The following is a 140499-nucleotide window of genomic DNA, read 5'->3' on the forward strand; positions in this document are numbered from 1 at the left end:
GAAGTGGTGGGACAGAAGGGACGGTCACCAACAGCTGTCCCAGAGTTGAGGTGACAGGAGAGGCGGGACACAGGTGGGCAGTGAGGGGGGACCTGCCTCCTCCCAAGGTGGCGGTGCCCCAGGACTGCAGTGGAGGAGCAAAGGACCCGGACACACGGCACATCTCATCTACAGCTGGCTCATCTGCCTCTTTTATTGCCCCCGACCCCTGCCACCTCAGGCTTTCCATAAAACGACACCATTACCCACAGCCCGCTCCCTACGCGGCGGCGTTCAGAGCGGCGAGAAAACCGGGCACTCCCCCTCAGACAGCAGCTGCGATACCTTGGGTGCCAGCGGGGCCGGGTCTGGGTGGGGCAGAGGAGGGGGCGCCTGAGCCTCAGCCCCGCTCCTCGCCTCAGGGTGCCCCACCGTTCCCGCCCGCGCGCTACCCCCGGCCTTACCCGCCGGCGCGTCGGGGCGCGGCTGCCCGGGCGCCGGGGCCGCGGGGCCGCCGGGGCGGTGGTCCTCCAGGTGTAGGGTCATGGCGGGCCGTGAGGCCGTGGAGAAGGCGCACTGCATGCACGAGTAGCGGCCGCGCGTGTGCTCCCACACGATGCGGCTGGCAGCCGCGTGCCCTGCGGGCAGGCAGGACCCGGTCAGCCCGGGCCCTGGGCGAGGGCGGGTCGGACCCTTCCCAGCCTCCCCAGCAGCTCCCGGGAGTGGGTGCGTGGGGCGGGGGGGCGCTGGGCTGGCCATCCGCTTTTCCCGACCGTTCCCCCAAGTGTCTGGGGGCACTAAACTTGACTTATCCGTGTCCCCTCCTCCCATCCTCTGAACCCATGTGGGGGGGGAAGGGCTCCGGATCCGGGCGCAAGTTTTACACGGAAACGCCGGCGCAGATGAAGGAGCAGGGGCGGCAATTTTTAAGGCAAAATCCTGTATTTCGGGGGAGACATTTCTGGGCACCTGGAAAGGGGGTGAGTATCCCCCAGGTCCCACTGGGCCCAGGAAAGAAATCCCCTCCACCCTCCCTGGTGGTCACCTGCACGCACCTGAGGGCGCGTCGGAGCCGCCCTGGGGTCTTCGCGGGCTGCCGCCTGCACCTGCGGTCAACGGGCGGGTCAAGGTCAGGTCAGAGTGAGCCCAGCCCACCCTGAAGGCGGCCCCGATAAGCCCACACTCACCTTGGCTCTTTTTCCAGACGGCGGCGCTGGAGGCAGGGGGCCCAGGAGCGGCGGCCAGAAAGGGGCGCAGGCGTGGGGGACTTAGGCCAAAAGGCGCGGGGTTCAGGTAGGGCAGAAAGGGCCCAGTGGGGGCAGGGGCAGGGGTCGTGAACGGCTCGAGCAGCGGGTACGGCAGGCCAGGCGCCGGCGCAGGATCGGATTCCGGGGGGCGCTCGGACGCCGGAGACTCCCTGTCCAGGGCCGGGGGTGGCGGCGGCGGGGCTGGGCTTTGCGCATGCTCGGCGCAAACATGCAGATGCTTGAAGAGCGAGCGGTGCGTGCGGAAGCGCAGCAGGCAGTTCTCACACCTGGGGGGCAGCACAGGGCTGGGCTGGGTCTCCCAGGGGACCCAGGGAGGGGCCTATCCGCGGTAACCTGGAGAGCCGCCGCTCCAGGGTGGTCAAGGACCCTGGGGCCAAATAACCTGACTCCCCCCATCTGCGGGGGCAGGAGTTTGCCCTAAGCGGCCGCCCACAGTGGTTGCGACCCTTCCGGACTTCTCCAGGTCCGAACCCTGGGAAGATGAGGAAGGAAGTCTCAATTTTGACTTAGGTGATCAGTTTTCCTCTTGGGAGGCAGAGGACTGGGCCGAGTCGTGCCATCTCTGTTCCCCCCTACACACATACTCCCTCCCAAGCCCCGCCCTCGGGGTCCCTGGGATTGGCTCTAGAGACCAGTCTCTTCTGGGCAGGTAAGGACAAAGCTGGCCCTAGATCACGCCCTCATCCTGACTCAACCCCCTCGGAAAAGGAAGGGAGAAAAGCCAGGACCCCAGGTAGTAGCTGTCAAAATCGGTGGTCAGGGGGAGCTGCCTGGTCCCCCACACCAGCAGAGGTCACGGTGGACCAGGTCTCACTTGAAGTAGCGGTTGGGTTTGTAGTGCAGCTTGCCGTGGGCCACCAGTTCCTGCATGTTGGGGAAGGTCTCGGTGCAGCTCAGGGCGGAACAGCGGAAGAGCTTGCCTGGCGGCGCAGGGATGAATGACAGAGGAGTGGAGTGGGGTGGCCAGGACTGGCCCAGAGGCTCGGCCCGCCTCCCACCCTAACCTGCCTCCCCACCATCTACCCTGGCCCTACCTTCCAGGGACTGTGTGGGTGGGCAGTGGGTACGCAGATGCTGTGCCAGGTCTCGAACGCTGGGGAAACTGAGGCAGCAGCCTGGGCTGGAGCATGGTATCTGCTTCCCTGAAGGATGCACAGAAGCAGGGGGAGGGTCACTATCCCTTCGTCATCCACGCTGTCCAGGGCTCTGCCTCAGAGGGGCATTTATGGGGCTGCAACTACCCTGCAACTACTAACAATGGTTTCTTACTGGGGCCTTTACCCTCTGCCTCCCCCACCAGAAAGTAGCAGCTGAGTTTCCCTGGCTCCTCGTTGGAGCCACAGACTACCACGCAATGGGGCTCATTAAGTGGTGATTCCCTCTAGGTGGGCCCCCAGTCTGGAGATACTCAGTAGTCTGCACTTCTGTTGTTCCAGGCCTGTGATCCCCCAGAAGGTCCCATCACGTGTCACCTGGTGGTGGGCGTCGTCTGGGAGGCCGCAGGTCCTCACTGGTCTTGGAGACAGTGCTGGTTGGCCCAAGGCTGTGTCCAGGTCGGGGATGGCCACTGTCTGGGGCTGGGGAGGCACCCTGCTGGGTCCCTCCGGTGGGCCCTCCATGTTCCCACACTGGGGGTGTGGGTGCCCGGTCAGGGCCCGGCTCCTCCTCCATGGAAGAGGACTTGGCTATAGCAGCCACAACTGGGGACACCCCCTTGTCGGTCTCACTGGAGCTGGGCTCTGCAGTAGCCGGCATGTCCGGGCTGGGCCCCGAGGGTTCCTCATCCTGGTGGAAGGAAGAGGTGGGGAGAACCCCCTGGGCCCAGGGTCTGCCTGCGCCACCTAGGGGAACACCTTCACCCCGCCATAACCATTGGGTGTTTCTAAAACAGCGAATGCCCCAGAGACGTCACCCAGTTGGCTCCCATACTAAGGAGAGGCAGTGGGTGAGAGGGTTGAACGTCTGCCTCCAGTGTCCCCGTCCTTCGGAAGAGAGTTGGGAGGTGTGCCAAATGTAGAAGGGGGTACCTTTCCAGGAAGCCCCTATATGATAAGAAGCATGCTCTGATCCTAACTTGGAAAGCTGGGGGGCCCCCCCCACTACAGGGCAGGGGCGTGGCCCTGAGGGAGTGGGCGTCGCAAAGGCGGGGCTCTGAACAGGGCGCGGCTAGGAAGATTCTGGAGTGCCAGAAGTGGCCAAGTGGGTGTTTGAGGACCGAGATATATCTACCAGAGGGGTTCGAGCTGTGTAGGCGAACCGGAGGTGCTGGGACCCCAAACATATAAAGATCAGGGGGGCGGTGCCTGAGCTCTGTAGGCGTGGCCCAGTCGAAGCCAGGACCGGAAGTAGGGGGTAGGGTGCTCCCTGAGTGACAGCGGCAGGCGACTGCCCGGATGTGGAGGCGGGGTCGGCTGGAGGCTTAGAAGGCCGCTCCCCGCCAGTCCCTGCTTGTTCGCCGCGTCCGCATCCCCGGTGCCGCGCTCACCATCCTCAGCCTGGTTCAGTCTCTTGTTCCTGCGGCTCCGGCGGCTCCAACTAAGGCTGCGGCGACTCCTTCGGTGGCCGTGGGCTCGCGCTCACGTCGGCGCCATTTTTCGGCTCCTAGCTCTCGCGAGAACGGGGGCGGGGTCCGCCCACAGTGCTCAGCGAGGAGGCGGGGCCTGAGATCCAGGATTCTCTGGAACTGCTATGCCAAGAGGGAAAAGGCAATGGCACCCAACTCCAGCACTCTTGCCTGGAAAATCCCATGGACGGAGGAGCCTGGTGGGCTTCAGTCCACGGGGTCTCGAAGAGTCGGACACGACTGAGCGACTTCACTTTGACTTTTCACCTTCATGCACTGGAGAAGGAAATGGCAACCCACTCCAGTGTTCTTGCCTGGAGAATCCCAGGGACGGCAGAGCCTGGTGGGCTGCCATCTATGGGGTCGCACAGAGTCGGACACTACTGAAGCGATTTAGCAGCAGCAATGCCCAGAATATGTGTACAGAGATCTAGGATTAAAAATTTCCCGGGCCTTTGTGTTCTCCTGTGCAAAATGAGCATCTTCGTTTCCTCCCGTCCCGTCACCGTATCTCGAAGGGGGATAAACAGCAGTTCTCAGTTTTGAGAAGGTCATGTTTAGAGGGCTGCCTCTTGGGAGGGAAATTGCCGCGGACGTCAACATTTTCAATGCACTTAGTCCGGAAATTGGAATGGATCTGTTGAGATAGCCAAGGGCGGGAAACAAGTTCACTTTCCGTCCTCAGGACACCCGGAACGTGTGTAGCCTGAAGATGGAGTGGTGTGTGTTTTCAGGATAGGTGGAGAGCCCTGGCGTGAAATGAGTCACCTATCCAACTTACGTTATTTGAGTGCCTAGTTTATGCTAGGGTCTGGGGATCCAGAGATGAACAGGACAGGCCAACAGTGCTGCTCTCAGGGGGCACTCGCTTTTTAAAATGGGGAAACAGATAATGAATCAACAAATGCGGGAAATGATCTTATGGTTATATTAAGTGCCATAAAGGAAAAAGGGCTTCCCAGGTGGCGCTAGTGGTAAAGAACCCACCTGTCAATGCTGGAGATGTAAGAGACGGTGGTTCGATCCCCGGGCCAGGAAGATCCCCTGGAGGAGGAAATGGCAACCCACTCCAGTATTCTTGCTGGGGAGAATCCCATGGACAGGGGAGCCTAGCAGGCTACAGTCCATGGGGTTGCCAAGAGTCAGTGGTGACTGAGTGGCTGAGCACAATAAAGGGGGGAAAAAAGCCCAGAAGGATGTGATGGTCACGGGCCAGGGACGTTTCTCTGTGAGAGGACTTCTGAGCTGTTCCGTGATTGTCAGGAGGCAGTTATTCAGTGGAAGTTCAGGAGGCCACATCGCTGTGGGAAGAATGAATAGCTGGTTCAAGTGGCCTGAGTTGGGGAGGAACAAGCTTATCTTTTACAAGAAACAATGAAGTGATCAGCTTACTGCTGGAGCCAGGTGGAGGCAGGGAGTGAAGATCAGAACGTAGACATGGTTCAAGAAAGGTCATTCAGGGACCTAGTGAACTGTGGAAAGAGAGATGTGTGGTCTCTATTCTAGCTGATGAATTTTTAGCAGGGGGAGGAACACCATCTGATTGCTGGGTGTCCTTTGGAGGATGTATCATTGTTGGGACAGTAAAGTGGATCTTTGACCTAAGATCTCTGGAATACATTATTTAAGCATTTGAGAGTTCTAGCAAGTATCGGGGAAGACAATGGCACCCCACCCCAGTACTCTTGCCTGGAAAATCCAATGGACAGAGGAGCCTGGTGGGCTGCAGTCCATGGGGTCGCTAAGAGTCGGACACGACTGAGCGACTTCCCTTTCACTTTTCACTTTCATGCATTGGAGAAGGAAATGGCAACCCACTCCAGTATTCTTGCCTGGAGAATCCCAGGGATGGGGGAGCCCGGTGGGCTGCTGTCTATGGGGTCGCACAGAGTCGGACACGACTGAAGCGACTTAGCAGCAGCAGCAGGCAAGTATTGGCTTTATATACAATGTATTTCCATCTATGTACATAAGATGTGCACGTGAGTGCTTAGTGGCTCAGTCATGTCCAGCTCTTTGCGACCCCATGGACTGTAGCCCGCCAGATGACTCTGACCGTGGAATTTTGCAGGCAAGGATGCTAGAGGGGGTTGCCGTTTTCTACTCCGTTAATATGTGCCTATCTGCTTTTATATGCCAAGAATATCTTTGGGAGGAGACATCAACAAACTGGGGTGGAGGGGGAACGGACAGGAATTTTGCAGTGAGAGGGAAGACAGATTTTTCACACTTTTGGGCTGTCTGAATTAAAAAAATTTTTTTTCTTTTGATTATCATTAATATGGTTAAAAACTTATTAAAAAATCCTTTTTAGGAAGGGTGGAGGTGTGTGTGCATGTGGGTGTGGGCAGGGGAGGTTGGTGCAATCTGGGGAAGGGTGGAGTGAGGTCTTAGAAAGGACAAAGAACCAAGAAAGGGAGAGGAGGGGCCGATTTAAGAAACTTTGTAACAGAGTCAACAGGATGTTGCTGAATAGGCAGGGCTAAGATGACTGAAGTTTGCAGTCTGAAGATGCTATAACCTAGATATGAGATTGGAGAAGGAAATGGCAACCCACTCCAGTGTTCTTGCCTGGAGAATCCCAGGGACGGGGGAGCCTGGTGGGCTGCCGTCTATGGGGTCGCACAGAGTCGGACACAACTGAAGTGACTTAGCAGCAGCAGCAGCAGCAGATATGAGATGCTGTCTGCTAGATGTCAAAACTACTCTCCTCTTCATCCCCAGTGAATAGCCCTACTTCCTGCAAAAGTGGTGATGGCTATTGCAGTGGGGCCTCAGGGATATACCCCTTATTGGGAAGAGGGGCAGCCTGCATGGTGAGTTCTAAGGCAGAGAAAGGAGACAGAAGCCTTCATTCCCCTTCAACACCAGGAAACGCCCAGCTGATGGTGTTGTGGCTCACACAGTCCTCCCGCAGTCTGTCCCCCAATCTAAGTGTTGCTGAGAGACATGCACAGTGGTAGCCGGGCAGTGGAGGGGCAAAAATCATAGATGGAGGGAACCAGGGACATTCAAGAGATTGTGAAGTGTGAAAGCAAAAGTCACTCAGTCGTGTCTGACTCTTTGCGACGCCGTGGACTATATAGCCCATCAGCCTCCTCTGTCCATGGGATTTTCTAGGCAATAATACTGGAATGGGTTGCCATTCCCTTCTATAGGGGATCTTCCTGACCCAGGGATCAAACCTGGATCTCCTGCATTGCAAACAGATTCTTTACTGTCTGAGCCACCAGGGAAGCCCCCAATTCAAGAGACAGGTTAAATGTTTGTGTAATGATTGACTAATAACAGGGCTGTTGAGGCATAGTTGCACAACTGGGATTTTTTTTTTCTCCAGCTACACTCAGTGTTCCAGGTAGGTGTGGATCCTGAAGAAGGCTCTTCTGGCCAGTTTTGCTTCGATACCTATCTCCCATCCTCCAGGTGGGTAGGTGTCTTCCATCTGGATTCCTTCCATCACAGTGTAGATCACTCTATATAGTATTTGCCATCAAGGTCTGCTGACCCTTTCATCCTCCTTGGCTTCTCCAGCAACGCCTACACTCTCTCTCTGCACCCCTGTCCCCTGCTCTAGCCCCTGTCCCTTCTCTGGCTCAGTCCTGACCTCACTTATCTGGTTCCATCTCTCCCAGACGGACTGCCCTTTGTGGGGCTGAGCACAGAGCGGGTATTCATTTAGAAAGTCAAAATCCTTAGGCTCAGATCCAAGGATTCACCTGCATGTGTGGGGAGGTTTGAAAGGCTCAGACCCAGCACTGGTTTTAGGACAGCTGGAAGGGGTGGACAGGGATGACTCTGAGTGGTTTATCGGGGGACATGTGGGACCTGCCTCCTTCCTCAGGGTCCCAGCTGGGTTTGGTATTGGGGAGATGTGTAGATTCAAAAGCTGACAGAGCCCACCAGAACATTTTCTGCAGGAGAGCTGGCATGTAGCTTCTGAAAACCAGCAAGTGAGACAAGCTCAAGCTTTGTGAGGGATGGGAGTGTATCCAAGTTCAAGACTTGGCTCTGGAATCTTGGGTGAGTGACTAAACCTCCCTGGGCCTCCATTTTTCCATCTGTAAAATGGGGTTGTTTGCTGATCCTACCTCACAAGGTTATGAAAAGGCAGTCCTTGTTGGTGCTCAGTAAATTAATTCATATTCTCACTCGGCAAACATTTATTGCCTCGTTTATGAGAGGAGGGAAGTCAAGCTTGTCAAGGTCCTCCCAAATGTGCTTGGCTCTTTGCCCCGGGACACAGCTCATATCCTACTCACAAGGCAGCTGTGAGGTAGGTCGTGTTAGCCCTGTTTTACACAGGAGGGAACAGGTATGACTTGTGGGAGGCCAGGGTCCAGGGTGGGGGGACAGGAGCTCCAGTGGTGACCCCAGGGCCTGGGTTAGGCTGGGCTGGAGGTCACAGAACTGGACCTTCTGGCCAATGCAGCCGAGGGAAACGAGACCCATGTTGCAGGATCCAGGTGGGCAGGTGGGAGGGCAGGGTCCCAGGCCCCCGCCCCACTCAGATCTTCTCCACATAGTTTCCGGGAAAGAGGCCCTCCTGGCCATGCAGCCGGCCTTTCCACCAGCCTGACGAATCTGTGGGAGAGGAGAAGATATGATCCCATGCCCAGCTTGCCCCAGAAAAAGCCTTCATGCTGTGTGGGCAGAGACTGTCTTCTCTAAGACAGAAAGGGATGGAGCTGCATGTGCGTTTGCCTTGCCCTTGGCTCACACTTTCATTTTCTAGACCATCCACTGGTGCTATTCCCTCATCCTTCTTATATAGGTCCCTCCCCATGATCCCCATGGGGGACCCAGAAATAACTCCTAAGATGTTCCCCCACCCACCTGCAGAGGGTGCTGTTGAAGCTCCTCTAGGTGCAACCCAGGGTCAAAGTAGGAGGTGGCCTGGGCCATCCAGACAAGGCCCATTTCCAACTCACAAGGTAGGTCTGTTATTGGCCCTAGTGCTTAACAGGTGGGAAAAATGAGGCTGGGGTATTGGGTGTGATGCAGTGAGGCCAGGTTCCCAGGGTTGCTTAGGAGGTGACCTCCAGACCTTGGAGGTGTCCTTCTGTTTCTGCCCTGGCACACACACCTTCCATAAGGATCTCGATGACCTCGTTCACATTGAAGCTCAGCTCATCCACGTCTTGACCGACATACTGATACAGTGCCCGGCACCTGGGGCCATGCGTCCGTGGCTGGGGCTTAGGTCGGCCTACACCAGGCACAGGTCGCTGTCCCACACTGCGCTTCCTCTGCATGCTGTGGGCACATGAGGGCACTTGTCACAGCCCCAGACACTCCCCATCCCATTCCTGGGGCTGCCTTCCCACACAACCTACCCAGCCACGCCCTGGTCAGGCACATTGAGGAATTCTGTGTTGTGCTCCGAGGGGGGCCGTGCCCGTGGGCGTCTGCTGGCCCCCAAGGCTGAGGACGGAGGGCCCCGTGGTGGCCTCTGGGATCCCCCTCCAGATGTGATCTCCATGGGCAAGGGGCCCCTTCTGGCAGAGGGAGGCACCCCATTGCGGTCCAGGCCTGCAGCAAGAGTAAGGATGGGAGCATTTGTCAGGGTGATGGCTAGCAGGATTTGAGGAGGACTTAGCTCCAAGTTCCCTGAGGGAAGAGGCAGCTACTGTCAACCCTGTATGATAAGGACTGGCCTGGAGAAAGAGACCCTGGGGTAAGGAAGGCATACATAGATTGAGACTGCCAGGGGTAAGATTTTGCCCCACCTACTTCTGTAGGAGGGCTTTTATGGGTGGGTCTTAGAGGCTGAATAGGAGTTCATATGGAATAGGAGTTTGAGAGACAGGCAGAGCAAACAGCTCAAGCAAACGCCTGGAGGGAAGACAAAATTTGGTAAATTGGCAAAGTAAGATGCAGCCTGCATGACAGGAGTTTAAGATGGGAGGAGAGAAGAGGTCAGTGGTTAGTTGGGGTCAGAATCTGAAGGGTTTTTGAATAACAAACTAAGCTTAGCCTTTATTCTATGGGAGATTGGGAGCTATAGAGAGTTCTGGACAAAAAAGAAGAGAGTGGTCCACTGTTTGTAAGATCTCGTTGACAGGAGGTCTGTCTTAGGCCTTGGAGCCCACAAGAGGCAAGGAAGACATTTAGTAGCAGGTGTCTCTTCACCTCTGGGGGGCCCGGGAGCTGCCCGGGTAGCAGTCTGGCCTGGCCTTCTAGATTTTCCCTGGGCCATCCCCTTCCGTGTAGGCTCTGAAAGGGAAAGGGGAAAAGATATAGGGATTGAGTGTGATTCTTGGCCCCACCCCCAAGTCCGGTTTACTCCGGGCCCCGCCCCCTAACTCACTGGCTCTCTCATCAGGACAGAGCCCCTTAGTTACTGGAATACTGATTGAGTGAGTGAAAGTCGCTCAGTCGTGTCCGACTCTTTGCGGGCCCGAGAAGGCAATGGCACCCCACTCCAGTACTCTTGCCTGGAAAATCCCATGGGCGGAGGAGCCTGGTAGGCTGCAGTCCATGGGGTCGCTAGGAGTCGGACACGACTGACCGACTTCACTTTCACTTTTCACTTTCATGCATTGGAGAGGGAAATGGCAACCCACTCCAGTATTCTTGCCTGGAGAATCCCAGGGACGGGGGAGGCTGGTGGGCTGCCGTCTCTGGGGTCGCACAGAGTCGGACACGACTGAAGCGACGCAGCAGCAGCAGCAGCCTATACAGTCCATGGAATTCTCCAGGCCAGAATACTGGAGTGGGTAGCCTTTCCCTTCTCCAGGGGATCTTCCCAACCCAGAGATCGAACCCACGCCTCCCTCATTGCAGGATTCTTTACCAGCTGAGCCATCAGGGAAGCCCCAGTAATTGGCCCCGCCTCTCCAGGACCCACCCCTCATTGGCTCTTGGGCCGCCCTCTCCAGAGATCTTCCCATTCAGCAACTGACACACGGGTCTACTCTATGGCCACGCCCCTCCATATTTCGCTCCCTTATTGGTCACCTCTCTAGCCCTGCCTTCTTCGTGGCCTCTTCTATTACCCACTCTTGACCTCCCTCACTGGCCCCGCCCCACGGTCTTGATTGGTCCGTCTCTGATCCCATCCCATACAGGGCCAGCCTCCTGTGCGCCAATCTCCTGGTTCTGCGCAGACTCACTGGAACTTTTGGGCAGTCCGTCACCCACGCTGACTGTGAGGGCCTTGCCGCTAGCCTTGAGCACCGCCACGTCGCCGGAACCACGCGAGAAAGTGACGCTTCGGGTGCCACCTCCGCCCCAGCCCTCCTTCTTCACCCGGAACTGTAGTCTGTGAGGAGAGGAGGAAGGTGTGGTTGTCCCCACCCGCCAAGCAGGGGTCACCTTCTCATCCCATCCTTGCGGATCCGGGCTGAGATGGGAGGGGGCAAGGCAAGGGCGCGTATCGGTCAGTCTGTGAGGCGGGGGAGGGGGCGCTGTGCCACGCCAAGCCCGAGGGTGGTACGGGAGGTGGGGGTCGTACGTGTCGCTGAAGGTGAGAGCCAGGGGCCTCCGCACCGCCTCCTCGAAGCGCTTGCACAGGAGGCTGACGAACTCAGTCTTGAAGATGCTTTCCAGGAAACTGTCGGCCGCGTCTTCTTGGAGGATGAAGAAGTCATCCTGCCGCGTGCTGGGGGAGGGGCGGGAGGAAAAGCAGGTGAGGCTGGCAGAAGGGCTGATATTTGCGATGCAACAGGGGAGGGGCAAATGAGGGGTGACACAGGTGGGGGCAAACGGGAGAGGTGGCAAGGAGCTGGAAAAGGTGGTAATAGAGAAGTCAGGGGAGGGGACCGGTGCTGTTGGCAAATGACCATGAATGCGAGGGCAAGTGAAGGTGACAGATAGGACCAAGAGAAAGTTGCAGGTATAGAAGGTAACATGTTCAGGGTGACAGATGGGGTGACAGGAGGGCAGCTGATGATGAAGGGTGCTAGTAGGGGGCCTCACCTGAGAGAAACTCCCCGGAGCGCCTGGATCTCCAGCTTCTTCTTCAGGACTTCACGCACCTGGCCCTTCTCAGGCCCCTTCTTCACCTTCTCCCGCCCGATCACATACACGCACTTGGGTGTCAGGATCAAGTCCCTCTTGATGGGCTATGAGGATGCAAGACCAGAGAGGCTGGTGCCAGGAGCCCTGGGCATGGGCAGCCTGGCCTCAGGGCATCAGCCCAGGCAGAGGGGTAGTGCTGGCAGGTCAGGTGAAGGACAGGTCAGGGGAGGGTCCCTCTACATGAAAGTATATGAGTGGCTACTTTTTATAAGAAACAGGAGGTTAAATAAGGTTATGCTGGCTAGAAAGGAGTGTGTGGGCAATGAACAGGTACAGGATAGGTGAAGGTATGTTTGCGGGGCATGGGTGTCCAGGCCTGATGAGAGTTTACCTGTATATAGGTATATCCGTGCTAGGTGAAGGTGTGTTTAATTGAGAGGCCTGTCTAGACTGCGTGAGAGGATACTGAATGGATAGGTATGTCTTGGATAAGTGAAGGTGGTCCTGTGGTCAGAGCTTCTGAACAAGGTAAGCTTGCAGTTCTGGACAGATGTGTCTGACTTGGTGAGGATATATGTGATGGACAAGTGTGTCTGGGCTATATACAAGGATGTATCTGATGGACAGCCGTACCTACATTAGTTGAGCCTATATCCATGGGCAGATGTGTTTGGGCAAGGTGCAGGAGTACCTCTGGTGGGGCATGGGCAGGGTCCCAGACATGGCCACCTGCTAGTGCCTCACCTTGAAGCGTCGGTCATACTTGTTGACTGAGTCAGCAAAGTCCACACGCTCTCTCTTGCCTAGGAACTGACGCAGCTCCGGCCGCTCCTCCAGCCCCAGGTAGTCCCCAACAAAGTTCCTATTGATGCTGTTGCGTCTCCGCTCCTTCTTGTTCAGCAGGATGTTGGAAGCTGTGGGGGCACAGGGTCGAGGGTGGGGACAGAGGTCATGGTTTGGCTCCCCCAAGCCAATCCGTCCTCAGCCCCAGCTTCCCACCTGCAGCCTCTCACCTTCCTCCCGCATCTCTTCATACTTCCGGACTGCCACATGACGCCGCCAGGCCTTCTGGATGGTGCGGGCAAAGCCATCGAACTTGCGCTCTCGCATCTCCTCTAGAAGGAAGAGCTGGACAAGAAGGAGGGCTGGTGGGTCCTGGCATCTCCCAGAGGAGGACAGTTTCCAGTTTCCTCTGAGTTTCCACCCCACCCATGTGCTTTTGCTGACAGGCACCTGCACACATGCTTTTACATTATGGACAAAAAATTTTGTCTTCTTCCAAATGACCAGACCCAGGAATCCCTCCCAATATGTAGCATAACTTCTGCATTAAATTACAACTGTAGATTTGTCTTGCTGGGTTTAAATCTCAGCTCTGCCACTTACCACCTATGTGGTCTTGCAAGAAATGTTATAACATCATGACTTTTCACCCTTATTAAGCTATGGCCTACCATCTGTGGGAGGTCCATATCCGTTTCAGAGATGTTAGAAATCTGAACCAATGTGCATCTTGGAAAACCAATAAAAGAACTGTAAATATGAAAATTGGACAGACAGGCCTGTTGATGTGACTAGTGGCCATGTGGTTGCACAGTATACAACCTGCACACCCATCCATAGCAGACCCTGAAAGGAAGCTTTGATAGAAAAGCAGAGAAAATTTGAATTTTAAGAGTCTCCACCCAGAAGGGATATAGAGATTAAATTATTAGAGCAAGTCACCTGGAATAATAACCAGTGACTATATCAGGGAAGGAACCTATGGGATAAAATATTACAAATCTACAGTAATAAAATTAAAAGATGCTTGCTCCTTGAAGGAAAGCTATGACAAATCTAGACAGTATATTAAAAAGTAGAGACATCACTTTGCTGACAAAGGCCTATATAGTCACAGCTATGGTTTTTCCCATAGTCATGTATGGATGTGAGAATTAGACCATAAAGAAGGCTTAGTGCTGGAGAATTGATGCTTTCAAATTATGGTGCTGGAGAAGATTCTTGAGGATCCCTTGGACGGCAAAGAGATCAAGCCAGTCAATCCTAAAGGAAATGAACCCTGAATATTCACTGGAAGTACTGATGCTGAAGCTGAACCTCCAATACTCTGGCCACCTGCTGCAAAGTGTCATTGTAAAAGACCCTGATGCTGGGAAAGACTGAAGGCAAAAGGAGAAGGTGGCGGCAGAGGATGAGATGGTTAGATAGCATCACTGCCTCAATGCACATGAATTTGAGCAAACTCTGGGAGATAGTGGAGGACAGGGGAGCCTGGCATGCTGTAGTCCATGGGGTTGCAAAGAGTAAGACATTGAACAACAATAACAACAGTAGTTAAAAAAAAAAAAGGAGTGTTGATCAAATAATAGAACCACCTTGGACCACGACAGTTGGCTGGAAAACACTGTAGTTCAAATGGAAATTTAGTGACTAAAAGGACAGCATGGTCAACCAGTGACGACGGGAAAATAACTGAAAATTAAGTTGGGCTTTATTTAGAAAAAAATAATTAGCACTTCAGCCAGAGGGTTTTCTCAAATACACAAATATCACATCACTGATGAAAACCTGCCATTTTGATGACAATAATGGCTAATGTCTCCTAGAAACCCCAGAGTTTCCTGGCAGGACTAAAAGAATTCTGCCGGTACTTGGTTCAAGCTCACTTTAAAAATACATATCTTGGAGGGCTTGTAGATCTGTGAGTGTGGAGTATTTCCTGCCATGTCAGTAAACAAGGATTTCAGTTATCAGTGATTCTGGCCATCCAAATGTGAATACCTGAGCCCTAAGGGCACTCAGGAAGGCGAATACCTGTGTGACCTGAGAGTCATCAGGTTGTAGCCATTCCCTACAGTGAGCACTGAGGGACTCTGGATATGAAAGCACTGGATATTGATCCCAGATAGCTGAGATGCATATGAAAGGAGTGATTTCGGTGAGCCCAGACTCTGGCATCTTCCCATACATAGAAAAGCGCTAAATTCCTTCACCGGTGTCTGGTTTTCTTTAATTTACAAAATAACTTCTGATGTTCAGACTACCTGCCCTTTGTTGCAAACTTCTATGTAACCTGACCCCTCCCCCTAACTCCTTGGAGCAGTTCTCTCGGGGTCACTTGAGATTCTGTCCCCCAGGCTGAAGTCCTAAAAATTCCCACCAAACAAAACAGAACTCTCAACTTTTCAGCTGTGACTATTAAGTCAACAGTGTTTATAACTGATCATAAAAAGGGGTCTTCTTTCTCACCAGAGAGAAAAAACACCACCACCTCAGGCCGACAGGTTGCAGGCGATTGAGGGGTATTTTGTTCAGTCGCTAAGTCCTGTCTGACGCTTTGTGACCCCATGGACTGCAGCACCCCAGGCTCCTCTGTCCTCCACTGTCTCCCAGAAAGTGCTCAAATTCATGCCTGTCTAAGCATCTCATCCTCTGTCGTCCCCTCTTCCTCCTGCCCTCCATCTTTTCCAGCATCAGGGTCTTTTCCAAGGAGTGGTATTTACATATTCTTTTGTTTCTCAGACCAGTACTCTGTGGATCCAGGAGTTTGTGTGCAAATCTTGTGTAAGTAATGCCTGTATAGGGTGTCTGGAGGGCACATACATGCATTCTGTGGTTTGCTGAGGGAATGGCAGTCTGAGTGAAGGGAGACCAGCCATGCAGAACTAGCGGCAGACCAGTCAACCAGGACAAGTGTCTTCCAACCTTGTTATTTCTGCCCAGGGGACAGGGTTTGGTTTCAGCTTGGGAAATCTTTCTTTCTCCACAGTATTAAAGGCATCTCTTTTCATGCTGCTAAGGGCAGGGGTGGGTGTGCTCAAGGTGGATGACACATACACCCCAGATCTGAGCTTGACCTGGTGTAGTGCATTGAATAGCGCTCTCCCCGAACTTATGTGCACTTGGCGGGAACTTGTGAATGTGACTTTATGTGGAAAGAGGGTCTTTGCAGAGGTAATCAAGTTAACATGCAGCAGCAACAGCAGACTGGAGTAGGGTGAATCTAAAATCCAATCTAACTGGTGTTCTTATAAGAAGGAGGGACTTCCCTGGTGGTCCAGTGGTTAAGAATCCACGCTTCCAATGCAAGGGATGTGGGTTTGATCCCTGGCCAGGGATTATGATCCCACATGCTCCATAGTGTGTCAAAAAATAAAAAAGAGGGAAATTTGGACCCAGATACACAGAGAAGAAGGCCATGTGATGCCAGAGGCCGGGACTATACACCAACAATATAAGTATGATGTATCTGTATACCAAGGAATGGCGAGGATTGCTGACAACCACCAGAATTTAGGGAGAAGCAAAGAAAGATTCTTCCCTGGCACTTTCACAGGGCTCACAGCCCTTGGTTTTGGATTTCTAGCTTCCAGAAATGGGCTTCCCAAGTGGCTCAAAGGTAAAGAATCCGCCTGCAATGCAGAAGACTCGGCTTTGATCCCTGGGTTGGGAAGATCCCCTGGAGGAGGAAATGGCAACCCACTCCTGTATTTTTGCCTGGAGAATCCCATGGACAGAGGAGCCTCGTGGGCTACAGTCCATGGGGTCACAAAGAGTTGGACATGACTGAGCATAAGCACAAGCCTCCAGAAAGGTGAGAAAATAAATTTTTACTAGGTTTAAGCCAGCCAGTTTGTGGTACTCTCTTACAGCATCCCTGGGAAGCTTGGGATAATTTTGAATTCATGATTACAAGAAACAAGACCCAACTCTAAATAAGCGCATCTGTAGTTGGGAAAGCTCCAACTCCATTAATTAACTTAATTCTTTGATCAATTATTGAGAAACCACAGTTAAACTGTTTCCATTTTACTAAAATTATTTTCATTAGGATTAGTTGTCTTTTTTTTTTTTTCCTGTGCAAATTTTTAGTCTGTTTTTTTTTCCTTATGAGACTTTCCCACCAGGGACCTCCCCAGTGGTCCAGTGGTTAAGAGTCTACCTGCCAGTGCAGGGGGTGTGGGTTTGATCCCTGGTTGGAGAACTAGGATCCGACATGCTGCAGCGTGGGGCCAAAAATTAAATAAACTAAAGTTTAAAAACTTTCCCACCAAGCTTTTACCTTTATGAGCTTCATTATTTCCAGCTAGTTCACCTTTCCCCCCTCAAAATGTGCAGAGCGCAATTTTGGTCAAAATTTGATTTTACCTTCTGTTGTCTTAGCCAGTGCTAGCATTCTTTTCATACTGCAGACATGAAGTTAAAAGACACTTGCTCCTTGGAAGAAAAGCTATGACAAACCTAGACAGCATATTAAAAATCAGAGATATTACTTTGCTGCAAAAGTCCATATAGTCAAGGCTATGGTTCTTCCAGGAGTCATGTACGGATGTGAGAGTTGGACCATAAAGAAGGCTGAGCACTAAAGAACTTTTGAACTGTGGTGTTGGAGAAGACTCTTGAGAGTCTCTTGGACAGCAAGGAGATCCAACCAGTCAATCCTAAAGGAAATCAGTCCTGGGTGTTCATTGGAAAGACTGATGCTGAAGCTGAAACTCCAATACTTTGGCCATCTGATGGGAAGACCTGACTCATTGGAAACAGCCCTGATGCTGGGAAAGATTGAAGGCAGGAGGAGAAGGGGATGCCAGAGGATGAGATAGTTGGATGGCATCACTGATTCTATGGACATGAGTCTGAGCAAACAAACTTTGGGAGTTGGTGATGGACAAGGAGGCCTGGTGTGCTGCAGTTCATGGGGTCACAAAGAATTGGATGCAACTGAACTGAACTGAGCATTCTTTTGTCTTTCTGTGTGTGTGTCAATTTTTATCTTTGCCTTTCAGAGTCATATATTCCAATTTGCCCGTAACCAGCAAGATGGATTCTCTTTCTCTCTCTCACCCTCTCATTTTCCTCTTTTTTTCTAGCCCTCCCTCTCTCTTCTCTTTCTTATGTGTTAACACTTAAATTCTTCCAAGTGCAGTTTTAGCCTCAGACAGTTTTGGTTTGTACTGTTTACTGGAGTGGGTAGCCATTCCCTTCGACCCAGGGATCAAAGCCAGGTCTCACTGCTTTGTAGGCAGATTCCTTACCATCTGAGCCACCAGAGCAGCCCAAGTTTCTATCACTAACAATATCTATTTTGAATGTGATTCTACACTGTTTTTATTCTTTGGAGCAAAGTACATCCATAGTGAAAAGCTCTAGGAGGAAGATGCCAACATATCCGGGGGATGAGGAATCTGGACCTTCCACGAAAGACTGTTTTTGTAGCTATGGAATCTCTAGAGCCTCCACCCCACTGTGTTATGTTCTTGCTTTGCTGAGAGAACAGTTACTTGTAAGTTACAGTAACATTAAGGAATCATGCAGACAATCCCCTGGTTGTATTCATAAAGTCCTTGAGAGGCTATGGAGCAGGCGACATGATTATGCACGTGATGGGCACCCAGCTGGGCCTGGCCCATACCCCCAGCACACCTTGCCCCCGTGCTCCAGCTTCTCTGGAACCTGAGATTCCTTTGGAAGTCTGGTGAGCCAGCCCAGTTCACTGAGATGGGCATCCCTCTGTGTACTTTCCAGTCCTCGCACCAAAGCAGGTGGCCAGACAGGCCCTTAGGGGCTTCTTCACCTTGCTTTCTTTTTGTTATTCTTGTCACTGTTGCTTTTTAAAAAACTTGCCCCCTCCCAGCTTTATTGAGCTATAACTGACATACAGCACTGTGTAAGTTTACAGTGTACACATATGTTGATCTGATATACATATTATGTTGCAAAATGATTACCACTATAGGTTAGCTAACCCTTCTGTCCTGTCACATAATTACCATGTCTTTCCTGTGGCAAGACAGTTGAAGATCTACTCCCTAAGCAAATTTCCAGTATTTAATGCGCTGTGCTTAGTCACTCAGTCATGTCCGGCTCTGCGATGCCATGGACTATAGCCTGCCTGGCTCCTCTGTCGCTGGGGATTCTCCAGGCAAGAATACTGGAGTGGGTTGCTATGACCTCTTCCAGGGGATCTTTCCAATCCAGGGATCGAACCTAGGTCTCACATTGCAGGCAGATTCTTTACCATCTGAGCCACCAGGGAAGCCCCCTGTATATGATACAGCCAGCCTTAACCACCACACTGCCCTGTACGTTAGATCCCTAGAACTTAACTGTCATTGTTGCTTTTGCTCTTGAAAGTAGAGGCAGCATAAAGTTTGGGGTGCTTCCAGCCTTTGATAAAAGGCTAGAGATTATTTCTATATTGGAGGGTGTGAAATGAGGTTTGTTTTATAACAAGAAATTTGCCACTTTGGGACTTCCCTGGCAGGCCAGTGGTTAAGAATCTGCACTTCCATTGCAGGGTGCATGGGTTCGATCTCTGATCAGGGCACTAAGATTCTGCATGCTGTGCAGCATAGCCAAAGAATACATAAAAATAAGCTAAGAAAATTGCCACTTTGACCTGAATCTCTGGTCCAGGTACTCATGAATGAAGGAATGAAATAAGAAAAGAGAGAGAAAACAGGACAAGAGGAAGGAAGGCAAAGGAAGGAATGAAGATGATAGAAGGGGATGGAGGAAAGGACAAAGAAAGGAAAGGACAAAAAGACATTCTGGTCCCTTCCAAGGGGCTATCACCGCAGGTGGATATGTGTTTCTCCAGCAGCTTCCTGGCCCCAAGGACCCTCTAGCTAATTTTTTTTCTTTTTTTTTTTTTTTTTGCCATGCCCAATGGCATGAAGGATCCTAGTTACTCCACTAGGGATCAAACCTGCACCCGCTGCATTGGAAACTCAGCGTCTTAACCACTGAACCACCAGGGAAGTCCCACTAATTTAGTTTTCCTGAGCACTGTGCCTCGGACTTCCCACTTTGTTTAATTCTCACGTTGATCCTGCAGGGTGACTAGGACTCTCCGCAATTTCCAAATGGAGAAACCGAGGCTTGAGGGTGGCGGGGAGGAAACGTGCCCACGGCCATCCAGGCGCCTGAAGAACAGGACCATGCAAGTGATGCTGGTGTCTGTCTCCCCCACACACTTACGGACTCAGGGTTCTTAACGAAGACCTTGGTGCTCCCCATCTGGTACTGGTCCGGCTCCATGTTGACTGCCCGCAGCAAGTGCTGCACCCCCTGACGCTCATCCCCGCGCCAATACGGCCACGTCTCGGGGGTCAGAATGGCGTACCTACAGCCAGGGCGGGGGAGGGTCTGAGCGGCTGGTGGGGCTGCGGGGAGGGTGGGCGGAGCGGCGGGTGGTGGGTGGGGCGACTGGAGAGGGCAGGGGCGGGGCGGGGGCGGGGCCGGGGGGAGGTGGGTGAGTGCGGCGGGGATGCCTTACCTCTGCAGGAATTTGGCGAACTGGCGGCGGTAGGCGAAGCCCGCGCGGCGCACCCTGATGTTCTCCTTCAGGCCCAGGTACTCCACCTGGTGCTTGACCCTGGGGAGAGGGCAGCCTGAGTCCCCTGGTGGCGGCCTCACCGCTTCGGGGCTGTCTGGATTCATGCTGGGAGCAGTTTAGGGGGTGAGTTCTGAGGTCTAGGGAGGGGGTTCAGTGCTGGTCCAGGGGTCCACTTTGGAGTTAGTTCTGTCACTGGGGGCCTGGGTTCTAGGGGGAGGGGTCGGTATTTGCTGCGTGGTCAGTTTTAGGAACAATTCTAGGGGTGGGTCCTGGGGTCTGGGGAATGAGGGGGACTGTATTATTAGTTCCACGGACAGTCTGGGATCCTCCCTGGGGACCTCGGTCAGTGCTAGGTGTAACCCCGGGGCCCTGAGGGGTTTTGCGCTGGTCCTAGGGGTTAGCCTGGATGAGGCCTGTGATGGATTCCATGACCCTGGGTGGCGGGGGAGGTTTGCGAGGGAGGGTCAGTCTCGGGGACAGGCAGTGTGGACTGGCTGAGATGGGGCGGGGCGGGGGGCGGCGTCACCTGTTCTCCTCCCAGTCGCGGGGCCTCTTGGTCTCATTGGGCTTGATGCACCGGATGTAGTGGGGCGTGCATCTCTTCAGCGTGGACACCAAGTCATTCGCTTGTTTCTAAGGTGGGGAGAGAAGATGGGGATGGGGGGCACGGATGGGACCCTCTGGCCCCTCTGTCTTCGCATTCTGAATACAGCCCCAAGAGACCCAGACATGCTGCATGGGAACGTGGGCGTGGCACCTGATGGACTCAGGCATCCCTGGTCCCCATGTGGCTCTGTTAGCACGTACCACATGGGGTTCATATCCTGTGTGTGTACCTGATCCTTGAACCCCAAACCAGGAGCTCTCATGTCTGCCGCACTCGCTGCTTATCCAGGCGCAGAGTAAGTGCTCAGCGAAAGTTTGTTGATGGAATAGCTGAGCACGTGGGAGCACACACTTCCTGGCTATTTCTGCCTGTCCTTTGGGGCACAGGTGTTTTAAAAGCAGAGAATCACACGTGTGTGCCTGAGAGGTAGTCCTGCAGAGAAGGCTAGAAATGACATCGTTCCAAGGGGGAAGACTGGAGGATTGGTAGAAGAGACCCTGGCGTGGATCACAGTTCTGGCGTGCGATCCGGGCCAGTGACTGCACCTCTCTGAGCCTTGGCCTCCCATCTGCCAGGTGGGACTAATCTCCTGTCTGTAAAGTGTCTCGTGTTTGCTTCCAGCACTGAGAAGTGCCCAATATACTGTTATTAAAATATTATTATGATGGTACACCTGTGTTCATAAAAGCACTCTTCACAATAGCCAAAAGGCAAAAACAGCCCAAGTGTCCATCAGTGGAGGAATGGATGAGAAAATATCCATTACATCCACGGTATATTGTTCAGCCTTAAAAAGGGAGGAAATTCTGACACATGCATGAACCTTGAAGATATTATGCTCAGTGAAACAAACCGGCCACATAAGTGTCCAGTTCCACTTATAGGAAGTCCCCAGAAGAGTTACACCATAGAGACAGAAAGCAGGAATGCAGGTGCCAGGGGCTGGGGAAGAGGATGGGGAGTTAGTGATTAATGGGGACAAAGTTTCAGTTTGGGAAGGGGAGAAAGTTCTGGAGATCGATGGTGGGGATGTTTGCACAACAATGTGAATGTCCTTCATGCTGCTGAGATGTACACTTAAAAATGGTTAAGGCTCAGACGGTAAAGAATTCTGACAATGTAGGAGGTGTGTGTTCAATCCCTGGGTCAGGAAGATCGCCTGGAGAAGGGAATGGTGACCCACTCCAGTATTCTTGCCTGGAGAAGAACCCCATGGACAGGGGAGCCTGGCTGGTCACAGTCCATGGGATCCCAAAGAATTGAACACAACTGAGTGACTAACCCTTTCACTTTATGTATATTTTACCATAATGAAGAAGAAAGTGACGAATGACCAAAAGACCAAAAAAAAAAAAAATCGTTAGGATGATGGCTCATGTCTGGATTTAGGGGCTTAGGAGGACATTAAGGGAGCTGGTCCAAGCTCCCCAGCCCCAGCACTGGAAGAAGCCCTTGTTGACTAGAAGATGCCAGAGGGAGGGGCAGAGGCTTTGTGATGGGGAGAGATGGACATAGGAACGACAGAACTGGAACTTTCCCTCCCCGTGCCCACCTTGATCTTGGAACCGGCAGTGCTGGGGCGGCCCTTCTTTTCCACATCCAGCTTCTCGGGAAAAAGCATCCGGAGGAAGGCCCTGGGAGGGGGAAGAGAAGGAGTTTGGAGGTGCAGGTGAACCTTGGGTGCCCTCCTGGAGGTGGGGCTGTTGAGGTGTCTGGGGCCCAGAGATCATGCTGTACCCGTGTGGTTCTCCCTGAAGGTTGGTGGGTGTGATGATGAGAACCAGAGGGTGGGTTTCATCCTCTTGGTTCCTTGATTTATTTGTACTGTTACTTTTTCCTCCGTGACTGTGCATGACTTGGGTAGCAAGTAAAAGGAAACAGTTCGACTAACTGATGTGGCATCTCTGGCATCACAGGTAGGTCCCCTTGGAGGAACCGTCTTACAGGCAGAGGCTTGCACACGCGTGCAGGGAAATACAGACAAGGACCTTGCTGCTGCAGCCCCGTGGGTGATAGCCACAGATGGGCACAACCTCAGTGTCCATCAACACGGGATTGGTTAAGTTCACTTTGGTGAACCTGAGCAGGACTCTTGGGGGGAACTTCCCAAAGACAGTCAATTTCTCCTCCTTCCCATGTCCCCCGCCTATTTTCTGTTGGAAAGCTTTAGCCTCCTAGGCCTTCTCTGAAATCCGAAGGCAAATTTAAGCAGAAAGGTGAGAAAATACAGAAGCAAAGGAACGCAGTCAAGCAGGACAAAATAATGATAGTTTAGCTGTAAAAAAAAGTTAAAGACTTTCAATTCTTCCTCAGTGGGTGTAGAGGGCTTCCTTGGTGGCTCATTGGTAAAGAATCCTCCTGCCAAAGCAGGAGATGAGGGTTCAAGGGTTCAATCTCTGGAATGGGAAGATTCCCTGGAGAGAAAAAAATGACAACCCACTCCAATATTCTTGCCTGGGAAATCCTATGGACAGAGGAGGCTCAGGGGTTACAGTTCCATGGGGCCGCAAAAAGTTGGACACAACTTGGCGACTAACAACAAAGGGCTATAGAGAATATCCTGAGCCATATCCTTAAGCTGTTTTGCAGATACTAAAACCCCTGACAGGTAGGAGTTAAATAAATTCTGACCACCAGCGTGTAGACCCCAGACGAGCTGGAACCAGGCTGATGATTAAGATTCCTAAAACATCACCCTGTTACCTCACCATCAACTGATCAGAAAATTGTGAAAGGATCACACCCTGTGACTCTTTCTCTCACACTATCTGTAAAGATCCTTCCCTGAAAGCCCTCGGGGAGTTTGGGGTCTTTTGAGTAGAGCTACCTGTTCTTGCTTGGACCTGCAATTAATGCTGTACTTTCCATCACCGCCTGGTAGCGTTGGGAGGTTGACTTGGCAGTGAGTCAGGTGGGCAGGCCTGAGTTTGGTTTGGCAACATTGTTATGCTCATTGTTACATTCCTCTTTGATGAGATCTTCTCCGATCGCTATAATCTAGAATGAGTGGACTGCTTAGTAGATGCAGACTATGTCTTTGCACACATGCGTGCTCAGTCATGTCCAACTCTTTGCGACCCTATGGACCAGGCTCCTCTGTCCATGGGATTCTCCAGGCAAGAATACTGGAGTGGGTTGCCATTTCCTCCTTTAGGGGATCTTCTCCTCCCCCCCTCCCCCCTGCCCTGACCCAGGGATCGAACCCCTGCATCTCCTGCATTGCAGGCGGGTTCCTTTACTGCTGGAGCCACTAGGGAAGCCCACACAAGTGATAGGAATGGGGATTTGACTGCAGTTTTTCATGAGGGATCTTTGTGGGTAATGCACATGTTTCAAATTGGATTGTGGTGACGGCTGTACAATTCTGTACATTTATTAAAAATCATTTATAAAAATGGATGCATTTAATGGTATGCAATTTATATCTGAATCGGGCCATTTAAAAATAAGTATATGTGTAGATTCAGTTTTATTGCATGTGGAATAATATTGGACAGTGTTGCTCTAAATCAGTGGTTCCTAAACTCGAATGTACACATGGCTCCTGGGATCTTGTTAAAATGCAGACTCTGAGTCATTCAGTTGTACTGTGGAGCCTGAGATTCTCTTTGTATCAGAAGATGCTCATGTTACCATTCTAGAAACCACAATATCAGCACTTCACGAACCACTGTCTTAGAACATTCACCCTGTGCTATATTCCATTTGCTTTCAAATTGTGGTGCTGGAGAAGTCTTCTGAGAGTTCCTTGGACTGCAAGGAGATAAACCAGTCAATCCTAAAGAAAATCAACCCTAAGCATTCACTAGAAGGACTGATCCTGAAGCTGAAGCTGTAATACTTTGGCCACTTGATGCAAAGAGCTGACTCACTGGAAGATACCCTGATGCTGGGAAAGATTGAGGGCAGGAGAAGGGGGTGGCAGAGGATGAGATGGGTGGATAGCACCGACTCAATGGACGTGGATTTGAACAAACTCCAGAAGACAGTGAATGACAGCCTGGCATGCTGCAGTTCATGGGGTCATGAAGAATCGGAAGTGACTGAGCCACTGAACAATAAAATTCACAAGAAACAGGTGCCCCCACAAACTCTATGAAGTGATGGGAGCTCTGGGGAAGGTGAGGTGGTCCCTGGGCCTCCCCCATCCCCACGGGGAGTTGCCCAGAGACCTCCACGCCTGAGACCACTCACTGCTCACTGGTCTGCATCAACTCTATGAGGTCAGAGAAGAGGACATCACGGTTCCTCTCGCAGAAGCCGCTGACGTCATAGGAGACCTGGAGGAAGGTGGCATGGGGGGTAGTGAGAATCTGAAGTGACAGATGGGGGGTCCCGTGGGGGCCCGCTCTGGGGTGAGATGACTGGGCAATATCTATGGTTCATATTAGGCAGTCGGGAGCAGCATGGACCTGATTGGGGGGGGGGGAGCCTGGGGGTCTCATGCTCAAGGTGAGATTGGAGGGTTAGGACTGCAGTCTGGGTCAGAGGGGAGAGAAGATGGAGGGTTACAGTCCAGACCCGGGGAGGGAGCTGCAGGCTGGATCAGAGGAAGGAGGAGGTGACAGTTATAGCCCAGCTTGGGGAGTGAGGGGCTGTAATCTGGGTAGGGGGGAGCAGTCCCTGGGTGTCTGCTAATTAATTTGGAATCAAAAGGTCACATTGAGCCTCTGTGTTCTGGTTGATTGGGGGCCTGGGGGATTGTGTCAGGAGGGTTATAGCACTGGCTGGAGTTTGGTGGGTGGGTGGGTGGGAGGGGGGTTCAGCCTGGCTTGTAGACTGGGTCTGCCATCCAAGGTGCAGGCTCCCTGTAGTTCTGGTCAGGCTACTCTCAGCATGAGGAGCACGGAACCCCAGCCCACTTTAGGAATGGTGGGCTGCAGCACAGTCAGGGAAACACTGGGGCTGGTTACTGCCCATGATAAGGTTAAGGAGAGAGTGTGCAGTCTTGTAAACTGGGGAGGGGGACCTTGGCCAGGGTAGGAGGACAGTGGGTTTCTGAAACTTTGGGTGGGGGTCTGTCTGTAGGGGGTCTGTCTGAGGTGGTAGGTTGCAGCATGATCCAGGTGTCTCCAAGTTGGGATCAGAAGAAGGGCGGCCATGTTCTGGGTCAGGGGGACACTGGGGCTTATAATTCAGGTTAGGGCTTAGGGGGCTCTGCTGCCTAATTTGGGGTTGATGGGAGGGAGTTTGTGTCCTGTAAGGTGTGTGTGGGGTGCTTAGTCATTTTGGACTGTAGCCCACTAGGCTCCTCTGTCCGTGGGAATCTCCAGGCAATACTAGAGTGGGTTGCCATCCCCTTCTCCAGGGTATCTTCTCGACCCGGGGATGAAACCCACATCTCTCCCAATGATAGGCAGATTCTTTATCACTGAGCCATCCAAGAAGTGTATAAGGGGCAGGTGTCGCTGTCCTGTTAGTTGGGAGCGCTGTGGCCTTGATGGGGGAGTGGACAGTGGGTTTACCAGTCCTGCTGAAAGGCCATGATAGTGGGGGCGCTAGGCCAATTCCTGGGGGTCAGTGGGAGGGGGGGATCGGTAGGGGGAAGGCTCGAGAAGGGGATCAGTGTTCTTTAGCACTGGCTGGTGTCTGGGTAGATTCCTTCTGTTGGAAGATTGGGAGGCTGCAGCGGGAAGAAGCCTCTGGAGGTGTGTGTGGGGGTGTCTCAGGGGCGATGCCTGACGGGCGGGGTCCGAGGGACAGGGTCTGAGGAGTGGGGGCGGAGCCCGAGGGAGTGGGATCTGATGGGCGGGGTTGGGTCTTAGGGGGCGGAGACCGAGGGGAGGAGTCTGAGGGTCGGGGCTAGGTCTGAGGGGGCGTGTCCAAGGGGCGAGGTCTGATGGGTGGGGTCGGGTCTGAGGAGCCGGGGGCTCCGTGGGACGCGGGGCGGGGCGCACCTTGCCCGCGTAGTGGTGGATGACGAAGCCCGCGCTCCAGCTGTTGAAGTGCTCATGGTTGCCCACGGCTGCCTGCAACTTCTGCAGCAGCGTCTGGTCGGCGCCGCCGCCCGTGGCGTGCATGGTGGCGCATACGTCGTCCAGGACGCTCATGATGCCTGGGGGGTTCTGTGGGGTGAGGAGGTGGGGAAGGGCTCAGCACGGACTGGCCCCAAACACTTGCCGCCCCTAGGAGGGAGCGGAAGTGATGGGAAGCTCCGATGTGTGGGGATGCTGTGGAAGCTCTCTGGTAGAGGATGGGGTGGGGAACCCCATAAGGGATCCGTGCCTCTATCCTTTCCCCAGATGGAGATGAAAGGGGACCTGTCAACTTTGACCCCTCTCTCCCCGGCAGCCTGCCTTGGGGGCGATGTTTGTGGAGTGAATAAGTGACAGGTGAGCAGAGTGAATGGACGTGGTGGCTGATGGGTATGTCCGTGGGCCTCTATCTGCCTAAGGAGGAACGTGGGTTAGAAGGGTCTATAGGGGCCCAGAACCTCCAGGGTTCTTCCAGCTCTTCCAAGCCCAGCTCAGGGGCACAGTGATTTCCCAAGCCCAGTTCTGACTGGGGCCCAGCGGGAACCCCCAAATCTGGCTCAGCCCTCACCAGCTTGTTTTCGATGAGGTCACAGACGATTTTGTTGTTGAAGTACTGGATGGGGGTCCAGCGGATACCCTCCTGTACGTACTCCTCCTGGGGGTGGCAAAGAGGGCAGGGATGGGACCGGGCATCTGGGCAAAGATGTGAGTGTTTCTAGAATGTTAGCTTCACAAGCATGGGTGGAGGAAGTGTGACAGATGTCCCTCCCATAACTTGTCCTTCCAGTCTCATCACTTAGGACGGTCTCCGATAACAAATCTCATTTCCTGGAGGTCAGACCTTCCCCCTGGGGTCCCGGAATTGAGCCCCAGTTGCCTGAAGTGTGATCTTTTCATGAATACATCCCATTTGGCTCTTAAAAAAAGAATCCCTTTCAGAGCCTGAAAGCCAGCCAGTGGTTAAGACTCTGCTCTTCCACTGCAGGGCATATGGGTTCAATCCCCAGTGGGAGTCTAAGATCTCAGATGCAGTGTCGGGTAGCCAAAAATAAATAAATAATTTAAAAAATCCCTTTGTCGCTTCTTCAATCATCTCCTGGTATTTGCCCTGAATCCTAGTCTCAAGCTCTGCCTCTGCAGGATGGGTAGAATGAAAATGGCAGGATTTTGTCCATCCCATTCATGGGGGTCTTCTCAGCACTGCAAACAGTGCCTGCTACACAGCAGGTGCTGCTCAGTCTTGTCCGACTCTTTGCAACCCCATGGACTGTAGCCCGCCAGGCTTCTCTGTCCATGGGATTCTCCAGGCAAGAATCCTGGAGTGGGTAGTCATGCTCTCCTCCAGGGGATCTTCCTGACCCTGGCATCGAACCCATGTCTCCTGTATTGGCAGGCAGATTCTTTACCGTCTGAGCCACCAGGAAGCCCATTGAAGGTTTGAACAAAGAGGCAATGCTCCAGCCCTCATCAGAGCTTTAGAGGTAGAAAACCTCCTGTGAAGAAGGAGCTTGGACATGTCAGTAGAAGGAAGTGCCCATGTGGGGCTGGGGTGTCCCTGGTTGCTTGGCAACCTTCATGGTCCCACACCTCCTCCCCAGTGACCCCTGGCCCTGGCTAGTTGTCTTCCCCTGCCCACCTGTTCAGCCTTCAGAGTGAGTTCAATAAAGATCTGCTGCAGTTTCTCGTTTACAAAGTTGATGCAGAACTGCTCAAAGCCGTTTTTCTGCCAAGGGAGGAAAAGCGTGCCTCACTCAGTGGGCTGATGCTGGAGGCCCCCCTCCCACTGGGCCAAAGGGTCATACCTGGAATATCTCAAAGCCGTAGATGTCAAGCACACCGATACTGTACTCCTCCTGGGGCTTCTGCATGGCACGGTTGATGGCCTGTGATGCACAGGGACACTAGGTGAGTGGCTACACAGGCCTGCCACTCTCTTGAAATGCTCTTGTCCCCTCCCGCCAGTGTGTCTCCAGCCTTCCCCATCGCTGTGCCTACCCTCACCCCTGTTCATCATTCCTACAAGAAACCAGGTGTTAGGACATTAGGGTTCCTGCCTTGGGAGCTGGCTCTGCCCCTTAACCACTTTGCACCTCTATTTGCTCATCTTTAAAATGGGTTCACAGTAGCATCTCTCTTAGAGGGCTTTTCTTAAGAATTAAATAAATCAGTGCATGAAGAACAGAACCATAGCTGGCATGCATTAATTGATATGGAGTGTTGGCTACTACAGTCACAATCCTTTTTTCTTTTTTTGACAGGAAAGTGGGATTTATTGATGTGCATGAGTAAAGAGCAGACTTCCCAGGTGGCGCTAGAATCTGCCTATCAGTGCAAGAGACAGGTTTGATCCCTGTGTTGGGAAGACCTCCTGGAGGAGGAACTGGCAACTCACTCCAGTATTCTTGCCTGGAGAATCCCGTGAACAGAGGAGCCTGGTGGGCTACAGTCCATAGCGTTGCAAAGAGTCAGGCATGACTGAGGCGACTTGGCACGCCCGAGACAGGAGGGGACAGTGCCCAGGCTCTCATGAGCACAGGGCCCACCATTTGTCCAGGGGGCAGTGATTAGGGCTGTATTTGATCCCGCAGCCATCTGGAATGAGCCACTTTTCTGCCACCATGTTTCCAAATTCATCCGCATTAAACTTAGTAAATCCTCACTTCTAGGAGATATGGATCTTCTGGCAGCCAGGGAACTTGAACTTGGCCCTGCGGAGGGCCTCAAACATATGCTCCTTATTCTGCAGCTTGGTGTGGATGGACATCATGACTTGGCCAGGGCAGACCCTGGCCACCGGGCCCTGGGGCTGTCCAAAGGCACCTCACACACCTGTCTAGAGCCTAGACTGGGGGGCAGCATGTCCATCATGAATGTCCCCTGGAAAGGACTGTCTCCAAGATCCCTTAGGCAACAGGCCACCTACTCTGCCAAGGAGGCTGCTGTTTGCAATTATTGCACGTTTAGTCACCGTTCTTGACCTTGACACATCCTGTTCTCATCTACCATCACCTGGTCCATCACTTTGTCCTTCTGACAGCCGTGCTCATGGCTCTCTCTAAGGCACCCACCCCTCTCCATTCCAGCAGCCCCCATCTTGATCCAGGCCTGGAAATTTCCAGTAGCCCCCTCCTGCTTGGGCTCCATGCAACAGCCAAAGTGAAAGTGAAAGTATTAGTTGCTCAGTTGTGTCCAGCTCTTTGTGGACCCCATAGACTGTAGCCCATCAGGCTCCTCTGTCCATGGGATTCTCTAGGCGAGAATACTGGAGTGCATTGCCATTCCCTTCTCCAGGGGATCTTTCCTACCCAGGGATTGAACCCAAATCTCATTCCTTTGCAGGCAGATTCTTTACTGTCTGAGCCACTAGGGAAGCATACAGATCAGTTTTTAAGGAAGACCTTAAATCTCCCATCACATCATCTCCTGCCCTGTGTGGTACCTCCCAAAGCTGGGCATTAGCAAGGTCATGACACTCAAGATGCTCCCCCTCCCTCTCTTGGCTGGTCCAAGCCCTGGGCCTGGTGCTGCCCCAGAGCCCCTCTCCCCCTGCCCCTGTCCTCAGAGCCCCACTTGCCTCCACGAGGAAGTCAAAGAGACGGGAGTAGAGCCCCTTGGCCAGAGCATCGCGCGTGTAGGCTGCCTGCTCCACGTTCAGGGTCACGTCGATGGACTCACTGCGCCCGCCCCAGCGGCTGTCCATCTTGCGGCTGGTCAGTTTCTCCTGCAGCCGCCCGCTGTCAATGCCCAGGAGGTAGGCGGGGAAGGCCAGGACTGCCAGGTGGTGGGGTGGGGAGAAAGGGAGCAGCCGGTCGGGTTCTTGGGCCTTACACGGAGGCTCCCATCTCTCCCCATTTTTGCCCGGTGACATCGATTTTGTCCGCTTAGGTCCTCAGCTTCTGGGGGCCACAACTGGGAGGAAGCAGTTCACACACACACACACACACACACACACACACACACACATGCCTCCACCACACCCTCCGCAGCACCCACACTCACGGTCTGCGCTCTCCACCCGGGCATAATTCCCATCTTCGCAGAAGCTGATGTTTCCCAAATGCAAGATGCCCGCCACAAGCTGCAGGACCAGCTCTTGGACGTTGGCCGGGATCCCGATGACTTGCATGGCACTCTGTAGGCACATGGGGCACAGAGCCTGTGGTGCAAAGCCCGACCTCCAGCCGACCCGCGGGTTAGGCTTCAGTGACCACAACACAAATATGCAGGGCCGGGAGGGTGGCGGGGTGGGGGCGGGGGGACAGTCAGGACACCTGGACCCCTCTCCTGGCTTTTTTTTTTTTTTTTTGCTGTGTGACCTTGGGCAAGTCCCTGTCCCTCTCCGGGCCTTGGTTTCCCAATTTGTAACACAAGTAGGTTTCCTGGGGCTGAAGTGGCAACGGTGCTCACCAGAGTCTCACTGAAGTCGCTCCGGTCATCGGTGCCGTCCACCTTGTAGGTGTCTGACTGGTTGAGGTAGTAGTAGTAGTCAGGAGTCATGAGCCCTAGGTTCTGCCGCTGCTCCTGAGAGGCCCCTTCCAGCAGCTGGAGGGCGGGTGAAGCTCATTCACATGGTGGTGGACGGGCGCAGCCCTCCTAATCCCCGGGTCCTTGCCGTCACGGGTTCCCAAACACCGACCCTCCCGTGGTATCCCCCCTGGACTCCGGTGAGGCTCCCTCCCAGCCCCATGGCCACCTTCCTTGCACCTGATAGTAGATGTGGAAATTCCTCTCGTTTTCATTCTGCATGACCACGCGGGATTTCTCCAGCAGGAAGTTGGAGATCTTGCCCCCATCCGGCTCCCCACCTCGGCTGAACTGGATCTCAAAGTACTTGCCCTGAACCCAAGAAAGCCACATCAGTCCCCGCCCAGGGTCCCAGGGCTGAAGGTGAGGAAGGACGGGGCATGGGTCTTATGAGCCTTCTTCCCCAAGTGACCTCAAGTAGCTCTTCTCTCCCCAACTTCCACTTACTGTTCTTCTCACCAGCTCCTTCCCTCCAGTCTTTGCCTAAAATGGGTCCTGGGCCAGGAATACCTTTTCCTCCCTCCCTGATGATTCAAGCCCTAACCTGGGGCCTCTAGCCCTGTTGCCATTCCCTTCTCCAGGGAATCTTCCCAACCCAAAAATCGAACCCGAGTCTCCTGCATTGCAGATGGATTCTTTACCGTCTGAGCCAAAACTGTATAAAATAAGGGGCTTCCCAGGTAGCACCAGTGGTAAAGAATCTGCCTGCCAATGCAGGAGATATAGGTACCTCGGGTTCGACCCCTGGTCCGATCCAGGGGATTGGAAAGATCCCCTGGAGAAGGAAGCGGCAACCCACTCCAGTATTCTTGCCTGGGAAATCCCACGGACAGAGGAGCCTGGCAAGCTACAGTCCATGGGGTTGCAAAAGAGTTGGACACCACTGAGCACAACAGCAGCAATAGAATAAAATAAAATAAAATAAAATTACATGTTCTTGTGGTTCATCCATGTTTTGCTGTATATTAGTAGTCTGAAAACACAGACTGTGTGTTTCTATTTATATGAAATTCTAAAACTGCTGAAACTAATCTATGGTGCAAAAAAAAAAATTAGAGTGACTTCTTGGGTTAGGTAGAAGTAGAGGTTGATTAGAAAGAGACAAGAGGAGACTTTCTGCAGAGATGGTGATATTCTGTATACGGATAGGAGTGTTGGTTGCATAGGTGTACGCACTCGTCTAAATTAATGAATAGTCCCCTTTAGATTTGCATATTTTGCTGTATGCAAATTTAACTTTAAAAGAAATGAAAGAGAGCTGCAAATTTACATTGGACTGATTAATCGTCTGCATGCTTAAGTGTCTGAAGGAAAGGTATGATGTTATAGTTTACAGTGCATAAAAAAAGTGGATCGATGTACATATGATTAAGCAAGAATAGTAAAATATTAATGGTAGAATCTAGGAGATGAGCATACAGGTGTTTACTGTAGTGTTTAGCTTTTCCATGTATATGAAAATTTTTAAAATAAAATGTTGGAGAAAATACTTCAAATATAATTATATGAAAATATACTAGAAAATAAAATATAATTAATATTATAGATAATATACAGGGGAAAAATCTCATTAGTGTCAGAATTCATTAAGCCATTTCCATGTTCAAGCATTTACTGAAATTATTGAAGTCTATGAAAGTGAAAGTGTTAGTCACTCAGTCACGTCCAACTCTTTGCGACCCCACAGACTGTAGCCCACTAGGCTCCTCTGTCCATGGGATTCTCTAGGCAAGAATACTGGAGTGGGTTGCCATTCCCTCCTCCAGGGAATCTTTCCGATTCAGGGATCAAACTTGGATTTCCTGAAGTGCAGGGAGTTTCTTTACCATCTGAGCCACCACACAATCCCATTCCAACAGAGGAGACCCACAAGGTTACATTGGGTTTTTTTTTTTGTCCAAGCCACACATCCAAACAGTGACAGAAAATGATGACAAACCCAAATCCATTTACCTATTCTGTCTTTCATTAGGCTCAGCATAGCCCCTGACACAAAGAAGGACTCCAAGAAGCATTTGATGAAAGAAAGAATGAATGAGGGGATAAATGGGACCTGAAATGAAAATAGGAACAGACATAGCCTAGTTGCAGCCAGGGAAGGAGTATTCAAGAACGGTACATGAACATGTCTTCGTCTCCACAGAGCTGCTGATGGGGGACTTTTTTTCCAGAGGGATCATGAACAGGAAGCCAGTCTCCTATTGAGGAGCAGGTATTTCCTGTACTCTTGAGCATATATGTAAAGGAAAGAGGCAGAGGCCACAGAGACTCACAAAGCGACTGGAATTATTGTTGCGCACTGTCTTGGCATTGCCAAAGGCTTCCAGCAGTGGGTTTGATTGAAGGATGATATCTTTCACGTGCTGGGGAAAGACGCAGGTGGGGGCGGGAAGAGGTCAGACTGTGGTGGGGTGTGGGAGTTTGGAGGCGAGCGGATGAAATTCCATGTGGGGACACCCAGCCCCTCTTCCTGTTTTGCCTTACCTGGACCTTCTCGCCTCCGCCCGACACCTTGGAGATGTAGCCCATGATATATTTGGCCGCCACTGTCTTCCCAGCTCCACTCTCTCCACTGAGGATGCGTGAGGAAAAGGATGATGAGTGACCAGGGGTGGAGGAAGTGCCCTTTCCAGCTGGGGCTCTGATCGTTCATTCATTGACGCCTATTGGGTGCCAAGCAATAGCCCAGGCTGTTGGGGATACCATGGTGAGCAAGATGGATCTAAATCTCCTGACACTTAGATGGAACAGGTGGGCAATAACAGGATGAATGCACAAAATACCTCATGGATCAGAGGGTGAGAGGCTAAGTAGAGTGGGGCTGGGGGTGGAGAGGGACAGCGAGGCTCTGTCTGGATCAGGAATTCCAGTTAAAGCTCCCTGGGGTGGTGATGCTGTTTGAGGGGCCCTGGGGAGGAGGGTCTGGGCTCCCACTCTGTACCTGATAATGACACACTGGTTCTCACAATCTATAAGCATGTTCCGGTACATATTGTCGGTGAGGGCATAGATGTGCGGGGGATTCTCATACTGGGCCTGGTGGGAGAGAGCAGGGCTCAGCCTCGGTCTCAGGTCAGGGGGAGGCCTTGGGGGTGTGGCTCCCACCCGGCCCCCGCCTCACCGCGCCCTGGTAGAGGTCGATCTCGCGGTCTGTGAAGTAGGGCATCTGCTTGAAGGGGTTTACGGAGATGAGCACCGAGCCAATGTAGGTCTAGGGTGGAGACGGTTAAGGGCCATGCAGCGTCCTGGCAAGCTGTGTCCCTCAAGGGGCCCTGTCCCCTCCTCCTGCTCCCTTGGGGCCTCCAAGAGCCCTGTGGCTTGGAGGAAGAGATGGAGATACTCCAGGCGTCTTAGGAAAAAACTGAGCTGGATCCAGATTGAGGGGAACAGAGGGTGCTGTGCCTGAGTTACCCCCGAGCAGAGGGAGCCGTGAGAGCCACAGCCACCCCCAACTGGAGCCCCGCTGTTACTCCGCGGTCCCCTTGCGCTAACGCCCTGTGCTCTTGCTGCCCATCCCCACTCTGTTCCTGTGCTCAGGCATGTGTGTCCCTTCCGTGCTACAGCCTCTTTCATCCTCCCCTGCCCTCATCCACCCACCATCCCTCCATCCGCTGGTCAGTCATCCTCCTGTCCCTGAGTCCTGCATCTGCCCACCCCGCCCACGGCCCAGGGTACGAAGATGTAGTCATCCATGAAGCGCTTGCGGAGGTTGCTCACGATGGCATCCTCAGTGATCTGGGGTAGAAGCACCATGTCGTCTACGCCGCTCTGCTTCACATTGTGGCTCTGCCAGTGGAAGCGCTCCTTGCTGCCCTGGGGGTGGGGGCGGTGGGGTGACGGTGAGACCCTGCAGGGGGCGTGGTGGGGGCTGGTGCCTGAGCACTCCTCCCCTTCCCACCTGGCTCACCTACATCATCAGCTGCTGATGCTGTCCCCTTGCCCACCTGCCACCTCCCTCCCTCCTTCCCTATCTCAGGGACGACAGAAGAGGGAGACAAGGTCTACTCCCAAAAGAGGAGGACAGACAGAATGACAGCTTGGATGTGTCCCTCAGCCCTCTCTCTTTTGGTACCAGCATCCCTCCACTTTGTATCCCGTTGCCATGGAGCAGAGGGTGATGCCTGGTCCAGTGGGGCAGAGTGTGCTTGGGGATCTCGCAACTGTGGGAGGGGAGGAGGGGATCAGGGAAGGCTTGATGGGGGAGCTCACCCACCCTCTCTCTCACATCCCCAGCCCATCTCTCCCTCCGTTGGCCTAGGCTGAGTTCCTGACTTCTCCCTGGCATTTGACCCAAGACGCTTGCTCCTTGGAAGAAAAGCTATGATGAACAGTGTATTAAAAAGCAGAGACATCACTTTGCTGCCAAAGTTCCATATAGCCAAAGCTATGGTTTTTCCAATAGTCATGTATGGATGTGAGAGCTGGACCATAAAGAAGGGTGAGTCCTGAAGAATTGATGCTTTTGAACTGTGGTGCTGGAGAAGACGCTTGAGAATCCTTTGGACAGCAAGGAGATCAAACTAGTCAATCCTAAAAGATATCAACCCTGAATATTCATTGGAAGGACTGATGCTGAAGCTGAAGCTTCAACACTTCGGCCACTTGACGTGAAGAGCTGACTCATTGGAAAAGACTCTGATCTGAGAAAGATTGAAAGCAAAAGGAGAAGGGGGCAGCAGAGGATGAGATGGTTGGATGGCATCATCAACTCAATGGATATGAGTTTGAACAAACTCTGGGGATAGTGAAGGACAGGAAAGCCTGGCGAGCAGCAGTCCATGGGGTCGCAAAGAAATCGGCCACGACTGAGCGACTGAACAGCAACGTTTTCACCTCCAGATGACCTTCTTCCCCCCACTTGCTTCCTCCTAGCTTGGGGTCCTCCTGGCCCATCCCCCTGAGACTCTCTCAGTCACCACGTGTCTGTGATCTCTGCCTCAGTGCCCTGCTACGACCTTGGTCCTCAGCTCCCCCAGCCTTCCCACCACCTCTGCCGTGGTCTCCATCCTTAGAGAGCCAGTTCTGGCACATTCCAAGCTCCCACTTTCCCTTTTGATTCTCTCCCTCAGCTTTTCATCAGCTGACACCTTCCGTAGGCCCCAAGGAGGAGACTCAGACACAGGTTCCCCATTTAAACTCCTCCTCCAGGAAGCCTGCCAGGAATGCTCTCTCAGCCCAGCTGAGCTCATCCAGCACCTTAAACACTTCAGCACACTGGCTCTCACAGGCCCTCTCTGCCTCCGTTCAATATACCCTGTCATGGAGGGACTGGCGCACAGAGTGGTGGCGACCTGGAGCTCTCGTGGCTGGTAACTCACGCTCAGACAAGGTATCCCTCCTGCAGGAATCCCCGCACACGCCCCAGACCTGGAGCTCCTGGAGGACAGGGATCTGGACTGAGTCCTTTCTCAGCCCCTGCAGGGAGCGCCTGGCAAGGGACAACGGCAAAGAAAGAAACCCAGCTTCAGAGGAAGCCCCCAAGAGCAAAAATGCATATGTGATAAGACGCTTCAGTCATGTCCGACTCTTTGCAACTCTATGGACTGTAGCTCACCAGGTGCTCTGTCCATGGGACTCTCCAGACAAGAATATTGAAGCGGGTTCCCATGCCCTCCTCCAGGGGATCTTACTGACCCAGGGATCGAACCCACAGTCCTTACGTCCCTTGTATTGACAGGCAGGTTCTTTACCACTAGCACCACTTGGGAAGCTCAAGAGCAAAGATACTGGGAACCAAAGTCAGGTCTTCAAAGATGACCAGGACTTGCCAGGGGAATGGAGATGGTGTGCTGGGCCCATCTGGGAAGGGATTGAGGCAGAGATCAAGCGGGAGGGTCAGCATGGGCAACTCCAGGGCAGAGATAGATGAGAAGCCAGTCTCTCCCCAGTGCCCGGAGCACTGGGGAGCCATAGAAGTTTCCTGAGCAGGGGAGGTGCTAGCTCAGATTCTGGTCATGCTGACAGTCCCTGAGGTTGAGGGGCGGGAGGGATTCATGGAAGAATATCCAGAGACATGAAATGAGCCTAGTTTTGGGTGTGGGTTAGATCTGGGTTCTGATCCTGGCTGTGTGACTTAACATTGCTCTTAGCCTCAGTGACTTCATCTGCAAAATGGGAGAAGCAGCCTTATCAGCCAGGGTTGATAAGAGAGATTAACTGCTTCGGGGGAACAAAGTGGGGTAGGGGGAGGGTTCCCGGAAGAGGGACACTTGACAGAATTAACATTCACCAAGCATCTATGACATGCACGATACTGGAGGCAGGTGTTGCCAATTTTTTTAAAAAACTTTTTTTGCATTGGGGTATAGCTGATTAACAAACAATGTTGTGATAGTTTTAGGTGAACAGTGAAGGGACTCAGCCATGCAAAGTGTCACCCATATTATTGGCAGTCGTCATAGCTCAGTGTGGTAAAGTCTGGGAAGGAGATTGGGGCCTGAGAGGGATTTGACCCTTGACTAAGGATGCAGCTAACCTGGTTCCAAGGATGTGGGGTTCAAATCTAGGGTCATCTGACAGCAAAGGCCAGGTTTTTGCATCTACTTTCATGAGCGGCTGGGCTCCAGAGAGCTTTGGGGATGGTATGTGAAAGCTGAGAAGGGTTTTGATCAAGTACAGGGAGAAAAGGTTCATCAGACAGTGAACTGCCAGGGCAAATGCAGAGGTGTGACTGAAGCAGGAAGAGAAAGCAGAGGAGGGATGTTTCGGGGAGGGTAGGGGGAAGGAAGGGGCAGGGCTGGAGCCCCTGAGACTGCTACTAGCCTGATTATTGAGAGTGAGATTTTCTTTCTTTTTTAAAAAAGAACACTATTTATTATTCTTGCTGCTATTTAATTTATTTATTGGCTGTGTCATGCAGATTTGCAACCCTGGTTCCCTGACTAGGGATTTAACCCACGCCCCCTGCACTGAAAGCGCAGTCTTAACCACTGGACCGCCAGGGAAGTCCCAAGTGTGAATTTTTCCGATGGCAATTATGGCCCCATCTCTCTGCCAGTGGCTTCCCATCACTGCCATCCCCATGCAGCCACTCCGCAGAGATTTCTTGAGCACCTAATCTGCACCAGTAACCTAGAGTTCAGGAAGAACTCTTTCAGTTCCTCACTACCTTGCCTCTGAGTCTTTGCAGATGTTGAGCCCTCTGCCCAGAACATCCTTCCTGCCTGGTTAATAATGCCACTTTAGGGACTTTCCTACCAGTCCAGTGGTTAATAACCCACCAACCAATGCGGGGGACATGGATTCAATCCCTCGTCTGGGAAGATCCCACATGCTGCGGAGCAACTCAGCCTATGCGCCACAACTCCTGAGTATGCTTGCTGCAACTGCCGAAGCCTGTGTGCCTAGAGCCTGTGCTTTGCAACAAGAGAAGCCCCCACAATGAGAAGGCCTTCTATCTCAACTAGTGAGCAGCCCCGGCTTGTGGCAACTGGAGAAAGCCCACAAGCAACAACAAACACCCAGCGTAGCCATAAATAGATAAATTAATTAATTTAAGAAAAAGAAAGAAGCATCCAGTGTTTAGAAGCTTACGTTCCTCGTGAGGTTAATGTGTCCTACTTGCGGTGGGGGGGTGGGGCTGTCTCGCTGACTGAGACACACCTGTGTTGAGGTGTGAGCACCTGGCCACTCCAGTGAGAGTCCTTGGGCCAGTGGCCTGAGCACTTCCGTCTTTCCGTGCACATTTTATTCTAAATGACTCTCTCCTGGCCTTGCAGGGGACCGCATTCAATGTTTCTGAAAGATGGAAGTTAGTGTTTTTTTGCTGCATGTGAATTTCATTTCAGTGTTTCAAGGGGGCCTGCTAAGATGTTTGGTACAAGAAGGGGGAGCTGGGTGTGACGGGCTTCCCAGGTGGCTCAGTGGTAAAGAATCTGCCTGCCGGTACAGGAAACGTGGGTTCTCTCCCTGGGTTGGGAAGATCCCCTGGAGAAGGAGATGGCAACTCACTTCAGTATTCTTGCCTGGAAAACCCCGTGAACAGAGGAGCCTGATGGGCTACAGTCCATGGGGTCACAAAGAGATGGACAAAACAGCGACTGAGCAATAACGACAACTGAGTGTGATGCTCTGAGAGCCCTGGGATACAGCAGGAAGGGTAGGTGGGGGAGGACAAGGTTTCGGAAACAGCAGCGTGGAGGGGTTAGCAACCATGCCCACGGCAGAGGCTGAGTTTGGAGGCAGCCAGGACCTGGAGTGGCCGGTTAGGAGAAGCAGGGAGCTGTCAACTGGACCCCCAGCTGCTAAAGAACTTCACGCTCACTGGAGGCTCAGAGGGTCCCCCATGGAGACACCTCAGGGTCAGGAGTCAACTTGGGAGGTCAGGAGGTATAGACAGGGAGAGAGGACTGCTTCTGGACAGTCTGGCCAAGAAGGGGAAGAGGGAAAGAGGCTTTGTGGAGAAGGAGGGGTCAGGGGAGTGTATTTTCTGTTTTTAAAATAAGGAGACCAGCTGGTGTGTTGGTGAGAAGAGCCGATGAAATTTTAAATACAGGGGATGAAGTGGTGTCATTCAGGGGCCTGCTGGGGCTGCCCTTTCCCTGCGTCGGGGTGGGGAGGTTGGGTGGGCGAACTAGAAGTGGATTCTCTCTCTGAAGACCTCAAAGGGTGGGGCGTGGGTAGTAGCTATGGTAACCGGGAACAACAATAGGTAACAAAAGTTCACGCCCCACTGGCACTTATTTTGTGCCAGACTCTGGTCTAAGCTTTTTTCGTGAATTATCTCATCGCATCCTCTGGGCACACATCTGGGTCATTGCTCTGATTAGATCCATTTTGCAAAAGAGAAAACTATGGCCCAAAGAGAGAGGTTAGGTGTCTCCCTAAGATCACACAGCAGAAAGGGAAGCCAAGTCTGCGTCGGGAATGGCCAGGGTTGGTGCTATAGGTCAGATGAGGATGGGGAGGAGACACACATGGTCCTGTCCAGGGTTTCCTCTTTGGGGTCATCCTGATCTCCATGCTCTTGGGACCCCCTCGGGCTCAGCTGAGACTCCAGGCCACTTCCTTTCTCTGAGGTCAGAGGCCCGGAGGCCGGCTGTGTCTGGCTGGCTCTCCTGGCCTCAAGAACTTGGTTCCTCTTCCTGTCCCTCCCTTCTTTCCCCACCGAGTGGAATGGGCCTTTGCCTCTAGCAGCCTCTCCTTCTGTGTCCAGCCCCAGGAAGCCTGGACTCCAGGATCCAGCTGAGTTCTACACGATCACACAAAAAACCCATGAGTTGTTTGTGGCGGAGAGAGAGGTTTTGCTCAAGCGGGTATAGTGTGAGGGAGGAGAGTCAAGAATTTTGGCAAGGGATGAACTGGGTGTGAGGCCTGGCTTGACACTTGGCTATGGAACCCCAGGGAGGCCACTTCACTTCTCCAAGCCTCAGTTGCCCCATCTGTAGAACAGGTGCCATAATAAATCTCCTCTGTGGGCTTGCTGGGGAAAATAAACAAGCCAGTGCTGAGAAAAGATCCACTGGGTTGCCTCAGGAAATGGCAGCCAGTGTCCCCAAGAGCATTTAGTGAAAGTGGTCAGTGTTTGATAATATAGAGGAACTGGTCAACGTACACTTGTTGAATGAATAAATGAATGAAGTATCTTTGTGATAAGACTGCCTCCTATCCTGTGTCATTGGTGTCCATCTTTCTGTGTCCCCCAAGTCTGTGAGGGTCAGGCTGAAGCTGTTTGTTCCTCCCTTGAGGGTGAGGGTGTAACAGAGAGCTTGTGGTCACAGTTGACCACAAGTCAGATATGACTCAACAGGCTGGAGTTCTTGTGAAAGATAGTCAGGGGCGCGAGGTGACTGGGATGGAAGGAGAACATAGTTTCTAACTTCAGCTCTTCAGAGAGGCTTCCCCCCCATCAACTTACAGCAAAGGCATGGGGTTGCAGCTTCCCTGGTGCCAAAGAAGGGAGAACCAAGGGCTGGGGCATTGGAGCCCTGTAGTGAAAACACTTTCTGAACTCTTACTGTGCATGGAGGTCTGTGGGGACCAGGCCTAGACTCTGCTCCTGAGTAGCTCAGAAGCGAGTTGTCTAGGGGAGTCTGTGATCCCAATCAGACTGCACAAAGAAGAACTGAAGCAATCAGAGAGGGCTTCCTGTAGGAGGCTGAGGCAATCAGAGCAGGCTTCCTGTAGGAGATAGACCTTGAAACATGAATGTTTCAGATTGTTGTAAGTGGTGGCAGCGGGAGCGATGGGCCAGAAGGCCTTGGGTGTGTGTGGCACACCAGCATTCTAGTTGCTTGAATTAAAAACTAGACTATAGGAGTCAGCCCACACCCCCAGGTGGCCTCTCAGTTGGAAGGAGGAGGAAGAGGTTGTTGATCAAGGTGGCTGTTCACAGTGTGACCTTGGGGATCACTGGTTGAAATCCTCTACTATCTTGGGTTGTCCGGCCGCTAGCCGAACCTCCCTGCCTCTGTTTTCTCATTGGGCAAATGGGAATATTGAGGACTATGGGCCTCGTGGGCAGCCGTGCAGATTCAACGAGGCGAAGCTTGTCAAGAGGAAACACTAGCCTCTCTCCCCATCGCCAGTGGCAGCAGCAGCAGCAGCTGCCTTAAGCTGGCCAGTCCCACAGGCTCGGGACACAGGGCCAGGAGGAAGGTCTGGAGGAGTGGGCTTTTGCAATCTGCACCAACTGCTCTGGCCTCCCTGCTCCTGGGTGGTGATGAGCAGAGCCCCACACTGGAGAGAACAATGAAACAGCCACTTCCTTCCTTGCCGGGGTCCTGCGTGCTGTGGTTGCCAGCCGGTGGTGAGGTGAAGCTGCTGCAGCAGTGGCTGCTGGAGCCGCCCTCAGCCCCTAGCCCCACCCTGGCCCCCTGATGTGCCCTTGGAGCCTGGGTCCTGCTCTATGGGGCTCTGGGGCCACACCCTGTATCTCTACCGCATGCAAACAACATTCTCACCCTCAATGGCTCTCAGGTCTCCCCCTCCCTTGGGAGGGGTGTCTCAGGCTTCTTCGGCCCTAACCAGAGGCCATTCTCCAACATCCGGGGATCCTTGTCCTTCTAGAATCCTTTTCCTTCACCCTCTCTTGGCCTCCAGGCTTTTCTGTCCATCCCCATGACTGCTGCCCCTGGATCAAGCGGCCACATTACTGGTCTCCCAGCTTCATATCTGTACTTTCAAAACAACCACCATTATCCTCACGTCACCACCATTATCAGCTGAGGACAGCCAATTGCTGCCTTTACCTGCCCCTGAGCTGAAGTCGAACTGAAACTGCTGATAACCTTAATGCCAGCTAATATCAAACAGAAGAACGAAAGATTCCTCCACCTACTTCCTTACCATCACTCACCACCATCAGCACTCATTACCACTGGCATCAACAACCTATAACAACCAGTCACCATCGACAACCACAATCACAAAAGTAGCTGTCAACAACCACATGTAACCTACCACCGCTGAAGCAGTCGTTGTCTAGTCACTAAATCGTCACTAGTGGCCACAGACTCTTCTGCGACTCTGTCGACTGTAGCCCGCCAGGCTCCTCTGTAAACGGGATTTTCCAGGCAAGAATACTGGAGTGGGTTGCTATTTCCTTCTCCAGGGGATCTCCCCGACCCAGGGATCAAACGCAGTGTTCTGTGTTGGCAGACAGATTCTTTACCTCTGAGCCACCTAGGAAGTTCAGCATTCAATCACACCCCTTTCCAAACCAACATTGCATCACCACCAGTCCCAAGACAGTCACCCAAATCATCAGTGAATGACCAACAGCAAACGAACATCACCATCACCACCCAACTTCAAACTTTGGCCAACTGCCATTATTCTAGAGATCGACCCTCCAGGGGAAAACAAGCAGCCACCAGCCATCAATATTCAACACTAGCTGGCACTGAAAGCAGCCATCACGGCCACCACCACACCACCAACATGGGCCAATGGACAGCAACGACCGCCGTCGTGAACAATGACATCAACAACCCAGTCCTACAGGAACCAAGAGTGAAGCCACATCCATCCATCACCATGGCTAACTCCCACCATGAGTGTATGGAGCACGTTATGTGCTCTGTGCCGCACTTGATGAACATCATTTCGCTGAATCTTTCAACACGCTTTCTGGCATCCAGCACTCCTCCAGGAAGATGTCAGCACCTCTAGACAGAGGTATTAATCTCATGGATAAATCCCACTTTTTTTTTTTTTTTAATTCATGATCCTCTTGAGTGAGTTTCTCCCTTCCCAGACCCAGTTGGCCAAGCAAATCATTGACTCAGCATTTCACATGGTTTCCTTGGGAGGGGTTGCTTTTCTCTCAAACAGCAAATTATTTCCTGTGTTTCTTTGATCAAGGAGTCTTCCTGGCCTGGTTCCGCCTTGGAAGGGCTTCCGTCTCAAGCCCAGAGCTCTAGCTGATGGTTTGCTTACAGATTAACCAGAGGGGTCCGTGGCCCGTGATGCCCCATTTATCACTGGCTTTCTGAAATAGGGTGATCTCGCAATCCCTGCCTCCACATTGCGGCAACTGCCAGGAACCCTGCAGTTGTCACTCTTAGCTCTGTGACTGTCCCCAGCCACACGCCCTCATGGACAGGTTGACAAAAAATGAAAGCTGAAGTGGCTTGCAGAGCCATGGAACTTGGGCTGCGGGGGACGGAGGTGTGACATTTATAGCCAGCCAAGTCTCCTCCTCATGCGTGTGACATGATGCTCCTGGATCTAGACTGAGGACCATGACCATCTCTACAACCTTATCACCACGGTCATCATCAGACCTCAGTCTCACCAGGTGGTGATGCTTCTGGGTGCAGTGTTTTTTCCCTGCCACCCTCCAGCACAAGGGACCCGTGGTGGGGTAGACAGGTTTCATCTCACCTACTCCCGCTTCTATGATGACTACCGCCAAACCACCCTGTCACCCACATTGGGATGCCAGCATGCCACCATCATGGCAACCCACCACCCTTTTGACCCAGCTTTCTCTCCCAATTGTGGTGGACTCAGAGAGGCTGAATCCCAAGACCCTCTGAAGGTTCCAATGGAGAGGATCGCCCAAACACCTTCCACATCCTGAGAGACTTCCAAATATGACATGCGTGGGAACTGAGGCCCGCAGAGGGGGAAGTGACTGGCCCAAGGCCACACAGGGAGATGAGGCACCAAACTCGACTAGGAACTGGGTTCCCCACGCCCCAGGAAAGGGGTTTGTCCCTGCACCTGCAGGCACTGTGTGAGCCTTCAAAATCACTTTCTGTCCTCCAGTTACTGCTCCATCCTTGGTGCCCCATCCCCACTCTGGCATCTTGTCCACCATCCAATGGGAGCTTGGTGCCCGGTGTAGGATGCTTGGAACACCTGAGCTGTACTGCAGAATCCCAAAGGGTCTGCTGTGCCCATTCCCATGGTCCCACCTTCTGGTGGTGGCCACTAGTCACTTCCATCTGACTGGTGACCCCGACTGCTGCACTTCAGGGCCCACCCTGACTTACCATGGTGGGGGCTGGTGTCTGGGTCCCTGGGGAGGTGCCTGGAGGGGTCGTGGGAGGGGTGCAGGCTCAGGAAGCTCCTGGGGGCGGCTCGGGCATGGCCCTGCTCCTGCTCCTCCGGCAGACTCCCGGCCCTAGTTCCTCTTACAACAGCCCCCTTCTCACTTCCTTTGGCGGGAGGGGCCCGCTGCTACCGGGGAGGGAAGCTGAGCCTGGGGGCGGGGAGAGCGCCCAGACAGGCCCGAGGGAGCTGCTGGTCTGGGGCCCAGAGCCCGAGGGGAGAGGTTAAGGATGGAAGGCAGCAGCTGCCAGACCCCAGGAAACCGCGTCTCCAACTCCCTCGCGGCCCCCCGCCCCGTCTCCCCCGGGACGCGGCTGCAGCAGGCGGGACAAGGATCAGCTGGCTGCGGACTGATTGCTCTGTCCTGGGCTGCTCAGGAGTCTTCCAGACCTACTTGAGATGTGTATCTGCTCTGGGCATCCCGGGGCAAACTCTCACTTCCGAAGCTGCTTCCGCTGGTCCTGCTTCCAGGAGAGACCTTGGAAATCAGGTGCGTTTCTGCCAGGGAGAGAGCAGGGGAAGTGGAGGGTCCCGAGAGCCAGGGGCATTTGGAAGGTCCCAGACTTTGGATGTTACGTCTAGAATTAATGAATGCTCCCCCCGCCCGCCCCGCCGCCCCAGCTCTCTTCATTTTCTCATCCTAAAACGGCGGCGGTGGGGCTGGGGATCCTGCCGGGGGCGCCTGGCGCGCACATAAGTATTATTTGCTCGGTCGTGTCTGACTCTTTGTGACCCCATGGACTGTAGCCTGCCAGGCTTCTCTGTCCATGGGATTTCCCAGGCAAGAATACTGGAGTGGGTTGCCATGCCCGCCTCCACGGGATCTTCCCAACGCAGGGATCGAACCCGGGCCTCCAGCATTGCCGTCAGGTTCTTGACCGTCTGAGCCACCAGGGAAGCACATGACATCCATCAAATGTTGGCCCATCTCTTGATGTTTGGGAGACCAGTAGGCCATGTGCTGCTTTCCTTCTGACATTTGAGGAAATGGCATTTTCGAGAGGCTGTCGTCTGCCACACAGTGGGGAAGTGGCGGAGGCAGAAACCTACCCTGGGAGAGCCTGGCAGGAAGGCCTGCACACCCGGGTATCCCCGCGCTCCAGGCGACACACCGCATCCTGCGCGGAGACTGGAGTGCCGCGGCGCCTTCTAGTGGCCACATCTGGGAAGCAGCCTGTTTCTCAACCGACGGGGCTTGGTGCCTGCAAACCTCAGCAATGTCTCCAGGGCACTAGAAGTGAAGTCAGGACGACACCCTCGCCCCCTACCTTGTTGAGGGCGTGAGGAAGCTTCTGGGAGGAGGCGACTGTTTTTGCTGAGACTGCGAAGTGAGCTGGAGTTAACCAGGTGAAGGAGGAAGGGGAGGGTACACCTGGCAGAGGAAAGCAGCTCTAGCAAAGGCCCTAAGATGGAAAGATTGGTGGGCACTCAGGAAATTTCAGGGGTCCAGGGCTGCTGGAGATAGCAGAGCGACAGGGAGTGTGATGGCTGGGGTAACGGGTGCCAGATTGCGTTGCTTTGGGAGTCTCTGTGAGAAGCTGTATTAAAAAAAAAAGATTAGGTTCTGTTGGGTCTTCCTTGGTGCACCCTGCTTCCTCTAGTTGCGGCGAGTGGGGGCTACTCTTTACTGTGTGTGGGCTTATCATTGCGGTAGCTTCTCTTGCAGAGTATGGGGCTGGTCCGCTTCTGTAGTTGCAGCACGCAGACTCTAGCCCGGGCTCAGGAATTGTGGTGCACGGGGTTAGTTGGCCCACGGGCATGGGCATGTGGAATCTTCCCGGACCAGGCATCTAACCTGTGTCTGCTGCATTGGCAGGCGGATGCTCAACCACTGGACCACGGAGGAAGTACAAGAAGCAACTGTTATTTTTGACCTAAAGTTACTGGGCTCTAGTCTGTGTTGGTACAAGTCCCCTTTGGGCTGTTGGGGCCGACCTGTGAGGGGGTGTGGCCGCTTCCAGGGTGGGGGGATAGCTGAATGGGACCCCCCCACCCCCAGCGCGTGCGCGTGCGCGCGCGCACACACACACACACACACACAGCCAGGCACGGAAATCTACACAAGACAGAACTTTATTGATGGAGGGCTTCCTGGTGAGGGGGTGTGTGGGCCCCAGGGCAGGGCCTGTAGCACCATCATGGGGGTAGCCTGGATGACGGGGTCCCCCTGGGGCAGGCAAGGCAGAGAATGGGGTGGGTCTTCCCAGCTCTGCCTCCCCCCGCTAGCTGGTCTGGTGGGGGCAGGGTGTCAGGGAGGTGGTGCTAATCCCCTCCCCCATAGCGGACATAGATTCCGCCCCCCCCCCCCCCAGCTCAGAGTAGAGGGGCAGGGCAGTGCTGCGGGGGGCAGGGCACCGGCTGACCCCCTCCCCACCCCCACTCTTCACAGTACGTATTCCGATCAAAGGCGGGTGTTGTGTAGGGGGGGCTCCCTAAAGGTGGGTGGCAAGAGTTCTAGGGAGAGCAACTGTTCCCAACTCAAGCTCACCCTGGAGGTGGGGGTCTCTCTGTGAACTGGGAGGTGCGCAGAGGAGGGGCCGTGGGCGTGGCCAGCCCCTCTCCATTCCCTCACCGCCTCCCCCACCCCCCCCCCCCCCCGCCCCTAGTCAGGAGCCCTGCAGGAGTTCCCAATAAATAACTTCCAGCTCCATCTCACCATTCACTCCCAGTTCCTGCCCCCTCGGGCTCCTTCAGGCTGGTCAGCTGCAGGCCTGGTTCCCCCCACCCCCAGCCCGCGCACATCCAGGGCTCGCTCCGAAGGCCGAGCGCCCTCTAGCGGCCCTGGCAGGTTTTGCAGCACATCTGGCGGAAGTAGGCTCTGCTGCAGAACTGAAATTTCAGCACCAGGGGGCAGTAGGCGACCTTGTTCACATCCTTGCACTCTGAAAGGGGCGGGAGAAGAGGAAGGGGAGGGGAATCTGGTCTCAGCGCCGCCCCCCTCCCCCGTAGTGCGACCAATGGCTGCACACCGCTTCCTAGCTTCTCTGTGCCTTGGCTTCTCAGCTCTCAAAGTGGGGCTTCTAACAGTAACCATGTCACTAGGCTCTTTGTAGAATTTTGAAAGAGGGTGAAGGTCTGGGGCTTGGACACCGTGTTAAAATCACGAGAAAAGTGTTCCTTTTCCAATTACCCGTTTGGCGTATATAACCCTTGTTCGTTTCCCTTTGTCACACACTGGGGACCTTGAACTCCAGTGTGGTCCTTCCTCTCAGGGTATATATGTGTATTCTGTGTTCAAGGGTAGCTGACAGTCTGTTCCTGACAATGGACCAGGGTTCCCACTTAGCAGTCACTGATGTATGACAGAGCCTGGGTGAATAAAGGGCTTCACGTGGATTTAGTCTCTCTCCTTAAGGTGGTACGGAGAAGGCACTGGCGACCCACTCCAGTACTCTCGCCTGGAAAATCCCTTGGACCGAGGAGCCTGGTAGGCTGCAGTCCATGGGGTCGCTAAGAGTCAGACATGACTGAGCGACTTCATTTTTCACTTTTATGCATTGGGGAAGGAAATGGCAACCCACTCCAGTGTTCTTGCCTGGAGAATCACAGGGATGGAGGAGCCTGGTGGGCTGCCGTCTATGGGGTCGCACAGAGTCGGACACGACTGAGGCGACTTAGCAGCAGCAGCAGCTTAAGGTGGTATTACCTCCAGTGAATATATTAACACATACCACCACTCCTCCGCCTCTTGACAGATAAGAAAACCAAGACACAGAGATGGAAGATGAATCCAGGCAGTTTGGTCCCAGTGCCTGGAGTAAGTAACCTATAGCTCTCTATGAAATATACATTTACTTAGGTAGAAAGAGATGGGTATATTTAGAGCAGTGGTTTCCAAGGGAGGCGGTTTTGCCTCTCAGGGGATATTTGGAGATGTCTGGAAGCATTTTTCGGTTTTCACCAATGGGAGGAGGGGTACCATTAGCATCTAGCAGGGTCAGGGATGCTGAACCATTGACAATGCACAGGGCAGCCCCCAAGACAAGGAACCCTCTGGCCCCAAACATCAATAGTGCCTGAGGCTGAGAAACTGATTGAAAGAAAACATCAGGCGGATAATGTAGCAGATACCTTTCATGGATCACAGCCTTGTCATGGTGAAGGGGTTTGCATAACCATGAAGTTATGAGCTATGCTGTGCAGAGCCACCCAAGACAGGTCATAGTGAAGAGTTCTGACAAAACGCGGTCCATTAGAGGAGGAAATGGCAACCCACTCCAATATTCTTGCTGTGAGAACCCCATGAACAATTTGAAAACGCAAAAAGAGAGCCCCCACCCCAGATCAGAAGGTATTCAGTATGCTACTGGGGAAGTGAAAGGGTTAGTCGCTGTCTTATCCAACTCTTTGTGACCCTGTGGACTGTAGCCTGCCAGGCTCCTCTGTCCATGGAGTTTTCTAGGCAAGAATACTGGAGTAGGTTGCCATTGCCTTCTCCGGGGGATCTTCTCCACCCAGGGATCGAACCTGGGTCTGCTGCATTGCAGGCGGATTCTCTGCTAGTCTGAACCACAAGAGCAGCTCACACTGGGGAAGAGTGGAGGGCGATTTTTCCATGGGGTCGCAAAGAGTCAGACACAACTCAGTGAGTGAACAACTGCAAATGTCACAGGTGGAGATGAACAGGGAGGGTTAGACTCAAGGGGGTGGTTGAAGGAATGACCTGAGTTTGGGCCCCCAGAAAAATCAGGTTCCTACAACGCCCGGCACACAGTGGTAGCCAATACATGCTGGCAGGCAGGAGATGATGAATGATGGTCTGGAGGTGACAGAGAAAGGGATGTCAGTGTTTGGAGGCACCCTAGGGACAAGGGTCAGGACCCTCAGCTCTCCTGTCTATGGCATCCTCTGGACAGGGCCCTCCCAGTGCCCCTAGGCCCCTCAGCCCCACAAACCTTCCAAGCCGTCCCCCGGGGGCGCGCTGTCACACTTGGCCTCGCACTGCTGTGTGGCGGGTGGTCGCAGGGCCTCGGCGCACTCGCGCGAGGGCTGCCCGGTGTGGCTGGAACAGCGCACGGGGCGCTGCTGCTGCCCGAAGCCGCACTGCGCAGAGCACTGTGGGGAGTCGCCGATGAGCGTAAGCCGGGCACCGCTGCCCGCCCTGCCGCCCCTGCCCTGGGTCCCCGCTCGGCAGGGTGCACGCGCCTACCTCGCCCCACTCGCCCGCCACCCAGCGGGCCGGAGGGCAGCGGCGCAGGTTGCAGCGCATGGTGGCTGGTGGCTTGGCCGCGGGCTGGCAATGCTCGGGGGGCAGCGTGGCGCGGTGATCTGCGCTCTTACAGAGGACCACGCGGTGGCGGAGGCCCGGCCCGCAGCTGGGGGTGCACTGCAGTTGGGAGGGGGCGTTTCATGCTCAGTGGGCGCCCTGCTTCCCACTTGAACAAGGATGCTGATTCCGTGGGAACGGAGGACGGTATAGCCAACTTTGGACCAATCACGGGGGGCCCACCAGGGCCAGTGGGAGTGGGGAGGCGCCTGGAGGGGTGGCGCCCGACGTGGGGCCACCCCGGCCCTTCCGTGTCTGCCTAGGGAGTAGAGGGTGGGCTGCGGGCGGGAAGCGGCGGCTGACCTCCGACCAGTCGAGGGCGGCCCACTCCGGAGGGCAGGCAGGGCCGTGGCAGGCTTCCAGTACTGGGGGGCGCGGCTGTGGGCAAGCGCTGTCGTCCAGCGCCTTCTCCTCGGCCGCCGACACGCGGCGCTGGCACACGACGGAGCGGCTACGCACGCCTGCATCACAACTGCGGCTGCAGCGCGACCAGTTCCCTACCACCCAGCTGTGTGGGGAGGGGCGGTCTGAGACAGTAGGCCGGGCAGCACCCTGACCACCGGGCCCTGGCAGGTCCTCCTGGCTGACAACTGGCATCCTATGGAAACTGGCACCCGAATGCCTGCTGCGCCCGCCACCCCACACACCAAACTCAGAACATCTTTACTCTGGGCCCGCACTGGGGGCAGGGAGCACATCAGGGAGCACCACTGCTCTGAGTCTGACTCTGGGACACCGCTGTCTGCACCTTAGGGAGCCTTGACTCCTCTGATCCCAGGAGCTTGTCGCCCCGGCCCTGCAGCCCCGCCGGCACTCACTCAGGTGGGCAGGGCTCCGTGTTGCAGGCACGCTGCCTCTTGGGCAGCTTGCTGTGGGCGCTGCAGTGGTGGGGGGCCACGGCGGAGCTGTCCAGCTGATTTCGGCACTCTACAGCCTGCACCTGGCTGCCTGAGGGCGGGTGACAGGCCCGCTCAGCCCTGCCTGGCCCAGAAGGTCAGCCTGGTGACCAGCACCTGCCCCGTCCCATCCCACTCCTGGGTCTCACCGCCTGCACACTGGGCTGAGCACTTGGTCCAGGGTGCGTAGTGCCAGGAATAGGGAGGCAGTGCATCACGGGCAATGGGTGCATTGAAGCGGTAGCGGAGGGCAGGCAGTTCAGTTTGGGTCAGTACCTGGGGTCGCAGCGGTGGGGGATGGGGGGCAGGGGAGAATCAAATAGAAGCCAAGTTTGTCCCAAAAGGATGCTAACGTCCTCCTGCGCCATGCTCCCAGCCCTGCCGTTACCATGACGATGAGAGATGCATTAATGGGTCCCAGGGCTTCTAGGCTCTGGGTCTGATCCGGCCCTTGTCGGAGCTGAAAGGTGGTTCCGGCCAGGGGCAGGCGGTGGGGCTGGGGGGTCCCAGGCAGCCCCTCCAGCAGCAGGGACTCCTGGTCTCCCTTCAGGGCTGGGGGAATAGCAGAGAGGTCAGAACTCCAGCCACACTGATACCCCCGCTAACCCCCAGTCCTCATTCCCCCACCTCTGGCTCACCCAGGTGACTGAGGGAAAGGTTCAAGTCCTGGATGAAAATGTGGACGGAGCCTTTGGGGATCCAGACGACTTCCTCATACCCTGGACAGGGGAGTTCAGGTGTTACCGGCTTGGTCTGTCCCTGTACCTGCCTGCCCAGCCCACCCCCCACTCCTGCTCCCTGATGACAGCAGTTAACCATTACTGTGCTAAGTGCTGACACAGAGGCCCAATGTGTCTCTGGCTCTGTGAAGTAGACACGTCATCATACCCACTTTACAGATGACAAAACTGAGGCTCAAGAGATGAAACAGCTTGCCCAGGTTTTATAGCTAGAAAGTGGTTCAGCTGGGATTTGAACTCCAACTTTCTTACCTCTCAAGCCACTAAAATGGTCCAACCCACCCCCACCCTAAGACAAGCAGCCGGACTGAGCTTTGGGCGGAGGGAAGAGGGTACCATGGGGTTCCTGAGCCACATACGGTGACTTGATGGTTTTAGCAGTCAGAGTCAGGTTGCAGTGGGCTCCATCACTTATGACCTGGATTATCTTGGGCCCCTGTGGACCCTCTATCCTTGCCCACTTACATCCCCCATGCATACTAGTTTTCCTGCCTGGACCCCCACATTGTCCCCTGGAAGCCACACTTGGCCTTCAGTGCCCATTTGGGCCCTTAACACTTTCCCACTCTCACTGCCCCCGAAACACTCCCTGGGGTCTCCTTCCTTCAGCCCAAGGCTGGGAAGCCCTCGAGTTCACCACACCCTGCAGCTACCCTTGCCCCTAGTAAGCTTTGTGGTCTAGCACAGACAGCCCCTCAGGCCCCCTGGAGAGTCATGCTCTTGGCTCCTCAGGATGGCATGAGACCCTCCCATGGGGCATGGGAGAGATTTAGGTACTCACCCCTGGGATGCTTTCAGTGCAAAGGTTTAGGCACCAGAGCCCAAGCCAGTTCCTGACTGTGACCTGGGGCACTACTCCTGAATCTTTTGGGGTGAGCTGTGCCCCCAGCTGCCAAATAGGGGAGTGTGGGAGGGAAGCTGGGCTCTCTCACCAGTCCCAAGTAAGGCTGGGCTGAAGACCCCCTCGATGGTCTCGCAGGCACTCCCGTCACCCCCGCACACTCGGCACTTGTCCTCTCGTAGGTCGGAGCCCAGGACACGGTCACAACCTACGTGCTGGGGAGGGCGGTGGTGGGGGAGGGGGCGTCAGGGAGCCGCCTCCCACCTCCAGCCACCCACCTCCCCTGCCCTCTGTCTGGGAGTCCCCTCCACCTTGCACTCGCCGCTGACACAAATGTCCACTGTGTCCGGGCGGCAGGGAGTCCCGTCCACCACAGCTGCTGCCCTCTCCGTGTAGAAGTTGAAGCCTTCTGCTAGGCATGTGAGAGAGCAGGCCTTCACGCCCCCTGGGGGGCACAGCCCCATTAGACCAAAGGCCAGACCCCAGACCCAACGAGGATAGGCAGGCTGCACAGAGGAAGTGGGGGTCCCCACTGTTTAGTTCAGGCACTCATGGGCACTCTGGTTCCTTGGGAGAGGGGCTGCTCAAAACAAAACCCACGATCCTGCCTCCACCTGCAGCTGCCCCCTCCACCTCATGACCTTCTCAGTCCCCCGCTCACCTCCCCGGTACGTCTTCCATGTGTAGAATTTTCCACGAAAGGGTACGCTGTCAAATTCAGAGCACTGCATTTCCCTGAAGTCCTGGGAGCCTGGGGGACAGTCCTGGGGGGCACCAGAAGGAAGAAGTCAGGAGGCCAGGTACAGAATGTGGGGGGATGTAGTTAGGGCAGAGGCCCCAGGACTGGAGAACTCATGCTCTGAGACTGGAGGCAGGGAAGCCAGGGAGGAGGCCCAAGGGACAGGTGCCTCAGCAATGGGAGTAGGTGACTCATTCGAGTTTGTGGGCAAGCTAAGAATGACACCTGGGTTTCTGGTTTCAGACCATGGGGTCTTGAGAGAGCGGGCCTAGAAGGGAGTCAAGCACACTCTTCATGAGTGTGTGAGACTTGTGGCTGGGAGTTTTGGACAAGAGATAGTGGTCCCTGGTCAGAAAGAAATGCAATGAAAACTTGGCCACTGAATTGGCAAGGAGCACAGGGTCAACTGTGGGGCAGGGGTGGGGCTTTGGTGGGGAGCAGAATTGGGCAGTAAAGGAAGGGGCCCGTTGTGGCTGGAGAGGGTTGTCAGGGCCAAGCAGTTATTTCCAAGTGGGAGATGCATCTACTGCAAATGTGTGAGCTGGAAGGAGCTGGGACCCAGGACGGGTGCGGGGAGGGCCCGGAAAGGCGTGGGTGGCCGCTGCAGGTTCCAAAAGAGAGGGTGGCCACTCGGTCAGAACTCATTGGAAACTGACTTATGCCTTTCTTTCCTCGTGTCAGAGGGACCCGGCTTGAGGTCCTGGGGGAACTCGCCTCGGTGTTGCAGGAGCGGTGCCTCCGTCTCTCGCCCAGGCAGTACTTGCCCCCGATGGTCGGCCTGGAAGCGGGGCGGACAGGAGAGAAATGGGGCAGGGGGAATAGGGGCAGGGGCCGCCAGCCTCTCCTGGTAGAAGGGCCTGAGGGCTGACCTGGGGCTGTCGCAGTGTCGGCTGGAGGAGGACACGCCGCCGCCGCACGTCCGGCTGCAGTCACCCCACGGGGTCCACGGGCCCCAGGCGCCGTCCACGCCCTCCGGCCGCGACCCGAAGGGGACGCAGACCCGCTTGTAGCACCACTGCGGGTGGGATGGTGAGAGGGTGAGTCGGATTCTGCAGTCTCGAGGCCTTGGCGATCATTCCCACCCCCTCCCCAGCCCCACAGCCGGAGCTCTAAGCCTTCCGGGGGTGAGGCGAAAGGGGAAGGATGGAGGTGGGGTCCGTAGACCGGGATAGTACAGGGTAATGTTGGGGCGTGGCCTAAGCACAGCAGTGGGCGGAGCTAGTATTGAGCCAAGCATGCAGGGCGTAGCCTGGGAGGGGTGTGGCCTCGGCCAGGGGGCGGGACCTGCAGGCAGTGGGCGTGGCCAAAGCCGATGGAGGGCCCCGGCGGTGGCCCAGGCCGGTGGAGGCTCACCCCCTTGTCGATGGTGTGTGTTTGGCACAACGTGCCCTCGGCGGCCGGGATGCTGTTGGTGATGCACCGGTTGCTCTTGCTCAGACACCACAACTCGCTGCAGACCTCCTGCGGGCCAAGGTGCCCGCTCAGGCTCGGACCCTCCCTCCCACCTTCCTTGGGAGAACCCAGGAGACCCACTCAGTGGGGCTCCAGCCTTCCTTTCCTGGGTTTCTTTTTGCAACCACTGGCAGGGTATAGGAAGGGACCTCTTCTCGGGCTATAAGCAGCACTTATCAAACACCTAGTGAAAGTGAAAGTCACTCAGTCGGGTCCAACTCTTCACGACCCTATGGACTATACATACAGTCCATGGAATTCTCCAGGCCAGAATATTGGAGTGGGTAGCCTTTCCCTTCTCCAGAGGATCTTCTCAACCCAGGGATCAAACCCAGGTCTCCCTCATTGCAGGCAGATTATTTACCAGCTGAGCTACAAGGGAAGTCCTATCAAACAACTAGGAGACCCTCAAACTCCCTTAGGCACTATATTCCCCATTTTACTGTGGGAAAACCAAGGATCAGAGAGGTAGGGTCACTTGCTAGAGGTCACATAGCTACTAAGGAGGCAATCTGGATTCTATCCCAGAACTTTAATCGATCGCTGGGTCTACGATCTAATCCCTCTGTAGTTCAGCACCTTCTTTAGAAGCTAAGTCCTGTCCCACCCTTGCGACCCCATGGATGGTAGCCCAAGCCCATGGATTGGGCTTCCCAGATGGCACCAGCGGTAAAAACCCTGCCTGCCAACGCAGGTTAGATGTGAGAGACACAGGTTCGATCCCTGGGTTGGGAAGATACCCTGGAGGAGGGCATGGCAATCCACTCCAGTATTCTTGCCTGGAGAAGCCCACGGGCAGAGGAGCCTGGCAGGCTGCAGTCCACGGGTTCACAAATAGTTGGACACAACTGAAGTGACTTAGCACGCAGGCCCTTCTATCCATGGGATTTCTGGACAAGAATACTGGAGTGGGTTGCCATTTCTTTCCCCAGGGGATCTTCTTGATAGTTCAACTCCTGGCACTTCCCAAGTTTCTAGAAGGAAATTTGGGACCAGCTGAGGAATAAGGCGGAAGGATGCTGGATTTCTTTTTAGAGTGGGCAAAGCAGCCCACCTCAAGAGCTGTGGTTCTGAAAAATCCAGGCTTGATGATGGCTCAGGTCAAGGGCCCTGCCTCTAACTTTTTATTCCCCCAGCAGGTGGTTCTTATTGTTTCCCCAACCTAAACTGGGGAAGCTCCGCAAAGTTTTAATCTATGAAAGGTTGAGAGGGGATAAGGCCAGGCTGGGTCTGTGTGGAAAGCTGCTCTAGTTCTCCCAGTGAAAAATCAGCCCATCTTCTTCCTGAGTCTTACTTGGGCTGGCCCAGACCCCGGCAACCCACTCTGGTACTCTTGCCTGAAAAATCCCATGGACAGAGGAGCCTGGTGGGCTACAGTCCAAAGGGTCACAAAGAGTTGGACACGACTGAGCGACTAAACACACAACACGAAGACTCTGGCAGCAGGTCCTGTCCATGGCAGGAAGCTGGATCAGTCCCAGGGAGCCATTCTGACCCTTTAGGTCCAGGTTAATTAATATCCCTGGACAAGCCTTACTGGGTTCAGGTGTGGCGAAATCTGACCTTCTAGCCTACATCCTGTTCATTTCCCAGAGTCTTGCCTCTGAGACGTGGAAATCCTTCTTGCCTCATTTTACAGTCACATGTAATCTTCTCTTTGAACCTGATCCTCCCAAGCTTCGAAGATTTGGGATTGGACCCATCAATGGCTGTAGGAAGGGACGTTTCCTGTGTCAGCCTCTGAGAGACAACTGCACACCTATGAGAAGCTTACAAGGTGGTCCTCAAACTTGCTCCCTCAGAGGATACTTCTCATCTAAAGACTCAGCCTGGGGCTTCTCTGGTGGCTCAGTGGTAAAGAATCTGCCTGCCAATGCAGAAGTCATGGGTTCGATCCCTAGTCTGGGAAGATCCAACATGCCTCGGGACAACTAAGCCAGTGCGCCCCAACTATTGTTCCCGGGAGCCGCAACTTCTGAGCCCGTGTGCAGCAATCACTGAAGCCCATTCACCCTAGAGCCTGTGCTCTACAACGAGAGAAGCTCCCTCACTGAGAATCCTGGGCACTGCAACAAAGAATAGCTCCTGCTCGCTGCAACTACAGAAAAGCCCGCACAGCAATGAAGACCCAGCACAGCCAAAAAATAAATAACTAAATAAAATTACTAAAAAAAGCAAACCAAAAACACCTCAGCCTGGTTTTCTGGCTTCACTTGGGTTATATTCTCCTGGCCATTTGTTAGGATATGACAGATCCCACTTCTGACACCTCTTAAGAGAACTGCCTATTCCAGCTCTGTTCATCCTCTTTTTACAAGGAGGTGCCATGGTAAGAAATGAGTCCTGGGTCTCATTTAACTCTGGGAGACTTTAACTCCCCCACCGATTTGCAACACATTCCCCTCCTCTGGGCCTTGCCTGTAAGATGGGCCTTGCCTACATATGGCAGAGGCATGGGACGACAGACTCAATATGAAAGGGCTTGCACAAACACCTTGTTACAGAGTAATAAAGGCCACAACTACCTCCGGACCATGCCTCAGGCCCAGCTCTTTACACGTATTAACTGAGTTACAGGTAGTCAGTTACTTATCCCTTTGCCAGGAGGGCCCAGAAGATGTTCCTTGGAAAAATAAAAGGAAAAGTCTGTTCAACATACAACCAGCAATGGTCCATGCTTGATAATTTGGCACTTCCTCCACCTCCCTACCTCACTATAAAATTTGGATTCAGAAAAAAAGCTTGACTCAAATACCAGCTCCGCCATGTTCTCTAACTGTGACTTTGGGTAAGGCATTCCTCCTATTCCTCAGTCCCTCCCCCTGCAATGTGTGGCTGTTAGGATTGTCAGGAGTTTAACTGAGATGATAGGTATGGCATGCTGGATCTGTAGTGGGCATTCAGTAAGTGTCTGCCACCGATGTCACAGTTAGGACACCTGGGACATAGCAGAGGCTCAAGTGGCTTCTGAATTCTTTAGTAATTCACTAGAGGCAGCCAAGTTGGGTAGACTTGGGTGGCAAGAGTGGGTTAAATATAAATGGATCAAGGGGCTTCCCTGGTGGTACAGTGGTTGAGAATCTGCCTGCCAGTGCAGGAGACATGGGTTTGATCTCTGGTCCGGAAAGATCCCGTGTGGCAGCTAAGCCTGTGTGCAACAACTACTGAGCCACCATTCTAGAGCCTGGGAACCACAGCTACTGAAGCCCAGGCGCCTAGAGCCTGTGCTCGGCAATGAGAGAAGCCACTGGAACCAAAAGCTCACACACTGCAGTGAAGAGTAGCCCCCGCTTCCTGCAACTAGAGAAAGCTTGCACACAGCAACAAATATCTGGCACGGCCAACAATAACTAAATAAGTAAACTAAATCTTTAAAAAGATTTAATGGATTGAGGGTTTCTTTCCCTGTCTTGCACTAGAATAAAGTTAGGCCTTTTAACACCTCCCTGCTCCCTGTTTTGAGTTGACATGGTCTCAGCTTGGACATTCAAACTGATCTTTTTGAGTCTTAAAGATGTGAAGGGCTGTGGCTGGGCTATTTGGGGTGAGGCTGTAACGAGTTGGGGAGCATGTTCAGGGAATTGGGGAAGGTGGGCAGGGGAGGGGCAGGCCCTAGATGAGCCGGGGGTCCATGGTGGCTGAACAGGGAAGCCAGTGGGGCACCAGTTTCTTGGGAGGAGCTGGGAGGGCACCCCCAGCTTGCTTCTCTTTGGGTGGAGGGGGCTTCGGGAGCTGAGCCTAAGCCTCAAGAAAGAGTGGGGCGTGATCAGGAGGCTCAGAGCTTGTCCAGCTAAGGACTGGGGCCAAGAGATCTTGTGAACCAGTCAGCGGGGGATGCAGGGAATGAAGACAGGGCATCCCTGGAAGCCTCTGTCCCATTTTTTTGCCAAGTGGGGAAGATGGTTCATCCCCTGGGAAACTATTTCCACCAAGTCTGGATGTTTGGTTAAAAATGGCCCCGTTAGGGAACTTGGGAATTTGGTCCTGCTGCAACAGAAGGGGTACCCCCCAGGTTCTCCCTAGCTCAGCCTCCAAAACAGGGGTCTGGAGAAACAAGGGGATCCCATTCTTGTCTTTGAGCACTGAGATTGCGTGTGATATTTGTATAACCCTCCCATCCATCTCTGTCCCCGAACCCGCCACTGAGGCTCACATCCCTTCCCAGCTCTCCCATCCCCACCCCCTGTCCCCATCCCACCCCTGACCCTGGTGGTGGCAGGTCCCCTCCCCTCCCCTCCCAGGAAGGAAAGCAGGAAGGCTCTCTCTACCCCGTATTTACACTGACGCGATTTGACTCCATGCTGGAAGCGGCACTGCTCATCTGCGTCATAGGCCTGGCCAGGGGCCACAGTTGGGTACACGAAGTCCTGTCTGGGGGGCCGGTTGTTCAGGCAGAGCCCCAGACCCGAGCTGTGGAGAGAAGAGCGCAGCTGTCACACTGGAGGGCTGCAGGCCAAGCGCACAGGGGCCCCTGGGGAGCATCCCTGAGCATATCACCCTCCTCAGAGGCAGCCCCTCTCCCCCCAACATGAGTGTGTGACCCTGGGCGGGATGGGCAGGCGGGCAGGCAGATCCTCACTCCAGAAAGCTGGTGATGTAGTCACGGCTACAGGAAGACCACACGAAGGGGTTGGTCTTCATGGTGATGTGAGCCGCCATGAGCTTCGCTGGGTCCTGGCCACGGGCCCCGCAGCTGTTGCCCACGCCGTCGTGGTTCATGCCAAACCTGGGGACAGGGGCAGCGAGCAGCTCCGCCAGGTGTCGGGCGACACTGCCCGCTCTTCCTGCCCGCCGCCTCCCGTGAGCCAGCCTCACGTGTGTCCGATCTCGTGGGCAATGGTGAAGGCCGTGGCCAGGCCGATATCTTCGTTAACGCTACAGCTTCTCTCTCGCTCGCACATGCCGCCCACAGGGGCCAGGCCTGGGGAATGGGCATGGGCGTGGGGTGGGGCTGGGGGCTCAGGGCTGTGTCTGTCGGCTCTGTCCCCTCTGCCAGGTCCCCACCCCACTGGGCCAGTGTCACCCAGCCCACTGCCTTCAGAGGCGCCTGAAACCCAGGGGACCCGGGTACCTAGGGTGCCGCACGGTTTGTTCTTGTAGATGCAGATGTCATAGCTGTGGGAGGAGACGAGGGAGTCAGGAGGCTGGGCTGCCTCCCTAAGGGCCGCCCTCCCCCACACCCGGCCCTTCTCACAGTTGAGTCCTGCCCCTGAACCGAAACCTCATGCTCTTCTCCCAGCCAGCCTTGGAGATGCTGGGGTGCATGAGTGGCCAACTGAACAAAGGACAGAGCGAAGGCTGCGTCGGTGCCCAAATAGACCCCCCACCTGCCTCCCCACATTCTCAGGCTCGCAGCAGCCCCTCCCCTCCCCTGGCTCCCTGACAGGGCGATGGGACAGTCCCGGTCTCTCTCATCTCGCAGCAGAAGTGAGCTCTGCTTGGACCTGGGCAGTCCCCTGGACCATTCGCTCCTCCCCCGGCCCCCTCCCCCACAGAAGGCCCCCCGGAGCCTTCCTCGCCCCTCACCGCGTGATGAGCACTGCCGTGTCATGGTTGGCCACGCCATTCTCCGGAATGGCATTGCCATGGCCGCTGCGGTTCACGATGGACTTCTGCCACTTACAAAAGCTGTCCAGGGACTTCCCGGCGTGGTGGGTAATCTCCAGGGTGGGCTGAGGATGGACAGAGTGAGGTACGCGGATACCAGCCACCCAGGGGGCAACGCAGTCAGTGCTGAGTTCTGTGGTGGTGGAAGGTGGCGGAACCTCCCCCTCCCCCGCACCTGGTCCTCCGTGAGCAGGATGAGGCGTGTGACCAGGATATTAACGATGTTTCCCAGACTCGAGTCCTGGAAAAGTTTGGCAACCTGACCTCCAAGAAACAAGAGAGACCGAGTCTTAAGAGGGGCCCAGAATAGGAGACAAAAAGAGAAACGAGGACAACAGCTTGTATCGATCGAGTGCCTACTGTGTGCTGGGGCTCAGGCTATGCCTGCCGCCCAGGTCTTCACAGGAGCAGGTATTAGCATTCCCATTTTACAGGTAAGCCACCCAATGCTCAGAGAGGTCAGGACGCACAGCTGGTGGATGCTCAAAGTGGAACCCCAGTCTGGCTAAGCCTGCCTGCTAGCGTTTGCCTTTCTGACTCGAGCCCCCAGCTCAGCCTGTCTGCTTGTCCTCCATCCTCGATGCCCACCCAACAGCTGCCTCTGCCCAGAGGCGGCCTGAAAGATGTGCAGATCTGGCCTCATTCCATACTGTCTGCAGGCACCAATTTGAGCATCACCACTGGAAAGTAGATGTGCGGAGGCTGGAAGCTCTGGAGACAGTGGTCAGAGAGAAGGAGGGAGTGGTCAGAGGGGAGGTGGATGATGGAGGCCACTCTGTGCAATGACCGGAAGCCCTGAGCCATCACCATCCCGTGTGGAAACTCCCCAGAAACCCTGGCAGATTTGAGGAAACTTGGAAGCCCAAGGAAGGGAGGCAGAGCCTGGGCAGAAAACAGTGGGGTTAGGCATGATATTATGTCTACATAATAGGTCATCTGTCTGTGCTAAACTCTTTCTCTCTTCCTTTTTTGCTTCAGTGGAACAACAGCATCACTCATCAAACCCTGACTACGTGCCAAGTTGTCGAGCTGTCTTCCCTCCCACCACAGTTTTGTGACAGGTACTATTATAATCCCATTTTACAGAGGCAGGAACTGAGGCTCAGAAAGGTCCAGAGTCTTGATCAAGATCCAAGATGGGCGCCGACTCTGAGTGTGAGTCAGCCAGCTCACCTTGTATGAATTTACAGGAAGGCGCTCGGGTGAGCCTTGCATGCAGAGAAATGCACGCCCATAAGTGTACTGCTAACCTCAACAAGTACCTGCAAGCTGCCTGTTTAATTTTATACAACAAACAATTATAGGGTAAGTACTATGAGTTAGGTGCATCTGTGAGCACTTTAGCAATTCACTGCATCCACGAAGCCTTACGAAGTTGGTACTATTATTAAACCCATTTTACAGGTGGGTAAACCAAGGCAGAGGGGCAAAGTAGCTTGCCCAAGGGCACACAGTCCAAGATTGGCAAAGCTGAGATTTAAGGCCAGGTTGGCTAGCTCCTGAGTTCATGCTCCCAACCACCGTGCTAGGCTACTTGTCATTAACAGGCTTTCTTTCTGACTCACCCTGTCCCCTTCCCATTCTGTTTCACTGGCATTTGATCAGTGATGGGGGGATGGTGACAGCCCGTTTCCTGACTCTGGAGGTGGGCTCCACATTTTTGGGGGTCCATGTCCAGGGAGGGGGAGGCACTTACAATGTTCATGATGGCCAGCACGTACTGTTCCACGTCCCGGCGCCCGTGGTAGGCCACCATCATCTTGTCAGCCACCACCAAGGTCTCCACGTAGCGCTCTCGGCTGACGGAGCGCTTCAGGCCTGGTTGGCCACGCTCTGTTTCATTCCCGAGGGGCCGGGCAGGTGGCGGTTTCAGGGTGCGCAGCCACCACGGCCGCCCCTTCCACGGTTTCTCATCTGGATGGGCAATTTCTGGTCATTCTGCTGCTTGTTCTAGCTGTCCAAGGCCCTGTCTGACGGTTCATCTGGCTGCCAAACACCTCATTCTTTTGCTCTTGGTTCTACAATGGTGAGGCTGCCCCACTGCCAAACTCATTGGTCGAACAGCCACCCCAGCATCCCACGACAGTCAACATGACCATGCAGCTTCCCGACAATTCTACTGCCCAAATAGAGGTTCTACTGCCAGAACTGTGTGCTGGTACAGCTCCCTGGCCTTCTGACTGGGCAACTTTTTACTCACCCTGCAGCCCAACTGTCTGGCTGTAGAATAATTCCCCTGCCTGACAGTCTTTTCTGACCAGCTGTCTCACATCCAACTGTGACACCACTTTTCTGTTAGTACAACCCACTGTGGTTGTGTGTCTGCCACGATATGCTACTTTGAGACTCATATATGCAACTAAAAACACTCCAGTTGTTCTGCATTTTCACTGGACAGAGATGATTTTTTTTAGCTCTATGACTATCCTGGTGAATCCTTGTTGTCCAGCTGGCTCCCCCAGTGGTTCAAGACAGTAAAGAATCTGCCCACAATGTGGGAGACTTGGGTTCAGTCTCTGGTTCCGGAAGATCCCCTGGAGAAGGGAATGGCTACATACTCCAGTATTCTTGGGGCTTCCCTGGTAACACAGATGGTAAAGAATCTGCCTGCAATGTAGAAGACCTGGGTTCGATCCCTGGGCCAGGAAGATTCCCCTGGAGATGGGAAAGGCTACCCACTCCAGTATTCTTGCCTGGAGAATTCCACGGACTGAGCAGCTTGGCAGCCTATAGTCCGTGGGGTTGCAATGAGCTGGACACGGCTGAGCAACTAATACTTTACTTTCTTTCCCATCCCCTAAATATCTGATGTTATAACTGTCCCCCTGCACATCTGGTTGTAAATCTGATCTTCCAAACGGTGGTTAAGTTCTCCTGACATTTTCCAATGTGCAACTGCTCCAGTATCTGCTATGACTATCCCGCTGCTTAACTGTCTGATCAGATGATAATCCCACAGATGGATGGTTTTACCACACCTGGCTGGCTATCTGGCTGCCTTTCTCACTCACTGTTGGGCCATTCGACTCTGGAAGTGACAGATGGGCTGTCCCACTGCCTACTGCCCTGCTGACCATCTGCATTGCTCCCTGCATGCAGCTGACCTTCCAGGTGGAGGGATGCCGGCATGCACCTCTATCTTGAGGCACAGTATTGTGCAGGACCTCTGCCCAGCCCCAGACAGGCAGCTGTACCTCTCACTCCACAGGCTGTGTCCAGGTGAGGGTGACGCAGAGAGGAACGCTTATATACCACGTGGGGGCCACTCTCTTCCGGTCCCCGGTGCCCCTTGGGCCCCCCTTGCAGGGGCTCGATTAAGTATTCTTCTTCATCTGCCACAATCAGGCCGTGCTGGGGGTTGGGAAAATGGGACAGAAGGTTCGGTCAGGTTCTGGTTTCCAGGACCCCTGGGACCCTATCTCTGTCATTATGATTTCATTCCTTCTATTTTACTTGGTTTACATTGCTACTGCCTTTTCAGTTTCTTCAGATGGGTGTTCAGCTCATTAATTTTCAGCCTGACCTAAGGCTACACATTTTCTTCTAAGTACTGCTTTAGCTGCATCTTAAAATAGCTAATCCTCTTGGTTAGCTCAAAATGTTCCAACAACTCTCACTGAGGGGGACTTCCTGGCGGTCCAGTAGCTAAAACTCTGCATTTCCAAGGCAGGGGACCCGGGTTTGATCCCTGATCAGGAAACTAGATCCCACGTGGAACAACTAAGAGTTTGCATGCTGCCACTAGAGACCCAGCATGCATAATGAAGACTGAAGATCCCGTGTGCTGCAACTAAGACCTGGCGCAGCTGAATAAAGAGAGAAAGGAAGAAAGAGAGGGGGAAAAAAATTGGAATTAAAAAAAAACCCCTGTCACTGTGATTCCTTCTGTGACCTATATAAGTGTTTTCTTAACTCCCAAGCGTGCAGGCATTCCGCCCTATCTCCCAGAACCCTCCACTCACCAGGCCCCCGCAGGTGCTGATGGCCACGTGGGAGCTGCTGGCCTGGCCCTGCAGGTGGCCTGCATAGAGGCAGTGGGGCCGGGCGGCCCTCTGCCAGGCCAGGCCTTCTCGAGTCCAGTACTCCACGGACACGTGCCCCGCCAGGAGGCGAGGGCTGTGGGTCAGGTTTAGCAGGAAGTGGGTGCTGGGTGCGGCCACCTTGTAGAAGAGACGGGACTCTGCTTGAGGTCCCGTGCCCCGACGCTGCCTCCGGGGGGCCGGGGGCGAGAAGGCCAGCAGCGCCCCGTTGTGGTCCACTCGGGTGGGGAAGGCGATTTCATAGCTGTCTAGACTGGACAGGAACTCATCTATGGGTAAGGGTCAGAGGCCTGGGGTGGGCCCCGGGAAGGAGCCCTGTGTCCTGCCTGCTTGGCTGCAGGGTGAGTGAGGCTGGCTTCAGTGGCCCCTGAATCTGGGTCACTGGCCGCAAGACTCTGGCCTCACCGACCCCAGGGCCTCCCCACCCGCCACGATCCCCGTTCAGTTCCTACTGCCACCCCCCACCCTGGGTTGGGCCTACCTTGAGACCGGAAGGCGTGTGTGACCTCGAATGCGAGGCCCAGCCCCAGGGCGAGGGCCCAGTGGAGGATCTGGCAGGCGGGAGCCATAGAGGCCACGTGTCCACATGTCTCTCCCCAGCCCCGGCTGCCGGCAGCCCACGCAGCGCTGCCTTCCCTGTTCACAGCCTGGGCAGCATCACCGGCTCCTGGGAGGCGAAAGGGTGGGGAGCTGGGTCGGGGGCGGCGGGCCCTACTGCCGGCTGGAGCAGTGCCAAGGTCCCTTGCCAGGTGGACAAGGGCACCTGTAGCCAACCCTCTCCCCACTCCAGGTTTGAAGACTGAACGCATCTCTAGCTCAGTAAACTCCCTCCCTTTCCCCCCCACGCCCCCAGCATCCCCCTTATCCTCTTAGGACAGCCGAGGATCTTGACTCCACGAGCACCTACTATGTGCTGGCTACTGGCCAAGCACATTCAGCTCCATGATAACCCTTAGGATTCATTCATCAGGTGGTGACTGTATAATATAGGCTTCCCTGGTGGCTCAGGCGATAACGAATCTGCCTTCAATGCAGGAGACACAGGTTCAATCCTGGGGTGGGAAGATCCCCTGGAGAAGGGCATGGCAGCCCACTCCAGTATTCTTGCCTGGGGAATCTCATGGACAGCGGAGCCGGGTGGGGTACAGTCCATGGATAATATGAATACAGTCCCTGCCCCACTCCCCCCTCAACCCATGGGACTCAGTCTCCCAGGAGCAAGATGACAGACCAGTAAATGAAGAGACATATGATTCAGATCAGGGCATGTTCTTTATGAGAAATAACCGAGAGGCTTGGAAGTGGAAGTGGGAGGATGAAGAGACAGAAGAGAGTGTACCAGGTGGAGGAGCAGCAGGGGCAAAGGTCCCAGGGGCAGGGAGGAGCTCGGTGCGGACCCACGACCCCGAGGGCCAGCGCAGGAGGACCACAAGGGGAGAGGGGGACTGGCCTGGGACACGTGAAGGTTGGTCAGCGTGCATTTTCAACCCAGAGATGACCCAAGGCCAGTGCCTGGTGCCCCTCCCACCTTGGGTGAGGGGTCCTGCCTTGGGAGTCTCTGCCACACAGCACCACTCACCCCACCCTGCATCCTGGTCTCTGTTCCCGTGACCTCTCCTCCACCCTACCCTAGCCTGGCCCTTAGTCCCGCTTCCTCTCATTTCCGATTCTTCCTCGAAGCTCCAGGCCTGCGGGGCAGGTCTGTTTCTCCAGCATCTACCCTGGGCCAGCCTGCCACAGACACCGCTCGGGGCCACCGCCCGTGCCAAGCCCTCCACCCTCTCCTGTCTCCGCCCTCCTCCTCTGTGCAATTTCCCCCTTAATCACACACTGTCTTGTTTTCTTTGCAGCCTGGCCAAGTCTGAGAGTTGATCCCCAAACAGGGCAGTTCAGCTCCTGAGGGATGAAGCCAGATAGATGCTGACTTAGAAGCTGACCTCTCCCCCTCTTCTGATTGGAGCACCCCCCAACCCAGTGATGGGGAGCTCACTCTCAGCCTTTGTGTTGCTCTTTTCAGACAGGCTGATGTTTACCCCAGGGGTTTCTTTTTCCCCCTCTTGTTTACCTTATGGGGGCTTCAGTTGGTGGCGCGGTGTCGAACCCTTGTGTGCGGGTCCCTCTGGGCCTCAGCGCCTCTTCTGGGAGCCTGGACAGGGTGGGAAGGGGCAGTGAGGAGAGCGGAGCTGGGGCTGCAGTTCAGGGGTCACTGAGGACACCTTCTCCCCAGCCCTGGTCAACCTCCTTTTGGCTTTCATCCTCCCTTGGTTCCTAGCCCTCGTTCCCCCAAAGTTCCCTCCTCCCCCACTTCTGTCCCCCTCTCCCACCCCACCCCCATCTCCTCCATCCCTGACTAGCTCTGGGATTCAAGCTCTCCCTGTGTGTGGGTCCCCTAAGCCCCTGCCTGCCTGAACCACCTCGCCATGTCCAGGTGGCAGCATTCTCACTGCAAATGAGGCTGGAGCCGCTTGACCTCCCCCCAGTCCTGTCTCTCTCCTCCTAGCACTGCCTGGCCTGGTACAGTCCTCATCTCGTTCCTCTGAAGCTGGGCCCCTCTCCCCAACAACCTCACCGGCCTCCGGTGCCTCCAGCTCAAAGGGGTGTAGTGGAGAGGGTAGAGGACCCAGCACTGGTGATGGGTGGGGTGGGGTGTGAGTTGGGAGGAACCTGGAGGAGGGTACAGGTATGAGGTGTCTACCAGGGGGAGGCCAGCATCTGCAATAGGGGGACAGCCTGTGGGGGGCATGAACAGATTGGCTGCTCTGGAGCAGGGAAAAGAGGAGGCCTGGGGACAGGTAGAGGATTCCTGAGCCTGATCCTCTAGGGGTGGGGGCAACAGGAGGTCAGCAGGGGGTCTCCCCCAGGCTGCATGTGGGGGGTGATCACTTGTCTGCGACTGGGTGACTTTGTGTGCGGTGTCTGGCCATGTGACCCTGCGCGCGGCTGCAGGAGTGTGTTTGTGTGTATGTGTGTGTGTGTGTGTGTGTGTGTGTGTGTGTGTGTACCCAGGCTTGGCCTTCCCCCCAGCTCCTCCTCCTGGAAGGCAGGAGGGAGGTGGCCAGCGTGGGGGAGGGTGCCAGCTCGCTGGAGGCTGGGGGAGGAAATGCCGGACGGAAACCGCCTCTACGGAGACTCCATCCCATCCTGGGGATCCTGGGGGGAACCCCGCTGCTCTACGCCCAGACTCCAGGGCCGAGCTGGGGGCCAGGGCCACAGAGCCTCCCAGTGGAGGCCAAGGCCGAGATGGAGGCTGCCCGGGGGCAGAGGCCAGGCAAGAGTCCCTGCCTGGAGAGGAGAGCAGACAAAGGCCCAGCCCGGGAGGAGGCCGGCACCCAGGCACCCGGTGGGTACGCAGCCAGCCGCTAATTAAAGGCCCTGAGCCCCTGGCTGGAGACACCAGAGACAGACCTCCGAGGCCCCAGTCACCAACTCAGGGGAAGTGGGCGGCGCCCCTCCCACACCCAGACACACACACACACACACACACACACACACACTGGCAATGACACACACACACACATATACAGAGACTTGAGGGTGATCATACCTGTGCAGCAGGGGGACCAACAACCAGACACCCCAGACCCACAAGACACCCCCCTACTCAGTATACACTCACACATCCCAACACCCGAGACACAACCATACACTCCCCAGATCTATGTGCATACACACTCATTCACACACACACCCCACAGACAGACATACACCCGGGCCTACGTGCACAGACACGTACACACTCAGAACAGACCAGGAACACACTCACACAGTCCTGCTAACCTTGAGACCCAGCAGATGTGTGTACCCACAGGCGTTTACACACTCCTTACACCCTGACACACACAGGGAGACACGCCGGCAGATGTGTGCAAATACACACTCATCGGGACACTTACCCAGGAGACACTGAACTCCGTGCACACATTGGCTGACACTCACACTTCCGCAGACACACAACACTCACATCACACATCACACACAAGTTCAAACACAGCCAGACATTCAGATTTTCACGTAGGCACACAGGCGCGGACACACGGCATTTATACAGAGGTGGATATTCACATCCACACACACACACACGCACACAAGGAGCAAACAAACCCAGACAGGAGCTCCCAGGACCTCAGGGGCGCGCTGCGTGTCGCACACGCTCAGGGACATCACACACCGCTGCGGCCCCCACGGCCCGACGTCCCCCGTCCAGCGGCCCAGGGCCACCCCCGGGCTGCGACGCGGACGCACAGGGTCGCCCGCAGCCCCCCGGCCCGCCGCGCCCCGCCCGCTCCGTTACCCGCGGCCGGCCGCCCGCCCGGGCCTCCGCCTGCTGTCCCGCCGCGGTCTCGCCGGCCCGCGCGCAGGAAGGGAGGGAGCGAGCGCGGCGGCGTGGCCGGGGGAGGGGGCGCGGGGACGGCACTTCCTGAGCCGCCTGCCAGGGTTATAAAAAACCCCCAAACCGCGCGCCGCCAGGACCCCGCCCGCCGCCGCCCGGCCTGGGCCGCGGGCTGGACCCGAGCCAGGGCCCCGGGAGCTCGGGCGGCCCCGCCCGGACCGGCGCCCCGCCGGGGGGTGGGGCGGGGGAGGGGTGGGGGGAGGGGGGTGACACGGTGGGGGCGGGGACAGCGGGCGGGGGCTGCGAGCGGAGTGGGGTGGAGGAGTGGGGGAGGGGAGGAGGACTAGGGTCCGGGTGTCGGGAGGGAGGGAGAATTGGGTAGGGGTAAGGGAAACGGGGAAAGGGGAGCAACGGGCTGGTCGGGGGTGGGGGGGGGGGAGATGGAAGGGAAAGAGGCGGGGCAAGGGGGAGGAGGCAAAATCGGGTGGGGGGATCAGAGGCAGGGAAGGGGGAACAGGGAGGGGGAGGGGAGGGCCCACTCCCTCGCTAGCATCCACAGCGTCCGCAACAGCTGTTATTTATTGAAGGCTCCTCCTCGCTCAAGCAAGCATTTATTGGGCGCCTCCCGTGTGCCAGGCACAGTGCCCAGGGAGGCTGGATCCATCTCAACCTGCTCCCGCCCTCCCAGCTCTCCCCTCTGGGAGTTTGACCAGCCCTAAGCCTGGGCGTGGCCTGACTGGGCCCATTTCACAGAAGAGGAAACTGAGGGCAGACGTGCGGGGAGAGTGAACGCTCTCTGAGAGGAGGAGCCCTGTGGGTTTTGGATACCCCTGGGTCAGTGTGCCATCGATGAGCTAATGCATGAACAGGGGTGACCTGGAAGGTCAGAGCAAGGTTGGGATTCAAACCCTACGTGGTGGGCTCCCCCTCAGGCCTCTGGGCGCCTGTCCAGGAGGCTGAAGCTCCCGGACAGGATGAGGCGGTGACCCCTAGACCTCACCATTCCAGGTATTTTCCAGGCCTGGCCCCCAGGGAGCTATGCAGAGGCTGGGCTGGCCTTGCCTTTGGCCTCCTCAGCTTCCTCATCCCTGGGTGGCTGAGGGGGCCGGTAGTAGCCTTTACAGGGCCGCTGGGGGAGGGTTTCTCTTCATAGTAAACTTGATTTTGCCTTGAACTTGGAATGACATATCAGGGCTCCTGCATACAGTAGGTGCTCTGTAAATACCACAGTCTTCCTGGAGCTCCCACCAAGTTGACCTTCCACCTCCATCCCATCCTGTCCCCCCCCCCCACCCTGCCAGAAGGGAGGGGCAGCCCATCCTCCTGTTTGCTACCCACTCGCGGCAGGGAGGAGCAAGTCTAAATGAGCCCTCTCTGCCTCTGCCAGCCTGACCCTCTGTTCCCTTCGTGGGCCTGTTGGGAGCTCGCCCTGAGCTGCCTTCTGTTTACCTCTTTCGCCATCTGAGGTGGGGGGTGGCTGCCTTTGTCTTCTCTGTTTGCCCTGATGCTTCTAGCTCCTCCTTTCAGCCCAGTCTGGTCCAGCCACAGGCCCTTAGTCTGCTGATGGGTGGCCACAGACAGCACTGAGAATTTCTGAGCTGCTTTCAGCCGGGAGAGCTCCCAGGCTCAGCCACTTACTAGCTGTAAAACCTCATAATTATCTGGGAAACTGGCTCTTTGCTTACATGCCACAGGCCCACATGTCCTCTGGGTGCTCCTTCTCCCCACTAGGTGTGGTCTGGGTAGGGCGTGTAACTTGGCTGTAAGCCACACCCACATCCCATCTCCTGGGTTCCTGGACTGATGGGAGGATGGGCACGAAAACCACCCTTAATAAGCTATGTCGGGGCTTTTGCGTGGCATCCTGGGAAACAGACTTTTGTAGCATTTGAAACTGAGTCCCCATCTTAGAGAACATGAACTCAATGGACATGAACTTGGGCAAACTCCGAGAGACCGTGAGGGACAGGGAGGCCTGGCGTATTGTAGTCCATGGGGTTGCAGAGAAACGGACATGACTTGGCGACTGAACAACAGCCCCATCTTAGACAATGGGAGAGACGTCTTGGAAGACTGAAGCCAACAGGCTTGTGGCTGCCAAGGGAAAAGGGGGTGGGGGAGGGAAGGATTGGGGTTTGGGATTTCTAGATTCAAACTGTTATGTATAGAATTGATAAACAACAAGGTCTTACTGTACAGCACAGGAAACTATATTCAATATGCTGTGTTAAACCATAATGGAAAAGAATATGAAAAAGAATGTATGTATGTATAACTGAATTGCTTTGCTGAATAGCAGAAATTAACACAATACTGTAAATCGACTATGTTGTTGTTACTGAGTCACTGAGTCATGTCTGACTCTTTGCAACCCCATGGACTGTAGCCCACCCGTCTCCTCTGACCATGGGATTTCCCAGGCAAGAATACTGGAGTGGGTTGCCATTTCCTTCTCCAGGGGATCTTCCAGACCCTGGAATTGAACCCGCATCTCCTGCATTGGCAGACAGATTCGTTATCCCTGAGCCACCCGGGAAGCCTAAATCAACTATGCTTCAACTAAAAACAAACAAACAATGACTGGGGCCACCAGGTAGAGGAGGGTAATAGCCTCAGGGCCCTCATTTCAGCCCTGAACCAGCTGTTCCTGAAACCGCTAGCTGGGCTTCCATTCATGGAATCTTTATTAAGCACTATTTTGTGCTAGGTACTGTTCTAGGTACTGCGGACACAGCCAGCAGCAATGACAGTCTCCATCCCCCAAAGGTAACTGACCTGCCTCAGGGCCTTTGCACCTATTGTTCTCTTTGTTCTCTATGCTTGGAACAAACTGGAAGATAGTGAAGGACAGAGAAGCCTTGGCGTGCTGCAGTTCATGGAGCTGCAAACAGTCAGACAGGACTTTGTGATTGGGCAACCACCGCATGCTTGGAATGCCCACTGCATCTTGTTCTTCAAGTCTCATCTCAGGGGTAGCCCCCTCAGTGAGACCTGCACTGTGCCCCCTCTCACGTCAAGATTACAGCCTCCCTCCGCTCCTCCTCTCCCATTTCCTGACATTTTACTCTCAGCGTGAGTCACCGCCTGACATACTCTATGGAATACTTGTATTTGTTGATTCTCAATCTTTCTCATCAGAATGTCAGCTCTGAGGACGGAATCTTCATCTGTGTGGTCCACAGCGGTATCCGTCGTGCCTGGAACAGGATCTGGCCCAGAGTTGGTGCTTAGTACTGACTAAACAGGGAGCTGGCAAACGGCTCCCTGTGGAGGTGGCATTGACATTGTGGTTTGAATGTTAAAGAGGAGGAAGTGGGGGCGGGGAGCGAGGGCATTCTTGGAAGAGGGCACAGCAAGTGCAGAGGTTGTTATGGGCAGTACATCATCTTTTGATTTAAACCAGCTTGGACTGATTTAAAAGATTTTTTTTTTTGGTAACTTGCAACCTTTAGAATCTGGAGTGATGTAATGAGTTGGGCCTGGAGGGATGCAGTACTCCAGTGCTGCCACAGGAGGGCGCAGTGGATCCTCGTTGTTGCCGTTGGACTGTAGGAACCAGGAAGATGAGAGGAAAATAATGATGATGCCTGCGATGCTGAAGCATTGTTTTAACTCCACATCAGCCCAGGGGAGTGGGCACTATTATCCTAGCCATTTCCCAACTGAGAAAACTGAGCTACGGAGAGGCTGAGTATCTTGCTCAAGGTGGCTCATTGAGGAGTGGCAGAACCAGAACAGAACCAAGGTACAAATCACCAGTTACCTGACAACCTAGAGGGAAGGCAGAGAAGGCAATGGCACCCACTCCAGTACTCTTGCCTGGGAAATCCCATGGATGGAGGAGCCTGGTAGGCTGCAGTCCATGGGGTCGCTAGGAGTCGGACACGACTGAGTGACTTCACTTTCACTTTTCACTTTCATGCATTGGAGAAGGAAATGGCAACCCACTCCAGTGTTCTTGCCTGGAAAATCCCAGGGACGGAGGAGCCTGGTGGGCTGCCATCTATGGGGTCGCACAGAGTCGGACACGACTGAAGCGACTTAGCAGCAGCAGCATCTAGAGGGAAGGCAAGTGAGCTTCAAGATTGAAGAGAGGGATTGTTGCAGGAAGGGGGACCTCTTCCAGGGCCCAAAACTGGGCTCTTGTCTAACACTCAGAAATGAATTGTCTGAGGAGACACATACGCTGACAAAGCAAGAGATTTTGTTGGGAAAGGGCATCGGGTGGAGAGAAGCAGGATAAGGGAACCCAGGAGAACAGCTCTGCCACGTGGCTTGAAGTCTCGGGTTTTATGGTGATGGGATTAGTTTCTGGGTTGTCTTTAGCCAATCATTGTGACTCAGAGTCCTTCCTGGTGGTGCACGCCTTGTTCAGCCAAGATGGATACCAGAGAGGATTCTGGGAGGTGGTTGGACATGTGGTGTCTCTTTTTGACCTTTCCCGAACTCTTCCGGTTGGTGGAGGCTTATTAGTTCCGTGTTTCTTACCGGGACCTCCTGTGAACTTATGCAAATGGTTACTATGGTGCCTGGCCAGGGTGGATGGTTTTAATCAGTGTGCTTCCCCTAAGAGGATCATGGTGTCTGGAACCCCCATCTGTAGCTCGCCTGCCAGATATTTTTCCCAGCCACATGGTTGGTATCCCCTTAAATGGTGAGACAAATCGCACCTGCTCAAGGTCAGCTGAAACTGACAAAAGGACCATCTGCTCCTAAGTTCAGAGAAGGCGATGGCACCCCACTCCAGTGCTCTTGCCTGGAAAATTCCATGGATGGAAGAGCCTGGTAGGCTGCAGTCCATGGGGTCGCTAGGAGTTGGACATGACTGAGCAACTTCACTTTCACTTTTCACTTTCATGCATTGGAGAAGGAAATGGCAACCCACTCCAGTGTTCTTGCCTGGAGAATCCCAAGGATGGGGGAGCCTGGTGGGCTGCCGTCTATGGGGTTGCACAGAGTCGGACACAACTGAAACGACTTAGCAGCAGCAGCAGCAGGTCCTAAGTTGGAGGGTCAGGAAAGGCTTTCTAGAGGAAGTTACAATTTTTTAAAAATACAGATTTACTTTTTTAACCTTTTTATTTTGTATTGAGGTATAGCCAATTAACAAACAACGTTGTGATAGTTTCAAGTGAACAGCAAACGGACTCAGCCATACATATTCATATATATTTTAAATTGAAAGTTGATTTTTTTTTCTTCTTTTTTAAAGTATCTTTTTGGCTGTGTCAGGTCTTAATTATGGCATGCAGGATCTTCTCTGCAGCATGCGGGCTTCTTTCTAATTGCACCACGGCATGTGGGATCTTAGTTCCCTGACTGGGGATTGAACCCATGTCCCCTGCATTGGAAGGCTGATTCTTTACCACTGGGAAGTTCTGGAGACCACATTCAAGAAGAGATCTGTGTAAGAGAGTTCAGGCTGAGGACACGGCAAGGGCAGAGATTGGGGTGGGAGAGGGAAGGGAATGTTGGATCCCTCCTGTGTCTGGAGTGAATATTTACTCAAACTCCTCCCCGAAAGTCAGATAGAGAAAGACAGATACTGTACAGTCTCACTTCTGTGTGGATTTGAAGTAAAATAGTGGTTGCCAGGGGCTGGGGCTTGGGGAAAGGGGGAGATGTTGGTCAGAGGGGGTAACTTCTGATTAGAAGATGAATAAGCCCTGGGGATGCAATGGACAGCATGATGACTGCAGGTAACTCTGTACTGAGTACTTGAAAGTTGCTAAGAGAGTAGACCATCAGGTGTTCTCACTGCAAGAAAGAAATGGTAATCATGTGTTGTGGTGGAAGTGTTAGCTAATGGTCACAGAATTGTATCACATTATTGCAGTTGTAGACCTTAAACTTACATAATGTTACATGTCAGTTCTATCTCAATAAAGCTGGGGGAGGGATTCCCTGGGGGCCCAGTGGTAAAGAATCTGCCTGCCAATGCAGGGGACATAGGTTCAGTCCCTGGTGGGAAGATCCCACATGCCGCACAGCAACTAAGCCTGTGTGGCATCACTGTTGATCCTGTGCTCTAGATCCCCAGAGTCACAACTACTGAAGTCTGTGCACCCCAGAGCCTGTGCTCCGAAACAGGAGATGCCACCTCAGTGAGAAGCCAGAGGACCACAACTAGCACAGCTGGAGAGTAGCCCCTGCTCTCTACAGCTAGAGAAAAGCTGGCACAGCAATGAAGACCCAGCACAGCCAAAAGTAAATAGATAAATAAATAAAATTATTTTTTAAAAAGCACTGTCATACTTTTAAAAAGCTTCAGGAAAAAAACAACTCCAAACCCCCAAAGTCTGCCCTGTAAAGGTGACACACCCCTCCGACCTTCCCCCTCAGTTTCCAATGAGCCCTGGAGGTTTTCCCTCCCACTGCCTCCCCAGCACGCCCTCCTCCCCAGTCACCCCCAACACAGGTCCTTTGCCCCTCTGCTAGTAGCAAAGAATCACCTGCCAATGCAGGAGATCTAAGAATTGCCAGTCCAGTCCCTGGATTGGGAAGATGTCCTGGAGAAGGAAATGGCAACCCACTGCAGTATTCTTGCCTGGAAAATCTCATGGACAGAGGAGCCTGGAGGGCTACAGGCCATGGGGTCACAAAGAGTTGGACACAACAGAAGCAACTTACTGTGCAATGCATGTGAGGGACATCACTCTTGATCCTAGAGTGTTGATTTGAGGGCTGGCCTCAGTTTCCCCTCTGCTCCTGGGACACAGAAGTCTCAGCTGTCCTCAGAGCTGGTGGGGAGTGATCCTACTCAAGCACTTTGTCACTTTGATGTAAACTTCAAATGCAGCCTCCTTTCTTGTCCTGGACTTCCATCCTGCCCCCTGGCTTATCCAGGTGAGTCGCCATCCTCTTACCACTTAGAACAGGACCCAGTAGCGATGGTGGTGATTTAATCACTCAGTCGTGTCTGACTCTGCGACCCCACAGACTGTAGCCCACCAGGCTCCTCTGTCCATGGAATTTCCCAGGAAAGAATACTAGAGTGGGTTGCCATTTCCTTCTCCAAGTTATCTTCCTAGCTGTTACTGAAATGAAGGAAGAGCCTTGATAACTGGAAAACCCCTATCATCAGTCATTAGTGAACATGTAAAATCCTGCCCCACTGGCACTTCCATCAACAACCATTATCAGAGAGGGACCCGGAGGCTCAGAAAGGCTAGTGTGTGACAGTGTGAGTGTCTTGAATGGCTGGGATGGCCTTCCTGCTCATCTAGGAGTCTGTCTAGACTCCTAGAACCACATGCCTGACCACCCTCTGGCCTGTCTGTCCCCCATCCAGCCAGTCTGGCCATCTACTACCTCTTTCTCTTGGCAAAACCTCCTGTCTTGGCCATCAGTGGGAGTCTGGCCTCCTCCAGGCCTGAAATGGAAGCTACATGTTTAAGAGGAGAAGGGAGCGACAGAGGATAAGATGGTTGGATGGCATCACTGACTCAATGGACATGAATTTGAGCAAACTCCCGGAGATAGTGAAGGACAGGGAAGCCTGGTGTGCTGCAGTCCATGGGGTAGCAAAGAGTCAGACACAACTGAGCAATTAAATAACACCAACAACAACTATCCAACCTAGTCCAGGGGCTATTTCAGTGTGGGACATCATGGATGGCTTCCTGGAGGAGGTGACATTTGAACAGGACCTGATGGATGTGCGGGAGATCTGGGGCAAGAGTGTTCTAAGCAGAGGTAACAGCTGGCGCAAATGCCGTGAGGCTGGACTATGTCCTGACTTGTTCTGGGTTCATTAAGGGGCCAATGTGTGGCTCAGATGGTAAAGAATCTGCCTGCAATGCAGGAGACTGGGGTTCGATTTCTGGGTCGGGAAGATCCCCTGGAAAAAGGAATGGCCACCCACTCCAGTATTCTTGCCTGGGAAATCTATGGGCAGAAGAGCCTGGTGGGCTAGAGTCCATGGGTCACAAGAGTTGGACACGACTGAACAGCTAACACAGTTGTCTGGAGCACGAGTGAGTGAGGTGGAGAGAGGAACGAGGGAGAAGACTCGGGCTTTTACCCCAAGGGAGGTGGGAGCCCTGGAGGGCTGTGGGTAGAGAAGGGACAGGAGACTCCGCAGAAGGGTGAAATAGCACAAGAGCAGATTCCGGATCTCACAGAGCCCTCGTCCTCATCCAGTGATGGACTCATTTGCTGGCCCCATTTTCCAGATGAGGTCTGACAACTGACTTCATTTGCGGCCCCAGGATCACACAGCTGCTAACTCTTCCCTGATCGATCATGTTCCATTCACAACTCGAATCCATACCTGTCTGTCCTGGGGTCAGGAATAAGAGATGAGGGTGTTCGTTAAAGTCTAACTGCTGTCATAGGTCTTTATAATGTGCCCTCATGGCATCTGGGTCACTGACAACGCCTGGCTTGCCTTGGATAGCAGCGTGGCCCCCGCCTTGGCCGCGTGGGTGCAGGGGCAGCAGGAGGCACTGGGGGAATCTGAGATCTCAGGGGCAGGCCGAGCGCTTGATCAGAGAGCCAGGGGCTGGAGCGAGGACCGAGGCGGGGGCAGGAGGGCTGAGCCCCCTCTCCTGCACTCTGGGGTCGTTTCTGGGCTCTCACTGAGGATAGCTCTCGGGGCTTTTGTTCCCCACATTCCCTCCCTCCAGGTCCAGTCAAACTGACCTCCTCTCTGCAGTTTGATGGCTCTCCGCCCCTCTGGCCTGTCACAATGGGCATTTAATTGGGGCTGTGGACGTCCAGGGCATGTTTTGTGGAACTGGAGCCAAGTGTGGTGATTAGCAGAGCTAAATGGGGCCATTCCACACAGGTTTTCTCAGAGCCTTTCATTCACTCACAGCTTTCCACAACCTATGTGCCCCCTTGGCATTTTTTCCCCCTCGGAAGCATTTTTGGGAGGGACTGGAGGGTTTTTTTCTGAAATAGGTAAAGGAAACAGCTGCTTTAACCCAAAGGGGAAACTTGAATGGTGGAATTTCAGGCACAGGCTCTGGCCGAGCATCAAAGTTTTCCTCCCCCCTCTCTTCTTCCCAGGACCTGAGAACAAGGCTGGCATCCCACGGCTCTCTCTGGGGTGGCCCGGCGGGGTTGCAAACTCTGGGCAGCCAAATTAGGAGCTCATGATGAGGCTGGACGGGGTCAGCCCAGGCAGGACTGGGGGCTGGACTTGCGGGGCGGAACGGGCCCCTGGGGGGCGGGGCGGAGAAGCAAGATTGCGAACCGGATCGCGGCTCTGGGTGTCGGAGGGTTCTCCAGGTGGGCGTGTCTTCTGGGAAACCGGCAGAGTCCCCTGGGATGAAGCCCAGAGATTAGCTCAGGAGAGAAACATCTGGTCCCCTGCGGGCCCCCAATCCCGGGTGGCAGTGGGAGGCCACAGAAAGTAAACACGCCCTGCTGGCCTGGTTCCCCGCTCGGTCCAGCCTCTAGACCTGTGCCCAGCCCCCTTCTGCTGCCCTTCTGGCAGGTCAGCCCCCCGCACACCCCCTTTCACCTTCCACCTTCTTCTGCCCACCCACTCTGGCGTCTCCCACCATCTCTGGCTGTGGGGACCCCGGGGACTCAGCCACTCCAGGTCTCGCCCCTGGGTGGCCGCGAGGAGCGCCATCCAGGAAGGCACAGGGAAGTGGAGGCAGATGCAGGGCTGGCTGCCCCGGGGCTGTTGTTATGATAACTGTCGTTGCGGTTATTGCCAGTGAGACAGATGCTGGGACACAGTTCAGGATGCAGAGAGAATGCTTGGTTTCCGGGATGCCTTGACCTGGGGGCCCTTGCTAGGGCTCGGAGGACCCGCCCCTGCCCCTGCCTCTGCCTTCTTCACCTCTGGCTTCTCAAGTTGCACCTGCGGCCGCCCTGGGGAGCAGCCTAACTATACACCAAGGATGGTTTCCTGCTTCAACTTGCTGCCCCGACACCAGTGTCGCTACTACCCCCTCTCAGATCCTGGGACAAGCCCCCACTTCGCTGCCTTGTCCTCATTTCCCAGGAGGGAGCAGGTCTGTGAGTTTGCAAGGCAGGGCTGGTTGATCTGGGAAGACGCGGGGGGGGGGGGGGGGGGGGGCGGGGGGGGGGCAAAGGTGTGGGGAGCGGGTGTTAGAGGGAAGGCGAGGAGCTGGCTGGAGCAGAGGGTTGAGGTGTTTAAGAGTCAATGAAGTGATAAGAAGGAGTCACGGCAGGCTCTTAAAAAAAGGTTTTTCTTTTGGCTGCACACTGAGGCAGGTGGGACCTTAGTTTCCCAGCCAGGGGTTGAACCAGTGCCCCTTGCCTTAGAAGGCAGAGTCTCAATCACTGGACCTCCAGGGAATCAAAAAAAATTTAAATTGTGGTAAAATTGCATTTAACAATTTTAACTTAACATTTACCATCGTAACTATTTTAAGTGTGCAATTCACTGGTGTCATGCACATTTTCAGTGCCAAGCAACCATCCCCACCATACGGTCCCAGGACTTTCTCATCTTCCCAAACTCAAACTGCCTCCATTAAACACTGATTCCTCATCCCCTCCCCCACCCCCTGGTCCCCTCATCCTACTTTCTATCTTCGTGAACCTGACACTTCTCGGGGCCTCATGTGTCAGTGGTGTGTGTGTTAACCACTCAGTTGTGTCTGCCTCTTTGCAACCCCATGGACTGTACCCGCCAGGCTCCTCTGCCCATGGGACTTCCCAGGCAAGAATACTGGAGGGGGTTGCCATTTCCTTCTCCAGGGGACCTTCCCCGCCCAGGGATGGAACGCGGGTCTCCTGCATTGCAGGCAGATTCTTTACCATCTGAGCCACTAGGAAAGCCCAGAATACTCCAAGGGATTGTCCTGACCCAGGGATCAGTGTTCATCTCTTGCATCTCTTGCACTGGCAGATTCTTTACCACTAGCACCAGGAGTCATATAATATTTGTTCTTTATGTCTGGCTTCTTCCACTTTACATGTTTACAGCGTTTAACCGTGATGTAGTATGTGTCAGAATTTCATTCTTTCTGGAAGCTAAATACTATTCCATTGTATGGATGGACTACACTTTATTTACTCAGTCATCTGTTGAAGGACACTTGGGTTGTTTCACCTTTTGATTACTGTGAGTTATGCTTCTATGCACGGTCATGTACAGCATGAGGGATCTTAGTTCCCTGACCAGGGATCAAACCCGTACCCACTGCGGTGATAACATCTTAACCACTGGAACACCAGGCAAGTCCCCAGTTTTTTTTTTTTTTTTTTTTTTTTTTTGAGCTCCTGCTTTCTGTTCCTTTAGGTGTAGATTTAAGAGTAGAATTACTGGGTCATAGGGTAACTCTCGGAGAAGGCAATGGCACCCCTCTCCAGTACTCTTCCCTGGAAAATTCCATGGACGGAGGAGCCTGGTGGGCTGCAGTCCATGGGGTTGTGAAGAGTTGGACACGACTGAGCAGCTTCCCTTTCACTTTTCACTCTCATGCACTGGAGAAGGAAATGGCAACCCACTCCGGTGTTCTTGCCTGGAGAATCCCAGGGACGGGGGAGCCTGGTGGGCTTCCGTCTATGGGGTTGCACAGAGTCGGACATGACTGACGCGACTTAGCAGCAGCAGCAGGGTAACTCTCAGTTTAGTTCTTTGAAGAACCACCAAACTGTTTTCCATAGTTTCCCGTTTTCCATTCTCAGCAGCAATGTGTGAGGGTTTTAGTTTCTCCACATTCACATCAGTCAGTCAGTTCAGTCTCTCAGTCATGTCTGACTCTTTGTGACCCCATGGACTGCAGCACAGCAGGCTTCCCTGTCCATCACCAACTCCCAGAGCTTGCTCAAACTCATGTCCATAGTGTTGGTGATGGCATCCAACCATCTCATTCTCTGTCATCCCCTTGTCCTGCCTTCAATCTTTCCCAGCATCATGGTCTTTTCTAAGAAGTCAGTTCTTTGCATCAGGTGGCCAAAGTATTGGAGCTTCAGCTACAGCATCAGTCCTCCCAATGAATATTCAGGACTGATTTCCTTTCGGATTGACTAGTTTGATCTCCTTGCAGTCCAAGGGACTCTCAAGAGTCTTCTCTAACACCATAGTTCAAAAGCATCAATTCTTTGGCACTCAGCTTTCTTTATGGTACAACTCTCACATCCAGACATGACTACTGGTAAAACCATAGTTTTAACTAGACAGACCTTTGTTGCCAAAGTAATGTCTCTGTTTTTTAATATGCTGTCTAGGTTAGTCATAGTTTTTCTTCCAAGGAGCAAGCGTCTTTTGATTTCATGGCTGCAGTCACCATCTTCAGTGATTTTGGAGCCCCCCCCCAAATAAAGTCTGTCACTGTTTCCATTGTTTCCCCATCTATTTGCCATGAAGTGCTGGGACTGGATGCCACGATCTTAGTTGAGTTTTAAGGTAGCTTTTTCACTCTCCTCTTTCCCATTATCATCAATACTTGCTTTCTCTCTCTCTTTTTTTAATTGGCATCTTAGTAGATGTGAGGTTGTATCCTATTGTGGTTTTGATTTGCATTTTCCTAATGACTAACGCTGGAAGAGGCAATGGCACCCCACTCCAGTACTCTTGCCTGGAAAATCCCATGGACAGAGGAGCCTGGTAGGCTGCAGTCCACGGGGTTGCTAAGAGTCGGACACGACTGAAGCGACTTAGCAGCAGCAGCAGCAATGACTAATGCTGTTACACATCTCTTCATGTGCTTATTGGCCATCTTTGGAGAAATGTCTCTTCAAGTTCTTTGACCAGTTTTGAATTTTTGTTATTGTTGTCAAGTTGGGAGAGTTCATTATATATCCTGAATGTTAATTCCTTATCAGGTATATGATTTGGAAATATTTTCTCACATTTTGTAGGTTGTCTTTTTGCTTTCTTGTGTTTTTTGATGCACAAAAGTTCTCAGTTTTGATGAAGTTCAAGTTATCTACTTTTGCCTTTTGTTACCTGTGCTTTTAATGTCATATTTTGACACACTGGGGTTCCCAGGTGGCTCAGTGGTGTAGAATTCACCTGCCAGTGCAGGAGGTGCAGGAGACCAGGGTTCAATCCCTGCGTTGGGAATATCCTCTGGAGAAGGGCATGGCAACCCACTCCATTATTCTTGCCTGGAAAATCACATAGGCAGAGGAACCTGATGGGGATCACAAAGGGTTGGACAGGACTCAGCAACTGAGCAGGCACATTGATAGGTGAAACAGTTGCCAAATTCAACATCATGATTTCTCACAATGTTACTAAGAATCCCCCCAATATTTTCTTCTAGGAGTTTTATCGTTTTAACTCTTAACTGTAGATCTTTAATCCCATGAGAGGTTTTTGAGCCAGGAAAGTTCAGGGAAGAGTTGGCAAACATTATCTTGAAACTTCAAAGCACAGATTAGGTGGGAAACAGGCTTGGAGTTTGGCCAACCACAAGGCACAATGTGAGTCAAATCTGGATCCCAGGTCGTATTAATAGAAATATGTCACGGACAACTAAGGAGGTGATGTCAGTACAAATTAAACTCAAGAGACACCAGGATGGGGTGTGGAGGACCTGGGTATGGTTGGTATGTTGGTAATTTGTGAAGCCACAAACAGGATGGCCCAGGTTTGGGGTGGTGTGTATGTTGAGGAGTTGGGGGAGGAGACACAACAGGAACTGTCCGTGATGGAGGAGGCAAGCTGGAGAAGTTGCATAAGGACCCTAGAGAGCTTTGAGTCTCAAGCAGGAGAGAGTATTCACCAGCATCCATGGGACTTAGCAACAAGAAGGCCAAGGAGAATGAGCAGGGAGAGGGGATGACCCTAGCCATTTCGCTGGAGGGCTTTCCCGATGGCTCAGCGGGTAAAGAATCCACCTGCAGTGCAGGAAACACAGGTTCGATCTCTGGGTCGGGAAGATCCCCTGGAGGAGGAAAATGGCAACCCACTCCTGTATTCCTCCTTGAAAAATCCCATGGACAGAGGATCTTGGTGGGTTACAGTCCATGGTGTCGCAAAGAGTCAGACACGACTCAGCGACTAAGCGTAAGCACAACCAGTCAAGGTAACAGGGTCTGATCAGGAATAGACTGTGAGCCTGGACAAGGGGATGGGGGAGAGGAAGTGGGTCTGTGGAGTACAGATAGCCTTTCCTTTCCTATCCAGCCATTATTTTCACTGGATAGTGTGTCTTGCCTATTGGCTCTTCCCCCCACCCCCCTTTCATGAAGAAAAAGTAAAGAATAACTTACGCACAGTAAAATCCATCCATTTTAGTATATAGTTCTGATATTTGGCAAATACATATAGTTGTACCATGGCAAATAGATGGGGAAAAAGTGGAAACAGTGGCAGATTCTATATTCTTGGTCTCCAAAATCACTGTGGATGGTGACTGCAGCCATGAAATTAAAAGGCACTTGCTTCTTGGAAGAAAAGCTATGACAAACCTAGATAGTGTATTAAAAAGCAGAGACATCACTTTGCTGACAAAGGTCCATATAGTCAAAGCTATGATTTTCCCTGTAGTCATGTACGGATGTGAGAGTTGGACCATAAAAGAAGGCTGAGTGCTGAAGAATTTATGCTTTCAAATTGTGGTGCTGGGAAAAACTCTTGAGAGTCCCTTAGACATCAAGGAAATCAAATCGGTCAATCCCCAAAGAAATTAACCCCGAATATTCATTGGAAGGGCTGTTGCTGAAGCTGAAGCTCCAATACTTTGGCCACCTCAGCGAAGAGCCGACTCATTGGAAAAGACTCTGATGCTGGGAAAGATTGAGGGCAGGAGGAGAAGGAGGTGGCAGAGGATGAGATGGTTGGATAGCAGCCTTGACTCAATGGACATGAGTTTGAGCAAACTCTGGGAGAGAGTGAACGACAGGGGAGCCTGGCGTGCTGAAGTCCATGCGATAGCAAAGAGTTGGACGTGACTTAGAAGCAGAACAACAACAGTTGCAAAAACACCACCTCAGTCAAGATACAGAATATGGCCCCATACACAGCCTCTGGCAACCACTGGTCTGAGCTCTGTTACTACAGTTTGCCTTTTCCAGAATACTGTAGACACAGAATCATACAATACATAGCCTTTTGAGTCTGGCTTGGTTTCCTTGGCAGAGTGCATTGGAGATTCACTGCTGGTCTTGGTGTATCATCATTTCATTCCTTCTTATTTTATTTTAAAGGAAGCGCCTTTAGCTGTTTATTTTTCTAGTCTTTGGTTGCACTGGGTCTTCGTTGCTGCATGCTGGCTTTCTCTAGTCGCGGTGGTCTGGCTTCTCACTGTGGTGGCTTCTCTTGCTGTGGAGTACAAGCGCTAGGGTGTGTGCGCTCAGTAATTGTGGGGCGTGGTCCTAGTTGCCCCCACCCTCCCACTCCCCCTAGACCCCTCTCAACCTCCTGCCCCCTTCCTGTGGGATCTTAGTTCCCCCACCAGGGATTGAACCTGTGTCCTCTGCATTGACAGGCGGATTCTTAGCCACTGGACCACTAGGGAAGCCCCCCCTCTGGCTTTTTAAACCGTGAGCTCTACCATCCTCAGAGAAGATGACTCTGGGCTACATCCACCTGTCTTCCCTTGCACTGATCCTTGTTTCTCTCTTTGGTGGTACCTACCTCAATCTGTCATTAGGAATTTTGTCTCTTCTATGTTCATTGCACTCCTGTCCCTCCCCTGGAGTGTTATCTTCAAGAGGGCAGAGTCTATGATTGCTTCTTCATCCCCTATCCTCGACACCTGTTCTAAAACACAGTAAGAACTCAACAGTTTGATGTATGACCAGGGCACCCAAAGCTGGTGCTCTGTGACACCTGGAGGGAGGGGGCGGGGAATGGGGGTGGAAGGGGAGTTCAGAGGCGAGGGGACACTTGTATGTCTATTGCCAATTCATGTTGATGTATGCAAAAAGCATCACAATATTGTAAAGTAATTACCCACCAATTAAGATTTTTTTTAAAAAAGGGAAAATCAAAAAAGAATTCAACATGCATTCATCCAAGGAATGAATGGCTCCAGGGACTGGGATGTGGGGACCAGTGGAGGCATCTAGGCCCTCCTCTCTCCTCCAGGGGATCTTTCTGGCCAGGGATCAAATTCATGTCTCTTGCATCGGCTGATGAATTTTTTACCCACTGGGAAGCCCCCCAGCAGAGGGGGAAGCATGTGTAAAGGCCCTGAGGCAGGAGTTAGCTCCGTGAGTCACGTGGGTGAAACAGAATGAGCGAGGAGGGAAGTGCGAGGAGGTGAGAGCAGGGAGGGGACGTGGCAGGTCATGCAGGTCTCTATGGGTAAGGAAGAGGGGCCTGGGCTTTCACCCTGGGAGGGTGTTGAAGCAAGTCCCCTGCCTGCTATGGGGATGATGACAGCATTGACTCTAGGGAGTTGTTATAAAAATTATATGAATTAGGATCTTCCCTGGTGTTCAGTGGTTCAGAATCTCCTGCCATTGCAGGGGACATGGGTTCGAACCCTGGTCTGGGAGGGTTCCACGTGCTGTGGAGCAACTAAGCCAGCAAGCCATGGGCCTGTGTGCTGCAGCCACTGAAGCCCGCGCACCTGAGCCCATGTGTGTAGGGTCAGTCGTGTCCGACTCTTTTGCAACCACGTGGACCATAGCCCACCAGGCTCCTCTGTCTATGGGATTCTCCAGGCAAGAATACTGAAGTGGGTTGCCGTGCCCTTCTCCAGGGGATCTTCCCAACCCAGGGACTGAACCTGTGTCTTCTGCATTGCAGGTGGATTCTTTACCCACTGAGCCACCTGGGAAGCCCAGAGCCCATGCTCTGCAGCAAGAAAATCCACTGCAATGTGAAGCCTGCACACTGCAAGGAAGAGTAGCCCCTCACCCCTCATCACAACTAGAAAAAGTCCGTGTCCAGCAATGAAGATCCAGCACAGCCCAAAGTAATAAAATTTAGAAAAAACTAAAATATTAAAAAAAAGAATTGTATGATTGAAGGACTTCCCTGATGCGCCAGTGGCGACTAAGACTCCTTGTTCCCAATGTAGGGGACTCTGAGTCTGATTGCTGGTCAGGGAACTGGATCCCACTTGCTGTAACTAAGACTTTGCATGCCCCAGTGAAGACTGAAGACCCCATGTGCTGCAATGAAGACCCGGCTCAGTCAAATAAAGAAACACATATTTTAAAAAATGGTTCCTTAAAAAAAAAAGAATTGCATAAATTACTACTTGTAAAGAGATAGTGCAGAATCTGATGCACGTGGCCCACATGTGAAACATTAGGTTATCGTTATACGTGGTGGACATGTGTGTCTCGGGGTGTGTCTACACTGCAGCTGAGCCGAGTGGCTCCTAGTGAGTTTGTTGTTGTGAAAGAATCTCTCTAAACCTATAAAAAACAAACAAAAAACAAACCAAAAAAAACCACACACCATACTGGGTGTTTGAAAGCCCTGCTGGGGTTATTGCTCTCTGGCTGGGACCGGCTCTTTTGTATAACAGCTGTTACCCAGATGTCAGCCAGGGTTACTCAGGCCTCAGAGATTTGGTGCCTGCCTCAGTCCTACAACCTGCGGGAGTCCAAGCCCGCCCCGTAGATTTCTGCAAATTCCCAGGACCTGTGTTCTCTTGCTTGCTTCTTGGCCCGAGTTTCTGCCCCATGGAACCCACCTTCCCCGGGGCCAACACTTTAGGGGAACGAGTTCTGTTTTCATGATTTCTCACAGACCACCCACGTGGGATCTCTGCATACTTACCTGATTGCCTGTGGGTGCCCCACCCCTTCCCCTGCAAGATGGGATGCTCTCCCTGGGATCCTGCCATCCCAAAGCCTTTTGCAGAGTTTGAGTTTCCGGTAAGACACTGCTTGGCAAAAATTCCACCGCCCGGAGGAAAAGTCTGCACGCTTCTCGCATCACACAGCAGAGTTTGTGAGCAACTTACAGTGAACTGGGCTGTCACGGCAGAGGGGGAATCTCGTGGGGACACCTAAGGCCAGTGGCTGTGAACAGCTGTAGGTGCTTCTGATGTCAGGTGGGTGTGAGGATCCTGAGGCAGGTAGGAAGACCGAAGTCGGCTGTCGGAAGTCAAGGCAGGGGCAGATGGGAGCAGGCACAGAACAGAGGAGGCTGGCGGAGGTGGGGGTGAGGGTGGGCGGTGAGCACCTGTGAGGGATAGCAGCTTATTCTGGGGAAACATCAAGCCACCAGAAACATTTACAATGAGTCAGACTCCAGGACTGCTAGCTTAGTTGGTAAAGAATCCACCTGCAATGCAGGAGATCCTGGTTTGATTCCTGGGTCGGGAAGATCTGCTGGAGAAGGGATAGGCTACCTACTCCAGTATTCTTGTGGCTCAGCTGGTAAAGAATCTGCCTGCGAGGTGGGAGACCTGGGTTTGATCCCTGGGTTGGGAAGATCCCCTGGAGAAGGGAAAGGCTACCCACTCCAGTATTCTGGACTGGAGAATTCCATGGACGGTATAGTCCATGGGGGAGAAGGCAATGGCAACCCTCTCCAGTACTCTTGCCTGGAAAATCCCATGGACGGAGAAGCCTGGCAGGTTGCAGTCCATGGGGTCGCGAAGAGTTGGACACAACTGAGCGACTTCACTTCCACTTTTCACTTCATGCATTGGAGAAGAAAATGGCAACCCACTCCAGTGTTCTTGCCTGGAGAATCCCAGGGACCAGGGAGCCTGGTGGGCTGCCGTCTATGGGGTCGCACAGAGTCGGACACGACTGAAGTGACTTAGCAGCAGCAGCAGCATAGTCCATGGGGTCGCAAAGAGTCAGACATGACTGAGTGACTTTCACTTCACTTCACTTCAGACTCCTGGAAGATTAGGCAAGGGCTGCTTCAGACGGAATCTGCTGTAGACTCTTTTTTGGTAGTTCTTGTGATCATCGCTGGGGCTTGTGGATGGCGCTAGTGGTGAAGAACCCGCCTGCCAGTGCAGGAGATGTAAGAGCCGTGGACTCCATCCCTGGGTCAGGAAGATCCCCTGCGGGAGGACACGGCAACCCACTCCGGTATTCCTGCCTCAAAAATCCAATGGACAAAAGAGCCTGGTGGCCTACAGCGACTCCGCCTGCAGCATGGATCATCACTAACTGCTTGTTCTGGGTGTGGATACGGACGTAGGGCTCAGAGGTTAAAGCTGTAGCAACAGAACCTTGCATGGGGCAGGGTGAGAACAACCCCCCTCGCTGAACCCCTGCCCCCACCATGACACAGGGGACAAGCCCAGAACCGGTTAAGGTCCAAGGTAAGAATAGAGGGTGTGTTAGAAAGAAGCGTTCTACTCAAGGCTGAGATTAAGACCAGGGTCATGCTTGGCCTTGCCCACCGTTCAGTGCTGCTGTGTCGTGGGCCAGACCACATTGTCCCTGAGACTGCTCTCTGTAAGGTTTGCTTGGTTTCTGCACAGCTGTAATTGTAGCATTTGGTATCAACTTGAATAGGAAGCTGACACCTGGAATAAGAATTGAAGAGGATATCATGCAGTGTTTCTGAACCTTCTCTGGATCACAGACATATCTGGAAATCTAATTGAATTGAAAGACCACCTCCAATCCACTGACCCCCCAACTCCCCCCACCTCCAAATATATTTACTCCAAAATTAAAAAAAAAATTTAATTGGAGTATAGTTGCTTTATTTTTTAGTTTTTAAAATATTTTGTTTAAACACCAAACACATTTTGTATTAGGGTACAACCGATTAACAATATTGTGATAATTTCAGGTGAATAATGAAGAGACTTGGCCATACATATATGGAGCATAGTTGCTTTTCAGTGTTGTGTTAGTTTCTGTGTGTGCGCCCTCAGTCGCGTCAGTCATGTCCAACTCTTTGCGACGCTATGGACTGTAGCCCTCCAGGATCCTTTGTCCGTGGGATTTTCCAGGCAAGAATATTGGAGTGGGTCGCCATGGTACTCCCAGAGAGGGAACCCACGTCTCTCACGTCTCCTGCACTGGCAGGCAGGTACTTTGTCTCTAGTGCCACCTGTGAAGCTCATGTTAGTTCCCACTGTATAGCAAAGTGAATCAACTCTACGCATACATAAATCCCCTTGTTTTTGGATTCTCTTCCCATTTTGGTTACTGCAGAGCACTGGGTAGAGCTGCCTGAGCGATGCAGTAGGTTCTCATTAGTTATCTATTTTATACGTAGTATCAGTAATGCACGTATGTCAAGCCCAGCCTCCCAATCCATCTCACCCCCATCTTTCCCCCTTGGCATCCACATCTGTGTCCCTTGGATAGTTATATGTTATCATGATTATTCATTCCAGGTTGGGAACTTTTCATTTTAGTTTGGTTCTCTCATTTTATATGAAATGAAACAAAGGCACAAGAGCATAGCAACCTTACTCAGGGTTACACAGAAAACTTGATAGAGCTTGGTGTGTCAATCCAATGTAATTATTAATTGCAGAGTCTGCCTGGATGCAAGCCCTGGCTCCATCCCTTATCATCAAGAGATGTAATCTCCTTATGCCTTGGCTTCCGCATCTGCAAAATTGAGATAATGATTTGCAAGATAAAGATAATAGTATTTTTTATTTTGAAGTAAATGTACAAATTGATTCCTTAGCCTGTACTTCTAGTTTAAGTGAAGTGTGGGTCAGATAAAGGAATTCCTGCCACCTAGTGGTTAAATTGAAGTAAGTAGGGAAAACCACTAAACCATTCAGGTATGACCTAAATCAAATCCCTTATGATTCTAGAGTGGAAGTGAGAAATAGATTCAAGGGATTAGATCTGATAGACAGAGTGCCTGATGAACTATGGACGGAGGTTTGTGATATTGTACAGGAAACAGGGATCAAGACCATCGCCAAGAAAAAAATGCAAAAAGGCAAAATGGTTGTCTGAGGAGGACTTTCAAATAGCTGTGAATAGAACAGAAGCAAAAGGCAAAGGAGAAAAAGAAAGATATATGCATTTGAATGCAGAGTTCCAAAGAATAGCAAGACTTCCTCAGTGATCAGTGCAAAGAAATAGAGGAAAACAAAAGAATAGGATCTAGCGATCTCTTCAAGAAAATTAGAGATACCAAGGGAACGTTTCATGCAAAAATGGGCACAATAAAGGATAGAAGTTGTATAGACCTAATAGAAGCAGAAAATATTAAGAAGAGGTGGCAAGAATACACAGAAGAACTGTACAAAAAAGATCTTCATGATCCAGATAATCACGATGCTGTAATCACTCACCTTGAGCCAGACATCCTGGAATGCGAAGTCAAGGGGGCCTTAGGAAGTACCACTATTAACAAAGCTAGTGAAGGTGATGGAATTTCAGCTGAGCTATTTCAAATCCTGAAAGATGATGCTGTGAAAGTGCTGCAGTCAATATGCCAGCAAATTTGGAAATCTCAGCAGTGCCCACAGGACTGGAAAAGGTGAGTTTTCATTCCAATCCCAAAGAAAGGCAATGCCAAAGAATGCTCAAACTACCGCACAATTTCACTCATCTCACATGCTAGTAAAGTAATGCTCAAAATTCTCCAAGCCAGGCTTCAATAGTATATGAATCGTGAACTTCCAGATGTTCAAGCTGGTTTTAGAAAAGGCAGAGGAATCAGAGAGATCAAACTGCCAACATCTGCTGGGTTATTGAAAAAACAAGAGAGTTCCAGAAAAACATCTATTTCTGCGTTATTGACTACGCCAAAGCCTTTGACTGTGTGGATCACAATAAACTGTGGAAAATTCTTAAAGAAATGGGAATACCAGACCACTCGACCTGCCTCTTGAGAAATCTGTACCCAGGTCAGGAAGCAACAGTTAGAACTGGACATGGAACAACAAACTGGTTCCAAATAGGGAAAGGAGTACGTCAAGGTTGTATATTGTCACCCTGCTTATTTAACTTATATGCAGAGTACATCATGAGAAATGCTGGGCTGGAAGAAGCACAAGCTGGAATTAAGATTGCTGGGAGAAATATCAATAACCTCAGATATGCAGATGACACCACCCTGATGGCAGAAAGCGAAGAGGAGCTAAAGGGCCTCTTGATGAAAATGAAAGAGGAGAGTGAAAAAGTTGGCTTAAACCTCAGCATTCAGAAAACGAAGATCACGGCATCTGGTCCCATCACTTCATGGCAAATAGATGGGGAAACAATGGAAACAGTGACAGACTTTATTTTTGAGGGGGTCCAAAATCATAGCAGATGGTGACTGTAGCCATGAAATTAAACAACACTTACTCCTTGGAAGAAAAGTTATGACTAACCTAGATAGCATATTAAAAAGCAGAGACATTACTTTGGCAACAAAGATCTGTCTAGTCAAAGCTATGGTTTTTCCAGTAGTCATGTATAGATGTGAGAGTTGGGGTATAAAGAAAGCTGAGCGCTGAAGAATTGATGCTTTTGAACTGTGGTGTTGGAGAAGACTCTTGAGAGTCCCTTGGACTGCAAGGAGATCAAACCAGTCCATCCTAAAGGAAATCAGTCCTGAATATTCACTGGAAGGACTGATGTTGAAGCTGAAACTCTAATACTTTGGCCACTTGATGCGAAGAACTGATTCATTTGAAAAGACCCTGGTGCTGGGAAAGATTGAAGGTGGGAGGAGAAGGGGACGACAGAGGATGAGATGGTTGGATGGCATCACTGACTCAATGGACATGAGTCTGAGTAAGCTCCAGGATTTGGTGATGGACAGGGAGGCCTGGCATGCTGCAGTCCATGGGGTCACAGAGAGTCAGACGCGACTGAGTGACTGAACTGAATAGAACTGAATGGTTATATGATGAAAGAAGTAGATTTTCTGGCACTGAAACTTAACCTGTTGACAACACTGATGTCTTTGTGTGGTCATTATAAGACAGTTAGCGGCTGCACTTTCAAGAGCTTGTGTGTTTCCTTCCAAAGAGAGTCTGTTTGAACATTATATCATTTAGCCTTCACTTATTGAACAACAATATTTATAACAATTCGTAACTTTGAAAAAAAATTTAATACACAAGGAAGACTGCTGTTGTTGTTCAGTTGCTAAGTTGTGCTGACCCTTTTTGACCCCATGGACTGCAACACGTCAGACTTGCCTGTCCTCTATCTCCCTGCTGCTGCTGCTGCTAAGTCACTTCAGTCGTGTCCGACTCTGCGACCCCAGAGATGGCAGCCCACCAGACTTCCCCGTCCCTGGGATTCTCCAGGCAAGAACACTGGAGTGGGTTGCCATTTCCTTCTCCAATGCATGAAAGTGAAAAGTAAAAGTGAAGTCGCTCAGTTGTGTCCGACCCTCAGCGACCCCATGGACTGCAACCTTCCAGGCTCCTCCGTCCATGGGATTTTCCAGGCAAGAGTACTGGAGTGGGGTGTCATCACCTTCTCCGCTATCACCCTGAGTTTGCTCAGACCCATGTCCATCGAGTCAATGATGCTATCCAACCATCTCATCCTCTATTGCCCCCTTCTCCTCCTGTCTTCAGTCTTTCCCAGCATCAGGGTCTTTTCTGATGAGTCAGTTCTTCGCATCAGATGGCCAAAGTATTGGAGCCTCAGCTTCAGCAACAGTCATTCCAATGAATATTCAGGGTTGATTTCCTTTGGGATTGACTGGTTTGATCTCCTTGCTGCTCAAGGGACTCTCAAGAGTCTTCTCCAGCACCACAGTTTGAAAGCATCAATTCTTTGACGCTCAGCCTCCTTTATGGTTGAATTCTCACATCTGTACATGACTACTGGAAAAAACCATAGCTTGACTATACAGACCTTTGTAGGCAAAGTGATGTCTCTACTTTTTATTATGCTATCTAGGTTTGTCACAATTTTTCTTCCAAGGATCAAGCAGCTTTTAATTTCATGGTTGCAGTCACTATCCACAGTAATTTTAGAGCCCAAGAAAATAATATCTGTCACTGTTTTCCCCAATGTATTTGCCATGAAGTGATGGGACCAGGTGCCATGATCTTTATTTTTTGAATGTTGAGTTTTAAGCCAGCTTTTTCACTCTCCTTTTTCACCCTTATGAGGAGGCTCTTTAGTTTTTTACTTTTTGCCATTAAAGTGGTATCATCTGCATATCTGAGGGATTCCTTGTTGGCTCAGATGGTAAAGAGTCTGTCCACAATGTGGGAGACCTGAGTTTGATCCCTGGGTTGGGAAGACCCCCTGCAGAAGGAAATGGCAATCCACTCCAGTATTCTTGGCTGGAAAATCCCATGGATGGAGGAGCCTGGCGGGCTATAGTCCCTACGGTAGCAGAATTGACACGATTGAGCAACTTCACTTTCACTTTCACTTCATCTGCATATCTGAGGTTGTTGACATTTCTCCCGGGCAACCTTGATTCCAGCTTGGGCTTCATCCAGCCTGGTATTTCGCATGATGTACTCTGCATAAAAGTTAAATAAACAAGGTGACAATATACACCCTTGATATACTCCTTTCCCAGTTTTGAACCAGTCTTGTTTCATCTCCAATTCTAAATGGTGCTTCTTGTTCTGTATATAGGTTTCTCAGGAGACAGGTAAGGTGGTCTGGTATTTCCATCTCTTTTCAGTATGAAAAGGCAAAAAGATATGACACTGAAAGATGAGCCCCCTAGGTTGGTAGGTGTCCAATATACAACTGGGGAAGAGCAAAGAAACAGCTCCTGAAGGAGTGAAGAGCCTGAGCCAAAGTGGAAATGATGCCCAGCCGTGGATATGTCTGGTGGTGAAAGTAAATTCCGATGCTGTAAAGAACAATATTGCATAGGAACCTGGAATGTTAGGTCCATGAATCAACATAAATTGGATGCGATCAAGCAAGAGATGGCAAGAGTGAACATCAACATTTTAGGAATCAGTGAACTAAAATGGATGGGTGTAGGCAAATTTAGTACAAATAACCATTATATCTACTACTGTGGGCAAGAACCCCTTAGAAGAAATGGGACAGCCCTCATAGTCAACAAAAGAGTCTGAAATGCAGTACTTGGGTGCAGTCTCAAAAACAACAGGATGATCTCTGTTTGTTTCCAAGGCAAACCATTCAACATCACAGTAATCCTAGTCTATGCCCCAACCTCTAATGCTGAAGAAGCTAAAGTTACACAATTCTGTGAAGACCTACAAGACCTCCTAGAACTAATACCCCAAATAAAAGATGTCCTTTTCATCAAAGGAAATGACAACCCACTCCAGTATTCTTGCCTGGAAAATCCCATAGATGGAGGAGCCTGGTAGGCTACAGTCCATGGGGTTGCAAAGAGTCAGACATGGCTAAGCGACTTCACTTTCTTTCTTTTGCTTGCTTTCATCATAGGGGACTGGAATTCAAAAGCAGGAAGTCAAGAGCTGGAGTAACAGGCAAGTTTGGCCTTGGAGTACAGAATGAAGCAGGGCAAAGGCTAACAGAGAACACAGTGGTCATAGCAAACACCCTCTTCCAACAACACAATAAATGACTCTACGCATGGACACCGCCAGATGGTCAATACTGAAATAAGACTGATTATATTCTTTGAAGCCAAAGATGGAAAAGCTCTATACAGTCAGGAAGAACAAGACCTGAAGCTGACTGTTGCTCAGATCATCAGCTCGTTTTTGCAAGATTCAGGCTTAAATTGAAGAAAGTAGGGAAAACTACTAGGCCATTCAGGTATGATCTAAATCAAATCCCTTATAATTATACACTGGAAGTGACTAATAGATTCAAGGGACTAGATCTGATAGATGGTGTGCCTGAAGAACTATGGATGGAGGTTCATGACATTTACAGAAGGTGGTGACCAAAACTATCCATGAGAAAAAGAAATGCAAGAAGGCAAAGGGGTTGTCTGAGGAGGCCTTACAAATAGCTGAGAAAAGAAGAGAAGTGAAAGGCAGAGGAGAACGGAAAAGATATATCCATTTGAATGCAGATTTCCAAAGAATAGCAAGGAGACATAAAAAATGCCTTGCTAAGTGACCAGTGCAAAGAAAAAGAGGAAAACAATAGAATGGGAAAGACTACAGACCTCTTCAATAAAATTGGAGGTACCAAGGGCAAAGATGGGCACAATAAAGGACAGAAAGGACCTAACAGAAGCGGAAGAGACTAAGAAGAGGTGGCAAGAATACACAGAAGAACTGTACGGCAAGTATCTTAATGACTTGGAAAATTACAAAGGTATGGACACTCCCCTAGAGCCAGACATCCTGGACTGCAAAGCCAAGTGGGTCTTGGGAAGCATTACTATGAACAAAGCTAGTGGAATTTCAGCTGAGCTTCCTCAAATCCTAAAAGATGCTGCTGCTAAAGTGCTACACTCAATATGCCAGCAAATTTGGGAAAATCGGCAGTGGCCACAGGACTGGAAAATGTCAGTTTTCATTCCAAGGCCGCTAGGCTTGCAATAAAGGTCTGTGAAGGAACCCATGAATAAGGGTGCGGTTTCACACTTCTCCCACCAGGCGTCGCTGTTTCCAAATCAAGGCTTGCTTAATTCCACCGCGGAATGATTCTGCCTTATCAGGCCAGGTTTTGGGCTCCTACAGAGGGTGGAGAGGGGCTTCACTGGTAGCTCAGGCAGTAAATAATCCGTCTGCAATATAAGAGACCCGGGTTCGATCCCTGGGTAGGGAAGATGCCCTGGAGTAGGGCATGGCAACCCACTCCAGTATTCTTGCCTGGAGAATCCCAAGGATGGAGAAACCTGGCCGGCTACAGTCCTTGGGGTGTCAGAGTTGGGCGTGACTGAGCGACTAACATACACACACACGCAGAATGCAGAGGGAGCCTCAGATTGGTCGCCCCCTCCAGGTCCCCATCCTGCCTCTTCAGTCTGTTCATTCCCCTCCAGAGGCCACGTACGAGATCTTTCCCAAGAGCAATTCTGCCCACCTCCCTTCACCTTGCAGGACTCTCTGAATGTATAGTTGCTGATCCGTACCTCTGAGCCTTTGCTCAGCTATTTCCCCTTCCTGGAATGTTTTTTATTCTTGTTTATTGATGCTCACTCAGAAAACTCATACTGAAAAGATTTAGACCTACTTTCTTTTAATTAATTAATTAATTAATTAATTGGGGCTTCCTGGGTGGTTGAGATGGTAAAGAATCTGTCTGCAATGCAGGAGACCCAGGTTCCATCCTTGAGTCAGGAAGATCCCCTGGAGAAAGGAATGGGAACCCATTCTAGTATTTTTGTCTGGAGAATTCCATAGAGAGAGGAGTCTGGTGGACTACAGTCCATGGGGTCGCAAAGAGCTGGGCATGACTGAGCGACTAAGCACACAATTAATGGATTAGGCTACATCGGGTCCTAGTTGTGGCACCCGGGCTCAGTTGCTCTGTGGCACGTGGGGTCTTAGTTCCCCGACCACGGATTGAACCTGCATCCCCTGCATTGCAAGGTGGATTCTTAATAACTGGACTACCACCTGGGAAGGCCCCCTCCCACTCCCTTAAAAAAATTTTTTTTTTAATGTGGACCATTTTCAATGCAGAACAATACTGCTTCCGTTGTTTATGTTCTCTCTCTTTTTTTGGGGCTGTGAGTCATGTGGGATCTTAGCTCCCCAAACAGGCATTGAACCTGCATCCCCTTCATTTGAAGCAATGTGTTACCAACTGGACTGCCAGGAAAGTCTCTAGACCCACTTTCTCCTGGTGTTCTGTGCCTCAGTTTCTTCTGATGGGAAGCCTGGATAGATAAATCGCGTCCAAAGGGCGGAATCAGGAAATCTGCAGGCACTGGGGAGCCACAGAAGGTGCTTGAGCAGGACAGTGTCCCCACGGGTAGATCAAGTGCCCCTTGATCTAACTTAGAGGAGTCTTCAGGGGCTGAAAGTGAGAGGCCATAACTTTGCTTAGCGCGATACTCTCCCCAACCTTGGCGCCCAGTGGCTAGATCAGCGGGTGCCCCTTCCCCATGTGCCCTTCTGGTGGGGCTGTTGCTCCCTGGTGATACCCCTGCCCCCAACCCCAGCCTGAGCCAGCCCACAGCACCTGCTCTCTGGGCAAACACCAGGTGTGTGGGGGAGCACAGCCCTGCAGGGAAAGCCACGAACTACAGGCGGGGGCCGAGTGTCGCCTCTACGGAAGCCCTAGTTGACTCCTCCGCGGAGGAGTCTGAGGCCCCACGCGGCCGATGTGGCTCACAGGGGACTCGCCGCGGATGCTGCAACCCGGAGGTGATCCTCGCAGGCAGGTAGCGGCCCAGCCAGGCTGGTGAACGTCCCGGGACCGAGTTGGTGGCGGGGGCCGGGGGTGGGGGCTCGGGAACCCACACCTGGACCACCTCCCCCTGGCATCTCAGCCTCTCTCTCGACAAGGTCCTTTCTTGCTGAGATTTCTCCCTCTGACAGCTTTCCTACCTGAAGCCGGCACTTCATGTGTCTCTCTCCCCGTCTTAGCACGCTCTCTCTTTCTGGGTCTCTGGATCTGAGGGTCTGTGGCTCTTCGCGTTTCTCTCTGAGTGACCCTGCCCTGCTTGTCTCTCTCTCTGCCTCTGACCCTTCTGTCCCATCCAATCCCCACGCTCCAGCGGTGGGGGCGGGGAAGAACAGGCTTCCCCCCATCCTAGGGTCCCCTTCCTCTCCCTTCTTAGTTTCTGCTTCCTCTGCCCATGTTGCCCATGAGGGGGAGCAAAGGTGGAGGGTGCTGCCCTGGTGAAGGGGCCAGGACAGCTGCCTGGTGCAGGTGGCGCCGGGACCAGGCCCCTTGGAGCTGGGTGTGGGGGCATCAGGCTTCAGACCCTGAATGAGGCTGACATTCGTTTTGGGGGCCACTTTGCAGCCGTCTTTCCCCGAAGCCCACCTTTCTCCTCGCTTCTTGCCGCTTCTCCCATCACAGGGCTCCTGACCTCCTGTCGTGTGTCTCTGCTCCTTCGATGGGTGTTGCCGATCCCCACAAAACCCAGTCTCTGTCCCCCACATGGTGCAACTGCTGATGGCTGACGTCTGGCTAGCTGTAGCCTGGTCAGCTCTAATGGGATGAAAAAACACAGGCTCGGTGCATATCCATACAGGACCCAAGAACGTGGGTCCTTAAGGGAGGCTGCAGCCCCCTGGGGATGGGGTGGGTGGCCGGGAGACTGGGTGGGGGGTTGAGGTCTCAGAAGAGGCTGCTTCAGGGACCAGGGAGGGTCTGCTGTTGGGTGGTCTTGTAAGGGGTCTAGCTGTAGGGGAGCATCAGGTCTGTCTCTGGGACCTGGTGGTGAATCGGCTCCAGCTTCAGTGCAGACCTGTGGGTATTTGTGCTCAGGGCTGGTGTGCTGTGGGGTCTGACTAGGTAATAACCGTGGGGAGCCAGTTATTGTAAGGATTTGAGGGTCTCTGGGCTCTGGCCTGTTGGCGATGAGGTTCAGGCGGCCGTGGAGGATGGATACGGGCGGCTTGCAGATATGGGTGGCTGTTTGCTGGGGTCTGCGGAGTGTGGGTGTGTGGAGTGTGGTTGGTGGCCATCAGCTCTCTGACTTGCCCTGTCTCTCCTTCCCTCTCTGCTTCCTCTGTCCATCTCTTTCTCCTCCTATTTCTGTGTCCCACCGCAGCCCACACTGATCCACACACTTGATGATGTGGCTACCATCTGGCCACAGTGGGCTCCTGGGGGCAAATGGTGGGCACGGAGTGCGGAGTCACGTGTTCATCTGGAGCAAATGGGCTGGAGGTTTGTGGCTGAGAGACCTTCTCCCGCCCCGGGGCAAGCTTGGTCCCATAAACTTCATCCATCTTCAGAACTCTTTTCGCCGTATGAAAGGTCTCCTCCCCCAGCCCCTGTCTCCAGCCTACTTTCCGTCTCGATGAATCTGACTCTTTCGGCACCTCCTGTAAATGGAATCAGACCATCTGTCCTCCTGTGTCTGTCTTCTTTCACTGAGCATCATGCCTCAAGCTTTGTCCACGTTTTGCGAGTGTCAGAATCTTCTTCCCTTCTTCAAGGCCGAATAGTATTCCACTGCATGTATGGACCCCATCTCACGCTTTCATTCGTCTATCAGTAGACACTCGGGTAGTTCCTACCTTTTAGATATTGTGAATAATGGTGCTATGGGCATGGTGCACAACTATCTCTTCCAGACTCTGCTTTCAATTCTCTTTGATATATACCTGGAGGTGGAATGGCTGGATCATATGGTAATTCTACGTTTAATTTTTTGAGGAACTGCCAGACTGTTTTCCACAATGGCTGCACCATTTTGCATTCCCACCAACAGGGTACAAGGGTTCCAGTTTCTCCACACCCTAGCCAACTTATTATTTTCTGTCTTTCGATAGAAGTCTAATGGGTATGAAGTGGTATCTCATTGTGGTTTCTCCTGTTTTAAATTTTATTGGCGTATAGTTGATTTCCAAAGTTGTGTTAGTTTCAGACTTCATTGTGGTTTTACTGTGCATTTGCCTAACAATGATTGATGCTGAGCATCTTTTCCTGTGCTTATTGACCATTCATGTATCTTCTTGGGAGAAATGTCTTTTCAAGCTCTTTGTTCATTTTTTAAATCGAGTGTGGTTGAATCATAGCTCTCTCTATATTCTGGATATTAATCCTTCATCAGATATATGATTTGCACATGTTTTTTCCCTTTTGTGAGTCACCTTTTTACTCTGTGGATAGTGTCTTTTGATACACAAAAGCTGGGTGCATGTGTGTGCTGTTGTGTGCTCACGCTAAGCCACTTTAGTTGTGTCTGACTCTGTGCGACGCTAGGGACTGCAGCCTGCCAGGTTCCTCTGTCCATGGGATTCTCCAGGCAAGAATACTGGAGTGGGTTGCCATTTCCTCCTCTAGGGGATCTTCCCGACCCAGGGATCAAACCTCTGTCTTTTACGTCTAACCTGCCTTAGCAGGTGGGTTCTTTATCACTAGCTCCACTGTTTTGTGCTCAGTTGTAGCCAACTGTTTGCGACCCCCATGGACTGTAGCCTGCGAGGCTTCTCTGTTCATGGGATTTTTCAGGCAAGAATACTGGAGTGGGTTGCCACTTCCTCTTCCAGGGGATCTTCCTGACCCAGGGATTGAACCTGTGTCTCTTGCATCGGCAGGTAGATTCTTTATCACTTGAGCCACCTGGGAAGTTGGGGCCAGGTGAGCTCTAGCTTGGGGACCTAGGCTTCCCAGGTGGCGCTAGTGGCAAAGAACCCACTGGAGAAGGAAATGGCAACCCACTCCAGTGTTCTTGCCTGGAGAACCCCAGGGACGGGGGAGCCTGGTGGGCTGCCGTCTATGGGGTCGCACAGAGTCGGACACGACTGAAGTGACTTAGCAGCAGCAGCAGCTAATGCAGAAGACAGTAAGAACCATGGGTTTGATCCCTGGGTTGGGAAGATCCCCTGGAGGAGGGCGCAGCAACCCACTCCAATATTGTTGCTCGGAGAATCCCATGGACAGAGGAGCCTGGTGGGCTACAGTCCATAGGGTCGCAGAGTCGGATACAACTGAAGCGACTTAGCACAGCACAGGGTTCCAACCAGACCAGTGCCACTTCTGACCCAATAAAATAGCCCCTGGGACCAGACCTGGTCTTTTTTAAAAATTAATTAATTAACTTTTGGTTGCCTTGGGCCCTCGTTGCTGTGTGCGGGCTTTCTCCAGTTGTGGCGAGCAAGGGCTGCTCTTCACTGTGGTGTGCAGACTTCTCATTGTGGTGGCTTCTCTTGTTGTAGAGCACGGGCTCCAGATGCCTGGGCTTCAGTAGTTGTGGCTTCTCACGCACGTGGGATCTTCTCACACCAGGAATTGAACCTGTGTCCCCTGAGTTGGCAGGTGGATTCTCAACCACTGGACCACCAGGGAAGTCCCAGACCTACCTGGTCTTATTAAATCAGGTTTGGATGTGGGCACCTCCCTTAAAGCAGGGTTTCTCCACACACACTATTGACACTGGTGCTGGAGAGTCTTCTGTCCTGCGCATTACAGTACGTTCAGCATCTCCGGCTTCTACCGTTAGATGCCAGAGACACCTTCCCCTTGTGATGACAACCACAAATGTCTCCAGACATTGACAAACATCCCCTGGGTTTAGAACCACTGTCCTCAAGCAGGAGTGGGAGGCGAGAGGATGCTGTGGGGTTGGGGGTGGGGCAGAAGAGAAGTCAGGAGTCCTGGTACCGCCTCGGGTGATCAAGCCTTGGTCTCACCTGTAGAATGGGAGCCTGGGAGAGATGCCAGGATTCCGTACATGCACTCATTCATTCACCAAGTTTTTTTATCAAGCGCCTACTACGTGCCTGGCCCAGGGGTGGGAAAACACTGGGGAGAAGAAACCCAGGCCCTGGGTTTCTCGAAGGAGAAAGAGAGATGTGAGTCAATGAATTATACAAGTGAACGTAATGAATGCTAAGGGGCAGAAACACCTTGTTTTAGTAGGTGCAGAGCAGGGGCGCATGAACTATCCTGGGAGGTCAGCAAGGGCTTCTCAGAGAGGCTGCGATCCTAGGATGAGAACAGGGCAACCAGGGGAACCGAGGAGGAGTAGTCCGGGCAGAAGGGCCGCATGTGCAAAGACCCTGTGGTGAGTTGGAGAGGTCAGAAGGCCAGTGTGGTGGGAGCTTAGAGGGGACCAGCTCCATCTGGACTGCACAGGGTCCCTTGGGTGGGGCGTGGGAGCTTTGGTCTTGATCCGTTGAGGGTTTTTCACTGGAAAGTGGCATAATCTGATTTGCGTGGTGAAAGAGATTGCTCCAACAGATAGTGACTGTAAAGTGCTTAGCACAGGCAGGGTTGGGCACCCAAATAGGGCCCCCGTTGATGCCAGTGAGGGTTTGGGGAACCCAGAGAAGTCACAGGGTCCAGTCACTGCTTGTGTCAAGGTCCCTAGGGACAGCTCCAGCCTGTCCCAGGCAACCACAGAGTATCCAGCTCTGGGTGGGGGCTGGGAAAGTGGGGTGTCTCTGCTTTGAGGGCAGCTGCAGAGATGGCAGAGGAGCGGTGCCTCTGGCCTGGAGGGCAGGTCTCCCGGGGCTGGAAGCCGCTACTCTCATTACGCTCCCAGGCTTGGCTTAGCGGGGAGACCGAGGTCCTGCGGCTCCACAGACACTGAATCCTGAGCCAGGAGCTGGGTAACAGCCTCAAGGTGTCTTGAGACCTCCCATGCCCCACCTCCAGCTGTATGTTAGGCTCCAGAGAGTGGACTCCAGGGTCCAGATCACCCATGACCTGCTGTGTGACTCTGGGCAAGACGCTGTACCTCTCTGAGCCTCTGTGGAAAAAAAGGGAGAACTTGACTTCCAGGGAAGCTATGAGAATGAAACACGATTGTTCACGTTGGTTCATTTGCTCAATAAATAGCTATATGAATTGTTATTTGGCACGTGCTGCACGCCAGGTGCTGTTGTGGGGACAGAGAAGGGTGCCCAGGGGCTGGCATTCTAGAAACCAAGAGACACTAAGCAAATAAGTCAGTAATGAAAAAGTAAGGGAGATACTTCCTGGGTGATCCAGCGGCTGAGACCCCATGCTTCCAAGGCAAGATGCAGGGGGCACAGGTTTGATCCCTGGTTGGGGAACTAAGATCCCACATGCTGCATGGCAGGCCAAAAAAAAAAAAAAAAGTAATTATAAGGGAGTGATAAAAGCCCTTGATGCTGGGAAGATTGAAGGCAGTAGAAGGGGATGACAGAGGATGAGATGGTTGGAAGGCATCACCGACTCAGTGGACATGAGTCTGAGCAAGCTCTGGGAGATGAAGGACGGGGAAGCCTGGTGCACTGCAGTCCATGGGGTCGCAAAGAGTTGCACACTACTGAGCGAGTGAACAACAACAAAAAGTTCATCCGATAAATGCAAAGCGAGAGGGAAGATGAATGGGGGTGTGGGGGGCAGTTTAGCCTGGGGGGGTCAGGGCAGATCTTGCTGAGGAACGGAGACCTATTAGGAGGTGAGGGGGGGGCCACGTGTGTATCTGGAGGAACAGCATTTCAGGCAGAGGGAACAGCCTGTGCAAAGGCCCTGAGGCAGAACCGGGCCTGGTGTGTTGGGGGAACAAGTGAGGAGGCCTGTGCGGCTAGAGCAGGGTGAGCCAGGGGAGCCAGAGCTACTAGGCTCAGTGTAGGTGTGTGCAGGCCCCGGTGGGCCTGGATGGGGTCTGGCCACCTGCAGAGTCATTTGCAGACTTGGCTGCCTGGAAGAGAGACTTGAGTCTCCTCCTGGCAGGAGACTTGAGTGGGACCAGGGGCTGGCTGGGTCCTGGCGTTGGCTGGACATGGTGTGAGTGGTGACTGAGGCCAGGTGCCCTCAGCCCCTCCCAGTGACACCACCTCCGGGCTGGGGAGGGCCCCTCGAGCTTCTGCCCGGCAGCCAGACCCCAGCCTGCCAGGCACTGAGAAGCTGGGGTTCCTCTTGTTTTGGGGATTGTTCTGGTTTGGGCTAGGGAGATGGGGAGGCAGAGCCTGAGGGAATTGTCTGGCCAGGGGCGGAAGGCTTTAGGTACCGCAGATGGATTTTTTTCCATGTGACTTGCAGGAGGTGAATTTCCATTGGGCTGTGACTCACAGGCAGCCAACATGCCCTTGGATCAGACCGCCCCTCCCCGTGGGCCCTGGGTGCCTCCCTGAAGCTCTTGGCATTGACAAGCAACACCCACTACCTTTTGGGACTAAGTGTGTACTTATCAACCCAGGCACCAACCTTGTACCCGTTTGACAGGTGAAAAGACAGGCTTGGCGAAGACCAGGAATTTGTGTCAAGTCAGGATATGTGCCTTGCCACCTCAAGGATCGAACCCATGGCCTGGCTCCTGACACCCCTCCCCCATCACCCCCCCCCCCCCCCGCCCCTTTCCTGTCAGTTCCTGGCTCCGGGGACTCCAGCTGGGCTTGTGGGCTGGGCACAGAGGTACCAACGGCTTCCGGCCACTCCCTGCGCCCCGGGAGGGCAGAGGGGAGGGCTGGCCGCAGACCAGAGTGCCTTGCATTTTTCGCCTTGAAATCTGAGTTCCCGCACAGAGTTCTCGGTTTTAGAGCTAGGTTTCGCTGGAGCTTCTGTGAAGTAGGGTTCTCTCAGAGCGAGAGTGCGCAGCCCGCTATTCGGCGCCTTGAACCCTGTGAGGATGTAGCCTCTTGCGACTCTTCGCCTCTTCGGTGGAATGGGTTGGGCTGAGCTAGGGCCGTGGGAACAGCCCCTGTGAGTCCTCTCTCTTCCCTGGGTCACCTTCTGAGTCAGAGTCACATGAAGAGATTGGGGAGGAAGGCACCCCCGGGCCCTGAATCTGGGCAGGGAAGGGTGGAGACGTCAGAGAGAGGGACTGAGAAGAAGCAGCTTCTGACCCCCTCCATTGCGTAGCTCTTGTGACAGGCAGCTCATTATCACTCGAGATAGCCTCTGCTGGAATTTTTAGAAAAATTTCTCCCTCTCTGTGGTCCTTTCTCTGCCTTCTGGGACTACACAGCACACCCCTTCTTCAAATATTTCACTCCTCCTGCATTTACTGAACATCTGTTCTGGAGATTGGATTTTCCCTGGTGGCTCAGTGGTAAAGAATCCGCCTGCCAATGCCGGAGATACAGGTTCAATCCCTGGGTAGGGAAGCTCCCTGGAGAAAGAAATGGCGACCCACTCCAGTATTCTTGCCTGGGAAATCCCATGAACAGAGGAGCCTGGTGGGCTACAGTCCATGGGTTCACAAAAGAGTCAGACACAACTTGGCAACTGAAGGACGACAAATTCTGGAGATCAGTGGACATGGGGAGGCAGACTCAAGAGTGATCCCTGTGGAGGTGATGGTGAAAGCCCCGGGTACAGGGAGCCAGAAGATGCTTCTGGTCTAGATAAGAGGGATCGGTCTGGTGGGCTTCCTGTATGAGGCAACATCTAGGCTCAGTTCTGAAGGATGAGTAAGATTTGGCCAGGGAATTGGTGAGGGAAGAGAAAGAATGTTTCAGGCAGAAGGAACAGCATGTAGAGATGAGAGAACATCTTTTCAATAAATGAAAGAGGTTCTAACTGGCTGGAATGGTGTATTTGAGGAGGGATATTGGGGCTACTGAGGGCAAAATATGGAGATGCTTGAAGCAGTGATCCAGGTGGGAAGAAAGGGGCACTTTTATTTCTCAGACAGGGTTTGAGCCTAACTGTGTTTCATATTGCCCAATTGTTTTGCCAGGAAGCAATTGACACCTCCGCCTTCTAGATCTAGAAGAGCCCATCTCACCGCATCCTTGCTAGCATTGGGTTTTATCGTTTTTTAACATCTTTGCCAATTTCAGTTGGAAAAAAAAACAGTATCTCATTGTGTAAATGAAAAAAAATGAGTATTCCTGTTATAAAGGATGGGGGCAAACCATTTTTCTAGAGGTGCATCACCCACATGAATGCCACCTCTTGCTGTTAAGTGTTAAGAAGTCTTACACCCACTGGAGAGTCTGTGGCCATTTGTAGCTGCCCACTTAGCACAGAACAAGGGGAAAGCTTGTGGGCTCCTTTTGGCCACATGGGTGGGGAGTTTATGGGCTTACTCTCTCTTCTTTGATTCATCTTTTTTCCCCCTCATCTTTAAAATTTTCCTTTCAGACTTTTTTCTCTCTCCTGTCTTGGTGGTTGAGACCCCAAATGACTGTAGTTGGTTCTTACCTGGGATGTCTTTGGGCTCAAGGAAGGAGTTTGCTCCGCTCCAGGAAGGTGTTCTGTGTGAGACCATCTGGACAGGCCAGGTGTCTTGTATACACAACTTATTATTTAATTCTCAAAACATCTGCATGTGATAGGGTCCCTTGAACCCATTTTTATTGTTATTGTTCAGTTGCTAAGTCCTGTTCAACTCTTTGAGACCCCAAGGACTGCAGGATACCAGCCTTCCCTGTCCTACACCGTCTCCCAGAGTTTCCTCAAATTCATGTCCATTGAGTCGATGATGCCATCCAACCATCTCATCCTCTGTCACCCTCTTCTCCTGTGCTCAATTTTCCCCAGCATCAGGGTCTTTTCCAATGAGTCAGCTCGTCGAATCAGGTAGCCAAAGTACTGGAGCTTCAGCTTCAACATCAGTCCTTCCAATGAATGTTCAGAGTTGATTTCCTTTAGGATTGACTGGTTTGATCTCCTTGCAGTCCATGGGACTCTCAAGAGTCTTCTTCAGCACCACAATTAGAAAAAATCAGTGCTTTGATGATCAGCCTTCTTTATGGTCCAACTTGCACATCTGTACGTGACTACTGGAAAAATCATAGCTTTGACTAGATGGATCTTTGTTGGTGAAGTGAACCCATTTTATGGATGAGGAATCAGAGGCTCAGAGACCAGCATCCCATGGCCAATACTGACTATTCCTCTTCTGACATTAAGATTCTGTTTTATTAAATTCTAATTTGGGAGGAGAGGGCTATGCTTTGCTCCATACCCCTCGTTCCCACCCTGCCTAGTCAGAGAATGGAAGCCCTGCTTCTCATCAGGAAGGAACTTTGAAGTTCAGCTCAGCAGCAACCTTATAATACAGGGAAAGGAAAGGAAAACAGACGAGAGAGGGGGAGCCATAGAACACTCTTGGAGGGTCATAGATGGCCTCAGGGCTCAGGTTCTGAGCTAGAATTCAGTTCTGGGCTTTTCAAAGATAAGCTCTGAGTACTAGTTACATTTTGGCCACTAAAATTCCATCTGACCTTGGTAAGTCTGTTCCCAAATCTGGGTCTCGGTTTCTGCTTCTACTAGGCAACTCATGTCTTGAGGTTTTTTTTTCTTAGTAACTATATTTTTCATAGCTGAGCAATTCATTCTTTTAAAAAATCTACTTCCTTTTGCTTTATAGCCTCCTGTTCTGGTCTTATGGTTAGTATTCCCTCCTTTATCTTTTTGAATCACTTTATCTATTCATGTAAAACTCTTTGAAGATTGCACTGATTATCTCTATTTCTGCAGATGTAAATTCTTCCAGTTGGGGAGTTTGTGGCAACTTCATGAAGTGGTTGTGAATTCCTCATATCTTCAGGATCTCTTCCCCCGTCCTCTGAGCCTTCTGAGAATATGGGTCTTTGACATCATATATTAGGGGGCCCTACATTTCTGTGGGTGGGGGGCACCCTTGCCACTGAGCATCTCTTGTTTGATTTCTGGTTCACGTTGGCGCTTCTCTGTCCAAGTGTTTGGAGGAGGAACAGAGGAGGTCTCTGCGGGTACTTGGTCTGCCATCTTGAATGGAAGTCCAATGTCATCATCTATAAACTGATACCATTGTGTTGGGTGGACTGTAAGTTTATCCATTCCATATATAATAGTTTGCGTCTGCTAATCCCAAACTCTCAATCCTTTCTTCCCCCACCTCCTCCTCCTTGGCAACCACAGAGTCTGTCCTCTAGGTCGGTGAGTCTGTTTCCATTTTGTGTGGGTGTTTTCAACACAGATAACCATTAGGGTCTGGCTGCAGAAGCTTAGTGGGAGAGAATTCTAACCCTACCACCACCATCAAATAAAAAATAGCCCTGTGGCTCATTGTGTACTGTTCTGTACTGGCTCTTCACATATATGACCTCATTCTTTATAGAACCAATGAAGTAGGTACCACTATCACCTTCATTTTAAATGAGGCATTGGAAGCTCAGAGGGGTGACAGGACTTGCCCCCACGCACTCAGCTGGGAGGGAAAATCTGAACCCAGGCAGAACTGGCTGAAGCTCTTTACTCTGTCCATCCGTGCATCATTCTGACAGCCTGGATGTTCATCTCAGCCCTGCCCACTGCCAGCTGTTCAGTACCTGGACCCCTTTTTCTTCTGTGGACACCGACCTCTATTATTCAGAGGTGCTAACCAAACTCAAAACTCTGTCCTCAGTGGAAGAAGTAGGGGAAAAGCCAGGAGGATTCAGCTGATCTGTTAAAGTGTGGGCTCTAGTGTCTGTTGACTGACTCAGGTAAGTCACTGGGTCTCTCAGCGGTTTTTCATCTGTCAAATGGGGATAATAACTGCGCGTTTCTCTTTGAGTGCTGGTGAGTGCAGAGTAAGACATTGCATATGCCTGGCATGCATAGGCCAGCAGGTGCTTAGTGAATAGTCCCACTTTCCTTAGAGACTGGAATAGGAATAGAGGAATGTGAATGTCAATTCATCAAATCCTTAGGGGCCAGAGAGAGAAGTTTCTCGATCACTCACACAGAGAACACATTCTAATGGGAAAAAAGTCTAGTGAAGGTGGATTTTGCTCTGTACCAGGAAGACCTCCCCCTCCTCCTCATTCTCCCCTTCCTCCTTCCCCTCCCCTTCTTCCTCTTTCTTCTGCCCCTTCTCCTTCTTTATCTTCTTTTTTTTTAAACAAAATTTATTGAAGTATAATTGATTTACCATGTTGTGTTTAATTTATGGTGCTGGTTTACTCGCTCAGTCATGTCCAACCCTTGCGAACCCATGCACTATAGCCTGCCAGGCTCTTTTGTCCATGGGATTCTCCAGGCAAGAATACTGGAGTGTGTTGCCATTTCCTTCTCCAGTGTTTAATTTATGCTCTACAGCAAAATGACTCAGTTATACACATATATTTTTTTCATATTCTTTTCCATTATGATTTTTTGTACAGGCTATTGAATATAGTTTCCTGTGGTATATAGTGAAAAGTGAAAGTGATAGTCACTCAGTCATGTCTGACTCTATGCAACCCCCATGGACTATAGCGCACCAGGTTTTTCTGTCCATGGAATTCTCCAGGCAAGAATACTGGAGTGGATTGCCTTGCCTTCCTCCAGGGGACCTTCCTGACTCAGGAATTAAACCCAGGTTTCCTGCATTGCAGGCAGACTCTTTACCATCTGAGCCACCAGGCAAGCACAGTAGGATCTTTAAAAATTTTTTTTTAAAATTTATCTATTTTTATTTTTGGCTGTGCTGAGTCTTTGTTGCTGCATGGGCTTTTATCTAGTTGAGGCAAGCAGGGGCTACTTTCTGCTGCTGCTGCTGCTGCTAAGCCGCTTCAGTCATGTCCAACTCTGTGCAACCCCAGAGATGGCAGCCTACCAGGCTCCCCCGTCCCTGGGATTCTCCAGCCAAGAACACTGGAGTGGGTTGCAAATTTCCTTCTCCAGTGCATGAAAATGAAAAGTGAAAGTCAAGTCACTCAGTCGTGTCCGACTCTTAGTGACCCCATGGACTGCAGCCTACTGGGCTCCTCCGTCCATGGGATTTTCCAGGCAAGAGTACTGGAGTGGGGTGCCCTCACCTTCTCCAGGGGCTACTCTCTAGTTCTGGTGTAAAGGCTTCCCATTCGCCGTGGCTTCTCTCGTTGCAGCGCACAGGCTGTATGGCGCACGGGCTCAGTAGCTGCGGCTCCCAGAGTCTGGAGCACAGGCTCAGTAGTTGTGGAGCATGGGTGCTTTGCAGCACGTGGCATCTTCCCGTACCTGGGATTGAACCCATGTTTACCACTGAACCACCAGGGAAGCCCCCAGAGCAGGATCTGTTTATCCATCCCATATATAATAATTTGCAACTGGTAATCCCAAATTCTCAATCCTTCCCTCCCCCACCCCCTCTGCCTTGGCAACCACAAGTCTGCTCTCTGTGTCTGTGAGTCTGTTTCCATTTTGTAGAGAAGTTCATTTGGGTCCTATCTTAGATTCCACATAGAAGTGACACCATATGGTATTTGTCAGAAAGACCTTCTTGACTATGAGAAGTCACCCAGCCTCACAGCAGCTGACTTTAGTGAATGGGTTCCCCGTCACTTGGGGGAACTGAGAAGAGCCTTGACTGCCACCAGTCAGACAGTCAGTGGAGGGTGGTGGGGCTGGGGTGGAGTTGTGCTGGGCCATCTCTGAGGGAGACTTTCCGGTTTCCTCTTCCCCTCACTGGCCGATTCATGGGAAGTGTCCCCTGACTTGCCCGCCCCCACCAGCGCCTCCTCCACGACCACAGGAAGGCCCAGCCCAGAGCTCGCTGTGTATTCTCTAAATAAACTCAGGCAGCTGAGCTATCTACTGCCCCATCTCCCTCTGGGTTCCTGTGGAGGTGTCGGGGTGGTGGTTAGGGGGGCCTCTGGCCAAGCCACAGAGAGGAGGGGACTCAGGCAGGGAGCCGCACAGTGAGGCTGAACCCTGTCGGCCTCGTGGGCTTAGCGTGAGAGCCTCCGGATCCTCCTCTAACTGACCACCAGCCCACGCACTGCCTCCTTCCCTGGGCATCCGCTGGCCTTGACTTGGGCTTAGATGACCCTTAGGCTGTCCCCCTCTCTTTCCAGCACAGCTGGCCCCCATCCTCTCTCCCAGAGCCAGAATAGTGCTCTCCGGACGCTGGTCCCAGGGAGACACCCGTCATCTCCTGGCTTTGTGAGGGCAGGGAGACTGTTCAGTTTTCCTCTGCCGGCCCAGTAACCACCTTAGAACCTGGCACAGTGTTGTATGAGTGTATGAATAAATATATATCCCAAGGTGTTTTGTGAAGTTAATATTTCATGGCCAAATACATTTGAGAACTTCCAAGTCAAACACAAGTTAAACCTTTTTGCAGGACTCATCAGAGCCTTTAATGATTCTCATGTGTTTGTGATTTTCATATAAGAACAAGGAATGCAATATTTTTCAAATATATTTGTATCTCTTATTTTTGGCAGAACACTGTTGCCACTGGGATTCTTTTTTAAAAAAATAATTTTACTTATTTTTGGCTGTGCTGGACCTTGGTTGCTGCCCGGGGTTTGCTCTAGTTGTGGTGAGTGGAGTCTACTGTCTAGTTGCTGTGCTTGGTCTTCTCATTTCAGTGGCTTCTCTTGTTGCTGAGTACGGGCTCTAGGACGAGTGGGCTTAGTAGCTACGTCTCAGCTCCCAGACTCTATAGCACAGGCTCAATAATTGTGGTGCATGGGCTCAGTTGCTCTGGGACATGTGGGATCTTCTTGGACCAGGGATTGAACCCGTTGTTTCCTGCACTGGCAGGCTGATTCTTTACCACTGAGCCATCAGGGAGGCCGGGCCACTGGGATTCTTGAGAATAAACTTTTGCAAAATGTGGGTCTAGGATTATGGTCAGGATTCCTAGGAGTGTTGTTATTTGACTGTTTATGCCTCCATGCTTTTTCAAACACAGCCAAGAGCACAGAATAAAAGACTAACTTCAAACAATAACATTAGAGGAGAAAAACTGCATTCCCAACTCAAGAAAGCCACTAGAGTTCATCTCAAAACCCAGTGATGAGTTTCCTGGTGGCCAAAGCAAGGAGGCTGATGAAGTGGGTTTCACAGTTTTAGACTGGCGCTTCAGCAGGAGGGCCAAACATTCTTTATGTGTGAACAATATTCTGTTTTTATTCATTTATGTGTCTATTCACTCATTCAACAAATGTTTATTTACCCACTACTATCTATGAGCCCAATGTCAGGCACAGGAATACAATGGTAGACCAAAAAAAGAAAAAGGCACATGCTGTCCTCATGGAGGTTATTCAGTGGTTTTTTGGAACAAAATTGTCAGCCCACTTTTCCCTTGAGCCCATCCTGAGTCAGAACTCTCATTCTTGCTCTGGTTTTCCTCTCATCCTGTTTTGCATCAGAATCACAGAAGGTGATGACATCCTAGGTGCAGGGAACCCAGGGGTTCAGTAGAGACCAGATCTTTGTATCAGAATGTTCAGGAAAACTGACACGGGAGAATGGGCTATGGTAAAAGAGGTGGTTCCCCGTCCACGGGGGTGGTCCCGGGACGTCTTTTCTGAGCTCCACTCTAGGGGTTGGGAATCCAATGACTCTGCTTCTTCTGTCTGCTCCTTGTGCACAGTTCTGTAGCTGTGTCTGACACTCCATGAACTGTGGCCCGCCAGGCTCCTCAGTCCATGGGAGTCTCCAGGCAAGAATACTGGAGAGGGTTGCCATTTCCTCCTCCAGGGGATCTTCCTGGCCCAGGAATCGAACTCGTGTCTCCTGCACTGCAGGTGGATTCTTTACTGCTGAGCTACCAGGGAAGTCCCCATCTGCTCCTCTTCTTTAATATTTTTTTGCATTTGATTGCATCTGGTGTCTATGGTGACATGTAGGACCTTTGTTGAGTCATGACGGATCTCCAGTTGTGGCACCTGGGCTCCAGAGCGTGTGGCCTCAGTAGTTGCTCCAGGGGATGTGGGGATCTTAGTTCCCTGACCGAGGATCCAACCCACATCCCCTGCATTGCAAGGTAGATTCTAAACCACTGGACCACTAGGGAAGTCCCCTGCTCCTATTCTTAACATCCTGATTCTTCAACACTAGTCATGTGGGAAGTTCTTATCAATTGCTTTCTTATTAGTTGGATGGATGGGTGGACTCATGGAGGGATATAGGGATGAATGAATGGATTTGTGGAAGGATGACTGGCACATAGGAAGGATGTGTTAGATGGATGCGAGAATGGAGGAACAGAAGGCGGGTGAGTGGGACCAGTAGATGAATATATGGATGGAAAGACGCCTAGCCCTTAGTAAAGGCACAAAATTATTATTATTACAATATTCTTAGTGTGGTAAAATACACATATCATAAATTTATCACCTTAACCATTTTTAAGCACACAGTTCAGTGGTATTAAATATGTTCACATGACATGGATTGTGCAGCCGTCACCACCATCCATCTTCATAACTTCTCATCTTCTAAAACTGAAATTCAATATCAGTTAAACACTAACTCATGTCTTTCCCTCAGCCCCAGCAAGGACCACATTTTATCAATACTTTCTGTCTTTGTGGCTTTGACTACTCAGGGCTTCCCTGGTGGCTCAGATGGTAAAGAATCTGCCTGCTGTGAGAGAGACCTAAGTTCAATCCCTAGGTTGGGAAGATCCCCTGGAGGAGGGCATGGAGCCCCACAGCAGTGTTCTTGCTTGGAGAATCCCATGGACAGAGGAGCCTGATGGGCCACCGTTCTTGACTACCTTAAGTCCCTCCAATAAGTGGAATCATACAAAAGGAGAATTTATTTTTTAGTCACTGGGTTATTTCAGTGAGCATGCCTTTAAATTGCATCCACATTGAAGCATGTGTCAGAATTTTCTTCCTTTTTTTACACAAATTATTTTTATTGTAGTACAGTTGATTTGCAATATTGTGTCCGTTTCAGGTGTACAACTAAGTACATTGGTTACACATATGTGTGTGTGTGTGAAGTCACTGGAGTTGTGTCCTACTCTTTGTGACCTTATGGACTGTAGCCCTCCAGGCTCCTCTGTCTATGGGATTCTCCAGGCAAGAATACTGGAGTGGGTTGCCAACCCACTCCTAGGGATGGATAATATATCTCTTATGTCTCCTGTGTTAACAGGCATGTTCTTTACTACTGGCATCACCTGGGAAGCCTTATACACTGGATATATACCCAAAAGAATTGAAAGCAGGGTCTCCTTTTAAGAATTTCCTTCCTTTTAAGGGCTGGACAATATTCTGCTGTATGGATGGACTGCCTAGCCATTCATCTGTTGATGGACACTTGGATTACTTCTCCCGTTTGGCTATTATGAATGATGCTGCTATGAACATTGGTGTACAAATGTTTCTTTGAGACCCTGCTTTCAATTCTTTTAGGTATATACCCAGTGGGCTTCCCAGGTGGTGCTAGTGGTAAAGAACCCACCTGCCAATGTAGGAGATGTAAGAGATGAGGGTGGTTCGATACCTGGGGTTGGGAAGATCCTCTGGAGAAGGGTATGGTAACCCACTTCAGTATTCTTGCCTGGAGAATCCCATGGACTGAGGAGCCTGGTGGGCTACAGTCCATGGGGTCACAAGGAGTCAGTGGACTGAAGTGATTTAGCAGGTATAGCCAGAAGTGCGGAGAAGGGAATGGCGCCCCACTCCAGTATTCTTGCCTGGAAAATCCCATAGACAGAGGAGCCTGGTAGGCTGCAGTCCATTGGGTGGCGAAGAGTCAGACATGACTGAACGACTTCACTTTCACTTTTCACTTTCATGCATTGGAGAAAGACATGGCAACCCACTCCAGTGTTCTTGCCTGGAGAATCCCAGGGATGGGGGAGCCTGGTGGGCTGCTGTCTCTGGGGTTGCACAGAGTCGGACACGACTGAAGCGACTTAGCAGCAGCAGCAGCAGCCAGAAGTGGAACTGCTGGATCATGTGGTAATTCTATTTTTAATTTTTTTTTTGAGGAACCATCATACTGTTTTCCACAATGGCTATACCATTTTACATTCCCAGAAGCAGTTCATAAAATTTCCTGTTTCTCCACATCCTGGCCAACCCTTGCTACTTTCTGCTGTTTTGATAGTAGTCATCTGAGGAGGTGTGAGGTGGTATCTCATTGTGGTTTTGATTTTCATTTCCCTAATGATTATTGATACTGAGTGTCTTTTCATGTGCTTTTCGACAATTTATATAGCTTTTTTTGGAGAAATGTCTACTCAAGTCCTTTGTTCATTTTTGAATTGAGTTGTTTGATGTTTGTTGTTGTTGAGTTTTAGGAGTTTCCTATATATTCTGGATACAAATACCTGTGTAACCTGCAAATTATATCAGCTTTATGATTAGCAAATATTTTCTCCTATTCTGTGGGTTGCCTTTTTATTCTGTGGATGGTGTGCTTTGTTGTGCAAAATTTAAACATTTTCGTGAGGTCCAATTTGTCTAATTTTTATTTTTCCTGTAGGCACAATATTCTTTTAAAGACAAAGCTAACAGTGAATGAATTGACGGACGGATGAGCGAGTGGGCAGGGAATAGATAGAGGACTGCACAGTCAAGTGGGGGACGGATGGGTGTCCTTCACCATGTCCTGGAGTTTGCTCAAATTCATATCCATGGAGATGGAATTCATGTCCATGGAGTCAGTGATGCTATCTAACCATCTCATCCTCTACCACCTCCTTCTTCTTTTGCCTTCAATCTGTCCTAGCCTTAGGGTCTTTGCTCTTCTCATCAGGTGGCCAAAGTATTGGAGCTCCAGGCTCAGCATATTCAGGACTGATTTCCTTCAGGATTGACTGGTTGGATCTCCCTGCAGTCCAAGGGACTCTCATCTTCCCCAGCACCACAATTCGAAAGCATCCATTCTTTGGCACTCAGTCTTCTTTATGGTCCAACGCTCACATCTGTACATGACTACTGGGAAAACCATAGCTCTGACTATACAGACTTTTGCTGGCAAAGTGATTTCTCTGCTTTTTAACACGCTGTGAAGTTTTGTCATAGCTTTCCTTACAAGGAGCAAGCATTTTTAAATTTCGTAACTGCAGTCACCATCCACAGTGATTTTGGAGACCAAGAAAATAAAATCCGTCACTGCTTCCACTTCCCCCCCTTCTATTTGCCATGAAGTGATGGGACCGGGATGGATGGATAAATAGATGGTGGTTGGTAGATGCAGGGATGAATGGATGGAATGGGAGTTGGCTAGGTAGGTGGGTGAAGGGTGTATGACTGAGTGAGTGGGCCAATAGAAGACCTTATGAATATATATAAGTAGGGTGGATGGGCAGGTGGAAACCTCTGTCTGCAGATGGAGATCTTGGTGTACAACCTTGGCACTTTTCAGGTGAGTAGTGGCTTATCTTCTGACCCCACCTTGGCTCAGTTTAACTCCACCGACACATATTCTCTTTTTCTAGGTTTGGCTTTCCTCCAGTGTCTCTCTGGGTCTCCAAGAATCCTACCCGGGAGCTCAGATTGAACTGAGCCCTTGGCTTGTGTGCTGACCTCCTTAGTGGTAAGAACTCCCGGGAAAGAGCCTCTGTCTTCCTGAGGATATGGTACCCAACCTACTCTCCCTGACTCCAGTGGCTTCCTTTTAAGCCAGAAATCCATCCTCTCTCTGGCAGCCTTACTCACTTCTCCCTCAGACATCAAACCATCCCATCAGCTCCCCACTCTTTCTGCTACGCTCCTTTCTGCCCCCACCCAGCTCTCTAGCCAGTTTCCACTCTTTCCTGGGCCCCTCCCCTGGGGATGGTGGAGATACAGGATAAATTACAGGGAGGAGTCATTCGGGGCAGTTTCCTGCTTCCAGTCCAAGAATTCGTCTTTCCTCCCCCAGGGCTGCCAGGCGACCATGGATGTGGGTCTCTTGGTCCTCCCGGATGTACCCCAGGGTCACCGCAAAACTCTGCCGGGAGCGCGGGTCCGAGGTCCGGCCGTGCGCCGGCAGCGGGAGTTTATGCCGGAAGAGAAGAAGGACACGGTTTACTGGGAGAAGCGCAGGAAGAACAACGAGGCGGCGAAGAGATCCCGCGAGAAGCGCCGCCTCAATGACGCGGCCCTGGAGGGCCGGCTGGCCGCCCTGCTCCAGGAGAACGCTTTGCTCAGGGCTGAGCTACGGGCGCTCAAGCATCGCTTTGGCCTCCTGCCCGCCACGGGGGGGACCCGGACCCTGCCTACTCTGCTATGGGATTCCCCCTGGCCTGGGGACTCCAGTCCCAGGGCTGATCAGACCCTGACTCTACCTGGCTCCCACGGTTGCCTCTTGAGACCGTGTTCCTTGGACGCTGGGGTTCCAGGATGCTGGCGCTGCCTAGTGGCTCACAGGTGGACTAGCCTGGCCACTCCCCCCAGGGCCCTCCAGGACCCTGCCTCAAAAAGAGTGGACATGGCCTTGCAGGCCGCCCTGCCTGCTGCCTTCTTCAGCTGTCACCTCCTGGATAGGCATGGGGGCCCCAGACCAGAGCTCAGGTCCTGCTGGGGGCTGTGGTCACCCATACCCACTGCGTGCCGGGCCTCAGGGTCCTCCGACATGTTGCTGACACCCGGTGTGGATCCCATGGGGTTGCCTCCCAGAGTTGCTTGCCCGGTCCCTGAGAACCATCCCCGGGAAGATCTGGCTCAGGCCTCCCTGCCCCACAAATTGCGAATCAAGTCCCGAGCTTCCAGCAGAGTACCTTGCGGCTGGGAGGGTGACGGAAGCCCCATCTGAAAGCTTCCCCTGGGCAAGGCCAGGCCTGCAAGGCTGTAGTGGGGACTGAACATGGGTTTGTCTGGGAGTATGAGTGGCTTGGCTTTGACCCAGCTCCAAAAACTGGGCAAGGCTGGGGGTAAAATCCACTTTTTAGTGTCCAGACCAGATTTTTAAGAGGAGAGTCTGTGGGATCTTGGGTCATACCGTGGTTCCTATTCTGCCTGAGATATGTTTTTGGTAGTCACTTTTTCTTCCTCTTTCCATTTATCCATTCATCCATCCATCCATCTATCTATCCTGTCTGCCCTCCCATCCATTCATCCATTCACTGATCCTTGCATGTGTCCATCTGTCCACTCATCCATCCATCCATCTATGCATTTGTCCATCATCCATCCACCCACCCATCCATCCTACCTTTCATTCATGCATCAACCTATCCATATACCCGCCCACCATCTATCCACCCATCTATGCATTTGTCCATCTGTCTATCCATCCATCTTTCCTTCCTTCCATCCTTCTATCAGTCTATTCATTCATCTAAACACTCAGCCATCTAATCGCATCAACTCACCCACCCATTCTCCCTTTCTCCCTCCCTTCCTTCTATCTATCCATCCTTAGATCTATTGATCCATCCACCCAACCACTTTACTCTGAATCTACACACCTATCCATTCATCCATTCATCTACCTACCTTTATGTCTATCCATTCATCAATTCTTTTATACATTAATCACTCCTTCATGTGCTCAGTTGATCATTCATTTATTCTCTCACTCACTCATTTACAATTCATAGTGCCCAGCTTAGTAACAAGCATGAGAACACCTTCCTGGCTTTGGGGTTCCTATTCTAGGGGGATGGTGGGGACTAGGAACAGACATACTGAGGGCCATACTGAAGGGGGAGGTAAAATTTTAGGATGTCTGACCCCTCACTTCTTGCAGGGCCGGGTGTGTGTACTTACCACCTGGTGTGGAGGTCAGACTTACTCAGTTCAGGTGGCTTCCTCTGTGCGCTGAGTCACAGCCTGAGCCTCCAGAACAGACCCTCAGTATCTAAGGGTGTGTATGTTAGTCTTCTCTCTCTCTTTGGCTACTTGTACTCTAGAAGACCTCTCAGCCCCAGAACACATCCTGGGCTTGGAGACTTACATCTCCCAAGAAGATCCTGAGGAAGCAGGAAGGAGGGCTGCCTGGAGGTGGCAGCTCTAACCTGTTCCCTTCTTAGCCAGAGCCCACTGTTGGAAAAGGGTAGACTGGGGGTGCAGAGAAGTTGGCTCTCAACACAAAGATGCTACACAGTTGTGGCTGATCATGCACAGAGGCCTTAAATGCAGGCTTGGCCCTAGAAACGTTAAGAAATGCTAACAAGCAGACAGAAGAAGGAAGTTGGGGCATAGCATACCACCTCTGGGAGATGTGGGTAGCTTGGTGCTTCCTCTCGGTGAGTCCACTCACCTGGTGTGTCTGAAGTGTCTGAGCCCAGCTCATTCACACCCCATGTACTCAGGGGAATGGGGGTTGGTGGCCCTTGGATCATTCAAGTCCTTTTTAACTTTCCAGCTCCAGTTTTAAAAGCCCAGAGAAGGATCTGCCTAAAATAGGTCATAGAAATTCACCATCAGGAGGGGCTCTGAGAATCTAGTGATGAGTGGTTATCTAGTCTCTACCTGAATTCCTCTAGGGACAGAGAACTCACTCCCTTCAAAGCCCCATTACCATTCCTTCTCTAGAGCCAGAACCCACTGCTTGCAGACTTCTACCTCTGATCCTATTCTTACCACAGGGACCACTCAGACCCCTTCCTCCACCCCTCCCTCTACTTGGAGGTGGCCTGTGGAGCCTCTCGTTCCTCTTCTCCAAAGTAGAGACCACCACACCTACCTCAGATGGTTTGAGAAGATTAAATCTCATTTACGACTGCGTAGCACTTCATACACAAGTGTTCGACAGATGTTAACTCCTCTCTCTTCTTTTCCTTTCTAGAAAGCACTCATGTTCCCAACCCCAGAGTAGTGCTGTCTTCAGGGGAAATGTCCTCTCATTCTTCAAAATTGTTTCCCTTCACCCTGACCTGGCTCTTTACTATTTTTTTGTCAATGTCATTTATATATGATGGCTCTTGGGACTGAATATGAATTGTTTCTTCATTCATCAAATACATATATATTTTTCAATAAATTTTTTTTGATCTCCTACTGTGCAGCCATGAAATTAAAAGATGCTTACTCCTTGGAAGAAAAGTTATGACCAACCTAGATGGTATATTCAAGAGCAGAGACATTACTTTGCCGACTAAGGTCCGCCTAGTCAAGGCTATGGTTTTTCCTGTGGTCATGTATGGATGTGAGAATTGGACTGTGAAGAAGGCTGAGCGCCAAAGAATTGATGTGTTTGAACTGTGGTGTTGGAGAAGACTCTTGAGAGTCCCTTAGACTGCAAGGAGATCCAACCAGTCCATTTTGAAGGAGATCAGCCCTGGGATTTCTTTGGAAGGAATGATGCTAAAGCTGAAGCTCCAGTACTTTGGGCACCTCATGCGAAGAGTTGACTCATTGGAAAAGACTCTGTTGCTGGGAGGGATTGGGGGCAGGAGGAGAAGGGGACAACAGAGGATGAGATGGCTGGATGGCATCACGGACTCGATGGACATGAGTCTGAGTGAACTCCGGGAGTTGGTGATGGACAGGGAGGCCTGGCGTGCTGCGATTCATGGGGTCGCAAAGAGTCGGACACGACTGAGGGACTGAACTGAACTGAACTGAACTGTGTGTCAAACAGGAACTGGATGAGGGAAGAAGTATTCCACACTGAAGTGTTTGCAAGTGGAAACTTGCACAAATGTCTAAACTGTTCACCCAAGACATGTCGATTACTCATTTGATGGGCTCTGGGGCCATAGGTGTGGCCTCTGCCCTCTGACAGCTGCAGCCTTCCATGTGGCTGCCTGGGAGTTGCTGCTGTAAGAACTATCCAGTGCCATGTTCCACTCTGGGGCATCCACGGGCCCCTTGGGTCATGTCTGCAACAACATGATTGAATTGGGGACCAGATTTTAGGACATTGTGCAACCACATGTTATGTTTCCTCTTCCACCCATCCTTGTAGGCTGGGGAGATTTCTTTGGCTATCAATGCATGAGATTCCCTTCCTGCTTCGGGTGTGCCTGGCTCATATTGAATGTGCAACAGATGTTGAATGAAAGTTTCTGCCCACCTGATTGGTGATTGCTGGGGACAGAGATAAAATGAGTTGAAAATGTTGCTGAGGCCACGTTTCTCAGCTTTGTCTGCAAGGGTTCACAGACACATCTCGGCGGAACCCTGTGCTCCCTGGATCTTTGACACTCAAGTCATGATCCATGAGCTAGGATCATTAGGATCACTGGGAGTTTGTTAGAAATGCAGAGTCCCAGGCTCCTCCCTGAACTGCTGAGTCAGAAGCTGTGTTTTAACAAGATTCCCAGGAGATCCGTATGCACATTGAAGTTTGAGAAGCAGTGACCCAAAGCGGAGGTTGACAGACTCTTCCTGTACAGAGCAGCCACAGAGTGAATATTTTTGACTTTGTGGAATGGCCGCTGTTGCATCTACTCCATCTTTTCACTGTAGCACGAAAGCAGCCATAGACAGTATGTAAATAAGTGGACAATGCTGTGTTCCAGTAAAACTTTATTTCCCTAAATAGGTGTAGCCAGAATTGGCCCAAGGGCCATAGTTTACTGTTGGTATATACCCAGGAGAGAAATTGCAGACCTGCCTGGTGTTTGTCTTCAACCTTGACACTGTCAAAGTGTTCCACTGAGTGGTATTACCAATTCACACTCTTTTACATGCAGAGGATGTCCGTGTTGTGCCGACATGTGATGATTTTTATGAACTGTTTGGTTTTTGGCAATCTGGTGAGTGTAAAATGAATTTAACCTGCATTCATCTGCTGAACATCTTTGCCAAAATCTGTTGGCCACTTGGGTTTCCTCGTCTATGACTTGCCTGTTCTGCTGGGATATTTACATTTTTCTTGTTGATTTCTCAGAGCTCTTTATATATTCCAGATATACATCCTCTGTCACATAAGAACATCACAGCATTCTTGCCTGACTCGTCTTTTCATCTTTTTGCTGGCAGATTTTGTTGAAGACAAGTTCTAAAATCAGATGTTGCCAAAAGTATCCTTCTTTTATATTACAGTTGTACTTTTCTGTCTTGTTTAAGAATTCTTCCATGCCTCAAGGTCATGAAGATAGTCTCCTAAATGTTCCCATAAATGTTTACAGGTTTTGCTTAACCCATCTCTTTGTGTATGTGTGTGTCATTTTGTGGTGGGTTGTGGTTTAGTCCCTAAGTCATGTCCGACTCTTGCAACCTCATGGACTGTAGCCTGCCAGGCTCCTCTAGCTATGGGATTTCCCAGGCAAGAATACTGGAGTGGCTTGCCATCCCCTCCTCCAGGAGATCTTGCCGAGCCAGGGATCCAACCCTAGGTCTCCTGCCTTTCAGGCAGATTCTTTACCGTCTGAGCCACCAGAGAAGTCCTTCATCCCCACAGAGAATGTAACTAATTTTGTTTCCCTTTCTGCTTTGGCCACCAGGGGGCTTGGGGCTAAACTTACAGTTCAGTCATCATAACCGTTCATTCATTCATTCACTTAGAAAATTCCTTTACTCATTTAGGAAATATTTACTGATCAGATACCATGTTCCAGGCACTGAGGAAAGAGCAATGAACAATCTTGACTCTGTAGTGCCAGCAGCCTAGTGAGGGAGACATATAAAAGAAATAAACAAGAAAAAATGTATCGTAGAGTCAGTGGTGATAAACGTCATGGAGAACAAAGAGGTAAGGGGATTGGGAGAGGTAGCATTGGGTGAGTTATAAAAATTGAAATTGAGAGATCAGGAAAGGCCCTGCTGAGAAGGTGACGTTTGAACTGACAGTTGAGGGAGCTATATATGTACTGGGGGAAGACACCCTCCTGTGAAAAGAACTGTCTGTGCCAAGGCCTGGAGATGGGACCATGCTGGGTGAGTTGGTGAAACATAGAGGAAGCTCATGTGGCTGAGGCTGTGATGGAGGGGGAGTGTGGGAGGAGGTGGGGACAGGGAGGTGATGGGGGGCAGGTCACGCAGGGCCTGTGGGTCGAGGTGAGGACTCTGGTTTCCTCTCTGAGTGAGATGGGGGTGCCGGGGAGTTTCTGAGTGTATTTCTGCTATAACTGTCCTTCTTTCCCACCCCACTCCATCCTGTGGTGTATGAGACTGACTGAAAATAAATAAAGCCACCACACAAGCACAGGAGAGCTGGCTGGCTCATCATCTTGAGAAAGGGGTGACTGACCACAGCCTTGCTGTGCCTTAGCTTCCCACGGGTGGCCACAGGCCATCCCCCTCAGCACCTCCGCTAAATTGCTCATCTATCCCTGTTTCCAGCCCTCTCTGAGCTGTGAGGGGATGAAGCAGGTAAAGCTGCTCCATGAGGAGGATTCATGGAAGAAAAATTCATGTGGTTTTCTTTTCTGCTTTGTAAAACTGCCTTCCACAAAAACCCATTTAGGGCAAGTGTGAGAGGGTGGGCTTTCAGGTGTGTGTGTGTTGGTGTGGGGGGAGGGGTGGAATGCCAGAAAGATGAAGGACCTGCTGAGGCTGGGGGGAAGGTCAGCATGGTAGTGAGCAGGAATAGCTGAGGTGGGGGGGGGGGCTCAGGTAAATTGGAGGGGCTTCAGATAAGCTGGAGATAATTGGCTCCAGCTGGCAACAGTGGGAGGCTGGCTCTGCAAGACCAAAGGCTGGAGGAGGCAGAGGTTTACACCTACCCGACAACGGCTGTGACCCCCTGGAGTCAGTCACCCAGGACAAGTGGGCTCATCTCTTGGCTGCCTGTTCTGAGCTGGTTCCTGTAAACTGGATTTTGTTTCATCTTCTACAAAAGGCTTCATTATTATATCCTCGTGAACAGACAGAGAAACTGAAGCTTGGGGCAGTTAAATGTATGCTGCCTAAGCTCAAACAGCCAGCAGTGAATGGGCCATTTCACTCCCCTCATCACTGCACTGGTATCATGGCCAGCTTTCTCCTCCTTGAAATCCCAGGTCTCTGTCCTTTCTATTCCTTCTCCCTATAATGCTTTATTTACCTTCAGTCTTTAAATGACTCTCTCTTGGTTCAAACATTACTTTTTTGAAAAAAATTTTTATTTATGTATCTATTTATTTAGGCTTGTCCAGGTCTTGGTTGCAGCATGTGGGATCTTTAGTTGGAGCATGCAAACTCTTAGTTGTGGCATGGGAGATCTAGTTCCCCGACTAGGGACTGAACCTCCACCCCCTGCATTGGGAGTGCAGCGTCTCACCCACTAGACCACCAGGGAAGTCCCAAACACTGCTCTCTTAGGAAAGACTATCCCTCAACACCCACAGTAAAATAGCAGATATTAATATTTATGTCAATCCTACACACAGTAAGTTTTCCATAAATATCTGTTGAATGAATAAGCAAGTTGGATAGGAACAGTTGATCCTTCTAGTAACAACTTTGATTGCAGTTAAATCCTGTGTCAGCAGTGAGAAATTGAATATTTTATGCCACATCAGTAAACAAGGATGTCACACTTTATCAGCGATTGCAGTCCTCCAAGGTGAGCCAGTGAGCCCTAAGAGCACTCAGGAAGGAGAAGAATACCTACAATCTAGCAGCCACCCCTGGGTCGGGAAGATCCCCTGGAGAAGCAAATAGCTACCTACTCCAGTATTCTTGCCTGGAGAATTCCATGGACAGAGGAGCGTGGTGGGCTACAGTCCATGGGGTTGCAGAGAGCTGGACATGACTGAGCAACTAACATGTTCAGCAGCCATCAGTGAGTGCAGCCACTCCCTACGGTGAGCACCAGGGGAGCTCAAGATGTGAAAACAAAGGATACTGGCCCCGGAGAGCTGAGCTGCATAAGAAAGGAATAATTTCAGTGACCCCAGGCTCTTGCATCTTCCCATACATAGAAAAGTGCTAAATTCCTTAACTTGGGATATCTGGTTTTCTTTAATTAACAATTATCTTTTGATGTTCAGACTACTTATCTTTTATTGCAAAACTAAAATAACCTGTCTCCTCCCCTGCCTCCTTGAAGGAACAGTTCTCTCAGGGTCATTTGAGATGCTGTCTTCCGGGTTTAAAGTCTTAAAAATTTCCACTGAATAAAACATAACTCTCAATTTTTAGGTTGTGAATAGTTTTTAAGTTGACACCAGGTAGACTGTCTCCACCTGGATGATGAAGGTGCTGTGGGGAAGGGGACCCCATCTGTTGTTTCCCCTGGGGGAGCCCAGTATCTGGGACAGGACCTCTCAAGCAGTAGGTGCATGATTAAATACTGTTGCACTGAATCTGAGGATTGAAGAGGAAGTTGAGGCTACGTTACCGGGCAGAGAGAGACAGGAAAGGACAGAGTCACACAGGTCATTCATTCAGTCACTGACAACTTTCCAGAGAGGAGGAAACCCATCCTTGTCCTGTAGAGCCTGTGCCTTTGGGGAGAAGGACCACCGAGAGAACCAGAAGGTCAAGACCACGTCAGATGCTGCTGAGGACTGTGGCCCGAGGTGTCTGGGGACGGGGGATGCCAGGGAGGCCCCTTGGAGGAGATGACATGTGATCTGAGGTCTAGAAAGCATGAGTGTAAGAAGCCAGTCCCTGAAGGCCGCGTGTTGTATGATCCCGTTATATGAAATGTTCAAAACAGACCAATCCACAGAGGCACACAGTGGTTGATGGTTGGTTGTCAGAGGCTGGGGGCTGGGGAGGGGGCAGTCAGGAGTGATGGCTTCTCGAGCAGAGGGTTTCCTTTGGAGGTGATGAAAATGTTTTGGACTGAGATAGAGGTGGTGGTGAATGCATTAAATTCCTCGAAATCGTTCACTTTAAAATGTTCATTTTTCTGTTTTGTGAAGTCCACCTCAAGTTAAAAAACAGAAATGCCGTCGAGTCTGCCCTGCACGGAGGACTGATGGTCAGTTGAGGGATGGAAAGAAAGAAACTGGCCAGAGAACTGGGTTCAACCTGCAGGGGGTATGTGGAAGGAAGGATATGGCCCCAGGTCTGGTCCCGCCCGTACACGCTGCCCTCAAGGAGATGGGGGCGGGGGCGATCTCCGGTGGCCTCAGCCTGCAGCGGCTCAAGCAGGGTTTCGGTTCCGGCTGGAGACTAAAGTCCGGCTGCAGCAGTGAGAGCACCGAATCCAAACCACCAGACCAGCGGGGACCACGGGCCAGTGACCAGGCCCCCGGCCCGTCAGCTGTGCAGAAATGAATTTCCACACAGAGACAGAAAGTAGTGAAACAGGTCAAGTGCTTATTAGGAGGAAAAAGGAGCACGTGCGGATAGACACACCGGTGGGCTCGGAGGGAGAGTCGCGCCCTCCTGGTAGTTTGAATCACTTTTACGGGGCATGTCTCCCGGGTTTCCTCTGGCCTCTGTCTTGCTTCTCCTGAGCCCGTATCGAGGGTATCGCAGGGTCCTCCTGTGTGCATGCGCATCTCTTAGCCAAGACGGATTGCAGCACAGAGGCCCATCAGTAGGCTGACATCACTCCATTTCGGACCTCCAAGGGGCCTTTCTGCACTTGTGTCGCCAGGAAGGGCTCCTTGACTTCCAGAATGAGAAATCTGTGGTCTCTGGCTCTCATCCGGGCAAGGCTCAAGTCTGCTCTAGCTTCTGCTGTTTTGGAGTTTCTGTTCATAGGGGCGGATCTCCAGCTGCTCAGCGTGGGGGCCTATCTATCTTGGGTTTTGTGGTGTGCCTGGGTGACTGGGGGGTGAAACGCCTGAGTCTACCTGAGTTGACTCACTGAGCAGGTATGTGCGCGTGCGCGGCGTGCACACACACACACACACACACACACACACACCCCGCACTCACACACTCTGGCCTGGGTGTGCATGTGTGACATGACATGCATGTACACCTGTGTGCCGGGGCCTCCGTGGAGACATGAACCACACATGCACACGCAGGCTAACGCCTAGTGTAAAGGGGGCCCCACAGGTCTCCTCATCATGTGAGGGTGAGGTGGAGGGATGGAGGAGAGAGGAGGCCCTTTTCATAAGGCCTGAGCTGGGCCTCCCCACCCCCATCACCCCTCTCTCCAGCACCCACTCTCCCCGTGGTTGCGCAGGCCCGGGGGGCAGCCCCAGCGTCCCCTCCCCCCGTCCTACTGTAAATTCTGAGAAACCCTGTCCGCGGTTTGGTGCGGCCCCTCCCCCGCCCTCTAGCAGGGCTGTCCTGGCCACTGTCTTCCTGTCTTGGGGCCTAGGTGGGGGCCTCTAAAGGAGGGTCAGGGGGAATGGCTCGGAGCCACGCCCTCTTAGCCCCGGGGTCCCAGGCCGAGAGAAGGCGGCTCTGGACTGCTTCAGGGATCTTGACATCCCCTCCCGGGGGCCCTAGTCTTCTCTTCTGTAGAACGGAGATAATATCAATTAGTCCCAACCTCAGAGAGACAAGTGGAAGCGGTGACTCGCATTGAGCGGTAAGCGCAGCAGTCTGGCAGGTAGGAAGGGCTAGAGGCTATTATTATCCACTTCCTGCCCCTAGCTCCGCCCCACTTCCCCAACACCTCCAGCTTCCACACGGAAGCTTGGTGGTCTGCTGCCCAGAATGTCTCTCTCCTGTCTCCCTGATGAAACCTAGGAATCATTCACATTTCAGATTCTCCGGAAATAAGGGAGAGCAGTGGGACCAGCCGGATCCGGGAGACAGGGAACCTGGGTTCGAATCCGGCTCTGCCAAGGGCGCGCTGGGCAGCCAGTTTTCCTTGTGCGCTCTGATGTTCTGTGATTCTAAGCCTCCTTGATGAACAACCTTGGTGGGCACTCCTACCCAGTACTCTCCTGCCTCAAGGTTTCTCTTATCTTCTGATGCTAAGCCACCCTCCTGGGCTGTACTTGCCACAAACAGTGGAACCCCTGAAATTTAACTTGCTGGAGGTTTGGAGACCTCCAGAGACTTGCCTCTAATTCTCGTAGTTCTGCCTACTCATCCTCCAAAATGTAGCTTAAATCTGTCCACTCTCCAGCCAGATTTACAGCTTGAGCATTTTCATGGTTTCCCTGAATCCACTTGGTTGTCCCAAGGGTGCCACGCCCCTGCTCTCAAGCCTTCCATGGGGCCCTATTGCTCCTAGAAGAAAAAAATCTGAAGTCTTCCCTGCAGCTGTCAGTAAAAAAAAAACAAATCTGGACTCAGTAAGTTAGTTAGTGTTAGTCGCTCAGTTGTGTCCGACTCTTTGCGACCCCATGGACCATAGCCCACCGTGTTCCTCTGTCCATGGGATTCTTCAGGCAAGAATACTGTTGGGGATTGCCATTTCCTTCTCCTGGGGATCTTTTTGAACCACGGATTGAACCCGGGCCTCCTGCATTGTGGACAGATTCTTTACTGTCTGAGCCACCAGGGAAGCCCAGACTTAGTAAGAAGAGCCTTTATTCAAAAGGATTATGGCAAGGGGGGTGGAGAAAGATGATTCCCCGGGAGAAGGCTCTGACTGTGGAGTCTGCAAGCCTCCCAAGAGTGAGGCCAGAGGGTGCTCTTTTCATGAAGACAATAAACGGCAGAGAGGACCAGTTGTAGGGAGGGGATGAGAGAGTGGCAGGATGAAATACAAGATGAGAGGATGCTTTGTGCTGGGGCCAGCCTGTTCTCAGTGGGCTATCTGCTGGTGGTTAAGTTCAGGGACCTGAAGGAAGGAGAGGAGTTAATCAAAGTTTGGTTGGCAAGCATTTTGTTTTAGTTGGTCAGTGGAGACACCCAGTCCAGCTACTCACTTAGGAGGCAAAGAATGGGAATTATCATTTATCTATTTATCTGTATATCATCTTTCTATCAATCTACAGTTTCATCTCTCTTTATCTGCTATATATATCTCTCTATCTATTTATCTGTCTATCTCTACACAGCTATAAGAGCTTCTCTGGTGGCTCAGAGGGTGAAGAATCTGCCTGCAATACGGGAGACCCATTTTTGATTCTTGGGTTGGGAAGATCCCCTGGAGAAGGGAATGGTCTAACTCACTCCAGTATTCTTGCTTGAAGAATTACATGAACAAAGGAGCCTGGCAGGCTACAGTCCATGGGGCCACAGAGAGTTGGACATGACTGAGCAACTAACATTTTCACTTCACTTTTCATATAGCTATAAATATATAGATAATATCTATATAATATAGATATCTATAGATCTTAGAGATATCTAGCTGCTGCTGCTGCTACTGCTGCTAAGTTGCTTCAGTCGTGTCCGACTCTGTGCGACCGCAGAGATGGCAGCCCACCAGGCTCCCCCATCCTTGGGATTCTCCAGGCAAGGACACTGGAGTGGGTTGCCATTTCCTTCAATGCATGAAAGTGAAAAGTGAAAGTGAAGTCGCTCAGTCATGTCCGACTCCTAGCAACCCCATGGACTGCAGCCTACCAGGCTCCTCTGTCCATGGGATTTGCGAGGCAAGAGTACTGGAGTGGGTTGCCATTGCCTTCTCTGAGAGATATCTAGAGATCTGTCTAAAGCTTAATATAGATATCTATATATACCTATGCATTCTAGCCAGGCTCCTCTGTTAATGGGAATTCCCAGGCAAGAATACTGGATTGGGTTGCCATTTCCTTCTTCAGAGGATCTTCCTGACCCAAGAATCAAACTCCTGCATTGCTGACATCTCCTGCATTGCAGGCAGATGCTCTCCTGACGGAGCCACCAGGGAAGCCCGTATCCATTATATATCTACATATTACATATCTATACTATATATTTGGAGAAGGCAGTGGCACCCGACTCCAGTACTCTTGCCTGGAAAATCCCATGGACGGAGGAGCCTGGTAGGCTGCAGTCTATGGGGTTGCTAAGAGTCGGAAACTACTGAACGACTTCACTTTCGCTTTTCACTCTCATGCATTGGAGAAGAAAATGGCAACCCACTCCAGTGTTCTTGCCTGGAGAATCCCAGAGATGGGGGAGCCTGGTGGGCTGCTGTCTATGGGGTCACACAGAGTTGGACACGACTGAAGCGAATTTGCAGCAGCATAATATATATTGGGCTTCCCTGGGGGTTCACATGGTAGAGAATCTGCCTGCAATGTGGGAGACCCAGGTTCAATCCCTGGGTCGAGAAGATTCCATGGAGAAGGGGATGGCTACCCACTTCAGAATTCTTGCCTGAAAAACCCCAGGGACAAAGGAGTCTGGTGGGCTACAGTTCATGGGGTTGGAAAGAGTCAGACACGACTGAGTGACTAACACTTTCACTTTCGCTTCATACTACATATGTATATCTCTATCTGTTTAGGTATCTGTCCACTTTGATATAATATCTGTCTGGAGATCTCCCTATAGCTCTAGATATATGTCTGTAGCCTGGAATACCTATTTATTATAAGGAGTTGGCTTGTGTGAGTATGGAGATGAGCAAATCTCAAGATCTACAGGCTCAAAATGAGATCAACAGGAGGGAGTGAGGTTTCAGGTCAAGTCCCAAGGCCAGAAAACAGATGGTGTTTCAGGCAGGTGGAATTCTGTCTTAGTAGGAAGACCATCAGCTATCTGGTCTAGTCAGCCTTCAACTGATTGGACAAGGCCCAGCCTCACCAGGAAGGGCAATCTGCTTTACCCAGTCTACAGATTTAAATGTCAGTTCATGCACAAACACCCTCCCAGATGCACCCACAGTAACGTTTGACCAAATGTCTGGGCTCTGTGGCCCAGTCAAGTTGAGACATAAAATTAACCATCAGAGCACGTTATCTGTGGGACTCCTCTAAGTCATATGGGAGGGTGGTTCCTTAGAGTAACCATGAAAGGTGGAACATGAGAGGTTGGGAAGGGGGTTCTTAATTTTCAGCATTTTCCAAGATCACAGAGCTTTGGTAAAATTTATTAAAAAAAAAATATTTTACATGTTTTGGAATATGTTCTGTTCCACATACAGCCAAGTATGTTTTTTTAAGATTATTTTTATTGAAGTACTGTTTATTTACAATGTGTGAATATTGTTTTTAAAAATGTTTTAAATTTAATTTTGACTGTGCTGAGTCTTTGCTGTGGTGCCCAGGCTTCTCTCTAGTTCCCTCACAGTGTGTGGGCTTAGTTGCCCTGCAGCATGTGGGATCTTAGTTCCTTGACCAGGGATCGAACCCATGTCCCCTGCATTGGAAGGAATATTGTCAACCACTGTACCATCAGTGCAGTTTAATATTGTTAATATTGAAGTCTCAGGCAAATTTAATATTGTTGTGCTTCATAAGGGCCTGCATGACCTGCCCTCACCCCTCTCTTGCTCCCTCTCACCCAATCCACTGTGATCTCCAGACCCGTCAAGCTGGTCCTTGTGGGTCCCTCAGTCTGGAATGCTCTTCCCTCATCTTCTTGGTTCCTCTCCTATCACCCATCCCGTCACCCTGTTTAATCTTCTTTTTTTCTTATTTATTTATACATATTTAGTTGGTTGTGGCGAGTCTTAGTTGCAGCATGGGGGATCTACTTTCCTGACCAGGGATTGAACCTGGGCCCCATGCATTGATAGTGCGGAATTTTACCTGCTGGCCCACCAGGGAGGTCCTACATCACCTTGTTTAATTTTCTTCAGGGCATTTTCTACCATGTATCTTATTTCTTTCCATGTTTATTATCTCGGCAGAAAGCTCTCAAACTGTCGAGTAAGTGTTGGCTGAGGACCTACTATGAATCAGTGTCCAGACCTCCCAGAAGTCACAGTTCACTGGGGGAGGCTGAAGTGAGTTGTGTCACCTGTGCAGACAGACATAATGTATAATCCCGATACATGTTAGGCTGAAGCCTGGTGCTTGGTGGACCTGACCTGCCTGGGTGCTCACAAAGGGCTTCTCAGAGCTGAGATCTGAAGCAGGGGCATAGCATTAACTCGGGAAAGACAGGAGAAAATAAAGTGCTCTGGGTGGAGGGAACAGCTTGTGTAAAGGTCCTGAGGTGGAGGGAAAGTCCCCTTGACCTTGAACCCTGTCACCCAGCCCAGTACCCCCTCCACCTCCCCACCCCCATCTGGCAGCCATGTCTGTCCATGGAAAGTTTCAAGAGACTCCAGGTAATAGGGGTGAGAATACATGTGTGATTGTGTGAACAGTCCTGCTAAAACCAGAATTTAATTACACTGTGCTTGGGTGGGGTGGGTGTTGGCTGTGTCCCTCTTCTCCTGGGGCAGTGAGCTGGACGGGGGCCAAGAAGCAGCTGCAGGTGTCCCACCATGGGTAGGGGCAGCAGTGTTGATGATTTCTTGGTTTCCATGGGAAGCACGCCCTGTTCCCAGGGTCTCCAGGAGCCTGATTTTCCAGTCTCTCCGTGGGCCAGCTTCATGCACACTGTCTCAGTGCTTCACCGCCTCCCCTGTCTTCATCCACACAGCTGAGATTAGGGCGAGGCGAGTGAGGCATTCTGCCTGACAGCTCAGTAATCGAAGTGAATAAACCTTGAAATATGCTTCACATATAACACTGTGTAAATTTAAGGTGTACCATATGCTAATTGGAGATATTGCTACATTGTACCATGATTGCCATTGTAGTAATATTTATACCTCTGTCACTATTACTGGGGCTTCCCAGGTAGCGCTAGTGGTAAAGAACCTGTCTGCCAATGCAGGAGACTTAAGAGATGCAGGTTCGATCCCTGGATTGGGAAGATCCCCTGGAGGAGGGCATGGCAACCCACTCCAATATTCTTGCCTGGAGAATCCCATGGACAGAGGAGCCTGGTGGGCTACAATCCATGGGGTCCAAAGAGTTGGACACGACTGAAATGACTTAGCACGTACACATATCACTATCATTATTACTTCTGTTTCATTATTATCATTTCTCTTTAGTGGTTAGAATAATAAAGTTCCAGTCTCAGCAAATTTGATGATTACAGTATTGTTGTCTGTATGCTCTAGACTGTGCATTAAATCTCTAGGGCTTATCAAGTAAATAATATTTCAGTGCAATGTTTTTTATTGTTTGTTTCGGGGTTTTTTTTTGGTCACACCATGTGGCAGGTGGGATCTTAGTTCTTTGACCAGGGATTGAACCCATGACCCCTGCAGGGGAAGCAGAGTCTTGTCAGGGAAGTCCCAATGCAATGATTTTAATTGAGAGTGTTTTCTGTGCTGTACAATTCACCCATTGGAAGCATATAGTTCGGAGGCAGTTAGTATATTCACGAGGTTGTATAGCCATCACCCCTGCTGCCTCCAGAATTGTTTCATCATCCCAGAAAGAAACCCTATACCCACAGACGTCACTCTGTATCCCTCTCTACCCTCAGCTCCTGGCATCAATGCACGTAAAAAAATCAACATTAATGCAAAAAATTCCATGATAAAGTGTCAGATTTTAAGATGCAATCTTCCAGTTGTTTAGACTTGTTCAGTCAGTAAGTTGTGTCTGACTCTTTGCAACCCCATGAACTTTAGCCTGCCAGGCTCCTCTGTCCATGGGATTATCCTGGCAGGAAGATTGAAGTGGGTTGCCATTTCCTCCTCTCATGGATCTTCCAGATCTGGGGATCAAATCCAGGTCTCCTGTGGCTCCTTCTCTAGCACATGAAGTCACTTCAGTCTGTCTGACTCTTTGGAACTCACGGGCTGTAGCCTGCCAGTCTCCTCCATTCATGGGATTCTCCAGGCAAGAGTACTATAGTTGGTTGCCATACCCTCCTCCAGGGGATCTTCCTGACCCAGGGATCGAACCTGCATCCCTTATGTCTCCTGCATTGGCAGACGGGTTCTTTACCGCCGAGCCACCTGAGCAGCTTGATATTATCCTCAAAGGAGTGAAAAGTGGTTTGGGGATATGTGCACAGACATACATAGACTGTATATGTTTAGATATGGTAGATACATACTGGTTCTGTGGCATTAACATTTGATACAGGGCAACTAAAACATGTCTAAAAATGATTGCTCCTTAACGTGTAATAATGAAATAAAGTTTGAGAACCTCTGATCTAGTAGCAGCCACTACTCAGATTTTTTTCTGAGAATTTCCAGAGATATTCTAGGCATTTTCAAGCAAATATCTACATTTCCATGTATTCATTTTTTAAAAGAAGATTGATTGATTTATGGCTACACTGGGTCTTTGTTCTGTACGTGGTCTTTCTCTAGTTGTGGCGAGTGGGGGCTCCTCTTCACTGGGGTACGCGGCCTTCTCGTGGCAATGGCATCTCTTGTACAGCACAGGCTCTTGGCGCTCGGGTTTCAGTAGTTGTGGTACATGGGCTCGGCAGTTGAGGCTCATGGACTCTAGAGTGCTAGCTCAGTTGTTCTGAGGCATGTGGGAATCTTCCTGGACCTGGGATTGAACCTGTGACCCTTGCATTGGCAGGTGGATTCTTATCTATTGGACCATCAGGAAAGCCCCTCCTTTATTTATTTTTCTAGCATAAATGGTCACAAAGCATCCTGTGGCCTTCTTTTTTTTTTTCACTTAGAGTATATCTTGGTGAACCCTCCATGTCAGTGAACAGAGCTTGCTTTTTTAGAGTCATGCCTGGAAAATCCCATGGGTAGAGGAGCCTGGTGGGCTGCAGTCCATGGAGTCACAAAGAGTCGGACACGACTGAGAGACTTCACTTTTTCACTTTTCACTTTCATGCATTGGAGAAGGAAATGGTAACCCACTCCAGTGTTCTTGCCTGGAGAATCCCAGGGACAGCGGAGCCTAGTGGACTGCCATCTATGGGGTTGCACAGAGTCGGACACGACTGAAGCGACTTAGCAGCAGCAGCAGTATTCCTCTCTGAATGAAATTTATGTTCTCATGGATGCTCACATAATGTTGGCAACACATGATGTTTCCAATGTTTTGCCACAATAAAGTGCTACAGTGTATGATGGACAGGTGCATTTGCGTCATTTCACATACAAGTGATTGTATCTGGAGGAGAAATTCCTAGAAATGTGATAACTGGCTTGGAAGGTGTGTGCATTTGTCATTTAGGTAGATATTACCACTTGTTCTGCATAGAGTTTGTACCAGTTTCCTTCTTCATCATCAGAATAAGAGAGTGCCAGTTTCCTCAGAGCCTCACCAACATGAGGTGTTATCAAACCTTTTGATCTTTGCCAGTCTGATGGGTTAAACATCGTATTGTGGTGTAGTTTTAATGTTCACTTCCCTTATGAAGTTGAGAATCTTCTCTTGTGACTAAGAATCATTTGTTTCTCTTCCTCTGTGAGCTCAAAGTTCATCTCCTTTGTTAACATTTTTATGGACTGTTGTAATATTTGTCTTATCGTTTCTAAGAGTTCTTTATATATTAAGGACATTGTCCCTTTGTGTTATGTTGCTTTGTTTATTGCTTGTCATTTGCCTTTTAAGATTTTGTTATTTTTGTATTGTCATTTGTCTTAACATTGTGCAGGGTGATTTTTACCAGATTTTTTTTTTTGGTGTTTACATGAGATAGCTGTTTTAGTTATTCCTTTTATGGCATCAGAGCTTTGTGTTATACTGATAAGGGGGACCTTCCTTTGATAAGATAGGAGGTGGAAAGGGGCATTCTGATAGAGGGAATAGCAGGTGCAAAGATCCTGAGGTATGTAAGTCAGGGTTCTCCAGAGAAACAAGACCAATAGGATGTGTGCATAGAGAGGGAATATCATTTTAAGGAATTGACCTGTGTGGTTGTGGAGGCTAACAAATCCAAAATCTGCATGATGGGCCAGCAGGCTAAGGGCCCTGGAAGAGCTGCAACTTGATCCGCAGGCAGTCTGCTGAAGAATTCCTCCTTTCTTGGGGCAGTCAGCCTTTGATCCTTAGACCTTCAACTGATTAGATGAGACTCACCCACATTGATGGGGGGGGGGTAATCTGTTTTATTCCAAGTCTACTGATTTAAATGATAATCTTATCTAAAAAAAAAAAACAAAAACAAAAAACCAATACCTTCCCAGCAACATCTAGACTGGTCTTTGAAAACCTCCGGGCACCCATGGCCTCACCAAGTTGACACATAAAACAAGCCATCACAGATCTACCCATTGTCAACCTGACACGCACACAGACTCCTTAAACCATACTTAATCTGCAAAGAAAGACAATAACAAGATGATACCTCCACCTAATATGATAAAGCTGTCCTGCAAATGACTGAAAACACGCTAACCCTTGCCTCAGAAGAGGAGATAAAGTCCTTGAGTGATGTTTACCCTTCTCTTTGATATCCTAGTTTAAATACTATGATGTAGGGGCTTCCCTGGTGGCTCAGTGGTAAAGAATTCGCCTGCCAAGACAGGAGACGTAGGTTCAATCCCTGGTCTGGAAATATCCCACATGACGTGTGGAAACTAAGCCCATGGACCACTACTACTGCGCCTGTGTTCTAGAGCCTGGGAACTGCAACTGCTGAAGCCCGTGTGCCCTAGAGCCCCTCGACAGCAAGAGAAGCCACCGCAGCGAGCAGCCTGTGTACCACCACTAGAGAGTAGCACCTCTACACCGCTAGAGGACAGTTTGCGAATAGTGACAAAGACACAGCGCAGCCAAAACCAAATAAACAATTAAAAAATACTACGATGTGAAGTTATGATACTTAAACACTATGTTATAAAGTCAACACATCTTCCGCAGCTCCTGTATTGCAGGTTCTTTGTCATCTGAGCCACCTGGGGAGCAATTATATGTGTAAATTTGTACTATCCACACTTATTCATAACAAAACAGGGGAGAAATTCTCATGACAATTATAGTCATTTCTTGTGTAACTTGTCACATGGTTGTAGCCGATATTTATAACTACCTTCTGAGCCACCCTTGGTACCAAATTTCTCTTAGTCTCCTGGGGTTGCCATAACAAACACTTAACAGATTATGTGGCCTAAACCTCAGACATTTATTTTCTCACAATTCTGGAGGCTAGGCATTCAAGACTGAGACGTTGGCAGGGCTGGTTTCTTCTGAGGCCTCTCTCCTTTGTTTATAGATGGCTGTCTTCTTGTTATGTCCTCACAGGCTGTTTTCTCCAAGTGGTATAATAATTTCTCCCTTTTTATAAGGACTCTAGCCATATTGGACTAAGGCCCACCCTAATGGCTTTATCTTAATTATATCTTTAAAGGTCACATCTCCAAACACAGTCATATTCTGGGGTGCTGGGGTCAGGGTTCCAACATATGAATTTGCCGGTGGGGTGGTGATGGCAGTGTCACAGTGCAGGCCACGGCAGTACCACCTTTGAGGAACAAAAATGTGACTGGTGTAGTAATGATGAAGATGTGCTCAGTAATGTCTGACTCTTTGCAACCCCATGGACTGTAGCCCGCCAGGCTCCTCTGTCCGTGGGATTCTCCAGGCAAGAATACTAGAGCGGGTTTCCTCCTCCAGGGGAGCATCCTGACCCAGGGATAGAACCCATGTCTCTTGCATTGGCAGGTGGGTTCTTTACCACTAGTGCCAACTGGGAAGCCCAGAAGGAGAAGGTGGTGGGAAGGAAAGCCAAAGAAAAGTTGGGAGACATTGGCAGAGGGTTCAGAGCTGTCATGAGAACTTGGTTTTTTGTCTTCCACCAGAGTGTTTTAAGTTGCATTTTGCAAAAATCCTCTGCAAGGTCTTCTGGAAGGTGAGAGGGGTGATCAAAGTGCCAGTGAGGAGGATCCCCTGATCTTTCAAGTGAGCAATGAAGGGAACTGGGCTGGGGTGTGAAGGAAGGAAGTGGGTGGTTTTGAAGCCACAAGAAGGAAAGGACTGGAACTTTCCTGGTGGTCCAGTGGTTAGGAATCCACCTACTAATGCAGGGGACATGGGCTTGATCCCTGGTTGGGGAAGATCCCACATGCCTTGGAGCAACAGAGCCCGTGCCCTGCAACTACTGAGCCCACGCTGTAAAGCCGTGCTCCACAACAAGAGAAGTCACTGCGGTGAGAAGCCCGTGCACTGCGACTTGACTGTAGCCCCACCTCGCTGCACCTGGGGAAAGCCCACGTGGAGCAACAAAGACCCATGAATACACAAATTACTTAAAAAAAAAAAGAAGGGAAGGACTTGCGGGTCAGTGTGTGGAACAGATATCAGCCAGTGGGAAATTGATGGAAAGTGATCAATCCATTTTCTCTGGTAAGACCTTCCAAGGAGGGTTTGGTAGGCTGAGACTGCATTTCTTGTTCACTGTGGTTTCCTTAGATTTGAGTAGAATGCCAGACATGTAGTGGGCGGCCAGTGAATGTTTCTGGACTGGATGCGTGAATGACTTAAAACCAGAAGTGGGAAAATTTGATGATGTTGGATTTGGGAGAGAGCAGACTCCACGGGTGTTCATGCGCCTGAGTTGGGGGGAACTCAGAGTCTCTGTAGCCTTCAGTGCTCTGGATTGAAGGTGGCAAGCAGAGTGCAGAGGTTTACCTAAGACTCCTGGGAGGAACTGTGATTTCTAACAGATTTGAAGTAGTGAGCTCCTCGTTCCCAGGAGTATGCAAGCGAGAGAGGCACATTTCCAGAGGGTTGTAGAGCAAATCTCTGTCCCAGGGAAGGTTTGGAACTGGGAGAAGCTTAGTCTGGTCTAAATGAGAGTCCTTTGGGTTTCCCAGCAGCCCAAGGGTCGTGGGGATTTCTGCATCATCAGTTTCTGTGGTTTCTGAGACTCAGCCTGTCCCACATCCCTTCTGTGTGTGTGTGTGTGTGCCTGGCAGTGCCCTGATATTGTGGTGTGGGTGGGTCTAGGGTGCCAGGTTTGCTGCAGTCATTGTGGTTCTAAATTCCGTGCTGTGCTCCCCAGTAGCCTTGTGTTTGGAGAGGCTGCCCCCTGGTGGGAAGAATGAGCAGTTCCCCTCACCACTTTCTAACCTCTTGGGAGTTCCCCTGTGGTCCTGGCTAAGACTTTGCCAAAGTGGCGGGCCACAGGTTCGATCCCTGGCCAGGGAATTAGGTCCCACATGCTGCAACTAAGACCCGGTGCAGCCAAATAAATTAAAAAAATTTTTTTTTAACTGTTAAAAAAAAAAAAAGAAGAAGTCGTGCTAGGTGGTGAGTCAGAGGGCCACATCCAGTTTGCAAATAAAAATCCAAAACCAAGAGACTCACAGAAAGACCCAGGGAGAGACAAAGACAGGCAGTGATGCTCAGTAAGTAATGGTTGGTTGAAGGAATGAATGAAGGATCCCTTGGAACCAAAGTAAACATGGATAAAGCTCTGGCAGCTCAGGCTTAATTCTGTTGATACACTGGGAGGATGTGTCCAGGGGTCCTGATATTCACCAGGCTGGATGGCATAAAGGCAAAGGGTCTTGCCTCCAGCAGGGGCCCAGGTGTCTGAGGATGAGGGTGGCAGGGTGGAGTGGAGGGGACTGAGGGCACCCTGTGGGGAGAATGTCTGGCCCCTCCCCAGCAGGTGGGGTATGAGAGACCACCTAGGATGTCCTCAGGCAGGTCCCCGAGAAAGTCCCTGGAGTGGCATAGTAGGAATAGGTTGAAAGAGGTTTGGGGAGATGGAGTTAACTTGGAATGAATTACTAGTGGAATGGAAGGAATGGGAATGGACAGCCCAGGATGATAGGCCCCTGCAGACTTGTATGGGGGTGGCAGGAGGGAGTCAGGGTCCAGGGGGAGCCCCCCCGAGCATCTGCCTCAGGGTTACATTGTCTTGGGCAGCTCTTATGAATGTCACTGGCCATTGGTGTCTCAATTAAAGGGATGGGACCTTGGGGGGTGGTCCTGGGGGTGAGTTCTGGGGTGTCTGAGAACCCCAGGGTGGGTGTTCTGGGGCTCACCATAGGGCAGCCCTGGGAAAGTGTCTTTGGGGAGGCAGCTGGAGAATCAGAACACAAGGGTCAGCCTAGGGTGTTAATGGGATCATCACAGGATGGTCCCGGAGACCGGAGCTTTCCTGGGATCATTCTAGGGGCTGAAGAATGGGATCCGGAAGTACACTGAGAAACCATGTGGGAGGGTTTCTGGGGGAGTTGCAGAGCAAGGGGGAGGGAGGGCTGAGAGCAGAGGGCACCATCCTTGGGGTGGGGGGGGGATGTGGTGGTCAGAGCATGGTGTCCTTTGGGAGTACAGATGGGGTGGGGTTGTGGGAGCATCTGGATGAAAGAAGTTTGGGAAAACAGATCATGCAGGGTGGGCAGAGGTGGAACTTAGGGGATGAGCTTTGAACATGGCATCCTTTAGTGAGTCACTGTAGGGAGAGACCCTGAGGGTCAGAATTGGGATCTTTGTAATGGGTGTGGGGGTTCAGTACTTGGGGGGATGTTCAGGACATCAGGGTGTCCGAAAATTTTGGATAATGAGAACTGAGAGACCAATGAGAGGGTGGATTTGAGGTGCCCAGAACCAGATATGTCTTTGTGGATGGGCCTGGGAAGTAGACCCCAACCTGAGTGTTGGAGGAGACTAGGATCATGGAAGCTGGGTTTCACAGAGTTAAGACATGATGGTATGTGTGTGTGCAGTGTGGACTGATTGTGGGGGAGGGGGGTCTGCAAGTCAGAATTGGGGTGTCTCATGGGGCTTCCCTGATGGCTGAGACCAGAATCTCAGCCTGCAGTGTGGGAGACATGGGTTCGATCCCTGGGTCAGGAAGATCCCCTGGAGAAGGGAATGGTTATTCACTCCACTATTCTTGCCTGGAGAATCCCATGGACAGAGAAGAGCCTGGAAGGATACAGTCCATAGGGTGGCAAAGAATCGGACACGACTGAGCGGTTAAAAATTTTCACTTTCATGGGAGGTGAGTGCAGGCAGGGCAGAACCAGAGATATCTTGAGAGGCAGACCACCAGGAGTCGGGGAAGGTAAGTCTGTGGCGTGGGAACCAGGTGCCTCGGGATGGGTCCAGCAGTGGACCTGGGCGAAGGCAGGACGGAACCAGCTTGGGTAGCAGAAACTTTACTGCTCAAGACTGCCTCCCCGCCACCCCACCTTGCCCACACCCACCCCCGCCCCCAGTCAGTAGCATTTGCGGTACACGATGTAGGGCCCCTGTTCCTCGTATTGCTCCCGCAGGACCCAGCAGGACTGGAAGGTGCGCAGCGAGGCCAGGATGGAGCCCCCGATCCACACAGAGAAATTTCTGCTTGGCTGGGCCATCACCACCACGTGTGCCTCTGATGGCAGATTGCGGAGCAGTTCCGTTTGGAAGCGCGCCTTGAACCCGGTGAATAGCGATGAGCCCCCGCACAGGAGCACGTTCTGGGCCAAGTCGGTCCGCAGCTCCGCGGCCACCTTGGAGAGGCTCTGTTGGGCCATGGTGGGGACGCCCACGGGGGACAGCCCTGGGATCTCTGGAGGACTGAACAGCAACTCGGGGCACTGGAACAGCTCTTTGCCCAGCGTGACCGTCCGTCCGTCTGGCAGCTTCAGGGTCTGGCGGCATTCCAGCTCTGGCCGGGCCTGTTCCTTCAGGAAGTCCGGGGCCACGTAGCAATATCTGTGCTTGATGTTCTCCACTGTGTCCAGGTCCTGCTGCCCCAGGGGTAGCCCGGAGCCGAGCAGCATCTCCGCCAGAAAGGCGGTCATGTGGGTGCCCGCCAGATCCAGGCGCTCTGTGGCGTGGGGCAGGTTGTAGCCTTGGAAGACGGGCACGGTGTAGGTGACTCCGTGGCCCGTGTCCACCACCAACCCGCTGACCCGCCCGTGTGCGTAGACCGACAGCACTGATTGAGAAGCCACGTACATGGCCGGGGAGCTCAGAGACTCGAAAGCCACCTCCACCAGCTTCTCGCGGTTGGTGGAGGGGCTGAAGGGCGGGTCGGAGAACAGCAGCGGGTGGTCGCGGGTGGCCACGCGGAGGTCATGCTCCAGCATGTGGCGCCAGATGAGCTCGGCCGCATCCCAGTCCACCACGATGCCGCTGTGCACGGGTTGCACCAGCGTCAGCTCCGGGCGTTTGCGGGCTGCTTCGCCGATGAAGGTTTCCATCACCGGCTGCCCTGAGGTGGCCGGTTTCTGGGGCTGGCAGCCGACGATGGTGGCCACGGTGTAGATGGGCCGGGCCTGCCCGGCGAAGCCCACCTTACATGTACCTGTGCCCATGTCGATGACCACCGCCCCGGTCTTTGGGGGCAGTCTGTCGCCCACCATACTGGGGGGTTCCTGAGGGAGGGTGCTGTTTGCCAGGATTGAGCCGAGGTTCAGGCGAGGCTTGGGGATCTCCGGGGAGGCTTGGGGTTCCGAGAGGTTGCTCTGATTTGGATCCATAGCTGTGAGTAGTTGCCTGGGCTGCTTGGCAAAGCTGACTACTTTTCTCTGGGGTGCGGGTGGGCGTGGGGGTGGGAGTGGAGAGGCTGGGCCTGGGGCAAGCACAGGCAGAGAGAGGGAGAAGGGG

General features: G+C 51.9%; 5 protein-coding genes across 5 annotated transcripts; 1 reads left to right on the forward strand and 4 right to left on the reverse strand.

Moving 5' to 3' along the window:
• Nucleotides 1-273: 273 nt before the first annotated feature.
• Nucleotides 274-3844, reverse strand: ZNF414 (zinc finger protein 414). Its single transcript, XM_052643744.1, has 8 exons — nt 3733-3844; nt 2720-3032; nt 2282-2389; nt 2062-2167; nt 1167-1513; nt 1035-1085; nt 444-617; nt 274-347 (listed from the first exon to the last, which is right to left on the reverse strand). The coding sequence occupies exons 1-8, from the start codon at nt 3733-3735 to the stop codon at nt 274-276; spliced, it is 1176 nt and encodes a 391-aa protein (XP_052499704.1). The 5' UTR covers nt 3736-3844.
• A 4152-nt stretch (nt 3845-7996) lies between these two features.
• MYO1F (myosin IF) lies at nt 7997-44735 on the reverse strand. Its single transcript, XM_052642906.1, has 28 exons — nt 44656-44735; nt 34892-35029; nt 34338-34427; nt 34158-34252; nt 33701-33788; nt 33490-33579; nt 31397-31528; nt 31100-31234; nt 30692-30824; nt 30267-30463; nt 28495-28575; nt 28329-28415; nt 27261-27347; nt 26615-26782; nt 24912-24997; nt 22270-22351; nt 20637-20743; nt 20051-20149; nt 19753-19897; nt 12783-12897; nt 12514-12683; nt 11728-11873; nt 11264-11410; nt 10923-11071; nt 9940-10023; nt 9144-9339; nt 8894-9063; nt 7997-8391 (listed from the first exon to the last, which is right to left on the reverse strand). The coding sequence occupies exons 1-28, from the start codon at nt 44656-44658 to the stop codon at nt 8315-8317; spliced, it is 3297 nt and encodes a 1098-aa protein (XP_052498866.1). The 5' UTR covers nt 44659-44735; the 3' UTR covers nt 7997-8314.
• A 2701-nt stretch (nt 44736-47436) lies between these two features.
• Nucleotides 47437-66405, reverse strand: ADAMTS10 (ADAM metallopeptidase with thrombospondin type 1 motif 10). The gene is made up of 25 exons (XM_052642892.1): nt 66360-66405; nt 64776-64961; nt 64217-64563; nt 63449-63605; nt 61951-62168; nt 60430-60513; nt 60174-60319; nt 59719-59762; nt 59463-59568; nt 59227-59373; nt 58916-59057; nt 54480-54656; nt 54065-54210; nt 53910-53973; nt 53118-53220; nt 52768-52901; nt 52548-52671; nt 51514-51594; nt 51264-51427; nt 51025-51151; nt 50798-50927; nt 50283-50487; nt 49863-50039; nt 49609-49768; nt 47437-47595 (listed from the first exon to the last, which is right to left on the reverse strand). The coding sequence occupies exons 2-25, from the start codon at nt 64861-64863 to the stop codon at nt 47486-47488; spliced, it is 3381 nt and encodes a 1126-aa protein (XP_052498852.1). The 5' UTR covers nt 64864-64961; nt 66360-66405; the 3' UTR covers nt 47437-47485.
• A 48944-nt stretch (nt 66406-115349) lies between these two features.
• On the forward strand, nt 115350-116207 carry NFILZ (NFIL3 like basic leucine zipper). The gene has a single exon (XM_052642465.1). It carries the CDS (start codon nt 115350-115352, stop codon nt 116205-116207), a length of 858 nt encoding a protein of 285 aa, XP_052498425.1.
• Nucleotides 116208-139121: 22914 nt separating this feature from the next.
• ACTL9 (actin like 9) lies at nt 139122-140372 on the reverse strand. The gene has a single exon (XM_052644386.1). It carries the CDS (start codon nt 140370-140372, stop codon nt 139122-139124), a length of 1251 nt encoding a protein of 416 aa, XP_052500346.1.
• Between the last annotated feature and the right edge of the window lie 127 nt (nt 140373-140499).

This window comes from Budorcas taxicolor, chromosome 7 (assembly GCF_023091745.1).
Source record: "Budorcas taxicolor isolate Tak-1 chromosome 7, Takin1.1, whole genome shotgun sequence".
NCBI lineage: Eukaryota > Metazoa > Chordata > Mammalia > Artiodactyla > Bovidae > Budorcas > Budorcas taxicolor.

Coding starts and splice junctions, on each gene's coding strand:
- ZNF414 (XM_052643744.1), bottom strand. Junction 2,390..2,719: donor CAGACGACGCCCACCACCAG/GTGACACGTGAT, acceptor TGCATCCTTCAG/GGAAGCAGATACCATGCTCC. Junction 618..1,034: donor CGGCTCCGACGCGCCCTCAG/GTGCGTGCAGGT, acceptor GCCTGCCCGCAG/GGCACGCGGCTGCCAGCCGC.
- MYO1F (XM_052642906.1), bottom strand. Junction 30,464..30,691: donor CCGGGTGGAGAGCGCAGACC/GTGAGTGTGGGT, acceptor ACCACCTGGCAG/TCCTGGCCTTCCCCGCCTAC. Junction 12,684..12,782: donor TGAAGAGATGCGGGAGGAAG/GTGAGAGGCTGC, acceptor GTGCCCCCACAG/CTTCCAACATCCTGCTGAAC.
- ADAMTS10 (XM_052642892.1), bottom strand. CDS start 64,863: ATGGCTCCCGCCTGCCAGATCCTCCACTGGGCCCTCGCCCTGGGGCTG. Junction 51,595..52,547: donor CCCAGCCTTACTTGGGACTG/GTGAGAGAGCCC, acceptor TCCCCTGTCCAG/GGTATGAGGAAGTCGTCTGG. Junction 49,769..49,862: donor TGGCGGGCGAGTGGGGCGAG/GTAGGCGCGTGC, acceptor GACTCCCCACAG/TGCTCTGCGCAGTGCGGCTT.
- NFILZ (XM_052642465.1), top strand. CDS start 115,350: ATGGATGTGGGTCTCTTGGTCCTCCCGGATGTACCCCAGGGTCACCGC.
- ACTL9 (XM_052644386.1), bottom strand. CDS start 140,372: ATGGATCCAAATCAGAGCAACCTCTCGGAACCCCAAGCCTCCCCGGAG.